Source organism: Diceros bicornis, chromosome 5, assembly GCF_020826845.1.
Source record: "Diceros bicornis minor isolate mBicDic1 chromosome 5, mDicBic1.mat.cur, whole genome shotgun sequence".
NCBI classification, from domain to species: Eukaryota; Metazoa; Chordata; class Mammalia; order Perissodactyla; family Rhinocerotidae; genus Diceros; species Diceros bicornis.
The window spans coordinates 23780642-23902122 of NC_080744.1; the positions used below are offsets into that span (position 1 = coordinate 23780642).

Consider the following 121481-nt stretch of genomic DNA (forward strand, 5'->3'; position numbering starts at 1 on the left):
ACACCGGGAAGGGTGGCAAGGAGATAAACGAGCAAAACAGTCAATTACATTATGGGGCTGACTGGAGTAAGCATACAACAGAAATTCGAAAAAGAAAACTATTTTTTATTTAAAAACTACACGATGCAAAAAAAAAAGAACATCTCAAACACAGAAAACTACAAAAATTACCTACAGTCTCACCATCCAAAGAAAAACCAGGGTAACAATCTGATCTTTCAAACTTTGTATTTTTTAGAGGCGGGCGCCCTCTCCTGTTCAGTAAGAGGAACAGCTGAAAATTCTTAACTGGAAGCGGCGCGCCGCCGGTGAAGGCTTCGCCGGCGCTGGTGTGGGGGCCGGGATTTCAGAACCCGTACTTCAGCGGGTGAAGACCACGGAGAGGGGAAGCGGCACGATCCTCGCCTGGCAGACTGGGCAGTCAGGCTTCAGAGGGTGATGTGACTGCTCTGCAGGCCTCGAGGAGAACGGCAGGGGCCGGGAGTGCCCGCATGGGCGTCCCCACGGCCTAGAAGCAGACCGCGGTGACAGACGGCGGGGGGGCGGGGCGACGCCGGATCTGCCTGGGCGGGGCCTTATGACGCGACCTCACGTTCCCTGGTCTCGCGGCTCATTGGCTCTCCATTACCGCCCTTTTCCGGGGCAGGGAAGCTGGGAAGCTGGTCGCGGAGCCGGAAGCGAGGTAGCCCTCGGCTTCGAGACAGCGGCGGCGGCGTTTGGAGCAGGGCGGCCCGGTGCCATTGGAGCCGGCCAGCTTCCCCACTCAGGCTCCAACCCGAGTTGGGGAAGACCTCCAGCATTCTGGTGGCCTAGGGAAGGGCGCTGAGTCAGATCGCGAAAGATCCGAAGCAGATCGAAATAGCGGGGCCGCTGAGGGCCGCCGGCAGCCCCGGCCTTAGGAGGAGTCCCGCAGCGTCGCCGCGGAGGAGAGAACCCAAAGGGACTGCCCCTGGGGCTGAGCCCGCCGGCCATGGCCACGCCCCCGGGGGCCGGTCCCGCAGCTCTGCGCTTGGCAGCCGCGGCCACCTGGCAGGTGGTTCGCCGACGCTGCGTGGAGCAGTTTCCGCAAGTGTTGGAGTTTCTGCGAGCCCTGCGCGCTGCTGCCCCTGGCTTGGTTCGCTATCGGCACCATGAACGCCTGTGTATGGGCCTAAAGGCTAAGGTATTGGAGCCAGTAGGACCTGGAAGAGGGGAAAAGGGCGCGACGGGAGGACCTGCCAAGGGCCGACCGCTTGGGGGTGGAGGGTGGGACCGGTGGAAAAAGGCAGCTTGCCCTGAAGTGGGTATTCTGAGCTCAGGAGCCTTCACAGGTGGTGGTGGAGCTGATCCTGCAGGGCCGGCCTTGGGCCCAGGTTCTGAATGCCCTGTATCACCACTTCCCAGAGCCTGGACCTGTACTGCGGGACCCCAAAACTGTGAGTAATCCCTGGAACAAGCCCTAACCCCAAATAACAGTCGGTGCAAAGTTGCTGCCCCTCCCAACCACTGGATCCTGGTGCCCCTAACTTGTCGGCCTGCCTTACCCTCAACAGACAAAGCAAGATCTGAAGAAGATCTCAGAGGCAGAGGAAACCTTTCGCCAGCAGGTGAAGCAGCTGGCAGAGGCTCCTGTGGACCTGGCTTCGAAGCTGCAGGTGAGACTGGCTGGTTTGGAAGCTATGATGTGGCCGTTTTCTCTGGTCCTCTTCTGACCAGCTTCCTTCCCCCCTGCAGGAGCTTGAGCAAGAGTATGGGGAACCGTTTCTGGCTGCCATGGAAAAGCTATTTTTTGAGTACTTGTGTCAGATGGAAAAAGCACTTCCCCCCCTGGAGGCACAACAGGTTTTGTTGGGGCAGAACACATCAGGGCAGAGTGCGGGGTGGTATTAAGGACTGCGGTCTTCATGCCTCTTTCCCTGCCCACAGCTTCAGGATGTGCTGAGTTGGATGCAGCCTGGAGTTTCTATCACTTCTTCTTTTGCTTTGAGCCAATATGGTGTGGACATGGGATGGCCACTTTCAGGTACCAGGACCATCTGGGTGAACTAGGAATTTGGGGTCGAGTGTTTAGCCCAAGACTTTTTGAGACAGCCCATTGGAAGGGTTACCTGGGCCTGAGGCAGAAACCAGACTAAGTTGATGTGTTAACATCTGTTCTCTTTATAAGGAGTTCCGTTTTCTTTTTCAGAGTGCTCTGATGCTGATTCAGTGAACGTGACAGAGCCCATGGAGCAGAGTCCTCCTCAGCAACCAAGACTAGCACTCCATGATGCTCTGCCAGAAGCCAGGCCTGGCCCATACCTTCCTCAGGGACCAGCATCAAGGAAGCACCCAGAACCTTTGGCTGGCCACCACTTCAATCTGGCCCCTCTAGGCCGACGACGAATCCAGTCCCAATGGGCATCCACTAGGGGAGGCCATAAGGAACGCCCCACAGTCATGCTGTTCCCCTTTAGGAATCTGGGTTCACCAACCCAGGTCATATCTAAGCCTGAGGACCAGAAAAAATATGGGACACACATGGCAGATCCAGCAGGTGCTGTGGGCACAAGAGCAGCCTCTACGGGAAAGCCTAAGAGTGCATCCCAGACCCTGGGGGGAAGGGCTCTGAAGGAGAACTCAGTTGACTTGTCTGCCTCGGAGCAAAAGGAGTGAGTAGATCAGTTGCTTCTCCCTACTAGCAGCACACTCCTTGCCTGCTTTCCCTTCACTCTGTCTTCTTTGCTTGCTCCCACCTCAGGAATTGCTTGGATTGCCCCATGGACCCCCTGAGATTGTCATTATCACCTCCTAGGGCCAGGAAGCCAGGTAGGTATTCTGAGTCAGGATTGGGTCAGACAGCCTTCTCTCTTGGGGGCTCTTGAGGGCCTCTGTTCCCCTAGAAGAGTGCTTTGTCTCTGGTTTCCTTCCTGCAGTGGGTCCTCCATCTCTGTGCAGCTCTGTCATTACCATAGGGGACTTGGTTTTGGACTCTGATGAGGAAGAAAATGGCCAGAGGGAAGGAAGGGTGAGTAGGAAGGAAGAGAAAGCTGGAGAAGGTGATGGGCAGAATAAGACAGAGAAACCTACATGCTCCAGAATATAGAGGGCTCAGGGGATGGTTTCAGATGATGATAGGATCTCCCCACTCCCTTCTCTGCAGGAGTCTCTGGATAACTATCAGAAGACAAAGTTGGACACCCTGATCCCCACCTTCTGTGAATACCTCCCCCCTTAGGCCCCAGTGCCGTGTCTGTCCCTTCCCATGACCATGCAGACAGCTCTAGACTCCTCTGATAGGACTGGAATGCCTTCTGCACTCTGTTCTCTCCTTCCTCCTCAGCTGTACACGCAGTTTAGTGGGAATAAAGTGAAAGTCCAAGCTTGACTACATTGCTAAAATTACTTTTTAATGCTTAATCATTAAACTTTTGGATTTGTTAAAACACTGTCTTGGTGTGAGTGAGGGGAATTAAGACTTTTTTTTTTTTTCTGAGGACGGTCAGCCCTGAGCTAACATGCATGCCAATCCTCCTCTTTTTGCTGAGGAAGACTGGCCCTGGGCTAACATCCATGCCCATCTTCCTCCATTTTATGTGGGACACGCCACAGCATGGCCTAACAAGCGGTGCATCAGTGCACACCCGGGATCTAAACCCGGGCCGCCAGCAGCGGAGCACGTGCACTTAACCACTACGCCACGGGGCTGGCCCGAATTAAGACTTAAGGTCAGTGTAGGTCATTCCTTAGAAACAGTACCAGCCTCTCCAGAGCTGGAAGAATCCCTTGGCCTTTTTACTTCCCTTGGAAAGTGTTCTTCAGATGTGCCCAGAAGGGTTACCAGGGCTGAGAGCCTGGAAGAACAATTTCCTTTTGCTATTCAGAACATATCTGTGTCCTGATGCCACAATATACTTTGTAAATTCTCATGCTGCCAGTTACCTAGGGGTGGTGGCACTAGAATGGAGATCCTCCACTGGGTCAGTGCCAACTCCACATCCACTTGCCCTGGAGCAGCACCCAGATGCCAGCCTTGTGCAGAAAGCCCCAGAATCTCTTTACAGTCATTGGGATCTCTCTTTATTGAGGTATTTATCTTTTTTTTTTTTTTTTTTTGTGAGCAAGATCAGCCCTGAGCTAACATCTGCCAATCCTCCTCTTTTTTTGCTGAGGAAGACTGGCCCTGGGCTAACATCCGTGCCCATCTTCCTCCACTTTATATGGGACGCTGCCACAGCATGGCTTGCCAAGCAGTGCGTCGGTGTGCGCCCGGGATCCGAACTAGCGAACCCCAGGCCGCCGCAGCGGAGCACGCGCATTTAACCACTTGCGCCACCAGGCGGGCCCCTATTGAGGTATTTAAAATATGTAAATACTACTTCTAAGTTTTTTAGACATTCAGAGATCCTATTTAATGAAGCTAATTAACAAAACATGATTCTAAAAGCCTTCCGGCTTCCAGACCAAGGCCATATAAAACACTTATGTAGCAATCAGCATCTTTTCCTTTTAATAATCTTCAGAATGCTAGGTCCCCAGATTCCCATTTGATTATCTTCCCTTATTTTCTCAGCCTGCCTTCCTTGCTTCCTTTCTAGTAAATGCCCTGGGCATTCTGTGTGTGCAGACAGAGAAGTACAGAATTACTGCAGGAGCCCTCAGGAGTGAGACAATAGGAAATGACCAAGTAATAATAAATAGCCATAGTAGGTGGGATGGGTACAGAGCGCACAGGAGCCCTGTGGTAAGGTGCTGGTGCCTTGGGAGGGCAGAACTGCAAGGTCTAGCCCTCGTCACTGAAGACTGGATTCCCCTGCTGGGTGACACGGATGAAGGTAGTTCTCCGGCTCAGCTCCTTCAGCTTAGCTGCTCCCACGTAGGTACATGTGGAGCGGATGCCTCCAAGGATATCTTGCACCGTATATTTCACATCCCCTCTAAAGGGCACCTGCACCGTCTTTCCCTCTGACGCCCTTAGAAGAGGAAAAACTTTCTTACCTTTTCTTTTTGGATTCCTTAAGCCCAGTGACTCTTCCCCAGTCTCTAGCATCTAGGCCCGGTTCACCACCTCTCTCCCAAGAACAGTACCATGCATCTCCCAGCAGCCATCAGTTCTGCCACCACTCTACTTAGTCACACTTGCCAAGACCCCTCAGTTCCTGGCCCCCAACTCGTACCTGTACTCAGCCACAGTCCCGGCGTACTTCTTCATGGCCGTTTCAGAACTCATTCCGTAGAAGAGCTTGTACTTCTTGCCATCTCTCTCGATGAGCTCACCACCTGACTCGCTGTGCCCAGCCAGCATGCCACCCAGCATCACGAAGTCAGCCCCTGCCCCTGCCCGCATCAATGAGGGGGAAAGAGATGAATCCGACCCAGGTGCCTACATGCCTACCCACCCACCCTCAGAAGAAACTCATGCCAAATTTTGAGTCTTGACAGTGATTCCAGCATCTTGGTTTTGTTTCCCTAGCTGGCCCATAACCCACACAGGCCTCCTCTGCCCTGGCCTCTACTCAGTGGGCCTGACGTCCCTAAGAATTTAAAAAGATTCTCTGGAGATTCCCTGCCTGGCCTTTTGCTCTCTCCTTTTTGCTGTTTCTGCCATTTTCTGGTCATTTCTTTTTACTGTGCCCAGCTAAACAAGACTCACTTTAAGTGTCCCAAGAGCAAAGGTCTCCAACTTTAGTGTGAGCAAGAACCACCTGGGAGGCTGTGAAAATGCAGGTGTGCAGCCCCACACCCCAGAGCCTGACTGTAGGTCAGGAATCTATGTTGTCCAACAGTCCAGGGGACAGTGCCTATGGTCCTGGCCCACACTTGGAGAGTCCATATCAAATTGCAGGATTTCCCCTGCTGGCTTGCCCCAGGTGACACCACAGGTTTCAGGGTCACTAGTTCATATTATGAAAGAATCTGAACAGCTCTCTCCGCCTTTCCTAGCCTGATCCTAGACCATCAGAGGTGACTCATCCTCTTCTACAGGATCCTCCTTCCGTGCCCTCCCAACGTCCTTACCGAAAGCCTTGGCCACATCCCCAGGACAGGTACAGCCTCCATCCTGCAAAGGAAGGAACACTATGAAAGAGAGAGCATGGATTTCCCAATCCCTCTCAGCAATGTCCCAATGGTCCACCTCAAAGCTGACAGGAGCCCCGAGTCCTGATCCACCTCTACCAGAGCCTCCAGACCTGGCAGAAAACCCAGAGGTTTGGCAGCCTCTCATCCGACCCTGCCCTTGGCCTTACTGAAATGATGTGGCCTTTGAGGCCGTGAGCAGCATCTGCACACTCCATCACCGCACTGAGCTGTGGGTACCCCACTCCAGTTTTCTTCCGAGTGGTACACACAGAGCCTGAGAAGAACGTGACAAGGATGAGAGGGAAGTGCTCCACAGGTGTTTGCCACCAAAGGGGTAGCCAGGGGCCCCCAGTGAACCAGCTTACCTGGTCCGATTCCCACTTTAATGATGTCGGCCCCAGTGAGGATCAGCTCTTCCACCATCTCGCCTGTTACCACATTCCCTGCCTGAGAGAACAGTCAAAACAGAGCATTCTTAGGGTCACAAATAGAGAGGGGGTTGCGTGCTCTCATAGATAGTATGCCTGGACCATGACCTTCCAACGTCATTACAAAAAAGGGTGCCTGGGCTCCCTCTACTGCATCCTCTAAGGGCTTTTAGACTAGTTACTTCAAAGGATCCTGCTTCCCAAGCTAAGGTAAGGGGCTGAGTGGCCAGTGTCACTGTTGCACCAGGGTAAACCTGGGGTCTGACTGGACCAAGCTCAAATCTGATTTACAGCAGATTTATCTCCCTCTTCCTGCCAAGAGACCCAAACACAGCCTGTCCTTAAGCTGTTATGTCATAAAACCTCTGTGGCTTCAGGGAAGGGAGGAAGACATGGTAATGTAGGCTAATTACCCATCTGCACAGCTGTATTTGCTTTTGATGGACAGAACAAAGAGACTCCCTCAATGCTGTGAAGAAAATGAGGCCTTGTCATCACTCCTTTAAGCTTGTACAAAAATAAAACATCATTTCATGTGACCCCTTTAATACGATTGTAGTACCATGTCCATTTCAGTGGGCAGGTATATATGGACCACAGGTATGAACAACACAGATGTTCCATCACGGTTTGGTGAGTGATGTCAGGGGCACTGGATTTACAAAGACTCTCTATCAACGGTGAGATAACTGCATTGACCGATAAATAAACATTTTAAGCGTGGAACCATGGATAATCACCGGTAACACAATTAAGTGGACTAGTAAAATCATAATGCAGCAGAGAAATGAACTGATGTAACAAAATGGCGTGGCAGGGAAGAGTGGAAGGAGAGCAAAGTACCAACTACAGGGGGAAAGAAACATACCATGATGGTGTGTTCAGGGAAGCGCTTCCGCACATTCTTTACAAATTCAACAAAGTGTTCAGAGTAGCCATTTGCCACGTCCAGGCATATATATTTCACCTGGGGAATAGCTTCCAGGATCTGTTCCAGCTGCTCAAAGTCAGAAGAGCCTGCGCTGGCAGCCAGATGCTGTGGGAGAAACAGGGCCATTGGCATGTCAGAAATGAGTTGGTGAGCAGCCAGCAGGGGAGGGGAGGTGAGGGTTTGTCCCCAGGAAGCCAAAGAAAGATTCCTGGAAAACGGATAAGGAAGGGATTGGGGAGGGCCAGTGTTACCTCAAGACAGTCAGGATTCTGGCTAGCAAACTCTTTCCACTGCTTGAGGCTGTAGTGTTTATGGACAGCAGTGAAGAGGGAGAACTGGAGAGAAGAAAGAGGCATCAAAAAGAAGAGAACTTTATTAGCGTTCTTTTTTCTAGAAATAGACCTTTATACTATTCTATCTGAGGGAGAAAAGGACGGAAGCCTGGAAAGAGCAACTTGAAGAAGTCAGTGGTTGAGCTGGGATTTTTAGTTTGTAGGGATTTTGTCCCTACAAATCCCAGTAGGGCTTTTTACCATAAGCTAGTACTTATCAGACGATCCCACCAAAGTACTGTCATCTAGATTGGATTTCACTTGCCAGCACATACAGTGCTTCTGACTTACAAGGTGACAAGGACAAGCTGTTGGTGCAGTGGGAAAAGCAGTAGATAAGAACCATGAAGAGGCTGGATGGAGCCAGTGTCTGCCTGCACTGACTCCGCCCCTCCTCCTATAGTAATCTAGTACTGAACTAACCTATTTTTGGTATTTTCTGGTCCATTTACCAGCAGTAATCCAGTGAGTCTAAATGCTCACAAAAGGTAAGGCCTTAAGGTTAACAGAGCCAATAAGGTGCAACCCCATCCTTACTCCATCTCCACTGGAGTAAAGGACCAATTTTCTTGAGATATGCACCAACTTGAAAAGTCTATGTCATTCAGTCTATTTCAAGCAACCAATTTCAAGGATATAATGACTCATCAGATTTGTATTCCCTAGCTCAACAGATTGCAAATAATATCCCGATACTTTGAGAAAGGCATTCAAAAGCCACTGTGAATGCTGATGTTTGTACTTTAAAAGTGCAGACATGCAAACACACGAGAGACGGCACAAATCTTGCAACTGACAAGAAATCCAAGGAAGTCACGTATCAACCAGCAGTAAGGAAGTGTGATTGCTATACTCACTCAGAGATCATCATCAATATGACCTAGCTAAAACCAGTATTGAATTCTACTTTCTCAGCAACACTCTGCCATCACTATGCTGACAGAAAGAAAAACCACTCCAGGAGGTCAGCAGACCCAGGAGACATACTGGCATAGTGTGGATGATGAGCACATCCAATTACATACCAAGGTAGAGATCTAGAAAAAGATGCTTGTATCCAACCTTTTTATTATTACTGGGAGACTTAGCTCTATCTCTAAAATCTGATTTCTTTAGCACTCATCAGCAGTACTGAAAAGCCAGTCTCAACATAAAGCATCAAGACAGTCCCAACAAGGTTCCTGTATTACGGCACATCTGTTAATGCTGAAGTCAGATTGACCATTCAACTCAGGTGGGCAGGCAGGCAACGGGCAACAGCAGGATTCCTAAGCAGTCAGTGAATGGCAACAGCAAAACAGTACTAAAACTGCACAACTATTAACTCAGAGAAATGACAGCAGACATTCCGCAAAGACTTACAGCAATCAAAAACAGAGAAAGGGAGATGGAGTCCTTAAGGCTAACATAGTCACAAGCAGCAGCAGAATCCATCAACCAGGGCTACATGGATTCACCAGAAGAGTGCATATGTTCTCAGACTGGCCAGAGTTAACTATCTACATTGTCAGCTACAAGTATAGAGGCAGGTAATATTACTGACAAAAGCAGCATCTTCCATTTTGAAAGTGAACAATAACCTGTATATACGAAAAAGACATTCCATTTTGAGCATATCCCAGAAACTCCCAGGAACCTAGGACTCAAAATAAAAAAGAAGGTTAAAAAAAAAATGATAGCAGGCATAAAAGAAAATCAATAAGCATCTTCTCTCTAGGATCTTCTAGTTAGGAATTTTTGAATGCTCAAACTGTATTTAGTTTCTGGACTAAAACTGTGAATGCTTAGTGTCCTAACAATGGTGTAATTGGAGGGATGCTTGTGATTTGGAGGAGGTGACCTGGGTGGTGGGAAAAGTTGGCAGGGTGTATAAACTGCTGGACAGGAGAAAAGGGAAAGTTCTGTTCCTATATCAGAAAAATGGGGACAGAACTTAGCCTTGAATATCACTAACTCAGGTGGCCCTTTGAACTTATCAGATAAAGGGACCTTAGTACTGGAGAAAATAGTAAATCGGAGCATCCTGACTGCTAATTGCCAGAGAGTTGACTGGGATGGGGATGGGGATGCAGATACCTCATCTAACTGGACACCGTTGCCCATATAACTGGACACCATTGAGGAAGGGGCATGAGGGAAGTCCTACCTTACAGAGAACCTTGGCCATCTCAAAGGTGCCCACAGTGTCCATATTGGAGGCAATAATGGGGATCCCGGTGTACATCTGCTTTGAGTTCCGAAATGAAAAGGATCTTGTGAGATCCACCTGCGGATATAAAGAGGAAACTGGGCATTTCATTTGTTAAAAAAAAAGAGGCCCATAATGGCCCTCACAACTGCAAAGACTTAATTACAGTTTCAGCCCCTCCCAAGAATGTGACCTTTAAACAGTCAATCTGAAATTTCCCAAGTTGAACTAGGAACTAGGGTAATCTGCGTGATAAAACCCATGCCAGTACCCTTTCCACCCCCAAAAGAAGATGTCCCAGCCCAAAATAACTGTTCTTTTTATTTTGTTAATAACTCCCTTTCCCCACCCCGCTTCCTATGAAAATTTTCAATTTTGTACAACCCCTTGGAGCTCCCTTCTAGTTGCTACATAGGATGCTGCCCAGTTCATAAATCGTTTAATGAAGTCAATTAGATCTTCAAATTTACTCCGTTGAATTTTGTTTTCTAATACTTTCATCCAAAAAACAAGTATTGCACGAGGACAAGAGCTAGGAATCTTTCTCAGTCCTGGCCCACCAGGAACTTGGGGTCAAGAAAGCGCAACTAGGGAAGCCGGCTCACCTCACTTCGAGACTTAAGGGTACTGCGTTTGGGCCTCAACAGGACATCCTGGAAGGCCAGTTTGACGTCGTTATCGATGTGAGGCATAGCGGGGGCCTCGGGGTAGTGACGAATCTGGGGACTGGAAAGTAGGAAAAGTCAGGAGAAGAGAGCTGAACCAGTAGCAGGCCTTAATGCCCTGTTACGGTTAGCGGCAGGGCTCATCTCTCTCCTCGCTTAAACTGTGGAAGGTCGGGGCATTGGTCGAGGCACGGTCCCTGAAGACTGTCACCTTTGACCCGTCCCGTGGTTGCAATTACCCTCGTGTCTCCCTCCTAGGTACTATTTGTTGGGGAGAAGAATTGGGACGGAGTCGCGAGTGACTCTAAAAAGGTGCATTCTTTACCCCCACTACTCTTCAGTCTGCCGCCCGTGCAAAGAGCAATTTGGAGTAAGAGGCTGATTTGGGGGCGAAAAGGAATGGGGGTTGGGGGGGTCCCATAACCAGCTTCCGGAATAGGGGTACTCACTTCCTGTCGCCGTGACCCAAGTGGCAGTTGACCGAAGCTCCCCTTGCTTAGCAACTAGCCTCTAGCAGCCCCGCTGAACCTTGTGGGCCACGCCAACAGGTTCCGCGGATTGCCGGCGGGAACCATTAACACGGGAACTCCAGCTTCAGCGGACCGGTGCGAGGCCTCCTGGGTAACAGAGTTCACATACTGAGGTTGTCGTTGGATTCTCAACGTTGAGGTCGCCCCTTGGAGGGGCGGGAGACTACAACTCCCAGGGTGAAACGCGTGGAGCTGCCCCCCCCCCCGCCTCCCCGGCATGATGGGAGAAGTAGTTCGTCCCGCTCCCGCGTTCCACTAGCCCGGGCTTGTAGGGATTGTCAGAAGCGCAGACGCGTCATCTCTGCTGTAACTAAGCTTGTCGCCTTGTTTTCATTTACGACGCCACCGAGAGGAAACGCGGGAGCATCCCTGAGCCTTTTGGGAACCCCGTGGAAAGAAGCGGATGGAGCCAGACAGTGACCCGGAAGCAGACGTGACTGCCACAGGCGGAGTGCTGGGGAGCGGCAGCGGCGACGGCAGCGGTGACTGCAGCGGCAGAAGCAGCGGCTTATCTGCGTGCAGCCCCAAACTGGGAAGAAGATGCTAATTAAAGTGAAGGTGGGAGCACCTCCAGCCTTGCCAAGACGCAGTGGTACTGGGCTGGCCGCTGTGCCTTGCGGGAGAAGCGGGGAAGGGAAACCACGCCTTTCCCAAGTCTGGAGGGCGCTGACAGCCTCGGGGCTCCGCGCGAGGAGTGATGGGAAGTAGGGGGACCCAAAAGGGCTGTGAGAGCTGAGGGCAGGCCCAGCCTGACGACCCCGGGGTGTCTGCCATTCCTGCTTTCTCGCCAGAACTCTGCCATGACCCAGAAGGAGGCCGCCTTTGTCCAAGGTCTCGCTGTATTCGAACCCCCGCGGTCATAGAGAAGGCCTAGCAGCAGCTCGGCTCCCCGCTCTTTCAGATTCTTGGGATGGGCTCTGATCTCCATTCATCACGTCCAGGGTACCTGCTTCTCCTGGCCGCTAACATAGGCTGCCTCCGAGCATGGCACAAAAACGTTAGCTTGGGGAACCGAGGGCCTCCCGGGGGCTAGCCTGTAAGCCTTTGCTGGTTGTGGCCAAGGTGTAGTATCTCAGCCGGCCTTCAGGAACCAAAGCTGGGAGTGTGTTCAGTCGGCACCTGCCTTTCTGAGCCGGGCATCCTGGACCAGCCTCACTTCCTTGACTGAGGCAGGTTAGTTATCAGTGCCCTGGTTCTTGGTACTAGCAGAATTTCCTTCATCTGCACCTCTCTACTCCCGTGGTTCTTCTTCATCAATTCCCAGCCATCATTAGTCCTGTCTGCTGTTTCCTCTTCTGTACCTTCAGACAGAGAGTCAAAAACTAACAATTGATGCAGTGCAACAGTAGTTTGGCCTTTTTACTGCTAAGTCAGTCTATCTTCTTTCATCAGCTCCTTAGTGTATTTACCATACATAATAGCCATCCTTAACCTCTTCAGTCTTTCCAGACCACCTCTTCACTAAGGACTGAGGCCAAACAGCATGTATGTTAAAGGTCATTGTTTTTCAGACTTGAGTAGTGACTTATAAAAGAGTCAGTAATTGTGAAATCAGTTTAATGGGTCAGGGAGTCACAAGCAACATTAAAAAGAAAGAAAGAAAATAGAAATATCAAGGTATACTGCTGCGTAAGAGTATTTTGTGAAATTTTTGTTTTCATTTTATATGTATATTACATGTATGTGTTACTAGTTCCTATGTATTTTTTAGTGTGGGTCACTGTCAAAAAAGTTTGAGAAACACTAGCAGATGAATGCTTTTATTTTTTCAATGCATTTGATTTCTCATGTCCTCCTAGTCCTCTCTCAGTCCAAAGAAGTTATTACTATACTTCGGTTCAATGTTTTGTAAACTTTTTTTTATTTCAACCTACACTAAGAAATTTAGTGCCCCTTACAGACACAAAAAACTTACCATGTGTGATATGCTCTGATATTTTCAATTCTATTCAAAGTTGATTTCATAGCCCAATGATGGGTTGAGACCTGCAGTTTAAAAAATCCTGTATGCTAGATGAGCTTCTCACCTGAAAAGTGCATAAGAGTCACCAGGGGATCTTGTTAAAACGCTGATTCTAATTCAGTGGGTCTGGGATGGAACCTGAGATTCTGGCGTTTCCAACATGCTCCCAGGTGATGCTGATGCTGCTTGTCTGGGGACTACACTTTGAGTAGCAAGGTTCTACATTTTGTCTCTTTCTTTGAATCTGTTTTTATTTAGTACTTCTCTGAAATTCAGTCTCCTTTCCCAAAACACTTTCCTTTCTGCCTTTAAACAGATTTCTATGTCTTCCATCTCTCTCTTTCTTTGTTTGCTGCATTTCTTTATATGTTAAATACATATGAGAGTAATTAGTTAGCTGTTAATTCTTATACAAATGATAGTTTTTATTAGGAGGATTCCTTTGTGAATTATTCATTTTTCAACTGTCATCTCCGTGTAGCTGACTTCTTCCGTATCTCTTTCTGCAGTCCTTTACAAGTAAATCCCTCTTGATGTAAAGCTTCTCTTGATAACCTCATCTCTGTCTTTCTGAAATTAAATACATTGTCTTCTACCTTAAGCCATCTTCCAAATACTCATCTCATATATTGACCCCATCAGTCTACCAGGTGTCTGGAACCCAGTTCTTTGGAGTCATTGTTCTCTTATAGAACCTAATTTTTCCTTTGATACCTCTTTCTGCTTGATTTTCGTTCCATTCTGTTACCGTTATTCTAGTCTGGGGTCTCATTAACTTATGTCTGTATTTCTCTGTGATACCTCCAACCAGGTTTTCCTACCACCACACCCTCTAAAGTTTAGAGTCCAAACCAAGACATGGCGTACAAAATCATAGGGTACAGGTCTTCTTTAAACTTCTTTTTCATCATATTCTATCCCTAGATCCTGCATTGATACCCTCTTAGCAGATTACTTTGGGCAACTGTCTTTACTGTCTAAGCCCCAGTTTTCTCATTCACGTTTTTGTTAAAGAATAAAACACAAAGTTGTTAAGGGTTCGGTTCAATGAGTTTTTAACAACAATATACACTCATGTAACCACAAGATCTGGAAGATCTTCTTCACCCCATCCTCTGAAAGTTCCATAGGTTAGTTGTGCTTGTTTTAGAACGTCATATAAATGGAATTATACAATATATAATTTTTGTGTCTAGTTTCTTTGACTCACCATTATGTCTATTGTATGTCTATTGTGATAGTTGTGGAGCTCTATCTGTAGTTCCTTCTTATAACTGAGTAGTAGTCCGTTGGATGACTGTGTCACAATTTGTTTATTCATTCTCCTGTTGGTGGACGTTTGAGTTGTTGCCAGTTTCTGGCTATTATGAGTTAGGCTCCTATGAACATTGTTATATGGGTCTTCTTGTGAACATCTTTTCATGTCCTTTGGATAAATACCTAGGAATGGAATTACTGGGTCACATGGTAGATTTATGTAACTTTCCAAGAAACTGCCAAACAGTTCTCCAAGTGGTTGTACCATTTTGCATTCCCACCTGCAGTGAATGAGCATTCCAGCTGCTCTCCACCCTTGCTAACTTGTAGTCATGTCAGCCATTTTTATTTTAGGTATTATGGTGAGTGTGAAATGTTGTCTCATTCAGGTTTAAATTAATCAGCATTGGTTTTCACTCTCCACAGCACTGTGTCATTGCACCCTGTATTTCGACAGTAATATTCGTATGACACTTCCTTGTGTATTGGTTTGTTCTGTTAATTGTATGTCTCATTGTTTCTTGGTTATAAATCTTCGCTTGAAAAAGATTCTTGGCAAAGGCTTGATCGCTTAATTTCTTTTATATCCCCTCCAGTGCCTAAAGCAGTGTGTTGGGCTTAGGTTTATCATAGAGTTGTTAACTAGCATTGCATGTATTCCCAGGTCACAATGACCAGATTTGAGGGAAGAAACTCAGTATGACGTATCAAGAGTATCTTCTAAAAATTGTTCAATTACTTTAAAAACAACTTTAATTATGGACGATTTCAAACATATACAACACCAGAGAGAAGGACATAATGCACCCTTTACCAGCTTCAAAAACTGTCACCTCATGGCCAGTCTTATTTTATTTATATTTGCCAGCTCTCCTTAGCTGATATTTTATGAAGCAAATCCCAGACAGCACAGCATAGATTATTCGTACATATTTCAGTATTTATCTGTAAAAAAGGACCCTTTTTTTCCTAATGTAACTATAATTATCACACCTAAAAAATTAAGAATGATTTCTTACTACCATCAAATTTACCCTATTGTCTCATTTGTTTTTTGAAGTTTGTTTGAATCTGGATCCAACTAAGATCATACATTGCAGTTGGTTGATACGTATTTTAAGCCTCTTTAAATCTGTAATTCCCCCTTTTCCCCATTTTTTCTTGTTGAATAAACTAGGTAGTTTGTCCCATAGAGGTTCCTACAGTTTGGATTTTGCTGATTACATCCCCATGTTGTCTTTTTTTTTTTTTTTTTTTGTGAGGAAGATCAGCCCTGAGCTAACATCTATTGCCAATCCTCCTCCTTTTTTTCCCTTTTTCTCCCCAAAGCCCCACTAGATAGTTGTATGTCATAGTTGCACATCCTCCTAGTTGCTGTATGTGGGACGCGGCCTCAGCATGGCGGGACAAGTGGTGCGTCGGTGCGCGCCCGGGGTCTGAACCCGGGCCGCCAGCAGCAGAGCGCGCGCGCTTCACCACTAAGCCACGGGGCCGGCCCCAGGAATATATTTTTATTAGAAATTTAAATAGCACAGATAAAGGAAGTTACCCTTGATAAAACCTCCCCTCAGTCCTACTCCCCTCCTCAAAGATAGTCACCATTATAAGAGATATGTGTACTTTTAATCCCTTCTATGCATGTTCATATGTGTATATCTACATATAGAAAATGATATATAATTATACAGTCTTTAGATCTTTCCGTGTTAGTGTATAAGCTGTTACATAGTAAATATATCGTTCTATGAATGTACCATACTTTAATAGTTTTCTTGTTAATAAGCATTAGGCTATTTTTAGGCTTTTGCTTTTATGAAAGGTGCTGCAGTAAACCTCACCTGTCCTTGGATACCTGCTCAAGCTTTTCCTCCAACTTACTTACCTAGAAATAGAATTCTCTTGTTGAAGAGTCTTTGCATTTAAAGTATTAAGATCAATAAAGTGAAATAATCTGTGGACAACACAGAATTGCAAACTTTTCATTTTGTCAGGGAAAAGCCTAAAAAAACCACTATATGTTGTCACTGTCATTTCATAAAAGGACATTTTAAAACATCTGAATATATTTAGTTTTATGAAAATCTTACTGTTGTCATTATTTTTCTCATTTTACCACAAACTATTGAAAATTTTCACACAGATCAGCTTGGGTTGGGGTAGAAACTTGAGAAGCACTGTTGTAATTTATTCTTTTGCATCCCAACAGGTAAATCAAAAGGAGTTACTCTTGCATTTTTGGAAATGTACTTAGTTCTGAACCATTCTTGTAGTTGAGAAATCAGATCCTAAGTACTTTTTCATGTTGGTCTATGTGAATACCAGAAGTAGACACCGTATGTTATTTTGTGAACCTACTGCAGGGACGTATATTGGTCCCAGCTAGACGAGCCAGACTCACTTAAGCAGTACCGACTACAGACTTAAAAGTTGAGGCTCTGGGGCCAGAGAATCTGTGATTGGATCCACACTCTCCTTTTGACTTCATAGGGTTTTTAACCTGTCCAGGCCCCATTTTCCTCATCTGTAATGGTGACAGTAATAGTACATATCTCATAAGTACTCGCAAGGACTAAACATATTGATGCATGTAAGACACTCAGCAGAGTCTCTGACTCTTGGAAAGTGTTCAGTAAATGTTGGTTGTGATCATAACCTGATCATCGGTGTATTTAGCCCTTCCGCAAATACTTATTGACTGTGCTTTGTGCTTAGATTAGAACAATCTCTGTCCTTTAGGAAGCTGGAGTGTAAGTTGGAGAGTTTGACACTTAAAACAACTAGCTGTAATGGGTGCTGAAGTTCATGGGGGGCAAGTCATCGATCTTATATTGCAGGGTCCTTGAAGGTTTGAAAAGAGTAGGGGAGGGTATGGCAACAAGGAAAAGAGTAGAAGCAAAGAAATGCCCCTAAACTAGACTGTGCATGTGTGTTTGTGCTCTGGGTTACCGTAGACCGGTGTGGGTAGAGCTTTAAGAGCAAGGATGGGTGGGAGATTAGATTGGATGGAGCACAATATTTGTACGTCTATAGTCAGTATAATTATTGTGTTCGGATATCAGCAGCCCTTAGCCTATGGAAGAGGTCAAGAAGACCAGAGCTGCAATTTAGGATTTAGGTAGAAGTCTGGAGAAAATATGGGAGAATAGGATGTTGAATACTAGTGTTCCTTAAAAAGCTGGTCAGAGGTGATCTCTGGTGTCCTTGAGAATTCTTTGAATTACCTGAATGTTCATTTCCAGCATTGATACATAAAACAAGGTCCTTCAGACTCGAAGGAGTACTTTCCTTAGGACACCTCTCATTGCTGTCTCATCTAAAGGAATGCCAGTATTCTCATGGATTCTAGTGGAGTGGGAGATGAGCTGTGGGATTAAGAGGGCCAAATAGTTGACAGAATCTTGCCCTATCAAAGTTGTCCACAGCCTAAACATGTTTGACAAGTACAGGTATGGTCAAAGCCTTGTGATTCTTCAGAGCAGCTTAGATGAGAATGTGCGTCTCTCAGAAGGTAGTAGATCCCCAGAGACGAGGACAGGATGTTTTACCTAGAAGACAAATTATGTATGGGGCTCTAGGACTCATGAAACCCTTGCCTGTTTCAGACGCTGACTGGAAAGGAGATTGAGATTGACATTGAACCTACAGACAAGGTAACGTATGCCCACCACCTCTTCATTCCTGTCGTCCTGCATGTAAATTTGTTTGGATATGCTGATGAACTTAGTCCTTTGCTCTTGTGCTATCTGCATAGCTCTTGTTCCTTCCACTTCCACGGTCCTACCCCTGAGCAGCCCCTGACTACTTGTTCCCCTAAAGGTGGAGCGAATCAAGGAGCGTGTGGAAGAGAAAGAGGGAATCCCTCCCCAGCAGCAGCGGCTTATCTACAGTGGTAAACAGATGTGAGTTTGGAATGGGAATGAGGGCGTGGCAGTCTCATGTGAAGATGAGGGAGCAAATACTGCAGGTGGAGCAGGCCTGTCTCTGTTTTTTGGTGCCTTGGACCCTTGGGCAATTTTGTGAAGCCTATGAACCCCTTCTCAGAATGATATTTTTGCAGGCATAAAATACATAGAATTATGAAAGAAACTGAATTATATTGATATACAGTTATCAAAATGCTAAAAAAGCAAATTTATGATATAGTAATACATGTACTTTATTAATACATTAAGATCTAATGGTGAGTCTAATAACTACCATAGTTTTGAAATATTTTCAAGATATCTGCAAACAGTTGTAATATGACATGAAAATATCTAATTTCTATTATTGATAGGTTACCCACATTGCTAATACCACTGTGGGTTTTTACCTATGTTCAAAATTAAAAGAAATATCAAATTTCAATTAGGGGTTAGTAAAAATAAAGATGTAATTTTTTTTCTTATCTGAGTTCGTAGACCCCCAGAGAGATCCATGAAACCTAACTTGAGAACCCTGTTCTAGATGGTATTTCTAATGCTTTTTCTGCCTCCTTTTCCTGCAGGAATGATGAGAAGACGGCAGCTGATTACAAGATCCTAGGTGGTTCAGTCCTCCACCTGGTGTTGGCTCTGCGAGGAGGAGGTGGTCTTAGGCAGTGATGGACCCTCCCTCTGTTTTACCTCCTTACCCTGTCGCTCGTAATGAGGCATCATATATCCTCTCACTTTCTGGGACACCAGAGCCGCTGCCCCCTCTCACGGATGCCCAGTCTTGTGTGTCTACTGGTGGGAGACTGTGAAGGCCCCAGGATGCAGTGTTCCTGGCCCAAAGGGCCCTTGCTGGTTACTGGGTTTTAGTTTGCAGTCCTGCGTGCTTCCCTCTGTTATGGCTATGTCCCTGGTTGTCAATAAAATATTTCCTGGCCTCCTGGAATCTTTCTTCTGTTGCATACATGTAACTGAAACCAAAATGGACCCAGTGCACACTCGGTTACACCAGGCTGAAGGAGTAGGACAATGGAAGAGAATGTGCCCTTTGAAGGATTACCAGACACTAGGAATGCCTTTTCTCAGTGGTGTGCTGGAGCCAGCTCTTACCAGCGCACGAGAGCTAATTATCGGCATCTGTTCTCAACCCAATGTTAAGTGACTTCGTGTTGGTAGCTTGAAATTGGCCATGCTAGGAGTATTTACAGAAATTGGCAGACAATACAAATCAGTCGCTCCCCCCAAACTGGTTGGTACACATCTACCAGCATACTACTGACATGGGTGGTAGAAACCAGGAGAGTGAATTCTCTCCCATTGTGGCCTACTGGACATTTAGGCCTGGTTTGAAAAAGGCCTCAAGGGTTTTGCAGACACTGCATTCTTTATGGCTGGAATATTGCTGGGGCTCTGGGTTCTACACTATGGAGAGGCTGAGAGGGGGAAAGGGTGCGTGAGGAGTGACCCAAGCTGTGATACATCACTTAGGCCTCAATTGGTAAGATAGGATGAGAGGGGGCCAAAAGAAAGGGCTTCCCTTCCCTGGCTTCTCTAGTCTAGTAGAATGGCGAGGCTGGGTGGAGTGGAGAAGTAAGGAAGAAGATCCCTTGGAGAGACCTAGGGACCAATGTGGTCCTGCGCGCTGTCGCCCTGGCACTTGCTGTAGTCTTTTCCCTTCTCCACCATCAGAAGGCGCTCTTGCGCGGTCTTCAGGCTACAGCCCCAGCGAGGCGTGGCGGCGCTCTAGCCGCCGGGTCTCTCAGGCCGGCGGGCCGGCCTCCTAGCCGCGGGAGCGCAGCGAGCTCTCTGTGGCCCCGGGCAAGCTCCGCATCTGTAGCGTAGCCTGCGGCCCGGGCCATGGCTGGGCTCCCGAAGCTTGTGGTCTTCGACCTGGGTGAGGGCCCGACTGGGGGGAGTTTTGTAGGGCGCTCCCCTTTCCCAAACCCCAGTTGCCGCTCTCGAGGCCCTGAGCCCTCCAAAGCTGAACGCCCCCCTTCCTCTCGCAGATTACACGCTCTGGCCATTCTGGGTGGACACGCACGTAGACCCCCCGTTCCACAAGGGCAGGTGAGGCAGGGCTGGGGGGACGGGCCCGGCGGGGCCGGCCGGCGCTGAGCGCACTCTCGTCCTCTCCAGTGATGGAGCTGTAAGAGATAGGCGGGGCCAGACCGTCCGACTGTACCCAGAGGTGCCTGAGGTCCTGGAACGACTGCAAGGCCTTGGGGTGCCCGTCGCGGCCGCTTCACGGTAAGAACAGCGACTGAAAAAAAACTCAGTTGAATGCTGAGAGATGCGTGCGTGAGGAGACTTCTCGTGTAACCCCTTGGCTACAGAAATTTCGGCGGTGCACGTTTGCAAATACTTGCATATTTTTCTAATTGTACCCTCTCCTGTGTCTTTTATTAAACCTTGGCTCAGAGCCACCTGTGTCAGACAGGAAGGATATGGAGCTGAATAAGGGCCGAGGATGCCTACCCATCCCGGAATACAGCAAGTTATTTCTCCCGGTTATACATAACTTCACTTGCAGCCCTGGCCCTCCACTCTCCTGATCTCATCTTCTACACCTTTTTGCAGGACAAGTGAGATTGAAGGGGCCAACCAGCTGCTGGAGCTCTTTGACCTTGTCAGATACTTTGTTCATCGGGAAATCTATCCAGGCAGCAAAGTCACACACTTTAAGAGGTTTGTGGGGAGAAGGGGAGAAGCAGGGAGAGACAAGACCAGAGAGGCGGGAGGAGCAAAGAAGCCAGCATGGTCACCCCCTGCCCTGTCTTGCGCAGGTTGCAGCAGAAGACTGGAGTTCCTTTCTCCCAGATGATCTTCTTTGATGATGAGAAGCGGAATATTGTAGACGTCGGCAAACTGGGTACTGAGTGGTGAAAATAGCCATTTGGAGAGTGAGGAGACAGGGTTCCTAGGAGGAGTTAGGTAGATATGTACAGGATGGATTGTTTGCATGACAGGTGACACCCACAAAGGTGAGAGTAATTTTATGGAGCCCTGCTCAGCAGACACGGAATCAGCTGGTGTCTGATCCTGGACTCCAGCCTCCAGATCCCTGAGAAATAAATTCCTGTTGTTTACAAGCCAAAAAAAAAAAAAAAAAATAGTAGGGAGCCCCGAAGGCCTGATGAAATGTGGTTTCATTTCTTGCCAGGTGTAACCTGCATTCATATTCGGAATGGAATGAGTCTTCAAACCCTAACTCAAGGATTAGAGACATTTGCAAAGGCCCAAGCCTGAGGTCCGGTCTTGTGGATGAGCCTCATTGGAGGCATAAAACTGAAAGGAAATCAGGAAGGCATTTACAGGTGTCTTTGTAAATTATTAAAGTGTATTTGCATGTGACAGAAGAGGACTTAGCCACAGTGTGGGTCGTTTCTGTTTTTCTAGCGGGTGAACCGGGGTCGGCCACCCGGAGGTGTCAAGACCAGAGTCTGAGGCCTTAGACGGCATCAGGTTCTGCCTCATAAACGTGTGGCAAACCCAAGACTCTGATTCCCTTGTGCTTGCCCCATCCCCACCCCTCTCCGGAGCTATGTCAAGGGCATGAAGATCTCTTCCACTGGCCCCAAGTAGTGGGACGCATTACCCTGCACATTTCCCTCCAGGAAACAAATCTTTTGTTTTGGGGTGGGGGTGGGGCGGCCTTTTCATATAGTGGACAATGAAGCAGCCGCTTTAAGAGGAATGCACGGGGGCGGGTGGCTCGCGTCACGTGATAGAAGCGGCCACGTTGGCGCCTGTTGATGATGTCGTCGCGGTGCCCCAAGGAGGGATTGGCCGAGTCTGGTCTCCGAGTGATGAGACAGGACCCTCCCAGGAGCAAGGCGGAAGTGTGCGGGCCGCTGTGGGGCGCAGGAGGAAGAGGCCGGGTTCGCGATGAGTGGGCTCGGCAGACTCTTCGGGAGGGGTGAGCCAGGCGAGACTGGTCGACCGGGAGGTGCTGGCCGCAGGGGTCGGGGAGACCGCAGCCCCGGAGGGGAAGAGACCCAGGGGACAGGCTGTCCCGAAAACCCCGTCCAATGGCCCAGCAAGGCCGCCTCCGGTGCCAGGAGGTCCCGTCTTGTCAGGGGGCCTGGCTCCGTGTGCCTTGCTTCCCATACCCCACAGGGAAGAGCTCGAGGCCCTGGAGGGAATGTGAGTGGAGGGCGTGGCGACCGTGCTGGCTCCCACTGTTTAGGTTTGGGGACGAGTTTCCAGCTTTTGTCATCCAGTCCTTTCCAAAACACTGGTGCTTACTTTTGCCGGGCAAGAGGGAATCTGAGATGACGAAGAATGATTGCCCTGTTCAAGCTCTATCTGGTGGGGAAAGACAAGCAAAAATTGGCGTTTACAGTGTAGTGTAGCACCTCCATGATGGAGATGTTCCTAAAAATCAGGAAAGCACAGAAGCAGAAGTGTGCCAGGTGAAGAACTGAAGCACTCCAGGAAGAGCTAATTGTGTGTGCAAAACAGAAGCAAGAAAAAGTATGGTATATTCAGGGAAAAGAAATTCTAGCTTCCCTGTGTGTATGAGTGTGTGTGTGTAGTGTGTAGTGTGTTTGTGTGCTGAAGGGGAAGAGGAAAGTAGGAAGGCAGTGTGGATGGAGAGGTACTTAAGAGGCAGATTATGAAAGACCTTGTATGTCTTGTTAAAAAAGTTTTGGATTTTATCCTGTAGGCAGTGGAGAGTATGGAAGGATTTTAAGTAGGCAAGGGTGGTCAGATTTTGTGTGTGTGTGTGTGTGGAAAAATAACTCTGTTAGATGTGCAGAAGATGAAGGGGAAAATTGAGATCAGATTTTGTTTTTCTCTAGCCCCCTGTATTTCATTCAGTTTGATCCTGTGGAGTCAGGACCTTGGGCATCTCCTAGGACAGCAAGTGGAACAGTGATTATAAAAAGGGACTGAACTCTGGTGGGGGATGTGATCGTGGGGAGGCTGTGCATGCGTGGGTGCAGGCGGGTATATGGGAAATCTCTGTACCTTCCACTCAGTTTTGCTGTGAACACAAAACTGCTCTAAAAAATAGAGTCTGTTAATTTTTTAAAAATTGGAAACAACTTGAAAGGCAGCTTGGAACAGCAAAAGAATACTGGCTTTGGAGGTTATACTGCCATGTTTCAATTCCTGCTCAATGTCTTAGTAGTTGTGATTTCTAGACAAAAAAACTTAACATCCTTTTGCCTTTTTTCATATGTATGAAGTAAAGATAGCACATTCATTGTAGAGAGTCATTTTGCAATTAAGAATAACAGTCAAACGCTTAGCATATACTGTGCACTCAATGATTGGTGGTTAGTATTTTTCCTTCACACAATATGGGCCTGCTCCATTGGACTTCAGGGAAGAAGGAGAAGGGGCCAACCCCTGAAGAGGCAATACAGAAACTGAAGGAGACGGAGAAGATACTGATCAAGAAACAGGAATTTCTGGAGCACAAGATTCAACAGGAGCTACAAACGGCCAAGAAGCATGGCACCAAGAATAAGAGAGGTAAGGGGGAAAGGTGCCAATAGGGAGGGTCCAGGTGGGCAGCAGGGGCTTCTGGCTCTGATCTTCAGGGTGTGGGCTGGGTCAGCCGCCCTACAGGCTTTGCGGAGGAAGAAGAGACTGGAACAGCAACTGGCACAAACTGACGGGACATTATCCACCCTGGAGTTTCAGCGTGAGGCCATTGAAAATGCCACCACCAATGTAGAAGTGCTTCGTACCATGGAGCTTGCTGCTCAAGGCATGAAGAAGGCCTACCAGGACATGTGGGTACGGGGGGAGGGGCGGAGGGGGCCCAGGCACTGGGGAGAGTGGCTTGGTATTGTACTTTGAATCTTAAAACCTCTCAGAATATGAATTCACAGTGTAGATGCCCGTAATGGCTAGACCCCTGTCAGCTTCCTTGCTTCCTACAAGAAGATCTCTTTACTGGCTGGGGTGTTCTAGGGAGGAGAAATGATTTTCCTAATTGGTAAAAATCCTTCAGAGAAGGAAGTGCAAACTCTCCTCCCCAGTGTGGCTTCTTGCCGTTTCTCAGCCCGGCCTTGCATCTTTACAGTTTTCCGGGGATCTCTTCTACATGGTAGCCACGGATTTATCAGTCTGAGGCCACAAGCAGGAGGGACTTCCTTCATGTGAGATGAGAAAGTCAGGGGGGTTGTTGCCTAATTTTTCTGCTATATATCTTGTTCTCAGGGACATTGACAAGGTAGATGAACTGATGGCTGACATCACAGAACAACAGGAGGTGGCCCAGCAGATCTCAGATGCCATTTCTCGGCCTGTGGGCTTTGGAGAGGATGTGGATGAGGTGATTGGGAGTGAGGGGTCAGGGAGTATTGGAGAAAGCATGAGACCAGGCAGAAGGAATGCCCAAGAGAATTATGGGGCAAGTTTGGGGGAGGAACTCCTGAAGTGGTATGTTTTGGGAAGTAGAAGTTTCTTTTCTTCGTCTTGAACAGTCTTGTTGTCCCATATTCAGGATGAACTGTTGGAGGAGCTAGAGGAGCTGGAGCAGGAGGAATTGGCCCGGGAGGTGTTAGATGTGGAAGACAAGGAGGAAGAACCTCCAATCAAACTACCCAGTGTACCCTCTACACACCTGCCAGCAGGGCCAGGTACCCAGTGCTATTCTGTTGACTCAAGGACTTGAGAGAGTGGGATAGATATGGGGAAAGATTATTCCTCATCTATCCTGGCTCAAGGAACCAGGCAGAGAGGGCTGCTGCTACAGTTGCAAAGGTTGTTGACTGCATAAGGGCACCTGGCTGAAGGGGAATGGGGACTGAAATCTGGCCTGTGCTCCACTCAGCAAGCTGTGTACCCTGGTTTAGGGCTGCAAGTGCTGGGAGAATCTAATTTGCACAAAGGGCTATGGGTATAGCAGCAGCCCAGCAAGCAGAAGGACCACACCTTTAGGTTCTTTGCTGGGGAGAGATAATTCAGCAGGTTCTGAGTGTTATAGCAGGGGATGGTTGGAAGTTGCTGAGGCCTTAACACGTCCTTCTTTCTCTGGGTATCCTTGTCCCCAAAGCTCCCGAAGCGGATGAAGATGAAGAAGCACTAAAGCAGTTGGCTGAGTGGGTATCCTGATGAGTCTGGGCTTGTCTTCCTGACGCTGCCTTCGTTGCTCTCTTTTCCTTAAGTGCCAAGTGCTGAGCTAAAGGACCATAGCCTTTTCGGGAGGTCCTGCTGAGGGTGGTAGTGTGACCCTGCCTGAGAAAAGGGTCTGTTGCCTCCCATCCCTGGCTCAACTCTGAAGAAGGATCTTGGTGTGGGAGGAGCCCCTGGGCTCCCTTCTCTTTGATAGCACTTACAGTGCCCTTGTTCCCAATAAAATTGGGTAGATGGAGTGCTAGTGCTTCTACTGCCTGCTCTCCACCTGAAACTCTTCCCCTGGTCCTTGGAGCTTTGTTTTAAGCAATGAATAATAATGGGAGTAATGAAGGGGCATTGGAACATAGAATAAATGGGAGTTTCCAGTATCTTAACCTACTGTGTTCTAGGCGGATACTATTTCATCTTTCAAGGTGGTTTGTCCTAGAGTTGCCTGGTGCTGAGGTTAAGGAAACTGCTGTCTATTATTTATCTTGGAGCCATGTGGAGCTGTCTCTGAGTCTTCCCTCATGGTTTCTCCAATCATGCCTCTGCCAAGACAGCCCCATGATTTACTACCCATTGTGCTTTTGCAAAGCCCATTTTCAAGGACAGGGAGGGAGAATAGAGGGATAAAGTAGCTTTCCTTGATCCAGAACCCGTAGGTAATAGGCTTGGTTTGAACTGTCACTTCTGTGTTTAGGAGCAGTAGTGCGAGGGGCCGTGATTCACTGGGATTGTTTCAATAGTGGTTAAGGTGGCAATTGGAGGAGGAAGAAAGAACCAAGATATTTCATATATCCTGATACCCATTTCTAACAGAACAAACAATGCCGTCCCTTTGGACTATAGACAGAGGCAGAGCCATGACCAAACAGAGCAACCAGGGCCTCTACCCCACTGCTTGAACATTTAGAGTGCACAGAGATGTAAAATAATGAGCATGTACTTCACCAGGATAGTGAAGCTTCCCAAGAGCAGGTGTTCATCTGAACACCCCTCCCCATGAGCCACATACAAGCTACATTTTGAATCACGATGCTGACTTAACAGGTGGCTGTTGCAGGCTCTGGGCAGAAATCTACCTCTTTCCCTCAGCAGTGTTCCCTGCTAAGTTTCCCCTGAGGAAAGAATGTCTTTGACCCCAGCTGATGAAACTAAATCAGAATTAGATTTATTTTTGGTATAAAAAGATTTTTAGCCCCAGACCCTTCTGCTTTGCTTGTCTCTCCCCTCCCTCAGCCACTTTCAGGTATTGATTTCCAAGGATTGGTGACGATTAGTGGTACTGTGGAACTGGCACATGGCCTCGAGCAGCCTGATCTCATGGGTGGGTTGCTCAGGCTGGAACTTGAGCACCCAGGGATCCTTGATGATGTCCAGGATGGTGGCACGCTTGGTGGCCTGGCGTAGCATCTGGAGGACCAGGTTCTAGGACAGGGGAGAGAGAGGTCTTGGCTGAGCCTGCCCCCCCATTGTGCCACACTGGCAATGAGCAGCTGGACCTAAGAAAGAAGTAGGATAGCCTATCATGCCACTCTGGTGAAAGGGGTGTGGCCCTGATTGTATCCTGAAGAGCCAGGCATTTAACTCCCCTGGAAAGGAGGGGTAGGAAGGGTTCCTTGGGGGAATCCCTTGCATAATCCCTTTCTGGCCTAAAGAGAGAGGCTGAAACCTGCTTATGACATCTAAGGTGCACAGCCCTTAAGGTGGGTTGGCCCTTTAAGCCCTCCCACTATTCCAGGCAGGAGTAGAGCCTAGGGTTGGGAGGCCTAAGTCAGGTATTCCCTCCCTGTGGGTCATCTCTGAGGCCTCAGCCCTCCTGGGGGAGCCAGCACCTTGCACTCCTGGGAGATGGTCTGGTTAGATGGAAAAGTGACCTCCTTCTGAGTCTCTTTCAGCAGCTTCTTGAGATTGGTGTCATCAAAGGGCAGATGGGCAACCACTAGAGTGTAGAGGATGACGCCCATGCTCCAGGTGTCAGACAGGAAAGGGTTGTAGGGCAAGCCCAGCAAGATTTCTGGGCAGGCATAAGCAAAGCTGCCACAGTAGGTCTGGCTGAGCTGGGTAAAGCAGTTCACTTGGTGGTAGGAAGGGCTACTGCACACAGGCTGGTTAGAAGACACCATCTTGGCGAAGCCAAAGTCCGATATCTTCACGTTCTCCCGCTTGTCCAGCAATAGGTTCTCCAACTTTAAATCCCTACCAGCAGCAGAAAGGCTGGGGGTCAGGCTGGGGAGAGGGCTTAGTATTAGACCGGGAGCTGAAGGGCCAGGGGTCAGAGGCTAGAGATGAGGAAAGGCAAAGTGGGAGAGAGATGCCGTTATGAGGACACAAGGTAGAGAGGAAAGAAAGCCATGGAGTTGTGAGCAGAGCCCAGAGGTGAGAAGATGGTACCTGAGGACTACTGGGAGCTCACCATCGTATTTCGTAAAGTGCTCTGCTCACAGTGGGTACTTAATAAATGTTCTTGACCATATGATTAAAATAGAGTGGATGAACGGGCCCAGATACCGAGAAGGGAGGTCAAGGGAGGAAAAAAGGGCCGAAAATGGGAGATGTGCATAAAACCCCCTCGAGACCCCAAAGGCCCCAGTCAGGGTGGCAGCGCCCTCACCGGTGCACGATGCCCTTGCTGTGCAGGTAGGCGATCCCCAGGGTCATCTGGGAGAACCACTTGCCAGCAAGGGGCTCAGAGCAGGCCCCATAGCGCTGGATCCATTCAAGGACGTCACCACCCTGAGCCAGCTCCAGGATGATGTACACTCGGGATGTGGTCTCGATGGCCTGATAGAAGTTGATGAGGTACTTGTGCCGCAGGACCTTCATTACCTGGCCCCAGAAGAGGGATCCATCAAACCTGGGAAGGGAGAACCCTGGCTGTGCTCCCAGCCCTCCTGCTCTTCCACTGCTACCTTCTTAGAACTTTGCAACAGAATCAAACCCCAGAGGCTGGTGGCCTGTGGGCAAACCCTGTGCTTTGCACTTTTTGAAGGGCTGGAGGTGAAGGGGTAGGTGGAAAGAGGTTGAATTTACATCAGGTAATTTTCTAGCTGCTTAGACATTCAGTTCTGGTTTGGGGGTTTCTGGCCCCACCCCCTCCTAACCATATCCCTTCTGAGAAGCCTTAAGCAGGTTGCTACCAGTTCCCTCTTCCAGCCCTTTCCAACCTGTATCTCACGGGGCAGGAACTTGTTAAGATAGTCCTCAGAGGCCTTCTTCTTTGAGATGATCTTGACAGCCACCATGACCTTCTGCTTTGTGTAGTAAGCCTCATACACTGTCCCATAGGAGCCATTGCCAATCACCTTGCCCACCTCGTAACCATACTCCTCCATTACAGAGCGGTAGGCTGAGGTGGGTGGTGCTGCCTCCAAGGTGTTTTCCTTCCCCATGATATTGGGCTTGCTGCCAGCAGGGAGCTTTGCTACTTAAAAGCCTCCTGTCTGCTCAGAAAGCCAACACCTTGAGCCACTGAGGGCTAGAGTACCAAAGTGAAGGCACTCTCCGAATGCTTGCCTGTTTAGTCACACAAGTCTGGGATGCTGGGCTCAGCTCTCCACTAGGAATTTGGAGGAGGAAGAAGGGAGAAGCAGTTCTTCTTGTCTCGATTGGTTGTTGTTACTTTCTCCTCTTGGTTACGGAACACCCCAAGGTCCCACGTTCCAAATACATCACAATTCACCTTCTATCCACCACTGGCCACAAAGCTTGAGAATGAAGTGCAGTTTGGAGCATTTTCAGTCCTGGAGGCACCTTCTGAATCTGGTGAGACTTCCTCCATAGATCGGGCCCCTTCAACCACTCATGTGTTTTGTTTTTTTGTGTCTTTTTTGGTGAGGAAGATTAGCCCTGAGCTAGCATCTGTTGCCAATCCTCTTCTTTTTGCTGAGGAAGATTGGCCCTGACATTCGTGCCCATCCTCCTCTACTTTATATGTGGGACACCTGCCACAGCATGGCTTGATAAGTGGTGCATAGGTCTGCACCTGGGATCCGAACCTGTGAACCCCAGGCTGCCGAAGCAGAGCACGTGAACCCAACCACTACGCCACTGGGCCAGCCCCAGCCATTCATGTTTACTGAGCACCTACTGTATGCCAAGCAGCATGCTGAGTACTGGGATAAAATAACCAGTAAGGCCAATAGAGACCCTATGCTCCTAGAGTTTATAATCCAGCACAAGAAACACATGAGTGTGAGAATATTACAGAGAACTGCAAGGTGTAGAAGCATGTTCTAAGGAATCTAACTGTAAAATGCATTTTTGGACCAGCCCCGGTGGCCTAAGTGGTTAACCCACTTAAGTGGTTAAGTTCAGCACTCTCTGCTTCAGCAGCCTGGGTTTGGTTCCTGGGTGCAGACCTACACCACTCCTCTGCCAGTGGCCATGCTGTGGTGGCGGCTCACATACAAAAAGAGGAAGATTGGCAGTGGTTGTTAGCTCAGGGCAAACCTTCCTCAAAAAAAATAATAAATAAATAAAATAAAATGCATTTTTTTTGCAAATTGAACTGGGCTCAGTTGGGTGGTTCGTCTGGTGGTCTCATCTCAGCTAGGATGGTTTGTTTCTGCCGCATATGGTCTTATTATCCAACATACTAGCCTGAGTTCCCTCACATAGTGGCACTGCATTTCATGAGAAAAAAAAATCAGAAATTGCATGACCAATTCAGACCTAGGCTCCAAAATCGCAAAGCTTCACTTCCATACCTTCATATGAGTAAAGACAGTTACAAGGTTTTAAGGATCACTTAGATTGCAAAGGTGGAGAAATAGACTTCAGGTCTTAACCCTGAAATGCATTCTTATCTTGCCTTCCATGACTTTGAACTCTGTAGTACATTTTCCTCCCATCCTTCTAGCCATTCCTGACTCTGCTGGAGCCTCATCTTCCTCCATCTATCCCTTAATCATATCCTGAGGGTTCTATCACAGGCCTTATTTCCTCAGACCTTTACATATTCCCTTAAGGATCTCATCTACTCCCAAGACTTCAATTACTACATTAATGCTGACTAATCCTAATCTCATCTTTGTCCCAGATATCTCTGGAGTTCCAGATCCAGCATCCAATTGCTCACTGAACATCACATGCATATGTCTTTCCCAGGCACCTTAAACTCACCATCCCAGGCACAATCCAAAATTGAATTCCTTATTTTCTTCCCCCAGACTTCCTCTTTCTGTAAGTTCTATACTAGTTGTCCTCAATTTAGACAACCACGTGTCATCCCAGACCCTTCCCTCTGCCTTAGCCCTTACATTCCAATCAGCCATCAAATCCTCTCTCTTCTACCTTCTAATTATCTCTTTAATAATACATTCAAAGTTCTCCAAGCCCACTGCTACTACCTTAGTTCAAGCCTCCATCATTTCTTAACTGATTAGCAAGCTTTCTGCGCTCCTCTAGTCTGATCATCCTGAAGTCCGAGGCATGAATCTGATTTTATTCCCATTTAAAGCAGGATCAAGTCCAAATTCTTTTACATAGCTTCAAGATGTGATCCTGCTTGCCTCTCCAATTTTATCTTTTAAGATACACGCAACGCTCCAGCCAAACGGAATTGTTTCTCCTTTGTTTTTCCCTCTGTTCTGGCAAACTCCTCCTCTCCCTTCAGGACTTAGCTCTTGAGCTGTTGTTGTCTTTGTTTTGTTTTGTTTTATTTTGCTTGAGGAAGATTTGCCCTGAGCTAACATCTGTTGCCAGTCTTCCTCTATCTTGTACATGGGTCGCTGCCACAGTATGGCTGACAAGTTGTGTAGGTCCTTGCCCAGGATCTGAACCTGTGAATCCCAGGTGGCTGAGGCGGAGGGCACCGAACTTGACCACTATGCCATGGGGCCGGCCCTCTCGAGCTGTTGTAAGGAAGCCTTTGCTGACTGCTCAAGCCCAAATTAGATGTTCCTCCTTCATGGGTGCTCCCACAGCTCAAATACTTTCTCTGTCACAGCACCTAATGTCGTGTCTGTAATTGCTTTTTTGCTTGCATCTCCCACTAGGCTCTAAAGGGAGATCAACTGACGAGAAGAGGGAGATAAGTTAGAGGTTTGAGAAGAATGGGTTGTGAATGGAAGACAGCTGATTTGGAAATGGAACAGGATCACTGGGCAGCATGGAGGCCCAACTAAGGTTGAAGAACACGATTTATAGACACACGATCTTAACACATCAGAGTGTTAAGATTCTTTTAGCATCCTGGGTATAGGTGCTTGAATATTGACAGATGAATTGACCCATCACTGAGGTTTCACTTGGCAGCTGCAATGAAAGAATGGGAGACATCAAGAAGACAGGAAAGAGTGTGGCTGAAATGATGGAATGCGAAATCTAAGCTGCACGGGTTAGGAAGATAAGCTAGAAAAAGGCCAAAGGGGTAGTGGGAGGGGTCGCAGGTCTCAGTGAAATGGAAGAACAAGTTTGGTGGGAATGACAGAGGACAAGAGATTGTGGACATAGAGGGGTTGTCTGGATTTAAGATTGTGTGTGTGTGTGTGTGTGCGCACGCTCGCGGGGGTGGCATGCAGAGGAGAAAAAGGGAAGAATCAGATTTCTTTTTTGTGTGTGTGTGTGTGTGAGGAAGATCAGCCCTGAGCTAACATCTGTCGCCAGTCCTCCTCTTTTTGCTGAGAAAGATTGGCCGTGGGCTAACATCTGTGCCTATCTTCCTCCATTTATGTGGGAGGCTGCCTACAGCATGGCTTGACAAGCGGTGAGTCACTGTGTGCCTGGGATCCAAAACCCCGGGCCGCGGCAGCAGAGTGTGTGCACTTAACCGCTATGCCACTGGGCTGGCCCCAGATTTCTTATATCTTCCATCCTCCAAAACAAAATAAAAACTCCAACAACAGATTATGCCATAGGCTACTGGTAAATTCCCATTTATTGACAGGCTGACCCTGCTGGCAGGATGGTTCCAAAGTCCTGTTGGAATCCAGATCTACATCCTCAATCTATCAAGATGAGTAGTAGTCCAGGGCACACTGTGGTAAGGAGGCGCACCCAATCCCACCCATCTTCGCTCCCCTGGATAGGTAGCTAGCCCCTTGGATAGGTAACTTGGTGGCAGCTCTGTTCTCATCATATACAGGGGGTAAACCAATTCATTCAAGGAACGTGTATTAAGCTGCCTACTATATATAAAAACACTGCTAGGTCCTGAGGATACCAAGATGGATAAATTATAGTCTTCCTGTGAGGAGTTAGCAATTAGCAAGGGAGACAGACACATAAGAAGTAAAATAACAGTACAGTGAGATAAAGTGCTATAAACAAAGACTGGAAGGAGATGTAAGGGAAGGCTTTATAGGGAAGGTGGCATTTGCACTGTTCAAAGAAGTCTCCAGGCAGGTAAGTAGAGAATGGTAGATTGGGCAGTCTAGGCAGAAGGAACTAAATGAGGCTTGCAGGCTTGAGAGAACACGACATTTGAGATTTCAAGGTGAATACAGGATAGGGTTTCAGAAGGGGGATGTACCTGGAGAAGTAATTAAGATCCAGGTCTGACAGGCCTCAGCTGCCAGCTTTTTTGACTTTATCTTATGTACTCATGGTCACATTTTGGTGCGCATCAAAGTCTGAGCTTGTTAAAAACACTGGTGCCCAGTTACCCCCTCCCACAAGATCCTGATTTGTGAGACCCAGGTATCTATGTTTTTTTTGTTTTTTTTTTTGTGAGGAGATCAGCCCTGAGCTAACATCCGCCAATCCTCCTCTTTTTTTGCTGAGGAAGACGGCCCTGGGCTAACATCCGTGCCCATCTTCCTCCACTTTATATGGGACGCCGCCACAGCATGGCTTACCAAGCAGTGCGTCAGTGCGCGCCCGGGATCCGAACCAGCGAACCCCGGGCCGCCGCAGCGGAGCGCGCGCACCTAACCGCTTGCGCCACCGGGCCGGCCCCCCAGGTATCTATGTTTTTAATAAGCTTCTAGCTGAATCTGATGCATACCAAGATTTGAGAACCACTGTTGCAGGAAATAGGACACCTTTAAAAAAAAAAAATCTTTGCAGCAGCAGTGTGGAAAATGGATCCAAGAGAGGTGACCAGGAGACTAGCAAGGTGGCTGTCATGGTAATTTTAGTGAGAGAGGATGGGGCCTGAACGAAGGTAGCCATGGAGGGCAAGTATTTGGAATATATTCAGGAAATAAGCCAAGGGGGTTTGGTGGCATTGGCCTGAAGAGAGAGGTATTGAGAAAGAGGCCCAGGTTTCTGACTTTAGAGGTGGTTGTCACTTAAAGACTACTCCAAAGCTACTCTAAGTTACTTTTCCAATTACAAAATTCATTGATTGTTTAGAAAACTCAACTCCCTACTTCTTGGAAACCCACCTCCTCCTGCAGGAAGGAGGGCTGGGTCAGAGAGGGCAGAAGTAGGTAAATGAAGGACTTGTCAGGTCAGAAGCCACTTGTGGTTTTCCACTGTACTACTTTCCCTCAGGGAGAGGGAACCTGAAGTCAGCTTCTTTACCTGTTACTCCCATGTGGCCAAAGGGAAGTCACTGCCCCTGGGTCTGATCTCCAGGCCACCTCCCCCAATGGCAGATCCCCTTAAAAAAGCTGAGACAAACAAGGGTAACCTGCTTTACACAATTAAGAGAAGCCCAAACACATACACACAGATAATTATGAACAAAAATATTGAAAGTGAAAGAGACGAACGTATGGGAAGATTCTTTACCTGCAAGTAACAGTAACCCTGTCAGGCTGCCCCACTCACAGGGTAAAAGGGCAGACGCCCTATCTCTTTGCGTGCCTCTAGACCAGACCTGGCTCAGGCTTGCCTATTGTAGGACACGGGACGGTCATTACATGGCCAGGGAGGCCTCCAGTACAGCCTCGGGAAGATATTTTTATTTATGTATTTGTTTTTTGGCGGGAGGCCATTCATGATGGGTGGGAGGGAGGCAGTGAGGTGAGATCCAGACTCTAGGACCCTTGCATGGGCTGTTCTCTCGCTGTCCTTAGCACATCGACGCCCAAAGCCTCACCCAGAGCGGGTCAGGGGCCACGAACCACCTCTCAGGACTCCGCCTCAGCAGTCGGTGGCGAGTCCCATCGGGTCTGCCGGCCACTGCTTCGGGGCATCCACTAGCCGCCACCCGCTCCGTCTCCTGGACAGTCACTGGGCGCGCGCGGCGGGCACCGCTCTCAAGTCTCCGCCCCAAACTTTCCCAGAGACGAGCGGGCGGCCCGGCGGCGACTCTTATCCTGCAGGGGCGTCCGCGTCCTCGTAGCCTGGCCTCGGTCTCAGCCCCAGCTCGGGAAACCACCAGCAGAGCATTCCCGCGGCGCGGCAGTGGGGGCGTGGTCCCCACCCGGCTCCAGGAAAGGAGCTTTCTGCCGGGCTGAGGTCCCCGCGGGTGAGGGCGGAAGTGGTAAGACTGACGTGTCCCGGGCTGCTCTCCTGATCGCCGGGCGGGCCCCCGCGGGGGACCGGCTGGTCGAGCCTCGCGGGGTCCCCAGAGCCGGGCTGGGCCCCCAGCTGTAGAGAGCTCATCCGGGAGCACTTCTCCGAGTCGAAGGCGCTGTGCTCCGTGGTGCGGCCGCAGCCGCTGCGATCAGGCACGGCGGCGGCCAGCCCGCGGAGGTCGGCCGCAGGTCCTCTCCGGGCCGCCGCTAGCGCGCTGCTCTGGGGGAGACCCCGGCACGAGCCCAAGGGCAGCTACGGGGCCGCAGAGGCCGCTGGGGCCACCTCGGCCAGCCCTTCCCGCGCGGTGAGGACCCCGGGGCTGCGGCGGGAAGGGGCCCGAGGTGCGAGGAGGCGTGGCGTTGCCATGGAAACGGGCTGGGGCGCGCGGGGAGGTGCCCGGCAGGCGGGCTGCGGGAGGAGGGAACCCCAGGTTGAGAGGACTAGAGAGCAGAGGGGCCCAAGAGCCCAGTCTTCGGGGTCGAGACACATGGTGTGGTGTGGGGGTCGGGAGGTGGCCTCCCGAGGGACGAGGGACAATGGGCGAGGCCAAGGGGAGGAGTTGGAGCCTTTGGGCGTCAGTTCGAAGGACCTGACCTGGGGCGTCATGAATTGATCCCTGGTTTCCATAACCGCTGGACTGCCCCAAACAGGTTCTGCTGCCTTCAGGATGACAGTCCTAGGGCATCCTCGAAGTTGGAGCTGCCAGTGGTTGCCACTCCTGATGCTGCTGCTGGGCACAGGCCATGAGCCAGGGGTGGAAGGTGTGACACACTACAAGGCTGGAGACCCCGTCATTCTCTATGTCAACAAAGTGGGACCCTACCATAACCCTCAGGAGACTTACCACTACTATCAGCTTCCAGTCTGCTGCCCTGAGAAGATACGGCACAAAAGCCTTAGCCTGGGCGAAGTGCTGGATGGGGACCGCATGGCTGAGTCTTTGTACGAGATCCGCTTCCGGGAGAATGCAGAGAAGAAGGTTCTGTGCCACATGCAGCTCAGTTCTGCACAGGTCAGCCTCTCCACATTGGCTAGAACTTAGGCATCTCTCCCAGGGACTAGTAACAGTGCCTTACATTTATGGTTTTCAAAGCACCTTTATGGAAATGATCTGACTTGGTTCTAACTGCAACCCCATGTGGCAGGCAGGGCAGGTGGTATTATTTGCATTCAGTTGACAAAGAAACCCCTACTTGCTCAGAAGTAACTTTTTCAAGACGACATGGAAAGTGAATTACAGCTAATATTAGCTATAATATTAGAGCCCAGGGTTCCTGACTCCAAGCTTCTCTGTTGGTAATAAGGTCGCAACTATCACTCCTGCATAGTTTCCTTCCATACCTACGTCTTGGCTTTGTCTCAGCTGGCTCCTTTACACTCTACTTAGTCTTCCCTGTCACGCTTTTTTCTTTAGCAAATCCTATCTTAGGGCACTTTTCCTTAGTCTACTCCAGACCTTCGTACACCTTGCCTGTCTCCTTTTTCTAGGCCTTAACCCTGTTGAGTCATACTTGCTCTTTTTGGAGAATCCCAACATATTAGGGTCTAACCCAGTGGTTCTCAAGAGGGGGCAATTTTCTCTCCCAAGGGACATTGGCAATGTCTGGAGATATTTTTGATTGTCACTACGGGGGGCGTTCTCCTGACATCTAGTGGGAAGAAGCCGGAGATGGTGCATCTTACAGTGCACAGGACAGCCCCCCACAACAAAGAATTATCCAGCCCAAAATGTCAGTCATGCCGAGGTTGAGAAACCCTGCTTTAACTCTATGCCTGGGGAGGCCCTGTCTGACTCCTGGCTTGCTCTTTTTAGGTGGAACAGCTGCGCCAGGCCATCGAGGAACTGTACTACTTTGAATTTGTGGTGGACGACTTGCCACTCCGTGGCTTTGTGGGCTACATGGAGGAGAGTGGCTTCCTGCCTCACAGCCACAAGATAGGTCTCTGGACCCATCTGGACTTCCACCTGGAATTCCATGGAGATCGAATTATATTTGCCAATGTCTCAGTGCGGGACGTCAAGCCCCACAGTTTAGATGGGCTACGACCTGATGAGTTCCTAGGCCTCACACACACTTACAGCGTGCGCTGGTCTGAGACTTCAGTGGAGCGTCGGAGTGACAGGCGCCGTGGTGATGATGGTGGTTTCTTTCCCCGAACACTAGAAATCCATTGGTTGTCCATCATCAATTCCATGGTGCTTGTGTTTTTACTCGTGGGTTTTGTGGCTGTCATTCTCATGCGTGTGCTTCGGAATGACCTGGCCCGGTACAACTTGGATGAGGAGACGACCTCTGGAGGTGCTGGTGATGACTTTGACCAAGGTGACAATGGCTGGAAAATTATCCATACAGATGTCTTCCGCTTCCCTCCATACCGTGGTCTGCTCTGTGCTGTGCTTGGTGTGGGTGCCCAGTTCCTGGCCCTTGGCACTGGTGAGGTCATAAAAATTAATCAGAGATTTCTCTCAAGGGGTAGAACTAAGTAGGTGGCTTGTTCAGAAAAGATCTGCAGATCTTCGCCTCTGTCCAAGGTGAGGGCCAGACCTAAGGGGTTGGGTGGCTCTAGCAAGGATGTGTATATTCTATTGTGGGTTTTCTGGGCCATAGAATTAGGCGGTATTGGTTTGCTGGAGGCCCTGGGTCTGGGAGAATGGGGGCCAATTCCTCTGAAATTGCCAGAAGACAGATAGGTGAGACCTAACACAGGCTTTCCACTTACCACCCCGCAGGCATTATTGTCATGGCACTGCTAGGCATGTTCAATGTGCACCGTCACGGGGCCATTAACTCAGCAGCCATCTTGTTGTATGCCCTGACTTGCTGCATCTCTGGCTACGTGTCCAGCCACTTCTACCGGCAGATCGGAGGCGAGCGTTGGGTGTGGAACATCATTCTCACCACCAGTCTCTTCTCTGGTGAGGACTGCCTTTTCCCTGGTGGGCTGACTTGGGAACTTAGAACACATTGTGCAATCTGGGATAGAGTCAGAGTAAGACTGGGTTTCAGAGCCAGGCAGCCTGACTCTAGAGCTTATATTCTCAACCATTACACTGAAATAACACTTTTGAATTTATTTTATTTTTTTTATTTTTATTTTTTTAAAGATTTTAGTTATTTATTTTTTCCCCCCAAAGCCCCAGTAGATAGTTGTATGTCATACCTGCATATCCTTCTTTTTTTTTTTTTAAAGATTTTATTTATTTTTTTTTCCCCCCAAAGACCCAGTAGATAGTTCTATGTCATAGCTGCACATTCTTCTAGTTGCTGTATGTGGGACGCGGCCTCAGCATGGCCAGAGAAGCGGTGCGTCGGTGCGCGCCCGGGATCCGAACCCGGGCTGCCAGCAGCACAGCGCACGCACCCAACCGCTAAGCCACGGGGCCGGCCCTGCATATCCTTCTAGTTGCTGTATGTGGGACTAGGCCTCAGGATGGACGGAGAAGTGGTGCCTCGGTGCACGCCCAGGATCCGAACCCGGGCTGCCAGCATCGGAGCGCGCGCACTTAACCACCAAGCCACGGGGCCGGCCCTGAATTTATTTTATTTTTTGCTGAGGACCAGTCTCCCTGAGCTAACACCTATTGCCGATCTTCCTCTTTTTGCTGAGGAAGAGTCGCCCTGAGCTAACATCTGTCGCCAATCTTCTTTTTTTGTATGTGAGCCACTGCCACAGCAGGGCCACTGACAGACGAGTGGTGGAGGTCCACGCCTGGGATCTGAACCTGGGCCACCAAAATGGAGCATGCTGAACTTAACCACTAGGCCACTGGGGCTGGCCCTTGAATTTAATTTTTGATACTCCCTTTTTTTGTTTTCCGTTTGTGTATTTTGGAGGTCGGCCACCCCACTCTAGCCTTTCAAGCCAGCATGTCCTTTCAAAGGCAGTAGTAGTTTGCATTCTGAACATTTCATGTTCCCAATCCTAAGTGTATGATTTATATTCCGTCACATTTATGTTTGAACCAAGGCTTGAAAAGAGGGCCTTAATCCAAAGGAATGGCTCATGCTAGGAATCACTGATGCTACAGCAGGACAGGCCCTTGGAGGAGGTGGATTTGTGTCACTCTTAGATCATTATGTAGCAGCTGCCTTGATCCTTAATGGATAGGGCAGGGCGTGTGGGTAAGATAAGGAAGAAGGAACAACAAGACATGAAAGGGTGGAGTCGGCCTGGGAGCAGGATGGTCCACCCCTCTCCCCTACAGGTCCAGTCTGATTGGGTGCCCCCAGGGATGTAGCCCTTAGTGCTGACCCTCCCTTTGGGGGCCCGTCCCTGCAGTGCCTTTCTTCCTGACATGGAGTGTGGTGAACTCGGTGCATTGGGCCAATGGTTCGACACAGGCTCTGCCAGCCACCACCATCCTGCTGCTTCTGACCGTCTGGCTGCTGGTGGGCTTTCCCCTCACTGTCATTGGAGGCATCTTCGGGAAGAACAACGCTAGTCCCTTTGATGCACCTTGTCGCACCAAGAACATCGCCCGGGAAATCCCGCCCCAGCCCTGGTACAAGTCTACTCTCATCCACATGACTGTTGGAGGCTTCCTGCCTTTCAGGTATCCTCCCTTTGTTCCATGGCCATCAGTCTCAGGTTCCTGACCTTAACTTTTCCTTTCCCCACTCACCCCACACCCTGACCCAACGTCAGTGACAATCCCTGGGTCAGCTATACCATTAAGAGATCACTATGTGGTTCCCCTTTTCTCCAAGCAGGACTGAGCTTGAATCAGTTCAAATATGAGGGTGTCTCACGTGTAAAGCTCTCCAGAGACATTTCTCTTTTCACCGTGGGCCTGGTTTCTGACTTGAGTATCCACAGGCACCATGTGGGGCTTAAAGCCCATTTGATTACTCATTCAATTTGTTGAATACCTTTTAGTGTGAGGCAGATAATACAGTGGAAACTAAAACAGACAAGATCCCTGCTCTCGACTTATCAGAGAAGATGTTCTTGAAATGAGAGCAGCTAATCATAGGTACGAGAATCCCCATCAAGCCAGGAACTCCAGGGCAGGGAGTAGAGTGGACCCACTTTCCAGTGACCCAGTAACATGGAGGGGTGGTGGCTGGATTTTGGCCTAGCCACTGTGCTGTCAGTGCACAGCCCTTTAATGCTGTGTATCGTCTCTTCTCTTCACAGTGCCATCTCTGTGGAGCTGTACTACATCTTTGCCACAGTATGGGGTCGGGAGCAGTACACTTTGTATGGCATCCTCTTCTTTGTCTTTGCCATCCTCCTGAGTGTGGGGGCTTGCATCTCCATTGCGCTCACCTACTTCCAGTTGTCTGGGGAGGATTACCGCTGGTGGTGGCGATCTGTGCTGAGTGTTGGATCCACTGGGCTCTTCATCTTCCTCTACTCAGTTTTCTACTATGCTCGGCGCTCCAACATGTCAGGGGCGGTACAGACAGTAGAGTTCTTCGGCTACTCCTTACTCACTGGTTACGTCTTCTTCCTCATGCTGGGCACCATCTCCTTCTTTTCTTCCCTCAAGTTCATCCGTTATATCTATGTTAACCTCAAGATGGACTGAGTTTTGGGTGGCAAAACGATTGCTCTTCTCCCCTTTCTTCATGCCCCCTTGGTCACTCTTACCAACGTCTCTCCTGATTGAGTGACTGAATTGTGTGATGGCCTTGTTGCCTTCCCCTTTGCCATTTGGGCCTCCCTTCCCCAGAGAGGGCCTGGAAATTATAAATCTCTATTATATAAGGAGTATATATTTGAACTTTTTAAGTTGTCTTTAGTTTTGGTCCTGATTTTTCTTTTTACAAATATCAAAATAAAATTTATTAAGAAAAAGGATCCCGTAGTTGGAGGGTTTGGTCTGGATATAGGAACGCGAGCCCTGCCGTCAAGGGCACTGTCTCTTAGACAGGCGGGGCGGCCGCGGAATGCACGGAACTGGAGTTCTCCCCGGAGGTTGGGAGCTCTCGGCTGGGAGACGCCACATCGCCAGGGCGCTGTTTCCGCGGCTCGGCGGGCGCTCAGCCCACCGGAAGTGGCGGAGCGGAGCTCTTTGTGCGGAGCGAGTTGAATCACCCTGGCGACGGGAGGGGCGCCGAGCAACGCCCTTTCCGCCGGAAGTGGGTTTCAGAGCCTCCACGTGCCGTCCCTCCTCCTCCCGGCCCGGTAGCGGCGGCTCCGCTACTGCCATGGAGCCCGCCGGCCTGGAGCAGATCCTGCGGGAGCTGCTGCTGCCGGACACCGAGCGCATCCGCCGGGTACGGGGCAGGGGGCCGGGCAGGGGCGAGCGAGAGGCTGCGGGGAAGACCCGACTCTGACCCCTAGGCTCTCCCCAGGCCACCGAGCAGCTCCAGACCGTCCTTCGGGACCCCGCCACTCTGCCCGCGCTCTGCGACCTGCTGGCCTCCGCGGCCGACCCTCAGGTGAGGCTCCTGTCCTTCCCGCTGGGCTCCCTGCCCCTACGCCATAGGTCAAGCCCCAGCTCCTGCCCCCGGTGGCCCGCTCAGCACCTTCCTGCCGGACCCTCACATGCCTGCTTCTTCGTCCCAGATCCGCCAGTTCGCGGCCGTGCTGACCCGCAGACGACTGAGCACCCGCTGGCGGCGGCTGCCGGCGGAGCATCGGGAGAGGTGGGCTGGGCCAGGGGCGGGGCGGGGCCAGGATGAGGCTGCTCTGGGGCGGGCTGGGTACCAAACACCTGCCACCTGTGTTCCAGCCTCAAGTCCCTGGTCCTCGTGGCCCTCCAAAGAGAGACAGAGTAAGTGCCTACCCGCCTCCTCTTGGGATCCTCACTCACTCCAGGCTGAGACCGTCTCTGGGTTTCTGCCTTCTCTTTCAGCTCCAGGCTGGGACTTGGGGGGCAGAGAGTTCAGTGCTAGATCAAGGGTGGAGCAAGGATTCTAAGGCTGTGTTGAAGACTAAAGTTCTTGAGCATGGGCTGTGATGGTTTGCCAAACCTGTCAGAAGAATGGAACTGAAATTCAGTCTGAGTGAGGTCAAGCTCACCAGATTAAACACCCCCTGTGCTGCTGGTTTTCCTCTGAGCTGCTGTCTTATGTGTCCCAGCTTGGCAAAGAGTTTGTGCCCACACCTGGAGGTTTCTGTCCTGACTACCCCATGGAGGCAGGGCCAACGTGTGCAGGGGAGGGTACTGGAGGGTGATTGAGGGTGGGCGGGAATCTCTCCTGTTTGCAGGCATTCTGTGAGCCTTAGCTTGGCCCAGCTCTCAGCCACCATCTTTCGAAAGGAAGGCCTGGAAGCCTGGCCTCAGCTCATGCAGCTTCTTCAGCACAGTACCCACAGCCCCTACATCCCAGAGAGAGAGGTACTGTCACATGGTTGGTGAGAGGGAGGGACCGAGAGACTGGATAGACCATGTAAGCTTTTCCCTCTCATCCATTACTACTGGACAGATGGGGCTTTTGCTACTAAGTGTGGTGGTGACCTCCCGGCCCGAGGCCTTCCGACCCCACCACCGGGAGCTTCTTCGGCTTCTGAACGAGACCCTTGGTGAGGTGGGCTCTCCCGGGCTCCTGTTCTACTCCCTGCGCACTCTGACCGCCATGGCCCCTTACCTCGGCACTGATGACGTGGTGAGACGTGGGCCCTCACCTTCCCTGGCTCCCTGTCCTCGGCCTTCACATCCTCACTCTTGCAGGGTGCAGAGCTGCTTCAGAGTCTTTCTCTGTCTTTTGTACTTCTAACAATTGAGAGGGGGTACTGTGGGTGGCTGTGCCTGGGCTCCTCCTGTGTCCAGGCTTTGAGGAAGCTGCCAGCTTCTGGGGCCTGAGATTAGGCTGCATCATGCTTTCTGTGATTCAGCTCATCCTGTGTCCTCCAGCCTCTTGCACGGATGTTGGTGCCCAAGCTCATCGTGGCTGTGCAGGCTCTGATCCCTGTAGATGAGGTGAGGACATTTGGGCAGGGGCTCTGTTGGAAGGAGAGTGCGGGAGTGTCCAGCCTGATCCACTGAAGAAGAGCGTGGTAACCCTATGACTCGTCTGTCTGGCAGGCAAAGGCCTGTGAGGCCCTGGAGGCCCTGGATGAATTGCTGGAGTCGGAGGTGCCGGTCATCACCTCCCATCTCTCTGAAGTCCTCACATTCTGCCTGGAGGTGAGCCTGGGGTAGGCACGGCCCCTGCTGCTTGTTCTGCTGGGAGTTTCGTTGCCTGTCTCTGATTTGTGTTAGTCTCCGGGCAGGTGGCTAGAAACGTGGCCCTGGGCGATGCAATACGTGTGCGTATTCTCTGCTGCCTCACTTTCTTGGTCAAAGTCAAGAGCAAGGTGAGTGCCCTCTGTCGCACATCACCCCACTCCCATCTCCACCCCTCATCTCACTCCTGGGGCTTTCTGTCCATCTCAGGGTATCTGAAGTACCATAGCTAAAATGTTCAAGACTTGGTCTGGCCTCGTCCCAGCTGCTGACTGGGAGATTGGGAATCTCCTGCCAGACCCCTTGTGGCCTGGAAGGCTGGAATCTTTAATGTGAGTCCATCTTGGGAACAGATTCTCAGGGACACCATTCCACCCTCCCTCTCCAGGCCTTACTCAAGAATCGTCTCCTGCCACCCTTGCTGCACACCCTTTTCCCCATCATGGCTGCTGAGCCCCCTCTGGGCCAGCTGGATCCTGAGGACCAGGATTCAGAGGAGGAAGAGCTGGAGATTGGACTGGTGGGGGAGACTCCCAAGCACTTTGCTGTACAGGTGGGTGTGGGACAGGGACAGGGGCAGGGGCAGGGCGTTATGTGACTGTGGGAGATTAGGGTAGAGATGGGGTCCAGCAAAGTCTCCCTTTCCTTTTTCAGGTCGTGGACATGCTGGCGCTGCATTTGCCCCCCGAGAAGCTTTGTCCCCTGCTGGTAAGTGTGGCTTGGTCCTTCCGGTGCCATATCCGTCTGATGTGCCTAGTCCCCTGAGGCTGAGGCTGTTGGGCTGGTAGGTGTGGAGAGCCTGTTGCCACAGGAATGGGCAGCCTCATGCCAGGGTTTCAGGAGATTGCAATCTGCTGCCCTAGATGCCCATGCTGGAAGAGGCTTTGCGGAGTGAGAGCCCATACCAGCGCAAGGCTGGGCTCCTGGTGCTGGCTGTGCTGTCCGACGGAGCTGGCGACCACATCAGGCAGAGGTGTTTATTCCCCTGTCCTGGAGTGAGGGTGGGCCATGGGGAGGAGGGCCACATGGCCCATAGCAGTCTTCGTCTATGCTTGTCGTTAGAGCCTGTCAATAGCATATCCTGCCACTCTCCGAAGTGTCCTGGTTTAAAAGATAGATGGCTACCCCAGCTATAGGGACTAGGGGGTGGTCCCCACCATCTGGTGACAGAGAAAAACCTTAGTTTTCCTAGGGGAAACAGGAGACTGGCTCAGCCTAGGACTCTTGGGTCCTGCCCCTTGGACTACATCCTCTTGTCTTGCCCCATCCAGACTGCTGTCTCCATTGCTGCAGATCGTGTGCAAGGGCCTGGAGGACCGATCACAAGTTGTGCGCAATGCTGCGCTGTTTGCCCTGGGCCAGTTCTCAGAGAACCTGCAGGTTAGCAAGGCTAAATGTGGGCAGCCGCCATTTCAGGATCCCACCCCCCCAATCCCAGGGACCAGCTTCCCCTCAGCTTCGTCTCTTCAGGCATCCGTGCTGCCATTGGCACTTAGGTGTGTGCCCTGCGGTTGAGCTGACTCAGGGCCCTCTTTCTCCTTCCGCCAGCCCCATATCAGCAGTTATTCAGGGGAGGTGATGCCACTGCTCCTCGCCTACCTGAAGTCAGTGCCTCCCCGGCACACACAGCACCTAGCCAAGGCCTGTTATGCCCTGGAGAACTTCGTGGAGAACCTAGGTAGTGATGGCAATTGGGGGTGCAAGGGAGAAAATGTGGCTGTAGCTTTGGTTGAAGGGGCAGGATGTGCAGCTCCCTGAACCACTGCCCAAGGTGGGGAATGGGGGTGGTGGGACCCCAAGGAGGCTCAGCCTGGAGGCGGGAGTCCTGGGTTGGTTGTTAGAGGAGTGCCCTTTCCCACAGGGCCTAAAGTGCAGCCCTACCTTCCGGAGCTGATGGAGTGTATGCTGCAGCCTCTGAGGAACCCCAGCAGCCCCCGGGCCAAGGAGCTGGCTGTGAGCGCCCTGGGGGCCATTGGTGAGAAGGAGGCAGGTGGTGGGGCATGCGGTTCACCCAGAGAGCCTGTAGCAGGTGGTCCCGCTTCCCCTCCAGCTCTGATCCTGTCCTTCCATCCTGCAGCCATGGCTGCCCAGGCCTCCCTGCTGCCCTACTTCCCCACCATTATGGAGCACCTGCGGGACTTCCTGTTGACAAGCCACGAGGACTTCCAGCCTGTGCGGATCCAGAGCCTGGGTGAGTAAGGGCCTCCTAGGCAGCATTCCCAGGACCAGGGAAGGGCCGATGCTCACTTGTTGTTCACAGAGGTCTCCCCGAGGAGAGATCTCCCCCAGGGCAGATCTCATGGAAGAAAGCACTTTCTGCAGTGTACCTAGGGAGTAGGTGGGGTTTCTGAATTCCCCCCAGCTGCCACCTTTCGTCCCCCAGGTCTTGGCCCTGCTCACCTCTGGCCCAGCTCCACGTCCTGGTGCTAACCAAGCTCTTGCCCCCACAGAGACACTGGGGGTGCTGGCACGAGCAGTGGGGGAGCCCATGAGGCCCCTGGCTGAGGAATGCTGCCTGCTGGGGCTGGGCCTCTGCGACCAGGTAGACGACCCTGACTTGCGGCGCTGCACGTGAGTGAGCCCTCCCCCTCCCCCACCCCAGATCCCAGTCCCTGGTTTCCCTGGCTCCCCCTCCTGTCTGGCTACATCAGGCAGGACTCGACAGCTTCCACCTGCCTCCACCAGGTACAGCCTGTTTGCAGCCTTATCGGGGCTGATGGGTGAGGGCTTGGCGCCCCACCTGTCACAAATCACCACACTCATGCTGTCGTCACTGCGTTCCACCGAGGGCATTGTGGTGAGCAAAGAGCGGGTGGGCTGGGCTGACTGGGGAAGGCCAGCCCTGGGGTGGGATTTATCTCCTGGGCCCAGCCGAGCCAAGGTCCCTGCTGTGCCTCCTATGTCCAGCCTCAGTACGACGGAAGCAGCTCCTTCCTTCTGTTTGATGACGAGAGCAGTGGGGAGGAAGAGGAGGAGCTCATGGACGAAGACGAGGAAGAGGAGGATGACTCAGAGATCTCAGGGTGCGGAGGGGTGCCATTCTGGTCAGAGGAGTCCTGGCTTTGGACGAGGAGCCAGTGCCAGATCTGCTGCTACCGGTGCCTGATTGCTGCTACCTCCCCACCTTCCTCTAGGTACAGCGTGGAAAATGCCTTCTTCGATGAGAAGGAAGACACCTGTGCTGCCCTGGGGGAGATCTCGGTGAACACCAGGTGAGCATCGGTCCTTCCCTGGTCCTGGGAACCCCGCCTGGGAGCCCCTTCCCCATGGCCTTGTGTCTGTCCACAGTGTGGCCTTCCTCCCCTACATGGAGAGCGTCTTTGAAGAAGTATTCAAACTGCTGGAGGTGAGTGGGCCAGTGGGAGGTGTCTGAGGGCTGGGGGCCCTGTGTTCGCCCTGCACACAGCAGGCACATCTCACCCCCCTCATCCCGCAGTGCCCTCACCTGAATGTGCGGAAGGCAGCCCATGAGGCCCTGGGTCAGTTCTGCTGTGCGCTGCACAAGGCCTGTCAAAGCTGTGCCTCAGAACCCAACACTGCTGGTGAGAAGAGGAGGCCAGGGCCAGGCTGGGGCCTCTGGAAGCAGGGGGCGTGAGGGAGGGACAGGGCCTGACCGTGGCTTCAGCCCATAATGTCCCCAGCTCTGCAGGCTGCCCTGGCCCGGGTGGTGCCATCCTACATGCAGGCAGTGCACAGGGACCGGGAGCGCCAGGTGGTGATGGCCGTGCTGGAGGCCCTGACGGGGGTGCTGCGCAGCTGTGGGGCCCTCACACTGCAGCCCCCCGGGCGCCTTGCTGAGCTCTGCAACGTGCTCAAGGCCGTGCTGCAGAGGAAGGTGAGCAGCGCAAGTGGGCTGCAGGGTGAAGAGGGCCTGCCCCCAGGTGGGGATAGTCACAGGCTACAAGTGCAGCTTCCCCCTTCCCCCCACCCCATGGAAGGCGAAGAGGCAGGAGAACCCAGGCTGAGCTGCGCTCCCTCTTCCCACAGACAGCATGTCAGGACGCTGACGAGGAAGAGGAGGAGGAAGACCAGGTGAGAGCTAGGGGTGCAAACTGGGACCAGGCAGTTCGGGTGGTCTCCCCAGGGCAGGGTGGACAGTGCACATTGGCTTGAATTGGGGAAGCCAGGGTGCTGAAGGATTGGTAGGGGCTCCAGATGCTGCCGCCCTCCTCCCACTAAAGCAGTGGGGGTTCAGGGAAGGCTTCCCAGACGTGGGTGTTCAGGGTGGGCTTGGATCAATAGGTGAGAGTAGGAGGGTCAGGAGAAGCAGCTGGGCTGCAAACAAGCCCAGGCTGGGAGGGGCCAGTCCTGTCACCAAGGGCAGCCCCAGGAGACTACCTGAGACAGGGGAGGGGCGTGGTGGGAGGTGCCCACAGTTGCAGAGCTGGCCCTGCTGCTCCAGCCCCTGACCTGGCCCCACAGGCTGAATATGACGCCATGTTGCTTGAGCACGCTGGTGAGGCCATCCCCGCCCTGGCAGCCGCGGCGGGGGGAGACGCCTTTGCCCCCTTCTTTGCCGGCTTCTTGCCATTATTGCTGTGCAAAACGGTGAGTGCTGCATCCTCTGGCTTCGGACCCCATTCCACCCATGCACTCTGTGCCCAACCCCCATGCAGTCCCAGACCAGCTGACTTGCACTCCTCCCCCACCAGAAACAGGGCTGCACAGTGGCAGAGAAGTCCTTTGCGGTGGGGACGCTGGCAGAGTCCATTCAGGGCCTGGGTGCTGCCTCTGCCCAGTTTGTGTCCCGGCTGCTCCCCGTGCTGTTATGCACCGCCCGGGAGGCAGACCCTGAGGTGCGGAGCAATGCCATCTTTGGGCTGGGTGTGCTGGCAGAGCATGGGGGCCGCCCTGCCCAGGAGTATCCTTGGCTTGCTGGATGGGCTGGGGTGAGGTCTGAAGGGTATCCCTGGGGCTCGGTGATGGGAGAGGTCTGCCCATGTGCCTGTTCCTTGACTGTGGACCAGACACTTCCCCAAGCTGCTGGGGCTCCTGTTGCCCCTCCTGGCGCGGGAGCGCCATGATCGTGTCCGTGACAACATCTGTGGGGCACTTGCCCGCCTGCTGATGGCCAGTCCCACAAGGAAACCGGAGCCCCAGGTGAGGGATGGGGCATCAGGCAGGCCCAGGAAGCGGAGGAGGGTGCAGAGGCTGCGGGGCAAGGGGCCAGAGCCGTCTGTATGTCCAGGTGCTGGCTGCCCTGCTGCATGCCCTGCCCCTGAAGGAGGACTTGGAGGAGTGGGTCACCATAGGGCACCTCTTCAGCTTCCTGTACCAGAGCAGCCCTGACCAGGTAACCTCGATGTCGGGGCCCTCGGAGCGGAGCTTGAGGCTCCAGTCTCAGTGACAGGCAGAGTTGGCATCAGTTGTAGCTGACTCAGAGTGACAGTTTAAGCCGCCCTTCCCTGGCCGTTTCCACCCTCTGGTCTGAGCCACATTTCCTAGACCAGGGCTCTTTCAGACTGTGTTTCATGGAGCCTGGGTACTCTGGGCCACCCCACGGTCCCTTCCAATAAGAGCAGCTCTGCTTTCTGAATGAGATTGGTCTGTACCAAGTGGCTAGGTTTGGACTTGTGTCCTGATGTTCCTGTGTCCATCACCTTTGTCTTGCACCATTAGAGGCTATTATGTTGGTGGAGCTCCTGGGTGTCGGGGCTTCTTTTGGTCTTGAGGCCATGACTTTAATCATCTTTAGTCACAATCCCCTGTCCTCTCCCCCGCAAAATTATTACCAGTGTTTCATGGGCCTTTGTCCTGTTTCACAATTGTCTCAGATGCCTATACATCACTGTCAGGCTCAAACAGCCCTTGTGGGAGACTCTGCCTCTCCTTGGCCTCTGCCACCCACCCAAGTCCAGGGCCTGGGGTGCCACTGCCCCTGAGTCAGCCCTTCTTTCCCCAAAGGTGGTAGACGTGGCTCCTGAGCTTCTGCGTATCTGCAGCCTCAATCTGGCTGACAACAAGATCCCACCAGGTGAGGGCAGCAGTTGTGGGCAGGGCTAGGGGGAGGCGGGGCTGGGCAGCAGGGCTCAAAGGGCCTGGGGCAGCTGGGGTTGGGGGCCAGTCCTCCCCGGATCTCTCCCTCTTCCCTCCCCACCCAGACACCAAGGCCGCGCTGCTGCTGCTCCTGACGTTCTTGGCCAAACAGCACGCCGACAGCTTCCATTCAGCCCTGGGCTCACTGCCTGGTGACAAGGCTCAGGAGCTCCAGGCCGTCTTGGGCCTCACCTAGACTGGGGGCTGCAGCCGGGCTAGGGAGAACAGAGCCCGCCCAGGTCCCAAGACCACCTGTCAGCCCAGTTCCAGTTTAGGCCTTACCAAAGACTCTGGCCTCATTCTCACCTCAAGTCTCAGCCCTGTTTGCTGCCTTATGGGGGTGTCCCTGGGGCTGGATCTGTTATGCTGTGGGACAATCCAAATGGAGCTGTGACATCACACTGTAATAAAGGGATTCATGTTCTGCGTGAACCGTAGCTCTGAGAACAGGGAGGGTAGAGATGCATGTTCAGAAATGAGGCAGGCAGGGGCTGTTGAGGCAGAACATAGTTTAATGTAGCCGGTTTCCTGGCAGCTTTGTAAATTGGCTCTAACCACAGTGGAATCGGGGTCCTGGCTGGATCAGAAGGCGCCCGTATGGCTCCTCTTGTTCCACACGGAGGATCTGCTGCGCTGCGAGCACTTGTCAAGAGGGGAGGAGAGAGTCAGTCAGAGGGCGTCCCTGTAGCTGCATCTGGCCTGTGTGTCCCCTCCCCTCGCACATGCACACACATGTGCCCACGCTCACCCAGGAGCAAGTAGAAGACGCGGGCGGCCATCCTGCGGGGGCTGAGAGGTGGCACCAGGCTGCTGAAGTCAGGCACCCTCTTGGCCTGCAGCTCCAGTGCCACTGCCCTGTGGGGATCGAGAGCGGTTAGCTGAGGCCCAGCCCGGGCCCACCCCAGTGAGGCACCCCCTCCCTGGTACCTGTGCACGGCCTCCAGTGAGAGCATCTCAGGCTCCGGGGGCAGCGCCACAGGCATCTCCATGGGCACCTCAGGGAGTTCGGGAACCACGGGCAATGCAGGGACCTCTGGGAGTTCCGCCTCAGCCCAGGCCCTAGGAGAACATGCGAGTCAGGTGGAGCAGGAAAGGTGGCAGCTGTGATGGTGACGAGGGGCATGCCCATCCTAGCCACTGCCCCACCTGGCCAGGGCTGCGGCCCGAGCTCACTGGGCTGGCTGCTTACCAGCGCTCTTCCGGGGGGACGAGGCTGATGCGGGTCTTCTCCTCCTCAGCCATCTCTAAGGAGAGCTCTGTTGAGGGAGGGGAAGGTCCTGAGCGGGTGCTTGGATCTGAGCAGTTGGGACCTTGGGGTCACCTGGTCAAACTGGATGCTAGAGCTGTGCAGGGACTTGTTAACACACAGTGGGGAGAACTAAAGAGAATCCATCTATGCTTCCTTGTTAAACGCTCCCTCTGACCAAAACTGTCAGCAGTAGGGGTACCAGTTTCCCGGGACAGTGGTCAGGGTGGTGGTCTCCACTGTTCCTTCTTCAGGTGCTTACCTGCAGACACCATGAGGGGCACACTGGGCTCCAGGGCCTCCCTCAGGACCTGGGGACCAGAGAAACAGCACTGAGACCCCAAGCGTCACAGAAGTACCTGGGGCAGGGGTGAGGCGGTCCCAGCCCTGAATCAGCCTCGGCTCCAGGACAGGACCCAGCACGGCTGCTTGCGTGGGCAGAAGGCAGCCTGCCGGACCTCGGACAGAGCAGACAGGTCTCGCCAGGAAGGAGCAAGGGTGCACTGACCTCGATATCACTCGGAATCTCAATCTTTCTCCTTTCCTCCTCAGCTGCTAGCTCCCTCTCAGCAGCCTCCTCTTCAGGCTCCATGGGTGGCCAGAGTGCTCTTGGGGGTGGCTGGGCACAGTGGGTCCAGAAAGCCAGCAGTTCTGGGGGTAGCCGGCCAGCTGGGGACAAGGGGGAATCAGGTTTAAGGTGTGAGGAACACCAAGAGCAAGGAATATGGGCTTAGAGGATCCCACATGCCAGCTCCCACCACTGCTTACGGTGAGTCGGGATTCCGAACAGCTCTCCGGGGCTTCTGATGGTCCTTTCGGGAGGCTGCACCATTGGCTGTGCGGTGGGGAAGGCCGAAAGCTCGGTTAAGAGGGAGCCGCTCCTCATTGCCCTTTTTCCATCTCTGCAATGCCTTGTTCCAGGGCCTCTGGCCTTTCAACTCTTTCAGGCTCATGCCCCTGCCTGCTCCACTCATTGCTAAGAGTAGGACTTTTTAAACTGGTGCCCATGGTTGTGCTGGGCGGGGTCACCAAAGAAGGCTGAAGAGCTGTGCATGTGCAACCCCCCAACCATGCACTTGCAGTGATGTTCCCAGTGCCTCCCCAGGAGTTGAAAAGCCCAGCCATGCACTCGCCCCAGGCCCTCCCTACCGCCCTCCTGCCAGCAGAGCCTGGGTGCACTCACACACTCCCAGCAGTGGGCTCTGACGTGCAGTTGTGCCTGGAATTTCTCCCGGGAGATCTGAGTTTCCTTGTCCCAGAACAATAACCGGCGGCGGCGGCGAGCAGGTGGGAAGACTGGGGGCCTCCTCCGCTGAGTAGGGAGCAGGGGAGGGGGCAAGGCTACCCATGACTCCTTTTCCCGTCATCCTGGTGGACTGCAAACAGGCCCCATACTCCTGCCCTTAGAGGTGCTCTGGGAAGGGGCTTGGGCACAGCCTCCTCCAGGAGTGTGTGTAGCGCCTACCCTGCATGAGGGTCCCCATCTGGGAAGTGCAGGCTGGATGAAATGGGGTATGGTAGGGGCACCTTTTACTAATTTCAACAAAGGCCCGTGTAGGCTAGCAGTGGCCTTGGGCTTGGGGAAGCTGGTAGGAGCAAGCAGCTCTGGGAGAGGAGAGCAAAGGGGAGGAGGCTTGCAAGGGTACTACTCACCTCTGGGCTGATTGGGGGCGGCAGACGCAGCTCCCGCAGTGGGGTCACCTCTGCAACAACACTCAAAGTCTCAGCTCTGCCCTATACCCTTTGCCCACAGACCCCCGGGCCAGAAACTAAAGGGTCCTCCCTTCAGCAAGTTGAAATACAGGGCTCTTGTCTGCAGCAGGTGTGCAGTGCTCCCAGGAAGGACCCAGGCGTGCCGGGCACTCACCAGGAAGTAGGGCCTCGGGCTCCCAGGCTGGCGGCTTCAGCTCTTCAGGGGCCAGGACCAGGCCTGGAAGTGGCTCTGCTTCCACCCTGAGGAAAAATGGGCAAGAGAAATGAGAACACCCCTCCCAGCACTGACCCCCTACCCAGCCCAGAGGTTCCTGCCCTTACGGTGCAAGAGCTGCAGGTGAGACCGGGGGAACTATGGCTTCCGGCTCTGGGACCCGGGGCTCCTCCTTGGGCTCTGCAGAGAGAGGATCAGGGCTCAGAGCGAAGAAGAGAAGAGATGGTGGCACCGCCCAGGCCCAGACTGCCCATGTCAGGGGCCTGACTGTCCGGTGCGGGCGGGCCCTATGCTGCCAATAGGCCTACCCTCTAACAAGATAGCTTCTTCTTCCTCAGCAACCAGCAGCTCCAATTCTCGGCGGCTGATCTCTGGGAGTTCCTTTTCACCCTGTCGGGAGAGGAAGAACAAGGAGAGGGGACTGGATTCCATTTCTGAAAAAGGCAAGTGGATCTAGGGGACTGGTTCTGAGAGGCGTGCCACAGGGCCGGGCTGAAGCCCACTGGGTGCTCAAGTGCCAGGGGTGGGGAGTAGGGAAATGGAGAAGGAGAAGGCCAGACAGGAGTAGATGCAGGGCGCTGGGCCATCAGAAGCAGGACTTGGGCCTCAGGCTCTGTGTGCAGGGAGACCACTCACCTCAATAGGCAGTATGCGTATGGGCTCTGCCTCCAGGAGGGTGATGGCCTCGGGAGACACCACAGTGACTGGGATCCTGTCTGGAGGGGCAGGGAAGTCACACCAGCCCCTCTGCTGCTTTCCAAGTTCCCACACCCATGTGGTGAGGCAAAAACATGGACTCTGCAGGCAAGTCAACCTGGGTTCTAGTCAGGCCTAGGCCAGTCACTGGCAATCTGACCCCGGATATGTTGCTTAGCCACCATGGGCTTCGCTTTCCTTTCTCATCTGAAAAATGGGGATAAGAATTCTGATCTCATAGGACTCTCGTGAGGCTGTGATGACATTACACATATAAAGTACCCCTCACAGGCCTGGCTCTTAAGAGAAGCTCAAAGATGGTTATTTCTTCAGCTCTTGGACCTCCCTATGCCTCTCGCCAGAAAGAAGGCTCTCTCTGCTCACCTGGCTTCCTAGGCACTGTAGGGACTTCAGGAGGGATCTCCTCAAGAACTCTCTCTGGGATCACAGCCTCTAAGAGACGTCGAACCTTTGGGGAGGCATTGGGGACAAAAGATAGGGTTCAACTTCAGCCCCTTGCTTTCCCACTTTCATAACCTTATCCAGACAATGGACAGTAACACCTCTTTATGCCTAATTCCTGTGGCACTGCCATCTGCATCCACGAACCCACTCGCCATCTGGGCTCCTTTCCTCCCATTCCTGCCCTCACTAGCACCCCCACTTATCTAGCCTTTGTCAACCTGTGCAAGAAGCACTGCATCTTTTTTTTTTTTTTTTGTGAGGAACATCAGCCCTGAGCTAATATCCATGCCAATCCTCCTCTTTTTGCTGAGGAAGAGTAGCCCTGGGCCATCTTCCGTGCCCATCCATGCCCATCTTCCTCCACTTTTTATGGGACGCCGCCACAGCATGACCTGACAAGCGGTGCGTCGGTGTGCACCCAGGGTCCGAACCGGGGCCACCAGCAGCGGAGCACGCGCACTTAACTGCTACGCCACGGGGCCAGCCCCACTGCGTCCTTATATTAAGTGTTGAGGGGGACACAGGGAACAGAGATGATTCGTTTTGTTTTGTTTTGTTTTTTTTTTGGTGAGGAAGACCAGCCCTGAGCTAACATCCGATGCCAATCCGCCTCTTTTTTGCTGAGGAAGATTGGCCCTGGGCTAACATCCGTGCCCATCTTCCTCTACTTTATATGGGATGCTGCCACAGCATGGCTTGACAAGCAGTGCGTCAGTGCGCACCCGGGATCTGAACCTGCGAAGCCTGGGCCACCGAAGTGGAGTGCACGCACTTAACTGCTACGCCACCGGGCTGGCCCCCAGAGACGATTCTTGATCTTAAGGAGCACACGGTCTAGTGGGGAGATAAGTTTGTAAAAGGCCCCAGCAAGAATCAACACAAAAGACAAATCAAGGCCCTAGTAATGTGCTAAGTTCCAGAACGACATCTGGTTCTGACTGGGAGTGGGATAAAGGCTTCATGGAAAAAGGTAGCATTTCCATCAGGTCTGTAAGGATATGTAGGACTTAACTGGTAGAGAGTGAGGGGTGACCATTATGGGTCTGGGAAACAGCACGAGCAAAGAAGTGAATGCGGCATCTTCAGAACACAGGAGCCAGACTGATGTTTGGGAGCCTAAGATGCCCAGGGGATGTGCTGAGAGATGTCTGGGGATGGCTAGCCCTGGACCATGGCACGGAGGCCCTAAATGCTAGTATGCTCTTTGCCGTGGGGAACCACTGGAGGTGTCTTTGAAGGAAGAGTAACATTGTCTAAGCTGTGGGGTGTTACGAATGAATGGAAGAAGGACATGGGGAGGGAAACCCAGTGCCAAGGGACGATGAGGGCCTGGATTAGGGCCTCAGCAGTGGGAACAGTGTGGAGGTGAGTAGGGACAAGAGCTGCCCCTAGGATGGTCCTGAATAGGTAAGCAGGGTGGGTTTGTCTGGATGGGTCCACCATGACAGTCCCCCTGTTCTGACTCCTGTGGGGCTGAGCTGTGGCAGGCTTCCCCCCCAACCCCAGTGTCAGACTGGCACAAGAAAAGCACTGCCTTCTGCCCTGTCAACTCATCAGTCTGAGTTTCCCCAGGGAATGAGCTCTACCTGAGGGATATTGAAAGGGCTAGGAAGTCTGGGATCCACAGACATCATCCCAAAGAAGGGGTCTGGAGCATCTTCCAGGGTCTCCATCATGGCCAGGCGGTTAGGAAGCAGCAGGCTGGGCCTGAGAAACAGTGTGGGCTGTCAAGGACTGAGGCTGAGGCTAAGCAGCAAGGTTCCCCACCAAAGGCTGGGTGGTCCCAGTCCCACAGGGACTAACTCACAGCTCAGGCTCCACCATATCGATGCGGATTTGCAGCTGGGCACGGTGCAGGCGCTCCAGGATGTGCTGGATGTCCTCTGTGGGCAGGGAGGGCAAGATAGAGAGCCAGCCTAGCTGAGTCCCACTCAGTTCTGCCCCCCTCGGAGCCCTCCCAGCCTTACCTACGAGGTACTGGCATTGTTGAAAGTAGACCCGGATCACACCGATCTGGAGCTGGGCTGAGAGGTAGAGCGAGAAGCGGGGCCGCGGCAGGCCGGGCTGCGGGGGCTGCACTCGGACCAGCACGTAATTGAGGATTTCCTCGCTGGGGGAACAACGTGTCCTGATCACTGCTGCGCCAAGGATTGCCCACCCCAAGCCCCACAAGGACCGGCTCCAAGGACTGCCCACCCCAGTCCATCCCCTACCCCACCCAGGCCCCAGTCCACGCCTCCCTTTTCTGGGCCTTACCAGGTCTTCACCACGTTCACCTTCAGGTATTCCCGCTTCACCAGCCGGCTGCCGCGCGTCGCGGCCAGCCTGGAGGGATAGGGGTGTGGGGATGGAAGGGGAGCGTCAGACTGGGATCCCTGTGCGCCACTCCCCGCACCCACCCAGCCCCGCCGCCCTTACCAGATGGTGGCGAAGCAGCCGGTGTGGCGCTGAAGGACGTTGGGATAGTAGAACATCGTCCTTCCGGGGTTTCACCTTCGTCTCCACCACTCAATTCGAATTCTTTAGGGCACGGGATTTCCCAACACCGTGGGAGAGAAGTAAGGATCTGGACAGGTGGCGCACGGGGTGGACCCAGAATACCAAGTAAATATGAACTGGTAAACAGTTGGTGGATAAACGATGAGGCAGAAGTAAATGGAGGTGCAGGTTGGATACACAGGAGTTGGGACGCCCCTCTGACGGCCCTGAGAGGATTTGCACGCCGCGTGGGTGCTTCGAACTTACTGGAGCCTTCTGGGGTGGGTGCCAGGTTGGAGATGCAGAGCTCTCGAGAGAGGCCCCGGCTGTGAGCCAGACAGGGTCCCGAGGGAGAACAGGTGTCCTCCGCAGAGATGCCAGGCTCCGGAGCCTTTGCCGTCAGCTTGGGCCCCTGCAGCCCCTGCCGGGTCGCCTTCCCCGCGGGACTGGATCCCGCCGCAGGGAGCGCGCGCTCGGATGCTCTGCGCCTTGTTCCTCGTTAGACGGCGGCAGCCCTCAGAACAGCCAATGAGGACCGGGGTCGGCTTGGGAGCGCTCGTTCCGAGGCGCCAGGGAGCCTTCCTGCGTTCGAGGCCACAGGGGTCTCCCGAGGCCGGCAGCGAGCCAATCGGAAGAACCCTGCGCGCTGCCGGGGCCATTGTGAGGTGTCCTGACCAATGGGCTCTCGTTCTCGCGTCTGGGACTGAGGATTCCTCGGAGGCGCTGCTCTGCGGACCAATGAGCGGGGAGCAAACCCCAGCCTCTCCCTCGCAGCGAACCTGGTAACAGGGGCGCCTCAACCAGCAGGGGGGGTGGGGTCATGCCGGGGGCAACTGCCCTGGCCGGGTTCAGGCGCCTGACCTCCGGTTAGACCCTGCCCTCTCCCTCAGATCACACCAAGTAGCAGTTGACTGACTGTGCCCAGCCTAGGGCCTGTCGTGAGCTGGGGAGGTAGAAACGTGTGCGTTGGCCTTGGAGCCGCCATAGGTCGCTGGGGAAGAAGTCAGGTCTCAGAGGAAGCCGGGTCATTTCCTGACCTTGAGCCATTTAGGTTGTGGGCGTGCCTCTTCTGGCTGTTTTCCAGTTGTGAATGTTCTGGCTGAAACAGGCTTTAGCTTTGTTAGATGCAGGGCACACTTTTCGACCTGCAAAAGCCATTTGTTTCAAATAACTCTGTGTGTAAAATTAAGTGGTGTGGTTGTAATTACAAATATCCCTTGTCCCCATGCCTCCTGCCTTTGCACAGCCGTTTCTTTAAGACTGGGCTCTTCCTGAAGCTATGCTGACCCTGTTTTATTTTGTTCCTTCAGTCTGGGAGCTCTTGAGTTTGGGGTCTTGTTTTTTCAATTAGCCCTGGAACCCAGCTCAGTAAATATTTGTCAAATGAATGTGCAATTGCCCTAAATTTACAACCACAGAATGTCAAGGCTGGAAGGGAGTTCATAGTCCAAGCCTTGCCTCTACAGCTGAGAAAAGAGAGGCTCATATTGACTGTTTCTCCCAGACCTCACAGCTCCTTAGTGACAGCCTGCTCTCCTGAATTCCAGTGTCCCCATCCCTCTTCTACTGTGCTTGGCTGGAGTGGCTTCTACATGATACTTACAAATTGTTCCAATCACTGCACATCTGTTGTCAGTGTTCATAAGTGTTCACATTGGGGCACAAACATTGCCGCACAAAGATGATAAAGTAGGGGCACCTGCTTTTAAGGTGCTTAGACCCTACTTTAGGAGATCAGCATGGGCCACAGTCATTTGTTCATTCATCCATCCATTCATTCAATGAGTATATATTCCATGCCTACTGCATGGCAGGCTCTCCTCTAGGCACTGCAGATATAGCCATGAACAAAACAAGTCCCTGTTCTCATGGAGTAGGGAAGGAGAAATGATAAACAAGTAGACAAAGAGAAAATGTGAAGTGGTGATCAGTACTATGAAGAAAAATGAGGCAGCAGAGAACAGAGAGTAGTGAGGGCTGCTATTTAGGTAGGGTGCTCAGGGAAGACCTCTCTGAAGGGAGGGGGCAAGTCATGTGCCTACCCGAAGGAAGAGTTTTTTTAGACAAAGGAATGAGCAAGTGCAAAGGTCCTGAGGCAGAAATGTGTTTGGTGGGTTCAAGGAGCCTGGAGCAAAGTGACTGAGAATGGCAAGGGCCACATCACAAGGACCTTGGAGGATTTGGGTTTTACCCTGAGTTGAGATCCGATGGAGGGTTTTGAGCAAGGGAGTGCCATGGTGAGATTTATGTGTTAAGAGGATGTTGGGGCCAGCCCAGTGGCGTAGCAGTTAAGTTCGCACATTCCGCTTCAGCAGCCTGGGTTTCACTGGTTCGGATCCTGGGCACGGACCTACTCACCACTCATCAAGCCATGCTGAGGCAGCGTCCCACATAGAAGAACTACAACTCTACAACTATGACACACAACTATGTACTGGGGCTTTGAGGAGAAAAAAGAAAAAGAGAAAGATTGGCAACAGATGTTAGCACAGGGCCAATCTTCCTCAAAAAAAAACAAAGATCTCTACTGTAATGAGAGTGGGTTGAAGGTTGACAAGAGTAGAAGCAGAGAAGAAGAAGACGTAGAAGGAAGCAGGAAGAAGAGGTGTGACAGACAATGGTGGCGTGCTCCAAAATGTCAAACTCTGGACAGATTTTGAAGGACTAATGAGGGGATTTGCCGAGGGATCTGGTGTGGGGTATGAGAGAAAGTGGAATCGAGGAGGTAGCAGATACAGAGAAGGTCCAGGAGGGATTTCAGCAAATTGGGGGCACAACAGGGCTTGTGCCCCTGTGCACTCAGTACCTGATTTCTTCACGGCCAGCGCAGACGCCTGTTTAGGCTCCTGGCTTCTCAGGAGCGTGGTGGGCAAGGCTGAAGAGAAGGAAGGTCCAAGCAGGCAGAGAGGCTCAAAAGCAGCGCTGAAGTTTTGTCAAGTGAGAAGGCAAGGAGATCCTTGAGGAGCTGGATTTGATCATGGAGGTGAGCCGCTGAAGGTTGATGAGGGTGACATGGCAGGAAGGAGTCTCGTCTGGGAGGCCTCTCCTCCTGCAATCTGATGTCACGTACAGGAAGTGGGAAGCTGGAGACTGTGGCAGTCAGGTAAGCAGTGAAGGGTCTGAACTAGTCGGATGGATGTGAGTGTACAGAGAGGTAGGATGACAAGTGGCCTTGTGAAGGAAGACCCTCCAGTTTGGTGGAAAAATAAGCACAGGGATAAGGGAGAGGCCTGTCAGCTGATTTGGACCCCTCAAATCTCAGCAAACAGAGTGTTGGTGACATGGCAGTCTAGGCCAGATTGTCTTTTGTGGGGCTCAGGCAGAGCTAGGCAACCAGTTTGGGAGCACCCTTCAGTTGGAGTGACAGTGCCCCATGTCCTGGGAGAAGAGGCCCCAGGGCCTGGTCTGTTCCAGGCGCAGGAGCTTCAGCAACTCTCCCCTTGGACTTCCTCTCCCCTGCTAGGCCCCAGGGCCTCGAGCCCACAGTTGCAGGTCAACTTCAAGTTCTCTTGTCCATGTAGACCCCCAGGCCAGCGTCCAACCCTAGGCCTGTTGTGAAGGCCAGAATCAGATGCCTCTACCCAAGAACTGTGGAGCCCGATTTTCCCATGTGAGGTTGGCTACAGTGGCTGTAGACTCAGTGCCCATCTTGGCTGGCTGACCCTAACTCTCTCCCTAATCCTGGTTGCTTCCAGGGCACAGAGAGCCAGGCCCAGAACCTGGCACCCAGATGGCCTCCCAACCGGAGCCTGTGGGTGGAGGAGAGGAGGGGCCGGAGACATCAGCAGGAAGAGAAACCAAGTGCTTGCTTTCAAGGAACATCTCTGTCATCTCCCTGCGCCCCCTGCTGCCTTCTTCTCCCAACAAATCAAATACCGATTCCTTTTTCAATAAAATTTTATTTCAAATCTTTAGTGAAGGTCTAACAAGAAAATATAAAGTGCTTGGCTTTAGGGTTGGGGGAAGAGGGAAAGGCCCCCTGAGTTCACACCATTTGGACTTTCCCAGTTCAGTTCCTCAGAGATGAAGGAGGGTGTATTTCAAAATAATAATAAAAAAAAGGATAAAAATCATCCTTGAGTTCCCCACCAGCTAGGGTACGTGAGGAGTTCAAGGACATAATCATCACAGACAACCATAGGCAATTATGAGTGAGGGAGGCCGGTCGACAACGTGGAGAATGAGTCTCTTTCAAAGGAGACAGGAGGAACAGAGAGGGGAGGAGGAGGGCGGGCTCCCCAGGCTCTGCACCAGGGACAGAGTGGCTGCCTGCTCCTCTGGAGTCTCCTCTAGTAAATGTCGGGCGAAGGCCTGCTCCATCTGCACCAGGAGAGGGGACCATGAGCATGGGGGCGGAGGACACACTCCCCCCAGGAGCCCCTTCCCCAGGGAGGCCCCTTCTCCTCCTGGAACCCCACCCTCACACACATAGGCATGCTATTCTGCTCCTGCCCCGAACTCACTTGCACTGTGATCAGACTCTCTGGGGTGTGGCTAGAGTCAGGGCTTTTCTCCCAGAAATTCAGTGTCACCTGGAACTTGGGTGGGGGACCCAGGCCTTGGAAGTACCTGGCCAAGTCTGAAAGAGAAAAGGTCAAGAGTGGGAAGAAAGAAAAGAGAAGGGAGAGGGCCACAGGCGGGGGGGAACAGAGAGGAACCTATAATGGAGAAAGAGAGGTGGGAGTGGGGCCACTTGGAGACCAACGCCGGAGCAGGAGCTGCAGGGTCACGAAGCTGCTGCCTTGCTCCAGAAATGCTAGCAACTAAGCTGCTGCTCGCCCGTCTACAAATAGGAAAAGGCGCCCCTTCCTTGAGTAAGAAGTATTTAGAGGCAGCCAAGTACACACAACCTGACAAGCTCTCTGTGGGGAGTTCAGAATCCCTGTGACAGCAGCCCTGGCTGCTAACACAGATGTGCCCACACCCTTGTTGCCTGCTCACACCCTCCCTAGGCACCCATGGCCCTGGCGACACACGCTCGGGTCCCCTATACTCCTGGCCCCCACTCCCAAGGTCAGAGTTAGAGATGAATGGAGGCAGGAAGTGGAATTCCAAGAGTGCAAACTGAGAGGACGCCTTTAGTGTGGTAGGGCCAGGGGGTGTGATGTGTGCCAGCTCGCCCAAATGTGTGGATGGTCATGTGTGCAACTGTGTATCTGGGAGAGGGCCACGAGGTGCACTGTCCCATGATTATTGTACATTTCCATGTGATAGTGTTCCCCAAGATGTAACACTCGTGTGCTGGTCTCCTGCGGCCTTGGCTGGGGATGGACGGCTGCCAGGCACCTGCCAGGGCTGAGCATGGGGCTCCTCAGGATGCTGTGCAGAGGCTGTGAGGGAGGATCTGCTGGAGGGAGCACAGGGTGCTGGCAGGGCCTACCAAGTCGGGCCCAGTGGGCACTAAGAGGTGGGGATAGGGGCTCAGGTGCTGGAGCACCTCACCTCTGCAGAAGTAGGCGGTCCTGAAGAGCTCCACGCACTCATTGCTGGGCAGCAGATGCGGGCCTGGACCAGGAGGGGCCTGGGGTGCATTCCAGGAGATGGGGATGGGGCAAAGGCGTTGCACGAAGAGGCCTCGGGAGTTGCTGGCCACCAGGACACCTCTCTTGAGCTGGCTCAGCAGGCGCTGGGTGGGCTCTCGAGGGCCAGGCTTGGGAAAGACCACCTGCTCCATGCCGTACTGGGAGCCTGAGGGCTCAGCCACGAGGCGGCAATCCAGGCTCTGCACTTGGGCCTCACCCACCACACGCCCACTGTAGATGAAGGTGAGCAGCAGCGAGTAGTCTGTGGCCAGCTGCACCAGAGCGTCTCCCCAAGGGTCCATCTGGTCAGCATGAGGTTCTGGGAAAACAAACAGGGGCTCCTTGCAAACCCAGTGTCTTCATTTTGCTGCTGAGGGGTGTGAGGCCCAGAGAGGGAAGCCAAGCCAGGCCTGCGGAGGACAAGGCAGGCTGCAGGGGTGGGGGCAGGAGCTGTACCTTCTGAGGGTAGAGAAGGCGCCCTCCCTCCTCATCCTCACCCCCACCCTCACCAGCCAGGGGGCTTCCTGTCAGACTTTCCCATCACTCAGGAGAGTAGCTAATATACCGATTTCCACTGAGGCCTCAGGGCTTCATGTCCAGGGTCTTACAACTGACAAGAAGGTCCCAGAGATTGGGCCTTTGCTCAACCCACAGAACTCAGTGTCTCACAGTGATTTCCAGGGAACAGAGTATGTAGGGGGTATTTTTGAGAAGCACACTGTTTGGAGTCTGGAGTCCAGCCAGGTGCACTACCTGGACACCAGTGCCTCTGGTGTCCGGGGGCAGTCCAGGGAAGGTGGGCCCAGCTTGTGGCAAGTCTGACAGACTAGATAATGCATGCATAGCCACAGGAAGATGAGCTAGGGGGACAGGGGACAGGGATGAGTCAGAAACACCAAGTACCTGAGTCTTGAGAGGGCACAGGCTCCAGGCACACCTGATCTCCTTGGAAAGGAGCCTGATCTCCTTGGAAAGGAGCCTCAGTTTTGTCTGCACCTAGAAGGGGGCAGAGGCACATCATTCAGAGTTGGACTGGGATGTCCAAGAGCCAGAGGGTATGGCATGGGGATGACACACGAGGCAGGGCAGGTGGTACCTTCCTGAGGCTCAGGGCTGTTGCTGCTGCTGCTGCTGCTCCCGAAGTCTGAATGGCCTGAGCCCCCATCAGACCTCACCTCCTCCTGCAGACACAGGGTCTATTGTTGGCCACCTCTCCCCCTAGTTACTGGCTTGCCCTCAGGCCCACCCAGCTCCCTCCCCAGCTCTTACATTTTTGAGGGGGTCCTGGGGCAAGGAGGGACTGAGTATACAGTTCTTTTTGGCACCCTCATCCTCCTCTCTCTCAGAGAGCACAGAACTGTAGTGTCGCTTTGATGGTGATTTCTCGTTCCCTGGCTGGGCTGTGGGATATTGTCAAGGGGGAGAGAAAGGTCAGAGCCTTAAGTGGGGACAGAGTAGGGGAGAGAGAGGAGGCAGTGAAAGGATGGGCAGGACTGGCAGGGGACCCTGGGGAGCAGCTCCCCAAGGACAGGGATAGGGCGGAACTCTGACAAGGGTGTGGAGTGGGCCCGCTCTCCTCCCAGGAGGCTCCTATCTCCAACCTCCCTCCCCAGTCTGCTGATTCTAGGAGTGGTTGGGCAAGGGGACACTCACCAGGGAGGGTTCCTGGTGGCAGCAGCCGATACACCTTGTAGGGTTCAGCCCCATCCCGATGGCCATTCTCAGGAACCTCCTCAAATTCAGTACTCTTGTTGAGGGCACAGCGCAGACGGGTCTTCCAGATAGCAGGGCCTTCTGTATCCCCTTCCTTGTACTTCCCCTTAAATATTGCCCAGGCCTAGGAGACAGAGGGAGTGGAGAAGGGGTGTCACAGACCCCGGATGACCCTCCACTAGGGCTGGCTTCACAGATGTGCGGCCTGAGCACTTGCAGAGCCTGGACCAGGTTAATGCTCTGCTGTTGCCCTCTTGAAATCCTTAATAATTTTTGCATTTTCATTTGGCACTGGGCTCTGACAATTATGTAGCTGGTTCTACCCTCCAATTCCCCTTTATCTGAAACCCAGGCAGACGCAACGCCTCGAGGGCAAGAGCGCCAGTGCAAACTCCATCCTCACTGGAGGGAGGGGCTGGTTCCCAGGCCCTTTCACCTTGAAGAAGGCAGCATCCTGGTCCTCCCGGAAGTCCTGCTTGCCCGCATGCTTCCAGGGAATCCGGAACATGGTCTTCGCTGCATCATCCCAGCACACCCCTGGGAACTGCCCGCTCTCCACCTGTTCCACCACCCAGTTCCGGAGCTTTCGGGTGCAGCGCGCCCTGCCTGATGCCATCCTGAGGATGAGAGCAGCAGGAAGCATCAGTAGAAATGACACTTTGGGAGGGCACATCTGCTGAGATCCTGGCCATAGGGGTTGGATTCTGGCAAGGGGCCCGGGAGATCCCATCCATCTTTTGCCTCCAGACGTATCTCAAAATTCTCTGAGGCTGAATTGTTGTTTCTGCCATCACTAGAGATTACAAAAAATACATTCTTTTTAACATCCCACGCTTGACATGTGGAAGGAAACCTTAGACACTGGTCTTAATTTTAAGACTTTTCGGGAATCTATCATTTGGTGTTCCGTTCCAGGTGAGAGGTCTGTCTGGATCCCCAAGCATTTGCAGAGGCAGTATCTGCTTCTGAGGTGCCTCATCAACCCTCTTCCCCCACACCCCCACAACCCATCCTTTCACTCCCATCCCTCCCGTGTGCCCCAGGGGTAGGGGGGTAAGGAGCTGGGGGCAGGGGCGGAGCTGCGGCAGAAGTGGGCAGGGCCAGAAGGCAAGACAACAAACAGGGTCAAGTGGAGCCAGGGCAAAGAGCCTTCTCCCCTGAACACCCGGCGGGCAGGCCCTCCTGCCCTTTGCCTGTAGGGCTTGGGTCACCGGCCCCTGGTCAGTCTCTCACTCAAGACAAACCTCCTGCTTCCCGGCTCACAGGCCTTCTGTTTATTCCCCAGTCTAGCAGGGTCCCCCAGGAACCCCTACATCCCCATCCTGCCCGGGCTTCCAGCCCTAAACCCAGGCTGACACCCGTCCTTGGCTGATCTTACCTGAGCTCCTGTGCAGGCTGTCCCAGGGCTCTGCTGACCTCAGCTCGGCTCCTGGCTAGGCAGCTTCCTGATCTCTCCGCCCCTTTCTACAGTCCCCACCCTAAGTTTCACTTCTTCTCTCGGAGGTCCTTTTCCCAGAAATCACGTGGTCCAGAGTTGCAGAGCAACTGGTCACCACCAGAGGGCAGCGGCATCTGATAATTTCACTGTTGGAATTCCACCGCGGAGATGCAGGAGGGCCCCGGGAGGCTCATTCCCCTTCCTCCCTCAGATACTCCTTGCTTGTATCTAACCATCTGTAACGCTACTGCTTCCCCACGGAGGCCACAGTGTCCTGGAGTCTGGCCTGGGACCTCTCGATAGCCCTGTACCACCTGTACCTCTGTGTTCCCCCACAGTCCCTGCTTGGTGCCTATTAGGTGACCTCAAATATCAGCTGAATTTGATGAAAAGAAGGGAGGCAGGGAAGAAGGAAGCCCAGGACAGGGGGCTGGATGGGCAGGGCCTCTCTCGGCCATCCATGGTGTCAATTCCTTCCTGGACCCAAATCCAGGGAGGGTCAGGCGGTGGGCAGCAGGGGGCCCTTTCAGCAAAGCTCTGTTCACCCCCCTCTTTCCCTGGTGCCCCTAGATGGTGGGGCCAGGAAGAAGGACCACTAAGAAGCCTGGGCAAGGAGATGCCTCTTTATTGGTGCTGGAGCTGTTACTGAGGGAGCTGGGCCATGGGACCCTCATCAGGACCCTCGCCCTCAGCTACTTCCTCCTGCGGGGGATACTCTGTCCCAAGGGCACCTCTTCCATCAGCTTCTGCAGAAGGAGAGAGAAGATGATGATACTGGAAGCCTAGAGCTGAGACACAGGCAGGACAGGGGACTTCTAGAGCATAGGGTCAGAGGCGAGGCTGGAGGGAGGCTTTACCTGTAACAAGCGGGTATGGTAGGCGGGGGCGTCCTCCCCCGCCAGCGGCTGGGGGCGCACGTGCAGGTAGCGCTCGGCAGCCGTCTCCAGCTCCTCCACGTCATACAGGGTGGCTGGGTCCAGTGAGTGGGCATTGATGAGGCTCACAAGATACTCTTTGTAGTGTGCCCTGGGGGAGATGAGAGGGCGGAATATTTGTTCTTCTGTTCTCCTAATATTAACTGAGTGTACTCAGCACCTTGCTGGGCACTGGCTTACTCGGACAAACAAGATTGATAACCCTTGCCTGTTGTACTTGTAGGTACTGCCAACCTGGGCAGGCTGCCTGCTACTACCTATCCGTGCCCGTGCCCAGAGAGCCCCCTCCCTCCCACTCCTGGAGGACCTGCTGCTCCCTAAGACCCACTTTACTGCCTGGCATACCCTCAGCACTCCTGTTCTCCTCCCCAAAACCAGGCTCCACGCCCTTCCTGGCACTCACTGGCAGAGGCCAGCATAACCAGCTGGCGTCTCCTTGCCACAAGCTTCGTCCCGGAGCCCATTGGGAACCTCCTTCTGCTCCATCACTCGGCAGCCACCTAAGTGTAAGGGAAGGAAGGGACCCTTTGTTGGGAGGAGGCCACTGACCACAAAACCCCAGGAGAACTGGGATATTGATGGAGGCATGGGAGGCAGCCTCCAGGGAGGGGACAGAAGACAGGAGCCCCTGCTCTAACAGTGGGAGTCCTTAGAGATGCCATCGCGGCAGATCAACTCTGACACAGAAGCAGGGACTTGCTGTCCCTGCTTTTATGCAAGCTGCTTTTGGCTCATAATCACATAGTCCCGAGACAGCTCTTTTGGTTGTGGTGCAGCTCTTGCATAGTTAACTTATTCTGTGAAGGTCTTACTCTATCTAGATGGCACGAAGCGAGGAACCATATATAACATCTTCCTGTTGCCCCCCATGGAACCTCAAATAGTGCAACTAGCAAGTCTCATTAAATACTCCTTGAGGTAACTAATAATGACTATTGTTTGGAAATGTGAGAAGAAAATTAGTAGGGAGGTGCTAGGGGCTTTAATGTGGCCTTACGTAAAACAGCTTAGCTGCAAGGTGGATATTACTCCCATTTTACAGAGGAAGAAACAAGGCCAAGGAAGTTAATTAACCTGCCCGTGGGCACACAACAAGCAAGCACAGGACGGCTCTGAGCCCAGGTCTGATCCCAGACCAAAGCCTCCCCTTTACCCACCACACAGTGGGAGCCCAGCCCATCCTCCCTTCTCCAAGGCTTGTCCCAACACTCACCTCCAGGGACCGCCCGGGCCCCCGCTGGGGGCTCTGTGTTGAACATGACGTTATTGTCCTGAGGAAGGCAGACAGATGAGCGTTAGGATCCCCTGGATGCCAGCCTGCCGATTCCCCAGCACAGAGCCTTTCCCTTCTTGCCACCCTGAGCCCTGCCTCCTCTCCTGGGCAACCTGCAAACCCAGCCAGGGTGGCCACCCGTGACCTGTAGCAGCTTCTGGAGTCGGAGAGCAGTCCAGTCCCGCAGGTAGAAGAGGCAGTCTCGGGGGTGGTGGCCGTGCAGGGACTTTTTCACCCTGCAGTTAGGGTCTGGACATTTCTGGTGGAGAAGCCAGATGGGAGAGGGGAAGTTGGAGACTTTTGGGGTCCTGGTCTCTCAGGAACCCCTGCATGAGGGGTGGGGAGTGGGGGATGGAGACACTGGAAGGTCTGGAGCAAGCAGAGGGGGAGAGGGGACAGAGAGAGGTGCTTCACACCCCACTGGCCTCTTCTCTTCCACTGGGCCACGCACCTCCATGGCCTCTGCCCCTCACACCCAATGGCAGCCCCCTGCCCTTCTATCCCTTCCATCCCTTCCATCCCCATTCTCTGGGCTCACATTCTTGGCGTAAAAGGCATTGTAGCAGCCACTGCAGAACTCATGGCGGCACTGGGTACAGTGGAAGTGCATGCAGCCTCCTCGGGCCAGTGCGTACGAGAACTTGCAGTTGGGGCAATCTGCAAGGGACAACAGGTCAGGGCTGGGGCTGCCACTGCTCCTCGAGGCCCTCAGGAGCAGTGGGGCAGCCTTACCAATGCCATTTTCCTGAAGATACATTGCCAGGCCCTGGGCCTGGTATTCTGGGTCATTGTTGCGTTTCCAGTTCTGGAAATCCTCGCAGCTCCGGCCTCGGTGCTGCTCCTCCCACTGCCGGCAGGAAAGCAAGCTTCACATGCAAGCTCCATCCCAGGCCCTTCTTGCTGGTCCCTCCACTCATATCCAGTGGTCCCTGGCTTAGTTCATGGCACTGCCATCCACCGTTTGCTTAAACCGCACACGGAGGGGCAGCCTCAGTTCTGTCATTTCCTCATGCTACCGCAGAGTCACATGCAAGTCTTGCTTCCACCACCCGAGCCTGTCTCAACCCTGCCCCGTTTCTTCCTCCCTACTGTGACCGCCTTACTCCGGGCCGGTCAGGCCTTGCCTCAGTTACCTGCCTCGGTTACCTGTCTCTCGGCCTCCCACTCCTGCTCCCTTCTCCACCTGGCAGCCAAAGTGCCTTGGAAAGCACAAGTCAGGCAGCTTCAACAGTGTTGGGAGCATTCTAGCTTTCAGGTTTGGTGGGAGGGTCTCAGGTGTTCATCTCATTATCGTGTTTCATAAAACAGATGCAACTTTTTGGTATCAAATATTAAGCTTTTTTTTTTTTTTTGTGAGGAAGATCAGCCCTGAGCTAACATCCATGCTAATCCTCCTCTTTTTGCTGAGGAAGACCGGCTCTGAGCTAACATCTATTGCCAATCCTCCTCCTTTTTTTTTTTTTCCCCCAAAGCCCCAATAGATAGTTGTATGTCATAGTTGCACATCCTTCTAGCTGCTGTATGTAGGATGCGGCCTCAGCATGGCCGGAGAAGCGGTTCGTCGGTGCGCGCCCAGGATCCGAACCCGGGCCGCCAGTAGCGGAGCGCACGCACTTAACTGCTAAGCCACGGGGCTGGCCCCAAATATTAAGCTTTTTAAAAGGTAACTGAGATAGTATCACCCCTTGCTGAGTCTTAGAATGAAAGGCAAATACCTTCCTCCCTCGGCCTCACGGCCTCTCCTGATCTGGCAGCTGGCTCCTCTCCCACCACCTGCCACTCTCACTCCTGTTCTAGAGGCTCCCGCCACACATTTGTTCTGACTGTGGCCCTTCCATGTGTGGTTCTTTCTGTCCCGAATACTTTGCGTAGCTGGCTTCTTCTTAACTTTCAGGCCTGAGCTTAAATTAAACCATTTTAGAGAAGACTTGTCTGACCTCTCTATCCTAAGTAGGTATATTACGTTATTTCTTTTCTTTTTTTTTTTTTTTGTGAGGGAGATCAGCCCTGAGCTAACATCCGTGCTAATCCTCCTCTTTTTGCTGAGGAAGGCTGGCTCTGAGCTAACATCTATTGCCAATTCTCCTCCTCTTTTTCTTCCCCAAAGCCCCAGTAGATAGTTGTATGTCATAGTTGCACATCCTTCTAGTTGCTGTATGTGGGACGCGGCATCAGCACGGCTGGAGAAGCGGTGCGTCTGTGCGCGCCTGAGATCCAAACCCGGGCCGCCAGTAGCGGAGTGCGCGCACTTAACCTCTAAGCCACCGGGCCAGCTCCTATTCCCTTATTTCTAATCTCAGATTCCTATTTGTTTTCTTCATGCCTATGTGTAAGTGTGCTCTCTCTCCCTCCCTCCTTTCCTTCTTGCTTTGCCTCCCTCCCTCACCATTCCTTTCTCTTTTCCCTTACCTTTCACACCTCCCCCCTTCATCCTTCCTCCTCCTCCCTCCTTTATCTCTGTTCCTCCCTCATCCCTCCTTCCTCTCCTCATCCTTTCTCCTCATCCTCCTCCCTCCCTCATCCCTCCTCCCCATCTCTCCTCACTCCTTCTCCCTCCTCCCCCATCCCTCCTCCCTCCCCCTCATCCTTCTCCCTCTTCCCACTACCCTTCCTCCTTCCTCCTCCATCTTTCCTCCCTTCTCCCTCCTCATCTCTCATCACTCATCCCCTCATCCTTCCACCCCCCTTCATCCTCCGTCCCTCCATCTTCCTTCCTCCCTCCCTCATCCTTCCTTCCTCTCTCATCTTTCCTCCCTCCCTCCCTGACTAGTCTGTAAGCTCTTTGAGCCCAGAGCTGAGTCTAACCCAGTACCGGCCAGCAGCTCAGCAAGTATTTCTGAAAGGATGGATGTGCCTCACCTGGCGCTTACAGCGCACACAGAAGGTCTGGTGACACTGCGGACAAGTTGCCTCCAGCTGCTCACGCTCGTATATGAAGCCAAAGGAGCACTGTGGGTACAAGAGCATAAAGCTATCCAAGGCCTGACCTGGCACCACCCCCTGGCTCTCCAGTCAGCTCCTCTGGGCAGACCCCTTACCTGGGCACACCACAGGAACTTGGGGTCCCGCATGAGCACACCCTCAGTCAGCTTCTTGTGGAACAGCGCATAGGCATCTGGCTCTAGGCTCTCTCGAAGCTGGGGACAGGATGCAGAAGCGGTGGGTGGGCAGGGTTCCCATTCAAAGCCCAGGGCACCCTGAGTCCTAGGAACTGCAGTACCTGGATGTCAAGGGTGGAAAAGTAGCTGAGCAACTGTGTGTCATCGGTGAGGTCGGGGCGGCCACAGGCGGGGCACACCATATCTGTGATGTGCTTCTCCTTCAAGGCGATGGTGAAGTGCTGGCGGAAGCAGTCAGGACAGATGGTGCACTCACAGGAGGTCAGGGCCTGCATCTAGAGGGCGAGGGCGGAGGAGGTCAGAAGCCACAGCTGCCAGCCAGAGGAAGGGGAAGTAGCCAGGTGTCCTCTGAGAACCAGGGTCTAATTAACAACTGGGCAGGGGTAGCAACCTTAAATGCCAACAAATGCCAGGCAGGCAACCTAAGTGTCTGAAGACCATGAGGTGGAGGAAAACAGACAATGGTGAGACCTCAAGTAAAAGGAAGAGCGCCCTCTAACGGCATTCACGTTCAATTAAAAGCAAGCACACAAATACCATCCTTGAAATGACAAAACTATAGAGATGGAGAATAGCCTAGTGGTTGTCAGGTGATGGGAGGAGGGGAAGAAGGTTACAACTATAAAAGGGTAGCAGGAGGGGGCTCCTTTGTGGTGACGGAACAGTCTGTATCTTGATTGTAGTAGTGGTGACAGGAATTTATACATGAGATAAACCAGCACAGAACCACACACACATGCATCCACGAGAAAAATGAACAAGGGCCGCAGTCTAGCAAACATTGTACCAGTGTCTATTTCTTGGTCTTGATACTGTGCTATAATTATATAAGATGTCACCATTGGGGGAAGGTGCAGAAGAGGACACAGGACTCTACTATTTTTACAACTTCCTGTGAATCTACGATTATTTTAAAATAAAGATTAAAAATAAAACAAAACAAAAACCATGCAGAGCCAACCTAACTAAACTGGACTGTATTTGGCCAAAGAACTGCCACTTCCGACCTAGAGTAAGTGGGGGCTCAGGAGATAAGAGGGGCCTGTTCCTACCAACTGGATATTTGATGATGACGTTAAAGAATACTGTTCATTTTTTTGGTGTGACAATGGTATTAGTGGCTGTTTTCAAAGAGCTTTATCTTCTAGAGATACATACTGAAGTATTTATAGATAAATTATACGATGCCTGAGATTTGCTTCAAAACAATCCTCTGTGTGTGTAGGTAGATGAGGATTGGCCATACATTGATAATTGCTGAAACTTGGTGATGAATACATGGTGAGGGAGTCACAGGTGGAGGAGGGAATTTGTTATACATCTTTCTCTACTATTGTGTTCCTGAAATTTTCCGTAATTTTAAAAAACATTAAAAAAAAAAGGAGGGGAGGTGGCCTATTCCTGCCCTCCCCTCCCAGAAGCCTTCAGGGGCACGTGGGCAACTGCACAGCAAAAGACAGGACCAGAGACAAGGCTGGGATGGAGTGGGTGTCCAAAGGGAACAGAGTCATTCTAAGGCCTTAGAGGGGTTTAGTGGGAGGCTTACCCGGTTGCGGGGCAGGGCCCAGCTGCACACGGCACACTCCTGGGCAAGCAAGCGGCGCAGGAAGGCCCGGTCCTGGCTCTGCCTCACAGCTTCCACCACGTCCCCCAACTCATAGTTCCTGGGTGTCTCCTGCAGCAGCGACAGTGCCAGCTCTGCACGGCCCCAGCTGGGGAGTGCGTAGACCGCCAAAAGCCGCCTGACCAGGCTCTGCAATGTGATTCAGGTCGAGAGGGAAGAAGAGGCTGTCAGACCCCAGGGATTCTACCCCTCAGCCTTCCCTCTGCTCCTTTAAGTGGGCTCTTCACCTTCCCCCAGCACCTGCTTATCTGGCCCGTCCCAGGAAGGGGTGGGCTCAGGGCCACTGTCCCAGAGGCGCTGATGGAAGGGCTCTAGGCGCTGGCGCTGTAGCTCAGTCAGGGCCCGTGCCACATCACCCCCGTGCTGGAACAATGCTTGCAGAGACCCCTCCTCAGGCCCAAAGCCCAGGGACCGGAGCTCCTGCACCTGCCAGTTGGGCGTGGAGAGGGAAAAAACAAGCAGAGGAGAATGAGAGGCTCTGAGGCCCACAACCCTCAGCCCTGCCCCACCTCCAGCACGGCTGGTACCTTCCTGCGCCGGGCCCTCACACACTCTTGCACAGCTTCATCAAGATTGCCGTGACGGTCCAGCCAGGCTTTCCGGGCCTCCTGACAGGAAAAGGCACCCAGCCCTGGGTCCTGCTGTCCAGCCAGCTCAGCCACCATCTCCAGCACATAGGGCAGCTCTGAGCGCAACCACTGCAGGGGCACCTCGGTGCCCGAGTACTGCAGAGCCGAGAAGACCTCCTCTGGACAGGCGCCTGCAGCTTCCCCTTCCTAAGGCACAGTCCCACCCAGACAGAGGGCCCATCAGGAAGGGCACCCTCCACGACTCCCAGCCCCAACCAAAATGCTGACAGTGGTTGAGCTCAGATGTGTGGACCATGTGAGCAGTGCACAGCATGATACCTGTCATGGAGGCAGTGTTTAATAAGAGGCAGCTGCTGCTAACAATGACAAGTTTTATAAGACCTTGTATTAATCAACTATAGCCTCTCCCTTCTCCCACCAGCTCAGCCTCACTTCATCCCAGGCCCAAATCCTCACCCGGATCTTCATCACTAGCTGGAGGCCTTCCTCCCGCAACTTGTCTTGGCGCTGCTTCTCCGAGTCCCCACAGGAACTGGGCAAGGGGGCACTGAAGCGTCGTGGAGGCCCTGGCTCGGGGAGTCGCTCTTCCAAAGAGCTGGCATGGAGCCGGGGGGCGTGCTGTACTGGGGTGGGGCTGCTGGTCCGGTTGCACATAGCACACACCCAGCCAAGGCCCGAGTTGCAGAAGGTACAGTGAACACAGTACCAGACTGGAGTCTGGGCAGAGGAGAGCAAAGTATCCCCCTGCTGGGAAGGCAGAAAGAATTATCCCATTGAAAGCTGGCTAAGGCTCAAGATGGAAACATAGGGAGTGGAGGGAATGACAAGGGGGAACTGAAGGAAAACAGGGCATGAGGAAGTAGAGAATGGCCTCTGCTAACAGGTACAAATAAAGAGCTACAGAGCCCAGGAACAGGTTACCTGAAGGGGCTGCAGGCAAACACCAGCCTCCCGAGAATCCACCACCAAGCTAGGAGGCTGAGCCAGCCGAGGTCGCTCACATATGGCACATAGCACGGCTGCTGCCTCATTCTCAAAGGTGCAGCTCTGGCAGGCCCAACGACCTCGTGCAAGCTCAGGTTCTTGGCCTCCAGCTCCTTGGGGGCCATCAATCCCCAGCCCCAACCCCTTACAGCCTCGGGGCCGATCACAGGCCACACAGAGCACTGCCCAAGATTCATTTAGCGTGGCACAGGCAGCACAGTGCCAGGGCAGACGGGCACTTGCAGGATCAGGGGGAGAAAGAGAGCTGTTTCCTAGGGCCAGCAGGGAGGTTGACTGAGGCCGTGGTGGAGCCGAGGCAGGTAAGCTGTAATGGAAAAGGAGACACAGCTGCTGAGGCGGGGGCCTGGTGCCTGGGTCCCTTACCCCGGGGCATCCCTCATTCCCTGCACAACAACACATGGCTCTGGCCTTTGCACACACTCTTCTGTCTGGAGCACTCCCATACACATAGCCTGGTCAAAGTTTAAATGACTGCTTAAAGTTCCTAGCTTGCTGTAAATATCCGTAACACAGGGTCTGGCCCATACTGGTGGCTTAAAATACTGCCAACTGACTGAGCTGATCCTTCAGACTAGGTTGTCCTCCTACTACCGATTTGCATACCATAATAATCTATCTTGTTGTAACTGCTACATGCTTGATATGAATGTCTATGATCTGCAGGGCAGTAACTGGTTATTTGCCCTCTACCAAAGTCTTCAGCATAGAATCCTACACACGATAAATACTCAAGTCATTGTAAGTTCTCTCAATTTCACTCCCATCCAGAAGAGAAGGCATCTTACCTGGGGGTCAGGCAGGTGGCCTGGGGGGCCCCAGATAGGGTCTGGCGGAGGTGATGGGCACGGGATGGGTGCCCGTGGAACAAGCGATCACAAGCTGGGCACAAGGCCTGTTTACATGCTGAGCAGTGCAGTGTGCCTGGGGCAGAACCACAGAGGAAGCAGGGACCAGGAGTGGAGCCTGGAGAACAGGAGAGAAAGAAAAGAACATCCTTCTGTAAAAGACCAGGTTACATCCAAATCTGCTGTGGAGGGGGACAAATCACAGACTACTTTTCACCATATCTGGTCCCAACAATTTTAATCTCTTAAAAAAAAAAAAAAAAAGACAACCAAAAAGATAGACAGAAGGTGGCCCCAAATTTTCATCCGTATAGTCTACTAACACTCTCTCCTCCCAATATAGGGCCAATACCTGGGGCAGAGGGTGAGGTGAGGGGGCCGGGATCAATCTCTCTCTGTCGGGGGACAAACTCTGAGAGCTGCAGTATCTGAGGAAAAAGGGCAGGGAATGGGCAAGGGTTTGGGGACAGAGTCTAACAACCCCTGTCCCCTTCGTTCACCAGGCCCCAGGGCCCCATTCCTGCCTTCCTTACATCATCTTCAACCTTGTCTTTCAGCAGCTGCTCCAATGCTTGCTGTCTTGGGTGAGTATTCTGCAAACAAGATAAGAGTTCCCACATAACAGCCCTAGAACAAGGCCCTCCCTCAAAGCCCTGGTCCCCCAACATTCACAGGGAGAACAGTATGAGGAGTTCCCAGGTTGCTGTGGGGACCATGCCCATGGTTCAGCAGCTTGGGGGATGCCAGACTGGCTCTGGAGTCAGGCTGGGCTCCCCAGCCCTGGCGCTTAAGTCCTCAGGGCTAGAGACACCTCACCTGTAATAGCAGGCTGAGCTCTGTCCGAAGCAGCAGCACTTCCAGTGTGACTGTAGCAACTTGGTGCTCATCTGGCTCCTTCTGTGTCTCAGGGAAGCTCAACCCATCCGGCTGCTCCTCTGTGTAGCCATACAACCGCAGAACATCCCGGCCCCCCTGCCACAATTCAAACCAGTCACCGCCCAGAGGCCCCCTTCCCAACAGGGCTGGACCCCTCCCCATTCAACACAGCCTCAGGCCCTTTCTAGCCAACCTCCAGCCCAGGCCAAGTCCCCTTCTCCCATAAGTGGCCCAGGGGCTTCACCTGCACAGCATCCACCGTACTGCGAAAGACGGGGTTATTAAACTTGACCCCGCGCCAGTAGCGGGGCCGCTGAGGGCTGAGGAGGTTGCGGCCATATTTCTCCAGGATGTTCAGGGCCGTGGACAGGGTGTTGAGGTAGTTTCGGGGCTGGGAGCAGACAGAGGCAGAGAGCTGTGAGCCCGCCCCGGCCTCAGGTCCTACGTGCCCGTCCCGAGCGGGGCTGGGCCTCACCTCTCCGTCAGCGTTGCAGCGGACCAGGCGTGCGGCGTCCAGCTGCAGGTAGCGGGCTGCTGGCGGCAGAGAAGTGACCAGCAGCGGCCGGAGCTGCTCCAGGGAAAACGCCTGCCCGGAATCCCTCCTCAGGGCGCTCGCCAGCTCCTCGCGGGCCGCCAGGAAGGCCCGCTCCTCCTCCCCTGGCATCATGAGACAGGAGTCAGCCCCAGCCCCGCCGCCTGCCGGGACCCGGCGCAGGCTGCGCGCGGCCCGCCTGCCGGCCTGCCCGCCTTGTGTCCGGCTTCACAGCCCGACCCGGTCCGCGCAGCCGCCTCGGGTCACTCTGGCCACGGTCAGTCTTCGGCCCTGGGCCCCGCGCCAGGGTTAGCCGGGAACAGGAAGTACTAGGAAAGAGGGCGGGACTGCGACCTAGCTTGAGGGGAAAGGGAGGGGCTTAAGGTTAAGGAAGGGCGGGGTCAGGAAGTCAGGGGGCGTGACCAAGAAGGGAGGCCGGGTCTCAGCCAATGAGAAGGGTAAATGGCCCCTGGCTCCTCCCCCTGAGCCTCTCGGCTTCTAACTCTGTTCTAGAGCTCTTCCCCGCCTTCTTCGCTGCTGGTTCCGCCCCTTTCCGAATAAGCCTCAGGCGCGAGGTTACCTATTTCCCTCAAATCTGTCCTCTCTATGCAGACCAGTCGGCCACGCTCCGGTCCCCACCGGGGAAGTCACACTCTGCCGGGGACTCAACTCTGGCCGGCCTGAGCCCCACTCAAGCGAGTTCCGCCCCTTCTCCAGTCGGTCTTGAAGGCAGGGCGCCCTCCTGGAGGAAGCCCACGCGCTTGCTCCCTTTCATATCCTGCTAGCCCTTCTCAGCTCCAGGCCCTCCCTCCTGCTACTTCTCCCACCCACTCTGATCCCTCTCCGGCCTCTCCCAGCAGAAGAGCCTTCTAGGGGGAGCCCCACCACTGAACACCCCCTTTCCCAGTCCCTCACCCCAACCCTGGACTTCCCCTGGACGGCCCTTGCCCCTCTCTGTAAGCCCCGCCCCTTCTCCGAGGGACAGTCCCTGTTCAGTCTCCACGGTCCCACTCGTTCTAGCCCCTCCCCCTGACAGCCCCTGGGCTGGTGACCGAGTCAGCACCGCCTCTCCCAGTGGCAACTAGCTGAGAATGGCTGAGGGGCTCCCTACCGTTTGCAGCTTGCCAGGGGGAGGGGGAAAAGAAGGAAGGGGGCGGGGTTGAGGGGGCGGGCCTGGACGTGAGGAGTGAAAGCGAAAGCCCAGGCAGCGAGCCGGGAGACCGGAGATCTACCTGCTGGAGCAGCATGGCCAAGCCTTGTGGGGTGCGCCTGAGCGGGGAAGCCCGCAAACAGGTAACGGGGGACCGAGAGACCAGAAAGGTGCCGGGAGCCCTCCTGGATGGAGGCCGGGCGCTCCAGGGGACCAAGGCCGTGCCAGAGAACTCCCTCAACCTCCCTTTAGTGCTTTCACTTCTGCCCTGGGAGTCCCAGATTCCTGCCCTCTGGCCAGGCTCTGCACTGAACATGGGCTTCAGGGAGATCTGGCTTGTGGTGGCAAAGGCCTGAGCCAAGTTGGAGGGCACCCCGTTGGGAGTGGGTTCTTACTCTTAACAACTGAGCCCCTTAACCAACGTCTGGGTACTGCTCTCTGTGCAGGTGGATGTCTTCAGGCAAAATCTTTTCCAGGAGGTAAGTCTTCTGAGTTCAAGCGATTTGACTCAGAATCTTTGACTAATACTTGAAGGTCACAACCTCCCAGAGTGATCTCCAAACCCACCCTAGACCTGGGCCCTACTTCCCTTATCAGACCTTCACCCAAGATCAGCTCCTAATTATTAATCTCTACCTTTAATTTGACCCTTCTTAATACTCCCCACTTCTGCCACTTCGTCTCCCCTTTTTTGGTGTGGAGGGACAAGCTGTGCCCCAAAGCAGGAATACCACAGTCCTAACCTTGGTTCTGCCACTTCCCAGCTTGGGCAAGGCCCTTCACTTTTCAGGGCTTCAGTTTCCTCATGGGTAAGTATTGGATCCAATGAAGGGCCCTTCCAGTCCCAATTCTCAGACATCTCATTGAGCGTCTTCTGTGATTCCCCACTCTTGCAATGTAACCCACAGGCTGAGGAATTCCTCTACAGATTCTTGCCACAGAAAATCATGTACCTGAATCAGCTCTTGCAAGTAAGTAGTGTGAGCCCCTCGTGCCCCATCCCATGGCCTCTCTCCTCTGTACTCACCCTCTCTAGCTAACAGCTGGGCTCAGTATGCAGAGAACAGTTGTGAGTGGTGGACTGGGAATGTTAGGGTGGTATGCGGCCTGAGCCTAGGCTGGGAGGCAGAGGGCAGGTGGGATGTGTTGCAAAGGCTGTGACTCAGGATGAGGGGAAGAGGCTGGGCAGCCCCTAACAGTGAGCTCTGTGCAGGAGGCCTCCCTCAACGTGGCTGACCTGTCCTCTCTCCGGGCCCCACTGGACATCCCCATCCCAGACCCGCCACCCAAGGATGATGAGGTGAGGCACTCAGGGTGTAGGGCTCGGACTGGAAACCTAGGGGAGATGGTGACCCTCCAACCTGCAAGACTTTTCTAAAGCTACTTTCCCCATTTTTACCTTAGATGGAAACAGATAAGCAGGAGAAGAAAGAAGGTGAGAGAGGAAGAGGTGGTTAGGGAAGGGGAAATGGCACATTGACTGCTGGATGAGAAGGGGCCTGAATCCCCTCTTTCTCACAGTCCCTAAGTGCGGCTTTCTCCCTGGGAATGAGAAGGTCCTGGCCCTGCTTGCCCTGATTAAGCCAGAAGTCTGGACTCTTAAGGAAAAATGCATTCTGGTAAGCCTGGGAACTGGGGGAAATAGAAAGACAAGACAAGCCAGGCAGGCCCTGGTCTCCTTCAGAGATGCAAGTCCTTCATTCAGGGACCTATTCCTGAAATAGGAAACTTCCTTCTATGCCTGGGTTTAGATACCTTTTGTTCTTCTCATTCTCCTGGACCTCTGATATCGCAGTGGTATTCCCCAAATCAGAGACTGTGCTGTATCCACCTCCCTAACCTCAGAACCTACTGCTGTACCAGGTACACAGTGCAGGTGCTATGATATAGTGAGTTGGTTTAAGAACTTGAGCCCTAGATGGAGACTGCCTGTGTTCAAATCCTGACTCTTATCACTTGCCTAGCTGGTTACCTTAAGTCAGTCCCTTAGGTATTCTGTGACTCAGTTTTTTCATCTGTTAAGTGGGCGTAATAAGAACATACACCTTGAAAGGTTGCTGTGAAGATTAAATGAGATATATAATACATAGTACAGTGCCTGGCACATAAGTAGTCAATTAAATATAGTTATTATTAGGAAGTGGCAGTAATCGGAGGAACCCAGTAAGTTTGTTGAATGATTCCTACATGATCACCTCTTAGGTGGTCACATGGATCCAGCACCTGATCCCCAAGATTGAGGATGGAAATGACTTTGGGGTGGCAATCCAGGTAAGAAAAGGGTGTATGAGGATGTTGAGAGTGGAGAGAGACTTGGGGAGGGACAGTTAGGAGCTAGACATGACCCAGGAAGAGGAGGTAGATGGTGAGTGAAGGAGGGAGGAGATGAAGTGTTTTCTTTGCCTCCCATCTCTTTTTGTCACCACAGGAGAAGGTGCTGGAGAGGGTGAATGCAGTCAAGACCAAAGTGGAAGCCTTCCAGACAACCATTTCCAAGTGAGGGCAGCTGGAGGGCCAGCACAGGGGCTGCAGGGACATTTCTTTGGGACTCCCAAAGCTGGGCAGTCCCATCAGGACGATGTGGGGCTTTGGGAAGGGTCTGAGGGAGTGTCTCTCTCTGAATGCCCAGTCTTATGGTTCTCCCTTTGCTTCCGGCAGGTACTTCTCAGAACGTGGGGACGCTGTGGCCAAGGCCTCTAAGGAGACCCATGTAGTGAGTGGATAGTCCATCAGCCTTCTGGCTGAGACTGGCTGGGGGTGGGGTGAGGAAGGGGGGATAGAAGTCCTCCTTGTCTGGTTTCTGACCTTCCCAATATGGAGAATATTAAGCCAAAGGCATTGCGTATGAAAACAGATTTGGGCTTCAAAAACCTTGATCTCTTTCTCTACTTGATCCTGTGGGATTCCATTTCTTGGTGCTGAGAAGGGGCTCATCCTCAAGTTACCTATTCCTTAAATGAGGAAACGAAACTAATGTCCCAACCTCCCATGGGGCTGACTCAGCTTTGCCTCCCACATCCCAGATGGATTACCGGGCCCTTGTGCACGAGCGAGATGAGGCAGCCTATGGGGAGCTCAGGGCCATGGTGCTGGACCTGAGGTCCTTCTATGTGAGTCGGGGGTAAGCCCCTAAGGGAGGTGGATGAGGGGGGCAGGGGAAAGGCCAAGAACCTGACTGCTGCCCTTCTGACCTTTTTCCAGGCTGAGCTTTATCATATCATTAGCAGCAACCTGGAGAAGATTGTCAACCCAAAGGGTGAAGAGAAACCATCTATGTACTGAGCCCAGGGCTAGAAGGGAAATAAATGACCTATACTTTGTATGGATTACCTCTGGTGTGTGTCATTCATTTAAAAAGCATTTATTGGGTGCCACCTGTGTCCAGACTCTGGATGTGAATGTGGTGTGTGAAAGGGAAGGGATGCCAGGAGGACGAAGATGAATCAGACACCCATCCTATTCTTAAGAAGTCATCCTAAAGAACAGGGTGGAAACTGCTACATGCCAAGGCAGCCATGCAGATAACCCGTATTTGGGAATTTCACAAGATTATTTCCATCCAGGGCTGTGTCTCATGAGTGCTTCCTGGAAGAGGTGGCATTTGGGCAGAGACTTTATAGGAATAATCAGGCTTTGGACAGACAAGGGGAAAGCTCTGTGGCTGAGAGCTCATCAGCTCAGAGCAAGCCTGGAAGGAGAATAAGGTTTCATGGGAGAATTATGGCTGAAGGCCAACGAGGGCGCCGGGGCGCTGGAGGGAGTTTCGCGGACATGAGCTGGGGCCCCGCAAGCTGTTGGCCTCCTCCTCAAGGGCTGGGAGGGGAAAAAAAGCTCCCAAGGCATTATGGTGAAGGACATCACACCACAGGACATTATGGGAAGGATAGGTCTGTAAATTTCTCCTTTAGCTCTTTTTTTCCCTTCCTTCAGCTAACTGCCGTCTTTATTTCTGCAGATATTACGTTAAGGAAACCAAGGGCCATATACCCTAGTCGCAAAGGTAACACAGCTCATCAGTAAGTGCCAGCGTCCGTCTAGAGTACAAATCCACTCATTCCATAGTAGTAGCGAGGCAGTCCGCTGCGTGCCCACGCTCCGAGAGCCACCGCTCCGGGACACCCGACGGGGGGCCCCCTCCACGCGCTGGCTCTGCGCGGTGGGGGCGGGCGGCACAGGGAATAGAAAAAGCCATCCTGCAATCCCCAGCCGAAGTCGGGCCGCCTAGCCAATCGGAGTGCGGGCAGTTCTCTCTAGTTTACAGTTGTAGGTTCTTTCCAGTGCGCTGGGGCCAGGTCTGCATGCGGCCGGTGATTGGACAAAATGAGAACCTCTAAGCCTATCAAAGATCACCACGTGGGCGGGACTCCAGAAGCCGGTCTGGCTTGGAGCGGCGGGCTCTGGGTCCCCCAGACCGGCGCGGATCTGCGGCCGCCTGCTGGGGGCGGGCGGAGGCGGAGCTCGGCGCCGCAGCATGCAATCGGGACCGCCTGCGTGCCGGGCCAGGTGGAGGCCGGGCGCCGGGGCCCAGGTCGCCCGGAGCCGGCCGGCTGCCTTCGAGCCGAGTCAGCGTCATCGCCGAACCTAAGTGAGGGGGCGCGGGGAAGGCCACGGAGGGCGCCGGGGCGCTGGAGGGAGCTTCGCGGACGCGAGCTGGGGCCCCGCTCGCCATGGGGGAGGTGGAGATCTCGGCCCGGGCCTACGTGAAGATGTGCCTGCACGCCGCCCGGTACCCGCACGCCGCGGTCAACGGGCTGTTGCTGGCGCCGGTGCCGCGGTCGGAAGACTGCCTGTGCCTCACCGACTGTGTGCCCCTGTTCCACAGCCACCTGGCCCTGTCCGTCATGCTGGAGGTCGCCCTCAACCAGGTGCCGCCGCTGGACGCCCACCGACCACCGCGATCCCCTAACACCCCTAGCCCAAGCCCATCCCCGGTCACTTGGCAGCAGTGCGCACCCACAGGGCGGGCGGCACGGTTTCGTTACTGATGGCCCTTTCCCACGGCAGGTGGATGTGTGGGGCGAGCAGGCCGGGCTGGTAGTGGCTGGGTACTACCATGCCAATGCAGCTCTGGACGACCAGAGGTGAGTGGGTAGCCAGAGGGCTGAGGGTTATGGGGGGGGGTGGTCAAGAGAACCTCTCTTGGTCATTCTTTCCATCTTTCCTTCATCAAACGCTTAGGAGCAGAGACTGTCCACCAGACACCAGGCTGAATACTGGAGTGAGGAAAGATCAAGAAATATAGAGGAGCTCCCTGGAGGTGGGGAGGATAATTGTGTATTGATAGGAACAGGCTGACACCTGCTTTAACTGAGGTGCCCTCCAAGTGCGAAAGAACAGAGGAAGCCCAACCAGCAACTTTAAAAAAGGAAATTTCTTTTTATGTGTATAGAAAAAGTTTTCTACCTACATATTAACGTTTCTGGATCAAATTATATATACTGTTTTGTAATTTGCTTTTCTCTCCTCATTTAATATCTGACATCTGGGCTGGCCTGATGGCGGAGTGGGTTAAGTTCAGCATGCTCTGCTTCAGAGGCCTGGGGTTCACGGCTGGATCCTGGGTGTGGACCTATACCACTCCTCCGCAGCCATGCTGAGGTGGCCACCCACATACAAAATAGAAGAGGATTGGCACAGATGTTAGCTCAGGGCGAATCTCCCTCAAGCAAAAAGAGAAAGATTGGCAACAGATGTCAGCTCAGGGCAAATCTTCCTCAGAAAAAAAAAAAAAAAAAAACCTGACATCTTTCCATCTCTACAGCAGAAGATCTACCTTACCTAGCTATATAGTATGACTATAGATATACCATGACTTATTTAATGCCTTAAACACTGAGGTTGTTTCCAATTTTTTGTTATTACAGACACTGTCCTATTTTTACAGTAAATTCTTTACAAGTGGAATTTCTGGGTCAGCATATGTATAGTATACAGTTTAAATTTGGATGGTTATGCCAAATTACCCTCCCAAAAGGCCACCTTTGATTTCCACTCTCACCAGCAGTGTCTGAGCACCTGTTTCTCACAGCAGTCAAGCATCAAGCTGTTGTGCATGAATCATCAAGCAGGCCTGATGCCCCCAGGCCAGCTCCAAGGAAAGGCCATCACTGTGCCCAGTCTCTGAGACCTGGGAGGCCCAGCTCAGATGGATGGGGTTGCCCACAGTCAGCTCCTCACTCCTCTGATCTTCCCTCTACACAGCCCTGGGCCCCTGGCCTTGAAAATCGCTGGGCGGATTGCAGAATTCTTCCCTGATGCTGTACTCATTATGGTGAGGCTTGGGTTTCAGGGTGGGGAGTTGGAGAGAAAGTAGGAAGGGGGATCCTTGAAACCTTCAGCTGCCCTTCCTTGTCCACATAGTTGGATAATCAGAAACTGGTGCCTCAGCCTCATGTGCCCCCAGTCATCGTCCTGGAGAACCACGGTCTCCGCTGGGTCCCCAAGGACAAGAACTTGTGAGTGCCCCACTCCCTCCAGCTCTTCTTGGAAGCCCATAGCGCCTGGGCCTCCTCTGTCCTTGGTCCTGCCCCAAGGGTCCTTCTCTAGACCCTATCCTCTGCCAAATATCTGGCCCCACTGCCTGCTGAGTTTGACCTCCACAGGGGTTATTATTTCAGAGTGATGTGGAGGGACTGGGAAGAGTCACGGCAGATGGTGGGAGCACTCCTGGATGGCCGGGCCTACCAGCACCTTGTGGACTTTGACTGCCACCTTGACGACATCCGGCAGGACTGGACCAACCAGCAGCTCAACACCCAAATCACCCAGTGGGTTGGTCCCACCAATGGAAATACCTGAACCAGGGCCGGGGCGTGGGAGGGTCAGGATCCAATAAAGAGACTTGGGCTGATGGGCAACGGTATGATGATATTTATTGTGCCTGGGAGGCAAGGTGAGGGAGAAACCTCCACAGGCGGAAGGTGGGGGAAAGTCTGGAGTTCCCTGTAAAAGACAGGAAGGTCGCTGCTGGAGCCATCACGAAATGAGAGGAGGCTCTCAATAGATCATTCCCTTTGTTTCTCCCCTGGGCTTCTTGAGCTTCTCGAAGTTCTTCAGGATGATGTCATATAACACAGCCTACAGGGCCAGGGAGGAGTGGGGGTCAGCCGCAGGCCCTCAGTGGCTCTGTGCCCCATCTCTAGCCTTGTGAGAGGCCGAGCTTTGTCACCCTTCACCCCCAGCCTGCAGGGTCAGGGAGTGGGTGGCCTGGGGAAGCTGCCTCTGCCCACCCCTGCCCTCGCCTCCTCACATAAGCATTGCGGATCTCCATGACCATCAGCCGGATGTCCCGGTACTCTGCCTCATCCAGCTCGTGCACCAGCTGCCGATAATCACCCTGCGGGAGACTCGGGTCAAGCCTGACTTCAAATGTGTCCTTCCCCCCATGCACCCTGACCTGGGCCTCACCTACCACATGGGGCTGCTTGGCTGCTTTCGCCACGGCATCGCCTCGCTCAGAGAAATACCTGTGGGAAGCAGAAGGGTGCAGAGTGGAGAAGGAGGAGGGAGCCCAGGCCTCTGTCCAAGCCAGAGGCAGAGTGTGCATGCGGGTGCAGGTGGGCAGTCACTCACTTGGAAATTTGCGTGTGGAAGCCTTCCAGCTTGGTGTGAAGGGCGGTCATCAGCTCAAACACCTTCTCCTGGGGAAAGAAGGCAAGGGGGAAAGTGGAAAGCAGCATGGACTAGAGATAAGGAGGCAGAGGAGGGGGTCACTGCTCTCACCTGGACAGCCACTCCAAAATTGTTCCCATCCTCTATCCGAGGGATCTGCAGCTGCAACCAAGTGGTGACCTGGGAGGAGGGAATGGCATCAAAGCCACATCAGCCGCCAACCCAATTCCCAGGTTCCTCTGCCTCCCTGCCCACAGTGGGTGGAGGTACGCCAGGACCATCCTGAGCCCAAGGGCCTGGAATTCTGGCTTCACTTGCTGTGCCCTCTCCTGCTAAGACCTACCAGGTGCCATGCCCTAACTGGCAGAGACTAAGGAGGACAAAGGGTTTGGCCTGAAGCCTGGAGGTGGAAGTGGGAGGGCTCACCAGGTTGAGCTGCTCAATGACATCCTTGATCTCAGGCTTTAGGCGCTGCAGGAGAACCACAATCTTCTCATTGCAGTTCACTGGGCCACAGGGAGGACCTAGGGAGTGGGCAATGGGTCAGTCACATGGCTGGGACTGTTTGAGGGGCAGGGAAGAGGAATCCTTAGGGAGGAGCTCCTGGGTGGTGAGACTCAAGTCCCTTCCCACCATAGTGATACCTTTGTCTTCATCGTCCCCTTTCTTCTTTTCATTCTTGTCTTCCTTCTGCAGGGGGAGAGGGGCTCTTGGGAGTCAGGCTTAAGGCTGATTTCCCCACTGTTGGGGCCCTCCTCCCAGCTCTTCCCGGCTTGCCTCCTGCTGTTTCTTCCGCTCCTCCTTCTCTTTCTCCTTGACTGGATCAGGCACTGGGATGTCCAAGGGAGCCTTCAGATTGCTCAGGTTGGCTTCATTGAGAGCTGGCTCCTGGTGCAGGGTGGGAGGAGGGCTGGAGGCAAGAGCATCCCACTCACCTCCTAACTTCATGGCCTCCCAGACTATCCCCTTGGCCCCTACTCTCTAGCTCCCCGCCCGGCCCCAGTACCTTTAAAAATGCATCCAACTCAGAAATCTTCTTGGGGAAATAGCTCCCGAGCAGGTTCTCCGTCTGTGTGTGAGGTGGGGGTGGGGGAGGATAGGGGTCAGAATCGAATGCCCTTCCTAGGAAGGAAGCAAGCCAGGAAAGGCTAGCAGTGGGAGGTGGTAGAGGTGGGGTCTGATGGGGCACGTCTTACCTTGGAACACAGGTCTTCACGGAACACATCCACCTGTGGGACACACGCAGCCCTTTAGACACCTGGCTTTATGGCCAGTTCATTTGAGGGCTGTTCCATTAGGGTTGTGTAGGGCCTGACCTGGGGACGGGTGGAGTGGATCCCCGTGGGGCTGGATTTCGGGGATGAGGACATTCCTGGGGAAGGGCAAGTGGTTCAAGTGAGAAGAGATCCCTCGGGTCTCCTGGGCTGTGTGAGGAGGGGCGTAGGAGAGTCTCTACGACTGGGGCAGGGATGGAGTGCCCTGTGGAGTGGGCCCCGGGGCCCTCCCGTGGGAAGGGCCACGAGGTGGCAGGGCAGGTCCCGCACCCCGTCTGCGTGTGGGCCGGGCCCTGGGCCAGCGGACTTCCCCTGCACGCCAGCTCTCCGCTTCACCTCGCCCCGCTTCACCTCGGCCGCCTCGCCTCCCCCGGCAGGCGGACCTCGCCGGCCTCCCCGGGGCTCAGGTGCTCCGGCCACCGAGGCTCACGTGGCCTCGGATGAGCGACCCCGACTCGAGTAGGGGGCTGGGGGGGCGGGTCGCGGATGCCTCCAGCCTTTCGGGGCCACGCCTCCCTAATGGGCCCGCCCTCGACCCCGCAGCGCTCACCTTGGCTTGGGCTTCGGGCTGGACCCTGAGCGTGGCCATGGCCGGGGCGAGGGGTCTGGCGCCGCGCGGAGCGGAGCGGGCACGGGGAAGGGAAAGCGAAAGCAGCGCTAGCCCTCCGCACCGCCTTCCTGGGTAGGGGGAGTGGAGGTGCTGCAGGAGGCGGGGACAGGCGGAGAGAGAAGAGGCGCAAAGGGGCCGCCCAGCCGGGGCTCCCCCTAGAGCCCGAGAGGCGCGTTTTCGCCGACCTGCCCGCCTCCCCCTGCCCATTCCCCGCCCCGCTCTCGAAGCCCCACCTCCCCCTCACACCTCCCCCTTCCAGCCTCTCTACTGCCTCCGCCCATCCGGCCTCCCCCTCTCTCGCCTTCCTTCCATCCTGGCCTCCCCACACTCCGCTTCCCGCCTCCCCGCCTCCCGTCGCCCTGCCTCCTGTCTCCCCACGGGCTCTCTTCTTCCCCTGCTCAGCCTGGGACGGCGATAAGCCTTATCTGGCGCTCTTCCATCTTTCCTCAGAGATGGAGCAAGACCTGGCTGCCCTTCCCTAGCCCTGCCAGCGTGGACCTTTGGCTCCAGGGCATCGTCTGGCCCATGCAGTGACATTCAGACGCTGGCACCACCCCTCCCAGGCCCCAGTCAGCTCTCTCCTGACCCTTGTTGTGGACTCCACTCCTCTATAACCCACTCCACACAGCGCGTGATCATGCCTTTCTCTTGCTTAAAACTTTTTCAGCTTCTTGTTGACCTTAGAATGAAATCTAAAGGGCTTTCCCTGCCGTGTAAGGCCTGTAAGGCCTGCCTGACAGCTGGTCCCCTTCAACTTCACTTTCCACTGCTTTCTCCTTTATTACACTTGCAAATACCGGGGCTTTCCGTTTGTTTCTTAAACCTGTCATTGCTAGTTCATTCCAGCCTCAGGGCCTTTGCCCTTGCTGATCTCTTTGCCTGACACACCCTTCCCCTGCCTCCTGTTGTCATTCGGTTCTCAGGGCAAATATCACCTCTTCAGAGAGACCTCTCTCCATCATCCTTTATAAAGGACCTCCCCCCAAGTCTCTGTATTACAAAGCAGCCTGTGTAGTACCTTCAGAGCACTTCTCTCTCTGGTATTAGCCAGTTTATTTTTTGAGAAGAGTGTGGTTTAGACCAGAGGTTGGAAACTTTTTCTGTAAAAGGCCGGATAGGAAATATTTTAGGCTTTGTGGCCCATATGGTGTCTGTAGCAGCTATTCAACTCTGCCATTGCAGCAGGCAAACAGCTATACCTAAATGAACTAGCGTGGCTAGGTTCCAATAAAACTTTATTTATGGACACTGAAATTTGAATTTCATGTAGTTTTCATGTGTCATGAAATATCGTTCTTAGATTTTTTCAATCATTAAAAACATAAATTTTTTTATACAGGTCATACAAAAAGTGGCCACAGGAGGGCTGTAGTTTGCTGGTCGCTGGTTTAGAGCACAGACAAGGGACCCATATCGCCTGGGTTTATAATCCTGGCTCTGATATTCACTAGCTGTGAAAACGTTACTTAAGCTCTGTGGCTCAGTTTTTACGACTGTACAATGGAAACACTACCAAACCTACCTCACAGTGTTGTTGTTGTGAGGGCTAAATGTATTAATTTATATGAAGAGCTTAGACACTTAGAACAGTGCTTGGCACATAGTGAGCACAATAATGGTGTTTGCTATTATTTGTGAGTTTATTATCTGCCTCCCACATTAAGCCATAAGCCTCCAAATAGGAGAAACCTTGTCTTTCTTATTCACAAGGCATGGAACTATGCTTGACTCAATAAACATCTGTTAAATAAATGACACACTTGGACCCTCTATGGGGAAGACAGGGTAGGAAGGGTCCCTGAGTAGGGTGCCCAGATAGACAGGCCCCTGAGGAAGGCGGACTCAGTGGAGGAGGCAGGAAGAATGAATCAAGCAGGCTAGAGATGGAGCACCTGCTCAGCTGGAATGCTGCCCCGACCTAAGGGCACTGTTACCTGCCCTGGCAGTGCTGTTCTGAGCATCAGAGCCCCAGATAGCTTGAAGTGTGCGAGGACTAGGAGGCTGAAAGGGCAGCAGAGGGGATGGAAATCCAGCATAAGGAAGGACATTCAAGTCGATGACAGCAAGGAATAGCTGAGGAGCCCCAGCGACCACCAGACTCTTCTTACCCTTCCCACCCTTTCCAAGTTCCCCCAGCCAAATGATGAGAGGAGCCAGAGCCAGGCCTGATGTGCTTTTATTTCTTTCAGTTGTGCTTGCGGCTGGGGTGGGGGCGAGGGAAGAGCCCGTGGCCCGGGCTCCCTGGAGACCAGGGCTGATGATACCAGCTGCCGTAGGTGAGGTACCAGGCAAAGGTGCCCACGGCGGCACCCACCACCTTGTGAGTGTACTGGTGGAAGTAGATGACAGTACAGAGCAGCAAGAAGTTCCAGAGGCCCAGCAGCAGCACGTTGAGCAGGAAGACCAGGCGCAGGGGTGCGCCGGCTGGCAGCCCGTGGGCCAGGTACTTGGCGAACACGGCTGCTTCCTCGGCCATGAGCAGGCAGCAGAAGGTGAGCAGGAAGGTGTGGGAGGAGACCGTGTAGCCCCGCCACTGGTGGCCGGCCGCCAGGCAGCTGCGCCGGTCAGGCAGCTCATGGAGCAGCAGGCCCTGGGGCAGAGGCTCGAAGCAGGAGCCTGTCAGGTCCTCAATGAGCAGGAAGGCCCTGCCGGCCCCCCGCCACACAGCTGCCCCCACCACCAGCCGGCTCAGGTGCCGGGCAGTCACTGTCACACGCCTTGTAGCCAGGAACACCACCAGCAACACGAAGCCCCCCAGGAAGGTGCATGTCCAGCCCCAGGCTGAATTCACAAACTTTCTGTGGGCAGAGAAGAGGAGAAGCTGCTGAGACCCCTCAGCCCCTTCTCCATACCCTGATCTGCGTTCCCATCACAGGTCTGTCCCGAGTCCTACATATCATCACTTGTTCTCTGTTTCCGGTGCCATCTTACCCTGCCCCCCCATCCACTTAAACTTTGCAATCTCCTTAGGGGCCCATTCAGCCTTCTAGTGTCCATATTTCCTCTTCAGCCCTACTCCTGCCTTCCCCTGTACCCCAACGATTGTTCCCCTCCCCCTCCTCCGACCTTTACCTCAACCTCCTAGCCTATTTTTAGTGTCTGGACTGGCAGGAGGACAGAAGCCTGCGGGAGGGAGCTGGGATCCCAGAGCGCAGGGAGCCGGTGCCCACGGCCTTGAATGGACTCACATGTTGAAGAAGTTGCCGTGGCTGGCGAAGATAGTCCGAGGGTTGACATGGAACTGCAGAAGGGGCCCAAAGATGACCACTGCTGCCAACCAGGCGTGGTAGAGGCGCCGCAAGCAGGGGCTGCCCAGGAGGCGAGCAGCTTGTTCACTTCCAAAGTACAGCAAAGCAGAGGCCACCCAGAGCAGCACCTGGACCAGGCAGCCCAGCACTGCCCGGATTCGGGCCCTGGTCCCCGGCCCTGCCCCCACCACCGGCCCCCGCTCCATGTTCCCTCCCCTCCCCACTAACCGCTTGCTCTGCTGGGCAGCTGAGGAGGGGCTGATGGGGCCCCCCCTGGACAAGGACAGGCAGTGACAGGTGTGGCAGACACAGGGCAGAGCCCTGTTGGCAGCTGGCAGGCGGGGGAGAGGGGCGGGGGGCAGTAAGGGGCCAGGGTGGAGGGCTGCCACGTCAGCAGGGTCCTAGCCTCGGGTATGTGTCCTGACAGCAGCCTGTGTCCTTTCCTGTTAGTCCTGTGTCCCCTTGACCCTCTAGGTCTGTGTCCCCAGCTTCATGTTTCAGGGCCAAGCCTGCTGTTCAAGGCTGTCTTTGTCCACAGCCTGCTTGGATCTCCCTCTCTGTTTGGTCAAAGTCACCCCCACTGCACCTCAACTTTACCATGTGTTTGCTTCACAAGGAAATCAGGGGTCATGAAGATAAAACTAACTAAACCGTGGAAGTCATTAAAAAAAATCTGTGTCTGCCTCATCATTAGTGTGGTCTAGCCCATCTCCTGAGTTCTGAGCCCAAGAGCCCACCACTGCAGGATGCAGCAAGATGGCTGTGCATGGCACTGTGTCCAACTCAGGCCTGGGAGGCCTATCAGCAGCGGTATCCGTTTTAGTGCACTGTGACCTCAGGGACTTGGCCCAGCCCCAGCTCCTGTCTGGTCTGAGGGGCTAGTTTGGCCCCAGGGCTGCTGTGTAAACCAAGGTGGTTGCGCAATGCACAAGACATCTGATCTAAAGGGTGACCATTCTTTGGTATGTTTATCATGATCGCCGACAGATGAAATTCAAGTGTCCTGAGAGAGGTGTACTGTATGAGATGGTGGTGGCCGAGGCTGGACTCTCAGAGCCCCAAAGATCAGGTTTACTCCCAGGGGGCGGAGGAAAATCCCCAGCCTGGGGTCCACGGAAACCTTAGGTTGTGTCCTCCAACCAATTACCCTGGGTCTCAGCCACACAAAAGACTTGGCCTTCCAGCCTGATCGCTGGGGCTGGAGCCACAGGGAGGAGAGCAACCCACCCAAGGGAAGTCCCTGCTAGTCAGTTACTGTTTTGAGATCCCTTTTTGTCTTCCTTCCCCATATCCTCAAAACTGGTGGGGGGATTTCAGGGCACAATGGAGGTCCAGGAAGTAGTGAAAGGAATGAACAAGCAAGGACACCTGGGTTCTGGGCCCAACTGTGTGACTTTCGGAAAATCAACTTACCCTCCCTGGTCCTCAGTGGCCTCATGTGCTAACTGATCAAGACGGATTAACCCATCAGGTTCCTTCCAGATCCTAAAGCCCAACCCTCGGCATAGATCCTGGTCATGGACCCCTCCGCATGAAGACCTACAGAACCCCTCAAACATTTTTAAGTTGACAAAAAATTTTTCATTGTAATTTTAAATAGTTGCAAAGGTCATGATTTCCAGTGTATTGTATATACTGACATTTCAAAAATAAATCTATTTATATACTCATTTAAATATATCCAATGGAATCTAAACACTACAGTGACTATATACCTATTACCCATTTAAAAGACACGTGACAAGGGCCAGCCCGGTGGCCTAGTGGTCAAGTGCACACGCTCCACTTCAGCGGCGGCCCAGGGTTGGCAGGTTTGGATCCCGGGCGCGCACTGACGCACCGCTTGTCAAGCCACGCTGTGGTGGCATCCCATATAAAGTAGAGGAAGATGGGCATGGATGTTAGCTCAATGCCAATCTTCCTCAGCAAAAAGAGGAGGGCTGGCATTGATGTTACCTCAGGGCTAATCTTCCTCACACACACACAAAAAAATTAAAAAACATGTGACAAGATCTTAATGGTCAAAAATTATATTTCCATTCTACTTCCCCCACAGAATTTACCCTATATTTTTATGCCTGAAAGTCTTTTATCGATCACACTTCTCTGCAAAAAAGAAAAGTATATAATTTGAATTTTTAAACATTTCCTGTGATCATAAGGCCCTAAAAGTTAAAAAAATTTTTTATAGGTTGAATTTTCATAATATTGTAAGTAGTACAAAATGTATTAGTACAACAAACATTTCACACATTTTGATAATAATAAACTAAAATTGTATTGGAAACACATCTCTTAATGAGACGAATGGATGATCCTTGGGGCCTGGATTAAATGAGGCTTTGAGGATACTAATAACTTTAATTTGCCTCTAGCTCTGGTGCCCTGGAGGTAATGTAGTTTTGGGTGAGACGGGTGGCATCTCTGGGGTGAAGCGGCAGAGGGGAATGGAAAGGGCTGGGGGGAAAGGAGACCTGGCATGACAGTTTCACACCAGGCAGACCAACTGGAGGACAGAGAACACATGGAGGCAGAGCATCTGGACAATTTCTTCTTTTACTCTGTTTTGCTGTGAAGTAGGCACCCCCTTTACCCCCTGCTATGTCTTTGAGAACCCCTAGAGGTATGTATCCTGGTTTGAAAACTGCCTTAGAGAGAATGAGGTGTCCTGGGAAAAGATGGCTCCGAGGCAGATGTGCAGCCCGGCTCCCCTACTGACTACACCATTGGTCTGCTCTGGGTGCGCTGCCTGACCTCTGCACACCTGCATTCCCTCACCTGGACAAAGGGTAGCGGTGAGGGTGGAGGAGGTCCTGAGCATGAAGTGCCCAGACGGGGCCTGGCGTCAGTGCCCACAGGTTCTCTCTGGCTCTGGGCTACTTCTTCTGGTAGACTGGACCAGCACCACAGCCAGCCCGTGGGCAGAGCTGATGCTGGTGTCCCAGGCTCTAATATAAAATATGCTGATTTCCTGCCACCTTGATGTCTACTTGCTGGGACGTTTCTGAGGTTGACAAGGGACTACCTATTGCAAATTGCAGTTAACAAATGATTTTGGTGTTTCCCCTTATCTTGGGGCATCAAAAGGATGTTTTCTCCCACAGAGGAGCATATCTGAAGGCTTTGTTCAAACTATTTTCTTGAGGTGAGAGGATAAAAGACCTAAGAAAGGAAACAAGAGAACGAGGCAGAGACAGACACTGAGCTGGTTCCCACAGAGAGTTTATTGAGGGAGCCAAAACTAGTGAGAGGACAAAGGAGTCCTATTTCAACACCCCTCCTTGAAGCTGCTGGCCTCCGGCACGACGGACACACTGGGAGGGGACGGCCTGCCCTGTGTGGGGCCACACAGAGCCTCTCACACCACAGCCTGTCCTACCCCAAAGACCCAGACATAGAGAGAGAAGACACAATTCCCGTCCCAGGAGGGTGCCAAGGACATGCCTTACCCATCCCACCCTCCCCTAAAGGGCTAGAGGTCCAGCCATCAGGACCTCTGGAAGAAAGGCCAGCACGCCTGGCCCTCTGATTGGCCCATCTAATCCTCAACGTGAAGGCCCAGGCAATGGGCCCCAGCTGACAGCTCAGTTCAGATCTGGCCCCAGGCACCTACTCTAGGAGCTAACACTTAACATCCACACATGATTAAAAACACGCAGGACAGTTCTCCTGCTGACAAAGGTGACACCCCAGATACTGGCAGTCCTGCCAGAAACTGGCCAGAGATAGAGACCCAAGCCGAATGGGTGTGAGGGCCTGAGGAGACCACTCCGCCCCACAGGGAGGATGTTCCAGGGCTCAGCTAGGGCCCCGAAGCCTGGGCTTCTGTTTCTCCCCATCCAGTGCCAGTGATTTCCCAAAGATCTCCCAGAAGGGAGAAAGGGAGGAGGAGGCGGAGAGCTTATCAAGAGGCTCACTCATGTATGGGGCTGGAGGTCAGGTCTACTGGGGCGAGGAAAAGGCTGTAGAGGGGTGGGGCACTGGGGCAGGGGTGCTGGGGTGTTCCTCGGACTCTGGCATGTCATCCTGGAAGTACTCAGCCTGACGGTACTGCCACAGACGCAGGCTCCCATCCCACTGCAGGGCAGAAGGTGACAAGTCGTCAGGGGCGCTGCCCCTCCCGGGTGCAAGCCCCAGACATGCGCTGACCCCCCTAAGCCTCGCAGCCTCACCGAACTGCTGACAATCTTCTCCTCAAAGGGGTGCCAGCTGACGTCACGCACACAGGCCTTGTGGTTGGTCAGCTTCTTCACAATGTGGCCGCTGAGGAGGTTGTACACTGTCCAGGAAAGGCCAGAGTGGAGAGGGGCCACCAGAGGACCTTCTCACCACCCTTTGTCTCTCCCTGAACTGCACTGATTACACACCTCTTAGGCAACGTCCCACTCTCCCAGGGAGCAAAGCCCACACCAGAGGATGATGTCATCCCTCACTTTCTTCTCCCTTTTCCCTACCTCAGGTGGAGGGTATGGTCTAGCAGAGCTTGGGTATCTCTGGCCCTTAGCTAAATTTCACAGGGTCCACAGTTAAGAAAATGCAAGGTGGCTTTAAAAATTACTTTTAGTGGCAATTTTCTAAAAAGCCCACAAGATATGGAAGGCACCACAAAAGTGAACAACGGGCTGTCTCCACGGATGTGTGAACCTGCTGTTCCTTATCTGGACGGGGGTGCATCTTTTTCTCTTTCTGGATGCGTCTCCATCCCAGTGCCTCCTTTGGTACGGCACTGACTTAGCCTCCTTATATCTGTAGCTGTGTTTGTGTTTCTTTTCTTGCATTCCTCCTGCTTCAGTGGCTGTATGTCCTTTACTACTAGCTGCTGTCTTTTTGTGTCATTCTTTTTATCTCTGCAATCTCTTTCCTTGACTGGCTAAAAAACAGAACGAAGCATATTTTTGGTAATCTATCATATTTACTGACTAAAATTCTATGTTCCTTTTCTTAATTTAAAATGCTGACGGACAGAATGTTTTCTGCTTCTCTGTTTAAGCCTCCTCCACTCCAAGCTAAATTAAATGATATTTGTAGTCGCCACTGGGTTTTTCAAGGTGGTCACTGGTAGGGTTACAGCTGGAATGCCAGAGAAACATTCCTGCCCTTCCTGAGGCCCCCTGTTCTGACACAATCCTTACCGACCACTTTGCCAGTAGAGCAGCCACTGTAGATGAACTGCTGGCCAGTGCTGTGGGTGGGGGAGAATCGGCAGCGGATGAGGGTGTGCAGCACCCCGTGGCCCCGGTATGTCATCAAGGAGCTGTCCCCTGGGAGCTTCAGCTTCCGCCAGGCTGGACAGGGATGCAGGGAGAGCCCCAGGTCAGGGAGTCTGGATTCTCCTGCATCACCAGTCCTCAGCAAAGATTGATGCTCACATACAATTGCCTTTCCAATCCCCAACTGTTGGCTCTTTCTCCACCTAACAGTCAGCTGATGTTCACCACTATGGCTCTGCTGGTTGTTAAGATACTGAAATACTTTTGTATTGGTTGGTTCTGAGTGATCCCCAGTCCCCAACCATGGGAACCCCTGGTTCTCCCACGGTCTAGCAAACAAAAGAGCTAATGTCTGGCAATGGTGATTGGGGAGTAGGTTCCAGGACTCAGCTCCAGGATACAGCCTCATCCACTGTGTCCATACTAGGCCTTGCCAGGGATCAAATATTTTAACTACCACCCTGACTCTTCACCCTCCAGATCTCAGGTTCCACCTTCCACTCTCACCTTTTTTGGGCACCTGCTGCCAGCGGTAGTCCCAGTTTTGCTGTGTGGCAGCCTGGCGTGAGGCTTCCATGCCTTCCCGGCTGGAAAAGCGTCGGATATCCCAGAGCTTGATGGTCTGGTCTTTGGAGTTAGAGATGAGATACCGGGCATCACCCTGTGAATCCCAAGATGGATAATGAAGCATCTGAGTTTGCAAAGATCAAGGTCTGTCAGTCCAGCTCCCCTTCTCCAGATGAGGGGTGAGAACTCCAGGCCTTTGACTGTGCTTGCCTCCTTCTTCATCCAGGAGAGCTCACCATTGGTTTTCTACCACAGATCCCACCCCCTGGCTAGGTTTCCCCTTCTGTGCCCAGGGTACTGGCTGGGCCTCCTATTCTATCCTGGAGTAGACTGTCTTCTACAGAAAGCCCTGCCCTGTTCCTTGAGGACTGGTGGGTACCGACGGGTCTCATGTTTCCTGGCTTAAGCCCCTTCCCTAAATGCCAGCTTTTGCAAACTGGCTGATAAGGAGCTTGGCAAGTTCCCACACCAGTCCACTTTGATGCCCTCCTGGACAACTGGTCCTGGTTCCCTGCCCACCTTGCTGTCAATAAAGGTGATGCCATCCTGGTGTCCAGCCAGCGCACCCACAGGCTTGGGGTCATCCTCTCGCATGGTGCGTCGATCCCACACTTTGCAGATGGCATCATCACCCCCGGAGAACAGGATTTGGGAGCTTATGTCAGCAAAGGCCACTGCGTTTACATCATCTTCATGGGACTCAATCTAGGGGAGAAGGAAGCCAGGATGCCTAGGACCTCTTTCTAGGTCTTCCAATAGGCCAAGGACTAGGAGGCAGAGGCCTTAAGTCTCAGGAGCAATACCTGAAGGGTGCGCCGGTTCTGTTCTCGATCAAAGACATACAGGCATCCGTCATTGGCCCTGAAAGGGAAGGGATAAAGAGGGTCCTGGAGCCAGGACAGAGAGGACCAACGCTAGGTATGCTCTGGACAGTCCCTGTTGTGAAACTGGCTGAGAAGCAAGCCCTCGTCTCTTCTTATACAGGAGGTGGGAGAAGAGTTAGCTGTGTTTGCAAAGAGGGTTGAGACCTCCCATCTCAGGCTGGGGAAATGGTGACCTAGAGGTGGAACAAGTTGTTAACCCTGATCTCGGAGCAGGGCTGGTTGTTCTCCAGCTGCCTGAGTAGGGGTGACTGGTGCAGGCTCTGTAACAGCAGAGCTGGTCTCTGGGAGAACTCCTATCTCATTAATTGGGGGAGACATCTCCTGAACACTCACCCTCCCAGCACTTCTCGTCCATCTGAGGAGACAGCAATGGAGAAGACAGCAAAGCGACGCTCATCTGGCCTGAAAAGAGCAAAGGAGGAGCCAGGTTGAGCGGACTTCCCTTCAGCCTTGTTAATCTATGTAGAATCTGATCAGGGTTGTAAGGCACACTTCTAAGGGGAAAAAGAAGTCCTGCCAACATGTGCCAGAATGTGGATCACCTCAGTGAAAACCCAGAAATAATCCTGCAACCATCAATTTTACCCTGGTCCTCTGGCTGACAGGATGTGTGGCCCCCTCCCAGGAATTCACACAGAGAAACTTGCAACCAGTGTACTTTTCCCTCTAAGCGGGAGTTCCAGTTCAAGAGGTTTGCTCCTGGAGAGCCTTTCTTGAGAAGTTTCTGATGAGTCTGACCAGGAAGGGAAGCCAGTACCTTAGATCCAGGGCAGTATGTGTGTCTCCTTCCCCGTAGATGTTGCAGATATGAACTAAAAGAAGCAAGAGAAACAAGAATCTTTCAGGGCTGGGAGAGGGAGATGGAACAAAGGGCAAGGATGCCAGGCCCTGAGAGGGATCCTCCCAGGAGATGGTGTAGAGTCCTGGCTCAGAGGAGATGGGCATCTGGAGACCTCAGGTCCCAACTAGAGAGATATTGCAAGGCTGGGGCATACTCACTATAATCAGACCAGCTGGAGTATAGGAAGTGGTTCCCATCAGGGGTGAAGGCCACATCCAGGACACTCCAGCCGACATCCCGGGCCTTGATGCTCTTGAATTTACGAAAGCGGCCATACCGGCAGTCATACAGTCGGATTGTCTGGTCTGTGTAAATGGGGATCAGGCAGAATTAGGGAACACCCTCCTTAATCCTCCCTAGATCAGACCTCTCTCCCTCAGCGTGTCTGTGGAATCGTGCTCCGGCTAAGCATCCCTAAGCCAGGGTCTGAGCTCCCTGGGTCTGGGCCTTTCTAGTCTCAGTCAGGGGCAAGGTTCCTTGTTCCAGGGCAGTTTGTAGGACCAGGGTCTGGTACCTTGGCAAGCAGACATGAAGATCTGACCATCTTTGCTGTAGATGCCACAGAAAGCCTTCTGCGAGTACGTATCAGTGAAGGCCAGATCATTGGGCAAGAAGCTGGGGAAGCAGAGAGAAAATGAGGGTGAGGGGAGCTCAGGATGAGGACTGTCCCAGTGAGCAGAATCCTAATAGAGCTGTTGTGAGGACAAGGGCATCCTTCCCTTTTGGTTTTGGGTACAATCTCTTTTCTTTCATTCATTCTATGATCATCCTCTCAATTTCTACACTTTTCCACTTGGTGTACTCTCAAAGTTTCAACCCCATTTCACCTAACTTTAATATCCTTGAGGATCCTCTAACACCTATCCCTTGAAGTTTATGGGTTAAGACCTAACTGGCCCTTAGAGTCTCTCCAGGAAGCCCCATACTCACTGAGACATCACTCGAGACTTTTCTCCAAGGGAGAAGCTTCCCCGGTGGCAGAGGCCCCGTTCTCTCTAAAGGAAGGGATTGGGGAATATTGCTAGCAGAAACAGCGGGCCACACCAAGCCCCCTCCTCCAAAGATATTGCTCTTGCTACAGAAATGGGCACCAGGCACAGTGGCACGTCCCATCAAGTTTCGACGCAGGCTGCCTAAGAACTCTCCAGCTCCAGACCTTGAGGCTTCCTTGGAAAGTTTACTTCGTTCTTCTCTGGGGCTGGCAGAGCTTCTGGCTACCTTGACAGGCCTGCTGCCCTGTTGATTGGAGGTGGAGAGGCCTACCTGGTGCAGCATTTGAGGAAAGCTGTGCTCCTGGGCTGCCCGCTTAAGCCCCAGCCACCCTGTGGCCAATTCCACTTGCGTCTTGATCTCATTGCATTCCAGCTCCCGGGTGTCAGGGGTTGCATCCACTGTGAGCACCAAGGAGAAATTTCATCCTAGGTCTTCCAGCCCCAGAGGACAGTTAGAAGAACTGTGCCCAAGCCCACTCAATGTGGCTGAATACAAGGGGCTGCAAGGACTCCCTCATTCCCTGAATTATCTCATCTTCTTTCAATTTAACCTATTGTTCTTTGCCAAAATTAAAAAAAAAAAGAAAGGTTTTCTAATGAAAGTCTTCTGATGTTAGGGTCTCGGTCTGCCTTTCCTCTTACCGGGTGGGTTGTATCGGTCCCCAAGACGACCATCCCAGGCACTGTCATGCTCTTCCTCCGAGTCTGAGAGGGCCTGGATGAGTTGTAAATTTGCTGCACCTCCTCCTTGCACCAACCTTACTTGGCCTCTGTGGAGAGACCCCCCCACGATAAAGGAGAGGATTCCTTCCCCAAATCTAACAGATTCAGAGTCAACGGCTATCTAGCTCTTAGACCACCTGGTACTCAAACCCTCATACTGTCCCCATTTTGAGGTTTGAGGGTCACTAGACTTTGGCTGTTAGTTTTCAGTCTCCTATAAGACACAGTAGGAAACTAATTCTCACTCTTATAGCAGGAGTGGAGAACCCCAACAATGCGTGGAGGGTGACAGATCTACTAAATTGACTTCCCAGAGAGCTCAAAATTCTGAAAGCATTTCCTTCTGAGCCTTGGCCTGAGGAGTCCAGCACAGAAAACAGTATTCTGAAGGGATCCCTAAACTTGTCTCCTCCCTAAGGAGCCAGAGCTAAGAAACAAAGGCAGCTGCACCCTTCTCCAGTCAATTCCTGGTGGTCACTTCCCTCAAAGCATTCTTTCCTCAAGAACAGGGCGAGAGTTAGATTAATTTAAACTTGTTTTTCAAGTAAATCCACATGGCCTCATATCACATGTCATTAACGTCACTAAAGTTCAACACCCACCTCCCAACTTTTCTCTTCACCCCTCACATCACTCCTTTCCCACCAGGACCCCGTGTTTTTTTTTTTTTTTTTACTTACTTGGAAAATAGATTACATTTGTGTAGTCGTAGCTAGAGAGGCTCCCCTGAACAGTCCCCTCAGACACAAGAGCGACTCATCCTGGGGACCCTCTCTAGGCAAGAACCACTCTTACTGGCTATGGGGCTGCATGCCATGAGCGCCCAGCAGGGAAGGCTGTTGCTCTCAAACAGAACAGCTGTCCTAGGCTAATCCCATTTCCTATCCTCTACCTCCCCTGCCTGATGTTGGGATCAAGGGACTGTGGTGGCGCCTGGTGGGGACACACCAGAGGGTAAGTTACCTGCGGAGGAGATAGGCCAGTACCTGGGCCAGATCCACATCTTCATCCTCCTCTTCCTCTTCCTCACCCCGACGCAGGCGAGCCCCTCTTCGGGGCAAGCCGTCGGAGGGGTCTCCGGACCCAGTTCCTGCGCTGCTGCTGTTCCGCGATCCCATCTTCTGGTCACAGCATCCTTAGGTCCTGTGCAGGAACTCCTCCTGTCACTTCCTTGGGTTTGGTGAAAGTAAACCCTGCTCTAGAAATACCAGAGTCTCCTGACATAGGCAGTAGCTCTCTCTAGGAGGATGACCCTTTCTAGGGACTGACGGTACCTTCTCTTTAGCCTGTCACAACTCCCAAGGCTTCGGGAACACAAACCCTTCCCAGTCCTGCGAAGCAAAAGAGGAAAGAGTGAAGCCTGGGCGCTACCCTAGCTTACCCAAGAGAATCCTTTGAAGAAGAATTTCTCAGTTCTCCACCTAAAACTCACCTACCAAAGTCCCTGGAGGGGGGGTGGATTTCCAGGTAACCTCTCTAATCGACCAATCAAAACCCCTCGCGGAAGAAAGCGCCTCATTAGCTTATCTCATCTAGCCAATCAGAAGACTTAGGACTCAGAGACCCCCCGACGCCCCCCTTACCAACCAATCAGAGCGTCCTCTTGCGAAAGCCGGCACCAGTGACAACCAATGAGGTTAGCAGTCGGCCCAACACCCCCTCCTCCAGCCTCACGCCCACGTGGTGTGCCGGGGGTGTGTACGCCAAGGGGGGAGGCAGGGAGGAAGCCGAGAAGCACCTCCCACTGAAGCCGGCGGCTGCCGCCCCGCGCGAGACCACCCACCAGCCAGGAGCGGTCACAGGACCCGTAGCGGCGCAAGGCCTTGTTTACGCCGACTGCCGCCGCAGCGTCGGCCAACCGCTTCTCCGTCACGCGCCTCCTTCGTCACGCACCTCCTGGCTTCCCGGCCGGCGGACTGCAGACGTCACCCGACGCCCCTAGCGGCCCCGCCCCCTTGGCCCGCTAACTGGACAGCTGAGCACGGTGATTGACAGGTGGGCGGGAGAAAGTGTGTGAGGGGAGGAGAAAGGGCGCGACTGAGGAGGGCCTTTAGCTCCTTGTTGGGAGGAGTAAGTGGGTAGCCTGCTGCTTCCGGAATCGGAGACCACGGAACTAGACTTCACGTTTGAGAGCGGGGCTTACAAAAGAAGTTGGTGGTTCGCTTACCGAGAGGTGCCTTAGCGAGGGTTACAATTTGCTGTCAGTCCCTAAAGTTCATTTGGCTTCGCACTTTTCAGACGATCTCTAAGGGTCTTTCGCCCCTGTGTGCCCCCCCTCCCCCAGCTCCTGTCTTCCTCCCTTCGCCGGCTGCAGCTTCAGTCAGCCCTGCCCCAAGGGGTGCCCGGCACCTTGGGGGTTTGTTCCTGTCACAGATGGGGACCCAGACCTCCACAGCCTCCCTTCCGGGTTTAGCTTCCGGAAGCCTTGTGCTTGTGGAGACCGCCCTTTCTAGACCTCCCCTTCGCCGCTTTGGCAACTTTTTAGATGACCCCTGGCTTCCCTCCGCGGTCTTTGCAGACGCTCCCTAACACGCCGTGGGTCTTGGCGGGCTCTTCCCGTTCTGGCAGATCCCCGTAGACGCCCCCTGGGCCCTCCGGGATATGCAGACCTTCCCTAGACCTTCTGTCCCCGCGGTGTCTCTCTACCCCGGGCCACTGGTTCAGGGAGTGCACGGGTCACCCCTTACCCCCTCCTCGGTTTATGAGTAACCGGGCTGAGTCCAAGGCCGGGACTTGCCACGTCCCGGGATCCTCGCCCAGTAACCTCGCTGTGCCAGGTGCAAAGGCCCGGGGTCCAAGCTGCACCTTAGCGCCTCGAGCCCGCCCTCTTTTAGGGGTGCTGCGAGCTGTCCTCTCCCAGAGCCCCCTGAGGGCAGGAAGGGCGCTTAGTTCTCCTGGGCCCCCCTTCTGGGGCTCACTCTCCCTGGGAGGGTGAGGGTGTGGTCAGTCCTTCGGGTGTCACCTCCTGATCTCTAGACCGCTAGACCGGAGCTTATCATCTCTGGTCACCAGGGCTAGCTTCATGGGCGTGCGACCTGTGCAGTCGAACCCACACTTGGAGTAATATTCTGCTATCACCGTCTTAAAATTCTTAAGTTTTGAACAAGCACCCCGCATTTTCATCTTGCTCTGGGCTCTACTAATTATGTAGCCAATTCTGCCGGTCACCCATCTCTTATTGCCAGCTTACTTGTTACTGTCTCTGCCCTATAACATTTATTGAGACCTTAGGGTTCTGTGGTTTCTGGGTTATCCAGCCTGAAGAATCTGGAATCATTTTAAAAGATGATCTTTCCCTCCTCTTTGCCCTTTAAATTCAGTTCAAGTCCTGTAGATTCTTTAGCTGATTAGTTGAGGTTGTTTTCACAGTCACCACCCAAAATCAAATTGTCATTACTTCATGCCTCTCCTAGTTGATCTGCTGGGGGAACTCTCCTCTAATAGCATTTAGTTCTTAAGAACCTACAAGTGGTTCCCTGTTGTTTATTGTTTCAAATACAAATTTCCAAACCTGGTTGTCTGTTTTTTCCCAGCCTCATTTTATGTTACTTCTGCCAAGCAAATATGCCCATAAATTCCTTGCTTGTTTCCACCTTCACACCTTCCCAGGAGAATTTCTTACCTGGGGGAAACTTTGTCTCTGCCATTCAGACTCCCTTCCTCAGGACCCAGTGGTACCACTTCCAGGAGTCTAGCCTGGGCCAATATGCTAAACCTAGCATAAAGATTTATGTTCAGCAGTTACTGATAATAGTAAAACACAAAAACTAAAAATAGTAATAGTACAACAAAACAAGATAGATCGGAATATACTGCAATACGAGAGGGGATTGGTTCAATAAATTATGGTCTGTATGGTACAACACAGAAGTACCAGGTAGCCATTAAAATGATGTTGTGGTTTTCTATTTTTATGCCATGGGAAATTGTGCAAGTTACATTGTGAGGTTTAAAAAAAGGTGGTAGTCAGTTCTGGTGATATGTGGTGGATGCAAAAACAATATGGTGTCAATTTTGCATGAAAAAGTATAAAAATACCCAGGCTCGTTATGTCATTAAACAAATAATAAAATGGAGAAGGCCTTGCATGAACTAATGAAGCAAAGGTATAGCATGAACAAAGCATTATGATTAATACCATTTGAGCATCTGAGGTCCACAAAAAAACAAAAACTTCTGTTAAACTCATCTCCTTAATAATGCATTTTTTGATTACCTCTTTCTTTTCCTTAGCCTCTTCTCCTCCTTAGCACTTACAAACCCAGTTTAAAACTGAATAAAATCTAAATTCAAGCCTTTGAAATACGGAACTTGTACATTATTGAATAAAACATTTAAAAGTCATGGTAAATGTTAAAAAAAATCTGAGATTATGTGACCAACATGAGTTTTAACATCAAATCAAATGCTAAAGAAGATAGGATTTCATCTCTGGTCTGTTGATTGATTTTTTGTATGTAAAAGATTTTTTTTTTTTTTTTGGTGGGGAAGATCAGCCTTGAGCTAACATCCATGCTAATCCTCCTCTTTTTGCTGAGGACGACGGGCTCTGAGCTAACATCTATTGCCAATCCTCCTCCTTTTTTTTTTTTCCCCCCCAAAGCCCCAGTAGATAGTTGTATGTCATAGTTGCACATCCTTCTAGTTGCTGTATGTGGGACATGGCCTCAGCATGACCAGAGAAGCGATGCCTCAGTGCGTGCCTGGGATCTGAACCCAGGCTGCCAGTCGCGGCGCGCGCGCACTTAACTGCTAAGCCACGGGGCCGGCCCTGTATGTAAAAGATTTTTAAGCCTATAGATTTGATTATGTCACTTGTGACATAATATTTTTAAAATGTATGTGAGCATTTATATCTTAGGGTATACTATGTGTTCCATTAAAGGAAAATGGTATTTCTTTAAAAATAATTATAATTAAGTCATTTTGATAAACCCTATTTGGCCTTTCCTCTCATGATTTTTAAATTTGGCATGTTGCTTGGTGACAGTTTGTAAAGTGCTTTTCATTTGGGCAGCTACTCTCTCCAGCTCTCTTTCTACTCTCTCCAGCTATGCTTAAAGCCACTTCAAGCCACAGAGAGGTTTCCTACCTTCAGCACTCATTTTAGGAAGGGTCCTGGTAAGTGCTGAGTAAATGTCAGCCAGTTGACTTCCTGTCTGACCTGCCTTGGGCTGTTTCCTGCTCATTAGCATCTCCACTAGAGGGCGGGCTGGGCTAGAGAAGAGAGAAGGAAAGCAAATTTTTCTTGTTCTTGCTAGCCCTGTGCTCCCTCTTTGCCACCTCAGTTCCCAGCCTGGTGACTGCACAGAGCTCTTGGTACACGTGTACAGTTCCGGGCAGCACAGAGAAAGTTCTGTCTTCCAAAGTGACTGATGACATATGTTTATTTATAAATTATCTTCTTTTTTTGTGTGTGAGGAAGATCAGCCCTGAGCTAACATCCAAGCCAATCCTCCTCTTTTTGCTGAGGAAGACCGGCTCTGAGCTAACATCTGTTGCCAATCCTCCTCCTTTTTTTTCACTTTTTCTCCCCAAAGCCCCAGTAGATAGTTGTATGTCATAGTTGCACATCCTTCTAGTTGCTGTACGTGGGACGCCGCCTCAGCATGGCCAGAGAAGCGATGCCTTGGTGCGCGTCCGGGATCTGAACCCAGGCTGCCAGTAGTGGAGGGCGTGCACTTAACCGCTAAGCCATGGGACCGGCCCCCTATACATTATCTTCTTTTAGCATTCTGTGTGTAGAATGAAAGGGAGAAGTACGCTAATTTACCCAGGACTTAAACTGTGTTGACTCTAAAGCAATTGAGTAATTATGAGATTTCTAATACTCTCATGTCCTGTGTCCTTGAGAACCAGAATTTTTTTGTGTGGTGGATAGGAGGTATAGACGTGATATAGAAGTTAAAAACCCTTTAGCCCTGACTTGGAATAGGAGCTATTCCTGTGCACTCATAATTTTATCCTCCTGTCCCTATTCACACCAAAAAGGTCGAGAAACAATGACCAAGCCAGTAGCAGTGACACTCCTACCACCCAGATCTTAAAATACCATTTCCCATGGAAAGAAACCAGAGGTTTGAGAAATGGCTGATTCCAGGTCTGAGGCAGGAAATGCACGAGATGAGTGTGGAACAACTTATCATACCAGATAGCAAAGAGGCCAGCAAACACTGTCAGTGTAATGTCAAAAGGATTCAGGCCGAGCTCTGATGGCCAAAGAGGGACAATACGAACATTAATAAGGATAATTTACTAAACATTAAGTATGTTTAAATCCATGAGTTCATATGGTTTGTGTGTGGGTGTGTATGCGTGACTAATTGGTCACCTTTTGAAGGTCGATAGGAAACCAAATCATTATTTTGAAGATGGTAAATAAAGGAAAAGAATCCAGCAGTTATCTTGCTGTTCCTACATAAACTGTACCTCAGGGTAATGAAATAGAAGGTAAAGGGAGTGTCCCTTTGTACAAGTATTCCAACTATTGTGACAGTTTGAATATGGTTGTTTTGAAATCCCTAGTAAATTAATGAATCTAGGTGTTGAGCATCCAGGCCTGGATTCTTTACTGGGTAAATTGAAGGAAAAGAAAGGAATGGAAGGGGAACCTGTAGATTGAAAGATACTGAAAAGGCAGATGAAATTTTAAAAAATGGGCTTAAAAAATGAGGTTAAACTATAATGGCTAGGGATCCACATTTGGGTGATAAAACTACAAAAAAAATATGCAAGGAACTGATTATCATGCACCATAGTATCTATTTATGCCAGGAGGGAGGGGCTGTGATGAAGATGAAGAACATGGGGGTGGGGGATATTTGGTGTCTGGCAGAGTTCTGTTTCTCTCTCTGGGTGATGGTTTCAAGAGTGTTCGCTTTATATTAGTTTATTAAGCTCTACTACCTTTGTTTTGTACGGTTTTCTGTATCTGTGTTTTATTTTAAAATAAAATGGTTAATTAAAATGTGTTAACTACTTTTTGTCATTTATCTAGAACCTCAGGGCATGCAGCCCAATGTTATTCTAATTGACAGAATCACTTTTGAGGCTAATAGCTTCACATCACTGTGCATTAGACACCAGAAAGGTGCCTGGAACCTCAGTTCCCTGCCTCTTTCCTGAAGGGACTTGTTTCCAAACATATTTTCTTTCTCCCCTAAATTTTATTGACATTGCTCATTTTTCTCTTAATCTATAGAGTTGGCAATATATGGTATAGGCTTACAGGGCCTACTTTAATCAATATAGAGCAGAAAGGTGAGGACGGCTAACATATATTCAATGATTACTCCACGCCAGGCATAGTTCTGAGTGCCTGGCTCCACTGACTCTTTTAATCCTCCTAACAACACTGTGAGGTGTAGGCACATCCCCATTTTACAGATGAGGAGACTGAGAGGCACCCCTGGCTTGAGTCTACTATGTGCCTAACATCTGTGTTATGCTGCCTCTGAGCATATTGTTTCAGTTATCACATGCTATTTCTGAAGCTGAGGATTTGGTTATATATTTTTTGTTTGTCTTTTGCAAGGAAGTAGACTATATTTTATGTCATTTAAAGAATGTTTAGATCTTATACATTTTGTTTAATTTCTTTTTTATTTTTGTTTTTATTTTTTTTGTGAGGAATATCAGCCCTAAGCTAACATCCATGCCAATCCTCCTCCTTTTGTTTCCTTTTTCTCCCCAAAGCCCCAGTAGATAGTTGTTTGTCATAGTTGCTTATCCTTCTAGCTGCCGTATGTGGGACGCCGCCTCAACATGGCCGGACAAGCGGTGCGTCGGTGTGTGCCTGGGATCTGAAGCAGGGCTGCCAGTAGTGGAGCGCGCACACTTAACCGCTAAGCCATGGGACCGGCCCGTTTAATTTCTTGATTTACAGTGGACTGTTCTCAGAGATATATTATTTTAAATAATATATATTTTCTATCATAGAACAAGTAATTGCTTATTGTAGAACATTTAGAAAATGCAGAAAAACATAAAGAAATTCAATAATCCAGAGATAATGAATGTTATGGCTATCTATTTTTAAGTGCATTGTACTTAAAAACTGTGTTTTAGCATTTGATCCACTCTGACCTTTAGGTTCTTTTCTGCTCTTACACATTGTAGCTGGTTAATGGCTTTTTTCTATGAGACCACTTGGTGTTTCCTCCTCCAATGTTTTCTTTTGAGGGAATTCCCAGTAATTCCATTTTATTTGTTGAAGTTTGTTCTCATTTTCTGGGTACACACTTCCATCTTACCCACCTCAGTTTATACATTCACTCAGCCTGATCCAGATTACAGGTGAACTTATCCTCAGCTGATGCCCCTGATTTATGTAGGATCATCACACTCTTTTTGTAATTTCCTTCTAAAGTTGATTTCCGAGTTTAAGCCAAGGCCTTGCTACTCAAACTATGGTCCCCTGACCAGCAGCATCAGTATCACCCAGGAGCTTCTAAGATAAACAGAATCTCTGGGCCATCCCAGACTTGCTAAATGAGAATCTGCATTTTAACAAGATCCCCAGGTGATTCATATGCACTTTTAAGTTTGAGAAGCATGGAACAGTTGAATTCTAAGGTCCTTATAGTTCTACAAGTCTGTGCTGCTATGAGACATGTCTATGCAGTCATTGTTTACCCTTGGCTGTACTGTTCAACTGTATGGCCTTAGGCAATTACTTGACCTCTCTGTGCCTTTGTTTCTTTATCTGTAAAATAGTACCTGCCTCAAGGGTTGTTTTGTAATGTGCTTAGAACAGTGCCTGGCACACAGAAGGTACTGTAGAAGTGTTAGCTGTCTTACTACTGAATAAGCATTTGTGAATACTTTGCAAGTCCCAGTTTCAGGTCAGGGAGGAGGAAGAACAGGTTTGAGAATCACCAGTGGAACGGCTTCACTGGAGAATGAGGTTAGAGGCTTCTGTGTGTCTGAGTGGGAGATCAGAAATTTTAGGCTGGAGGCTATTCTAAGCAGCTCGTAGAGGCCCCCATCTTTTTAAGACCTCAGGACCCAGAGTAGATAGTGCTTTCTCCCAGCAATTTCTACTTATATGGCCCAGTGATAGGGCTGCCTGTGAGACAGATCCTTGATACCACCAGGCTGTGTCAGGCTAGGCCACCCTGGGTGCCAGCTGCTTGGAAGGACTGGAAGAAGATTGTGAAATTGGTGTTAGAGGGAAGCCTGCGAAGACAGGCAGCCAATGAAGACAGCACAAATGTTATGTAAAATCAATGAGCATCTCTTATTATTGGATAGCGTGTGGGGGAAGGTCTGTGGCCTGGTCTCATGGCACCCAGAAGATGTTACTTATATCAAATTACTCATATTTTCTGCAAGCCTGGTGGCTCTCCTATTCCTAGGGGAGCCTCAGGTCACATTCTGCGCACACGTCCCTCCAGGCCCTCCAGCTCAGCCAACACTTCCTTGGGCAGATCCTGGTTGACCTGCTCTGTCAGGTAGCTCCGAATGTCACGAACCTCCTGTTCCCAGAAGTCCTTGGGGAGTGAGAACAGCTGGGTGGTGTCTATGGCTCCTAGGCCACTGAGATCCAAGGCGCCTTCCTTTGGCACCAGCCCAATGGGTGTCTCTCGGGCACTGTCCTCCCCCTCTAGCCGCCGGCAGATCCAGTCCAGCACCCGAGCATTCTCTCCAAAGCCTGGCCACAGGAAGCCGCCTGCCTCGTTGCGCCGGAACCAGTTGACGTGGAAGATACGGGGCAACCGAACCCGCTTGCGCCCCTCCATGCTCAGCCAGTGTTCTAGGTAGCGCCCAAAGTTGTAACCGAAAAAGGGCCGCATGGCAAATGGGTCGTGCATGATGATCTTGCCTAGGGAGGGGAGCAGGATGGGTAAGAAATCTTCCTACTTACTGGAGAAGAGAAGGGCACTCTGCTCCAGTTAGAGGAAGTTGTGAAATGTTTGTGGTTCTGGAATATGCTCGGGACAGGGTGAAGAGAAGGGACTGGGGAAAAGGTACATGTGGGAGGGGGCAGGCAGGAGGAAGGTGTGGCTCAGGAAGGGAAGGAAGAGGGACAATGGGAGGGCGCTCACCTTTGTGTTCAGCCGCAGCAGTGGACTCAGAGCGCATGGCACTGCCCACAAACACCCCGTGGCGCCAGTTGAAGGCCTCATATACCAAGGGTACTCCTAGAACATCAGTGACAGGGTCACAGGCAGCCCTTCTCTTTGCACACTCACTCCATCCCTTCTGGTGATGCTGACCCCTAGTCTCTCTCTCCCAGGACCTCAGCTGTCCCATTTTCAAACCCATGCCTCCCCCCAGTTTTGCATTCTCCAGGGCAAAGCTCTGGAGACAGACAGCTACAGTTGGCGGTCCAGGCTGAGGCTCCCTCAGCTTTAAGTACAAGAGGGAGGTGGGCCCCGATATACAGCCAGATTCTTTACCAAGCAGGCATGGAACCCATACGATGTTTACCTTTGGGTCTGCGGCCTCCAAAGATGATGGCGTCAATGGGGACACCCTCAGGGGCCTCCCAGGCTGGGTCTATGATGGGGCACTGGCGAGCCGGGGCACAAAAGCGAGAGTTGGGATGTGCACAGGGCTCCTTGTCACCTGGCAGAGAAAATACAAATACTGTCACTTCCAAGGACACGTCCAACCCCAACACACATAGACATGTGCATGAACTCTTGCACAATTTCTTTTTGCCTCATCAGCTCCCTGCAATTTCGTGTGGTAAGGAGTCAGAAGAAGGGAGCCAGGACATTTCCCCTAAAAGCCTGGGTTGTTTATCCATAATGGTACAGCCAGCTGAGCTATGTGAGAAGAGTGGGAGAGGAGTTGGGGTTCAGCAGGGTACTAATGTTTATGCCAAACTGTAGCCACGTGGCATTGACCAATGCTCAAAGGAATGGGGTAAGGTATTGGCATAAGGCTATAATAGAATGCTCCCCCCCCAAAACTCTTTCTTTATTTGCAGGATTATTATTTAAATAAACGCTCAAACCTAAAGCAAAAACTGAGGCTGTCAGGTCAGTATTTCAGACAATTGACTTTCCATTAACAAACAGGGGAAGACAGACTCTCCTGAGCTATCAAAATGCAAACAGGTATTGATTTTAAAGCTAACAGAATTTTGGTGATTTCCCTGGGTCTGCTCAGACCCAGGGAGTGATAGGGCTTGAAGAACTCAGACAAGGACATAACCTGGGCAGGCGTAACCCGAGGAGCCCAGGTCATCTGGCCCCTTCAGGTGCCCGGGAGAGGGGCTGGGACTGAGTCAGTGGTAGATGTGCGAGGCACCACCATGGGGGCCCTGAATGGACACGGTGCCTTCTCTGCCAGAGGTTGCTGGTCAGACCTAGGGGGCAAGGGAGTCACAGCCAGCACCCCCTGCCCCCTTCCTGCCCCTTAGCTCTTGCCTCCACTCTCAATAAGAGCCATCCCTTCCGCTTCTCTTGTACTTTCATCAGGCCCCAAATCAGGAGCCTAGCATAGGGTATTATTCTGGGAACTGAAGCTGGGCACAACATACACTAGTTATACCCCTGACTCCAGAGATGATAAAAGGGTTGAGGAGCAAGCCTGTGGGGAAATATGAAAGTTTCTTGGATTTCCCAGTTGGGTGGGGAGGCTGAGGAGGGCTTAATGATTATGTTGGAGAAAATGAAGGGTGATTAGATGAGGAGGGTGACTGCTAGGCCAGCCTGGAAGACTTGACTACAGGCTTCAGTGACCACAAGGCCACCTCCCCTGCCATATGCTTCTTTGCTCCCATCCTAGGTCTCTCGGCTCTCTGACTGCCGAAGGCCACTGAAAACTGCAGGTCCAGAGTGCAGGGTTGGGGGAGGGGGCAGTGCTGCAAGGCACGAGGGGTAATGGCCAGGTTGAGAAACTGGCTTCAAAGAGAGGCTAGAGAGCTGGTCTGACTCGGTTTGGAAGGATTGGGGTGCATGTGTTGGAGGGACCGGGAAGGCCGAGGGTAACAACACTGACCTTTAGACAATTGTTATTATCCAGGGATGGTGGGAGCCAAGTGGCAGGGGGAGGTGCAGGCTTCCTCCTTCCTAATGGGTCAAACTGCATGGATCGTGCTTTGAGTTCAAGTCCTTCTGTAATAATTTTCAAAACAGTCCTTCCTTTTCTTTTTCTTTCTTTCTTTTTTTTTAATATCCAGCTTATATTTATCGAGGATTTCCTATGTATTCAGCACTGTGCTAAACCCTTTGCATGCATCATGTAATTGAATCCTCCAACAACCTTGTGAGGTAGAGACTGTGATAACTACGCCATTCAGCTCTTAGGGAAACTGAGGCAAGGGAGGTTAAGCAACTGAGCCACGTCACAAAGCAAGTACTCGGTGGAGTTGGGATGTGAACTGAGGCCTTGCCTCGGGTTGGAAACTGCGAACACTCATAACTTCCTGTGCCTCCTGGAGTCCTGGAAGATGGCTGCAGGTTGTGGAGAAGCTTTTACATCATCAAGGTGCTGAGCCCTTGAGGGGCTGTGTCACGACTCCCCCACCCCACATACCAAGTTTCCAGGGTTTGCCCAGCCAGGAGGTCACGGTGACGCCAGGTGAAAGAGGCTGGTCAATGCCCTCCCAGTACACGCCTCCATCGCTGGTCTCAGCCACGTTGGTGAAAAGAGTGTTACTCTGGATTGTGGCCATGGCATTGGGATTGGTGGTGGCAGAGGTGCCAGGGGCCACCCCGAAGAAGCCATTCTCAGGGTTGATGGCCCGGAGTTGCCCTGTCAGGAGGAGACATGAAAGAAAGGACCAAACAGGAAGAGTTGAAAAGTGCGGCCACGGAAGGTCCTGCTCTGCCCCTCCGTGCCCTGAGCTGGACTCTGGATCTGCCGGGGAGAGGCTTTGTGTCTCCAGGGTGGCTGGGCTGCTGGAGGTACAGGGCAGGGTCGGTTGTTCAGGGAAAGGTTCTTACTAACAAAGCTCCTGGAGCAGTGGAGAGGAGACTCCTATGCTCTGGTAAGAGCCAGAACCGAGAGTATGATCCGAGGGCCTCTCACCATCACTGTCAAACCTCATCCAGGCAATGTCATCCCCCACACACTCCACTTTCCAGCCTGGCAGTGCCGGCTGCATCATGGCCATGTTCGTCTTGCCACAGGCACTGGGGAAGGCGGCTGCCACATAGCGCTTCTTCCCCGCGGGGTTGGTAATACCCAGGATCTGCACATTGGGGAGACAGGGAATAAGGAGGAGGTCACCAAAGGTCAGGCATGGTTTGCATGAAAAGGACAGCTAGGGGTTAATAGGGAGGACCAATGTTTATTCACTAAACAGGTGCACTCCCTTGCCAGTGGGCCTGGGGTGGTGGCAAGGGGAAGCCCCCCAACATTCAGCAGCCTGGGGCCAAAGCTTCAGGCATTTGGGCAGAGTCCCTGCCCACCAGCCTGGCATCTGGCAGTGGGGAGGCAAGGCTGAGGCTGACTGGCCAGGCCCCGCCCCTGCCCTGCCCCCCGCAGCTGCCCCAGTCCTCACCAGGCCCTCACCAGCATGTGCTCCGCCAGCCAGCCCTCATCCCTGGCTAGCCGAGAGGCGATGCGAAGGGCAAAGCACTTCTTGCCCAGCAGGGAGTTGCCACCATAGCCGCTGCCGAAGGAGACGATCTCCCGCTGGTCAGGCACGTGGCCAATCAGGGTTTTCTCTGGGTTGCATGGCCACTGGCTCACCGGCTCCCCTGGGGACAATGGGGTCATTGGGCTGCTGGCAGGGGCATCAGGAACTGGGGTATCAGGGCCTGGAGAGATCAGGGGTTGGCAGGAGAGACACTTGGGAGCAGTGGTGGTGTCAGTGAGTGGCTAAAGCCCCCACCTCATACTATCCATCAGCTCTCATGCTCCTATTCTTGGACATGGGTAACTGACTTTTCTCAGTCTTGTGCAAACTGCTCTGCCAACACAGCCTCACCCCAGCCCAGACTGCTGCCCTAGATCCTGGGAACTAGGTGTCTCACTATAAGGATGGGGAGGATTTGGGGTTCCCTCCGAGAGCAGGCAGGCCTCTGTGTCCTCTCCTGGGCAGAGCCCGCACTCACCTTGCCCGGTCAGGGGCTGGCCCACGGAGTGCAGACACTTGACAAAGTCGCTATCTCCTAGGGCCTGAAGCACCGGCGTCCCCAGCCGGGTCATAATACGCATGCTTGCCACCACGTAGGCTGAATCGGTGAGCTGCACTCCAATTCGGGACAGTGGGGAGCCCACGGGACCCATGCTGAACGGAAGTACGTACATGGTTCGGCCTGCGGAGGAAAACGCCGCCTGGATGAAGGGTTCCAACCTGTTCATCCCTTCAGTGCCCCTGCTCTGTGTCCCGGCCCTGGTTACCCTGCATGCAGCCTGGAAACCTCTCATCGAGAGCTCGCTGGAACTCAGCTGGGGACATCCAGTTGCCCAGCTGCCCACGGGCCCCACCAGCTGGGAGGGGCACCGTGTCCCGTTGAGAAGGAGTGACAATCACCGTCTTGCTCTCTACTCGTGCCACATCCTTGGGGTCTGTGCGGGCCAGCCAGCTGGGGGAGAGGGGATTATCAGGAAGATGGTGGCCAGCAGACCTCCCTCATCCCCAGACCGACTCTTTCAAGTCCAGCTTTGACTCTAGGTCTTCTGTTGGCCTTACTGTTTCCCTTTCATTCGCATCTCAGTCACTTCCTCCAGGTTTTGTCCCAGCTAAGGGGTAGTTCCCATGGCCCCAGCCCTCTAAAGGCCTCTGCCCCTGGCCAAAACTCCCTGAACTTGTGAGAAAAAAAAAAAAAGCAATGTCTTTTATTTGTATCAGCTTCATTTAACATAAAAATATAGACCAATCCCAGTAATTCCTGATTCTATTTCCCCCAGAGCACCCACTCTTGCTCATTCCATTGGGATGGCCTAGTTAACTTTGATTTTGTCTTGGTTAACCCAAAGAGGCCTCAGTGCAGCCGCTGTCCCCATGTCACGGTCACTGGGCTCAGGGCTTACCAGTTATTGTACTTGGGGAGCTTTCGGATGAGTCCCTGCTGCTCCAGCAGAGTCAGTATGGCTGCATTCTCTGCATCGGTCCCATCACAGATGTGGATGCCCTCTGGTTGGCACAGGTGGGCACTGCGCTCCACAAAGTCTTGAACCCCAGCAGGCAGCTGACCCAGATCTCCATTGAGTACCCGCAGGGTCTGGAGGCTGCGCCGTGATGACCAGCCCCAGGGGCTCAGCCCATGCCAGGCAAGCCTGCAGAAGAAACAGAGAGGTAACGAGCCAGGTGTTCTCATGGAGGATGGGCAAGCAGAGGGAACAGGAAGCTTGTGCTGCTGGGGAGCGTGCTAAAGCAAGTCTGGGTGCAGGCACCATGAAGAGCAGGTCAGAGTAGGTGTGTGGGATGGATTCAGGCCATGTGTATCTTGTGGCCTTTATGACACTTAGTGAGGGTGTCTCCTGGTCAGCAAGGGACAGGGCTCACCCAGTGAGCATGAAGGCACATGCCTGGCTGTGTGGAAGTGCATGTGTAGGCTCCCTGATGTTATTGCAGGCTTAGCCCACGGCCACGTTTAATGATGTCTGGTCAATGTTACAAATGAGCAAGTGCTTTTGGCCCAAGTGTCGATAAACTGTGCCCAGGTGACAGCTTCATGTGTCTGATGTTTGAAGCTCTCCTCCCTGTTCTTTCCATTCTCAAGTATAGTTTTTATAAATTGAAAAGGCAGCTGTTTTTATTTTTTTTCTTCTCGTGTGTACACTATAAGACTATGAGAGCCTCAAGCAAAGAACCTAGTCTTTAAGATGGTACAGTTCCAGATGTCTAGATTTCTGCATTCTAGATGGTACAGTTCCAGGCTCTTGCACAGAGAGTAGGAGATTGGATATTGAGGTTCCAGGCATCGGATCTGCTGCTGCCCATCTGGGCCAACAAGGATTGCCTAGAATGTTGCCATTGGGTAGGTATTTTTGAACTGTGTGGAAGGCTGACTATTGGGGAATATTACTGGCTGGGGTTCAAGCCTGGATTCCCAGGAGGACAGGGTCCCTGTTCTTTGTCCTTTGAAACCACCGAGAGAGGGAGAAGAGGGGTCTGCTCTGATTGGCTTGGACCCAGGGTGGAGTGATCCAGAGAGAGCAAAGGCCAAGAGAGGGAAGATGCCTTTCCCCTATGCCAGGGCCTCACCCACCAGAAATTGTGCCCCACACACCCAGGACCACGTGACCCTGTCCCTCCCTGGGCTCTCTTTCCTAGAGGACACATGTCTAGAGAGCTTTGGGTGTTGGTGGTAGGGTGGAACATCAGACTGCAGGAAGCTCAAACTCAGAGGGTGTAAGCCCGGGAAAGGGAGAAAGCTCAGATCACGGATGTGGGAGCTGGAGCCTGGCTGGAGTGGCAGCTGGGGTGGCTTCCCCTGGGCAGAGCAGAAGGGAAACCCAGTGTGGCCCCAGGGGCAGAGGAGGAGGGCTCCTGAGATTTGGATCTGTTCCTGACTCAAGATTTTCCTGAGCACTAATTTTAAAGGCACACAGTCTTGGGGAGAGCCTCTCTCCATGGGAAGCCTGCTGAGGGAGTCTCTTGAGAAGCTCCCACAGTTCCCTCCAGTCCCCTGAGCGGGACCTTCTTTTTCCTGTGCTCCAGGGACCACCCACCTGGAAGGCTGGCCAAGTGGAACCAGCTGTGGGAGAGACACGCAGTCAGCTCAGACTCGGGGACAAAAGCTGGGGAGAAGGGAGGCTACAGAGGGAAGACAGCAAGCTGTGAAAAGGGGGAGAGGGCAGACAAGCACGGCCTAGGGGCTCCTGTCGTGGACAGGGGAGGAAGCCAGCCACAGGAGAACTGAACCTGGCCCCCTCCTCCGCCTTGTTGCCCTCCTTCTCCTGGCCGCAGGTCTCTCTGTCTGCGCCGGGCTTCCCGCCAGGTTCCAGTCCGGGGAGGCCGGGGAATGGATGTTTACCTTCTACCTTCCTTAAGGAGCTCTAAACTCAATCCCCAGGGGCTCATGCACCCTTGACCCCTACTGCTGCTCATCACAACCTGGGGCACAGGAGTTACATCTATAAAGGAAAGAGGAGACACGGAGAACGGGCTCCGCGAGGGCGAGAGAGGAGAGAGGAGGAAGTTCTGAGTGGCAGACAGAGACCGCGCGGTCAGAGATCAGCAGAGCAGGGAAGGGGAGGAGGCGACGGAAACCGAGAGACCCGGAGGGCTGAGGCCGCCCCTGATCTCTGGCGAGACGCACGCCCGGTGAGGCCGGGGATCAAGAAACGCTCGCCCCCTGCCCACCTCCTCCTCAGATGGGAAACCGGGCGGAGGCGGGCAAGCAGGAGAGCGCAACAGGCAGCCCCGAGGGGGCGAGCGCGGCGGAAGGTGCGGGTTGGCCCCGGGCTGGGCGTCACTCACCGCAGGCCGGGGCGGTACACAGCGGCCATGGCACCTGGGCAGGGACTGCGAAGTGGCCACGAAAACGAGCGGAGCCGGGGAGATATGGAAGGCGGGGAAGGAAGGAGCGCGGTGAAGCGAGCGGGAGCTAAAGCTGGGCCGGAGGCGCTTAAAAAGGAGGCGGGCGGGCGCAGGGGCGGAACCTAGCAAGGCTTGCACGACCCTCTCTCCGCCCCCCAGCTGGCCAGCAATCCTGGCCCCCGGGCTCCGGGCCCCAGGTCCGCCCAGCCGCTGCCCCACCCCCTGCATCCTAGTCCCCAAATGCATCTTTCCCATTGGAGGACTGGGTCCTCTCCTCGGATCCCCGCTCCTGAAGGCCCCGCCCTCTGCTCCACCTCGCCCCCTGCACATGATGTAACTCTGAGGACTCTTGCTCCTGAGAGGTAGCCGTTGGGAGACATTAGGTGGTAAACAAGCTAGGAACGAGGGGCGAGGCCAGGGGCCGGAGCCCACGGGGGATGGAAGTCTGGAAGCGGGGTGTGTGTGTGTGTGTGTGTGTGTGTGTGTGTCTGTGGCACTGCCTGTCCTCTTTTTCCTGGGGACTGGGCCCCTCAGTTTTCCAGGGCCCCAATGCTAAGAGCCCCTCAGTCCCCAACTCCCAAATCCCTGCTTCTTCCCCCCCTGATCAGAGCTCCCTTCTGCCTCACGGTGAAGTGGTGGGGTCTCTCCACCCCAGAGTCTCTTCTTTGGGCCTCTGCCCTGGTCATTCTTTCCACATTCCTCTGGAGGACTCATCTGCCCCCACTCAACCACCACCATAAAGTCCTTAGGTAATTTCTCAAGTTATATCTCCATCCAGACATCTCTCTTCAACTTGAGACCACTGGATATCACCCCAAATGCCACCGCATCTCAAACTCAACCTGTCTGTGGTAGGCATCTGCCCCTTTCTGATAATGGCACCCTGGTGCTCCTTTGGGGAGCCACCTCCCCAGTCTGTGTGGTCATGTGGGTCTCCTGGAGTTAGGCTTTCAGCTTGACCAATTTCTGTGTTTCTCTCTCTGGCCGTGGAAATTGAGAATGTTCAGGGATGGGCATGATGTCTCTCTCTGGGGCCTTTTCTGTAAACTTTCAAAATGAGCTCTCTTCCTGCTGGGGTTGCTGAGCTGGTAGAATATAAGCCTGGAGCTGCTGGGTGTCAGCTTGTCACTGCAAAGCAGAATCCTGCCTGAGATGGAAGTCAGCCTAGAGGAAGCAGAGCAGAGGGATGGAGAGCGATAGATTTGTGATTTTGGTTATTGGAGTCAATAAAATTCTTTTGCTCAAGCTAATTTTAAGTGGGTTTCTGCCATTTGCAACAGAACCAGTCTTGATTCTTATTTTTCTCAGAGTTCTGTGCTGGAACATAGTGGGACAAGGAGTGCAGGCCTCCAGCTTTGGGCTTGCTGCTGGCCCTCATTCTTCCGCCTAGTCTCCATCCTGCATTCGACCTCGTGTGTGTATTTGCGACTTTTCCCTTTAGTCCCTACATCCAACTCTGTCCACACCTACCTTGCTGCAAACAGCTGCCTCTTTGGCCACCCTTTGAAATGTAAAGGTGTGCACACTGGTGGCAGCATGGTCGACCTACCTAAGGTCATCATCTCTTTCATAATCCTGTATCTGCTCTCCTGGCTCCCTATCTCAGGGAATGGCACTGCCATCTAGCCATTGGCCCCAGAGGAACGTGAATCGGTCTAGACTATTCCTTTCTTATCCTCCATAGCCAATCAGACACCAGGACCTTTGGATTTGTACTTCACAATTAGCTCTCAGAGCTGTGTCTATCCCTATGGCCACTGCCTTAGCTCAGGCTTATCTCTCACCTGGCTTCAGGTGACAGCTTCCAAGCCACCTCTTGGCCTCCTGCCTCTTCAAATGCCACCCCCTCTCCCTCCCACCAGGTTACCCTCCAGACTCTGCACTCAAGTTCACTTTGAAAAATTGAGAGAGAGGGATAATGTTTATTGTGTGGACACTAGGTGCCAGGCGCTGTGCCAGTAGCTTGACATGTATACTCTCATTCAGTCTCACAACAATCCTGTTTTACAGATGTGGACACTGAGGCTTTCAGACGTTAGGTCATTTGCTCAAAGTCATATAGCTGGTCAGCAGGAGAAATGATATCTGAATCTACATCTTTCTGACTCTACCAAATTGTTTTTTCCCCTGCAATCCTATACTGTCCCCTTGATTTATCATTAAAAAAAAAAAAAGTCATTCTCAGGCTTAAAATCCCTTCAAGGCTTCCTATCACATGGCAACTGACGTCCTTCCTAATCCGGCTCCTATTTCTCCCACGTTATCACCCCACCTCCCTACTTGCCACCTTCTCGCCCACATACCGCGCTCTGCAGTTTCCAGAGCACTTCCGTGAACTCTTTCTGCCCTTCAGACTTAAATTAACATCACCTCCTACATGAAGTCAGTTTGCCCCTTAGAATTAACATCTATGTCATCTCTGTTAGTTCTATACTGTGTACATACCTCTAGTTTTGTACTTATCACACTTGATTATAGTTGTTTTTGTAGCTCTGTAATGCTCACCAGAGTGTTAGCTTCTTGAGAGAAGGATCCAAATTTTAGTCTAGTTTTTATCCTAGCTCCTAGCAGAATCTGGCCTAAAATAGGCATTTAATAAATGTTGGTTGAATGAAAAAACGGAGGAGTCCAATGATTCTGAATCCGCCCCCATTCCTTCCTTCCTTAACTTGAGGAAGACTGAGCAAGGGGCTCCCGTGAGGATTTCCTTGGACTGCTGATGCCCCTTATCTGCCACACACTTTTGTTTAGTTCCTTGGCCTTCCCCCAAGCCTGGTCCAGTGTCCATGGCGCACCACCAGAGGGCAGGGTGTGACCAACCTTGCCCTGTCTGCATTTTCTCCTTCTCAGGGCCCTCTGGGTCGGCCCTTGCATATCTCACAGACTCCTGCAGTGGATGCTGTGGAGTGCCGCCCAGATCTTCCCTTCAGGATCATGGTGCTCACTGTCCCGGCTGCTGAGTGTTGCCCACTGATGGCTCACAGCTGAGTGCTTCCCTGAGCACTACCTGTGGCTGAAGGCAGCTATCTTGCCAAATGCAACATCCCTTTCCTGGGGCAGTGTGTATCCAGTGACTGGGTGTTGCAGGGGTACAAAGGCCTGCCCCCTTGCCTCAATTTGGGACAACTCTGAAGGTCCATCCCAGCTCCAGAGCTCTTATGGGATCAACTGAAACATCTGTTGCAACTGCAATGCATTTCAACGTTTCCCTCTCACTCCCTTGGACAGTCTTCCCCAATAAATCACCTGTACACAAGTTTCCGTCTTGGAGTTGGTTTCCAGCTTAAGATAGCCCCCAAACTCAAACTCAACTTGGATACTGCAGTAACCCTCTTATCTGACTCTGATTCCATTTTTGCCCCCCTCCACACTAGATCCAAAGGGATCTTTCCAAACACAATCTGATCACGTCACGTCCCTGCTGAAAATCCTTTAGTAGCTTCTCACTGCTCTTAGAATAACACCCACATCCTCAACTTGGCCTACGAGGCTCTGCATGATCTAGCCCCTGCCGACTTCTCCACCCTCGCCTACCACCATTCTTCCCACCTTCCTTGGTTTCCACTCTCTGGCTACATTGGTCTTTTTTCAGTTTCGTGAACATCTCTACCTCTTTCCTGCCCAGAGTCTTTGCGTATATTGTTCCTGCAGCTTGGAATCCTCACCTTCTGCACACCTCCAGGCATGGTTACTTCTTACTTACCTGACCAGTCTCAGTTTAATGTGACTTCCTTAGGCAAGCTGTCCTGCAATGCCTCCCCCTCCCATGCCCTGGCGTTAGATTAGGTCTTCACGAAATAGATTAGGTCTTCACGAAATACAATCTCATAGCACCCTGCCCTTCTCCTTCATAGCACTCGCCTCAGTTGCAACAGTTTCTTTTCATGTAGGCCCATCCTTAACATACATAGGGCTTGGAGCAGGAGTACAGATTGAGGCTCACAAACCTTATGTAAAATGTATGACTCAAGCTAACAAACTGTTAAATAAAATATGTTCTATTCTTCTACCTTGACAAATAAATATGTAATGGTCTGGACTTTGGTTCAAATTCGGATTTTATTTGGGATCCCTAGGATTCCACAGCAGAATGCGGTGGTGTGGGGAGAGGCAGGTTTCGGCCCCTGGCCCTCGGACCCACTTCTTATCGCACCTCTGACGTCATAGTGTACTGTGAGGGGCCTCATGTGCCCACGTGTGGACCTCCCTGTCTACACATCCCAAATCTGCCCACAGCCTCCTGCAAACAGCCACCCCTTGGCCACCCATTGGGTCTAGGGATGTGTGTACAGGTAGTGTGGTCCACTCTTGGGAGGGCAAACCCTAGAAGTGGGCTTGGGGCCCGTTGGGCAGGGAATTCTTAGGTGTCTGGAGTGTGGTCCAGAAGGGGATAGGGATGTGGGCAGAGGAGGGCTGGACTCCTCACTCCATGGTACACAGCCAGAAGAGGGCCAGAGTGGAGCCTTCCAAAGCACAGGGCCCAGGGCAGGGGCCACTCTTGCCTGGGGCCCAATGGCAATAAATTGATGTTTCTCTGTTTTAATCTGTAAGTTCCATGAAGGGAGGGCTAGTGTCAGTCTGATTTACTGAGTTGTCTCAGCCTAGCACAGTGCTGGTACAAAGTAGGTGTTTAATAAATATTCATCAATTGAATGTATAAGGTTTGAGGATTTGGATCCATTTGGATCCCTCACTGAAGATTTAGATACGAAAAGCCAGAACTGGGAATGATAAAAAGTCTTACAGGGTTCTGAAAATGGGGGTGCAGGACAGAGGAGATGGTGACGGCATCCTGGATTACTGACTGTCCTCTCTCCTCTCTTTCCTCTTTATGTTGTACCCCACTCCTCCAGGCCCTTTGCCTGCCTGGCTCTCTTTCCCCATGGTCCAGCATCCCTCTGTCCATATCTTTGTACCTTTTTGTCCTTTGGCCACTGCTCTCTCTCTGTGGCCTGACCATCTACCTGTCTATTCCTCTGGATTTGTTTCTAGTGTTTGGTTCCCAATCTTACTTCCCTCTGGCCCTTTTTTCTTCTATTCTTTCTTCTCTTCCCTTGCTCCCATCACCTTTCTTGTTACCCTTTACTCCCTTCCTGGTTCCCTCTCCGAAGCCCTCCTCTCTCTTAGACTTACCCAGGGCTGTTTGCCCAGCTCTTCCACGTGCCTACATCCCTCTGTCTCCTTCTATCCAAGTCCCTGGGGAACCCTGGGGAACCAGGTCTATACTTGCTGCCTCCTTCCCTAAGTCTTCTTGCCTCCCTTCCTCTGTTCTGTCAGTCCCAGAATCCACCTGGCTTCATCTCTTTCATGCCTATTCCCCTGTCCCCAGATGTCCTTTAGCCAGTCAGTCTCAGCTTGCATTCCCCCTCCCCCTAGCCCCGTCACCACCAAGAGAACCCATTAACCACCTCCTGGGTCCCCTCTGGCTGCCGCAGCCTGCCTCTGTGTCCTTGATCCTTTCCCCTGGCCCAGCCCTCACTCCCCGGACTCCTTTCCCTGGTCAGTGGTGCCTGGTCTGAGCCCTGAACAGCTCAACTCGCCTGAGCTTGTTTAGTCTGACTCCTTTAGCTCATTAGCAGCTTAGCCCTCCCACCTCTCCTTGAGCTCTCCAGTAAACAAGAGGATCAGTGCAGACTTGACAGCTGCTGGGGGGCAAGTGTCTGGCCAGGCCAGACCAGGCATGAAAAAGGGGCTGCATTCAACACTTCCTATTCCTTCTTCAACCGGGGAAATTCTGGGGTCTCTTCCTGGCTATTTGCCTTAGACTCACATTCCACAGGCATGTGTGTGGTTTCCCTTTCTCCGTGA

General features: G+C 52.6%; 17 protein-coding genes across 41 annotated transcripts; 8 read left to right on the plus strand and 9 right to left on the minus strand.

Moving 5' to 3' along the window:
• The first annotated feature begins 640 nt into the window (after nt 1-640).
• Nucleotides 641-7415, plus strand: TINF2 (TERF1 interacting nuclear factor 2). 4 transcript variants are annotated; one of them, XM_058540855.1, is made up of 9 exons: nt 641-1162; nt 1311-1415; nt 1533-1634; nt 1714-1821; nt 1906-2002; nt 2168-2630; nt 2720-2787; nt 2895-2986; nt 3122-3403. In XM_058540855.1, the coding sequence occupies exons 1-9, from the start codon at nt 971-973 to the stop codon at nt 3194-3196; spliced, it is 1302 nt and encodes a 433-aa protein (XP_058396838.1). In that variant the 5' UTR covers nt 641-970; the 3' UTR covers nt 3197-3403. The 4 variants fall into 4 exon arrangements, with proteins under 4 accessions (XP_058396838.1, XP_058396837.1, XP_058396840.1 ...); XM_058540854.1 differs by having other exon boundaries at nt 2895-3403; XM_058540857.1 differs by lacking the exons at nt 2895-2986; nt 3122-3403 and adding an exon at nt 5902-7415 and having other exon boundaries at nt 643-1162.
• On the minus strand, nt 4627-11134 carry GMPR2 (guanosine monophosphate reductase 2). Its single transcript, XM_058540858.1, has 10 exons — nt 11033-11134; nt 10524-10644; nt 9877-9996; nt 7650-7733; nt 7336-7503; nt 6405-6486; nt 6207-6313; nt 5977-6019; nt 5136-5295; nt 4627-4931 (listed from the first exon to the last, which is right to left on the minus strand). The coding sequence occupies exons 2-10, from the start codon at nt 10608-10610 to the stop codon at nt 4742-4744; spliced, it is 1041 nt and encodes a 346-aa protein (XP_058396841.1). The 5' UTR covers nt 10611-10644; nt 11033-11134; the 3' UTR covers nt 4627-4741.
• A 243-nt stretch (nt 11135-11377) lies between these two features.
• NEDD8 (NEDD8 ubiquitin like modifier) lies at nt 11378-19190 on the plus strand. The gene is made up of 4 exons (XM_058540863.1): nt 11378-11671; nt 17936-17983; nt 18150-18232; nt 18820-19190. Exons 1-4 carry the CDS (start codon nt 11654-11656, stop codon nt 18914-18916), a joined length of 246 nt encoding a protein of 81 aa, XP_058396846.1. The 5' UTR covers nt 11378-11653; the 3' UTR covers nt 18917-19190.
• An 807-nt stretch (nt 19191-19997) lies between these two features.
• MDP1 (magnesium dependent phosphatase 1) lies at nt 19998-21602 on the plus strand. The gene is made up of 6 exons (XM_058540862.1): nt 19998-20138; nt 20251-20311; nt 20381-20491; nt 20822-20929; nt 21028-21113; nt 21405-21602. The coding sequence occupies exons 1-6, from the start codon at nt 20102-20104 to the stop codon at nt 21488-21490; spliced, it is 489 nt and encodes a 162-aa protein (XP_058396845.1). The 5' UTR covers nt 19998-20101; the 3' UTR covers nt 21491-21602.
• A 452-nt stretch (nt 21603-22054) lies between these two features.
• On the plus strand, nt 22055-25610 carry CHMP4A (charged multivesicular body protein 4A). Of its 3 annotated transcripts, none has more exons than XM_058540860.1 (6): nt 22055-22160; nt 23576-23725; nt 23811-23988; nt 24419-24533; nt 24705-24840; nt 25257-25610. In XM_058540860.1, exons 1-6 carry the CDS (start codon nt 22130-22132, stop codon nt 25313-25315), a joined length of 669 nt encoding a protein of 222 aa, XP_058396843.1. In that variant the 5' UTR covers nt 22055-22129; the 3' UTR covers nt 25316-25610. The 3 variants fall into 3 exon arrangements, with proteins under 3 accessions (XP_058396843.1, XP_058396842.1, XP_058396844.1); XM_058540859.1 differs by lacking the exon at nt 22055-22160 and adding an exon at nt 22167-22387; XM_058540861.1 differs by lacking the exon at nt 22055-22160 and adding an exon at nt 22394-22717 and having other exon boundaries at nt 23047-23725.
• An 866-nt stretch (nt 25611-26476) lies between these two features.
• TSSK4 (testis specific serine kinase 4) lies at nt 26477-28713 on the minus strand. Of its 2 annotated transcripts, none has more exons than XM_058540864.1 (4): nt 28489-28713; nt 27936-28150; nt 27157-27520; nt 26477-26749 (listed from the first exon to the last, which is right to left on the minus strand). In XM_058540864.1, exons 1-4 carry the CDS (start codon nt 28711-28713, stop codon nt 26567-26569), a joined length of 987 nt encoding a protein of 328 aa, XP_058396847.1. In that variant the 3' UTR covers nt 26477-26566. The 2 variants fall into 2 exon arrangements, with proteins under 2 accessions (XP_058396847.1, XP_058396848.1); XM_058540865.1 differs by having other exon boundaries at nt 27157-27550.
• Nucleotides 28714-34507: 5794 nt separating this feature from the next.
• Nucleotides 34508-40537, plus strand: TM9SF1 (transmembrane 9 superfamily member 1). 3 transcript variants are annotated; one of them, XM_058540874.1, is made up of 6 exons: nt 34508-34697; nt 35383-35744; nt 36546-37167; nt 37464-37649; nt 39014-39287; nt 39872-40537. In XM_058540874.1, the coding sequence occupies exons 2-6, from the start codon at nt 35400-35402 to the stop codon at nt 40263-40265; spliced, it is 1821 nt and encodes a 606-aa protein (XP_058396857.1). In that variant the 5' UTR covers nt 34508-34697; nt 35383-35399; the 3' UTR covers nt 40266-40537. The 3 variants fall into 3 exon arrangements, with proteins under 3 accessions (XP_058396857.1, XP_058396856.1, XP_058396855.1); XM_058540873.1 differs by lacking the exon at nt 34508-34697 and adding an exon at nt 34892-35073; XM_058540872.1 differs by lacking the exon at nt 34508-34697 and adding an exon at nt 34893-35036.
• A 37-nt stretch (nt 40538-40574) lies between these two features.
• Nucleotides 40575-49319, plus strand: IPO4 (importin 4). Its single transcript, XM_058540867.1, has 30 exons — nt 40575-40956; nt 41035-41121; nt 41249-41328; nt 41415-41456; nt 41894-42023; nt 42112-42291; nt 42540-42605; nt 42711-42812; nt 42899-42982; nt 43240-43404; nt 43506-43559; nt 43715-43824; nt 44123-44231; nt 44400-44529; nt 44713-44826; nt 44929-45042; nt 45302-45422; nt 45537-45648; nt 45759-45874; nt 45986-46063; nt 46140-46197; nt 46288-46393; nt 46493-46686; nt 46839-46883; nt 47274-47399; nt 47504-47712; nt 47819-47951; nt 48040-48144; nt 48756-48825; nt 48953-49319. The coding sequence occupies exons 1-30, from the start codon at nt 40627-40629 to the stop codon at nt 49081-49083; spliced, it is 3501 nt and encodes a 1166-aa protein (XP_058396850.1). The 5' UTR covers nt 40575-40626; the 3' UTR covers nt 49084-49319.
• Nucleotides 49320-49347: 28 nt separating this feature from the next.
• Nucleotides 49348-56277, minus strand: REC8 (REC8 meiotic recombination protein). Of its 3 annotated transcripts, XM_058540877.1 has the most exons (20): nt 55967-56276; nt 55640-55787; nt 55478-55546; nt 55189-55331; nt 55029-55104; nt 54808-54928; nt 53141-53225; nt 52697-52776; nt 52369-52450; nt 52168-52240; nt 52001-52086; nt 51787-51836; nt 51317-51445; nt 50902-50968; nt 50642-50802; nt 50396-50444; nt 50077-50143; nt 49815-49946; nt 49636-49742; nt 49348-49529 (listed from the first exon to the last, which is right to left on the minus strand). In XM_058540877.1, the coding sequence occupies exons 2-20, from the start codon at nt 55693-55695 to the stop codon at nt 49438-49440; spliced, it is 1725 nt and encodes a 574-aa protein (XP_058396860.1). In that variant the 5' UTR covers nt 55696-55787; nt 55967-56276; the 3' UTR covers nt 49348-49437. The 3 variants fall into 3 exon arrangements, with proteins under 3 accessions (XP_058396860.1, XP_058396859.1, XP_058396861.1); XM_058540876.1 differs by having other exon boundaries at nt 55640-56276; XM_058540878.1 differs by lacking the exon at nt 51317-51445 and having other exon boundaries at nt 55640-56277.
• Nucleotides 56278-59578: 3301 nt separating this feature from the next.
• On the minus strand, nt 59579-64883 carry IRF9 (interferon regulatory factor 9). The gene is made up of 9 exons (XM_058540879.1): nt 64313-64883; nt 63371-63551; nt 62875-63058; nt 62491-62621; nt 62318-62402; nt 62125-62217; nt 61142-61540; nt 60163-60278; nt 59579-60019 (listed from the first exon to the last, which is right to left on the minus strand). The coding sequence occupies exons 2-9, from the start codon at nt 63548-63550 to the stop codon at nt 59891-59893; spliced, it is 1317 nt and encodes a 438-aa protein (XP_058396862.1). The 5' UTR covers nt 63551; nt 64313-64883; the 3' UTR covers nt 59579-59890.
• Nucleotides 64884-64974: 91 nt separating this feature from the next.
• Nucleotides 64975-75488, minus strand: RNF31 (ring finger protein 31). Of its 4 annotated transcripts, none has more exons than XM_058540869.1 (21): nt 75115-75488; nt 74884-75030; nt 74580-74735; nt 74297-74356; nt 74116-74191; nt 73704-73881; nt 72835-73222; nt 72370-72657; nt 71851-72099; nt 71564-71749; nt 71246-71452; nt 69801-69974; nt 69619-69717; nt 69440-69529; nt 67313-67427; nt 67119-67237; nt 66726-66839; nt 66521-66578; nt 65711-65807; nt 65230-65398; nt 64975-65118 (listed from the first exon to the last, which is right to left on the minus strand). In XM_058540869.1, the coding sequence occupies exons 1-21, from the start codon at nt 75304-75306 to the stop codon at nt 65065-65067; spliced, it is 3216 nt and encodes a 1071-aa protein (XP_058396852.1). In that variant the 5' UTR covers nt 75307-75488; the 3' UTR covers nt 64975-65064. The 4 variants fall into 4 exon arrangements, with proteins under 4 accessions (XP_058396852.1, XP_058396853.1, XP_058396851.1 ...); XM_058540870.1 differs by having other exon boundaries at nt 71851-71931; nt 72370-72660; XM_058540868.1 differs by having other exon boundaries at nt 72370-72660; nt 75115-75487.
• Nucleotides 75489-76338: 850 nt separating this feature from the next.
• Nucleotides 76339-79651, plus strand: PSME2 (proteasome activator subunit 2). The gene is made up of 11 exons (XM_058540885.1): nt 76339-76464; nt 76768-76800; nt 77230-77292; nt 77535-77621; nt 77726-77756; nt 77843-77940; nt 78524-78592; nt 78750-78817; nt 78980-79034; nt 79345-79431; nt 79523-79651. Exons 1-11 carry the CDS (start codon nt 76417-76419, stop codon nt 79601-79603), a joined length of 720 nt encoding a protein of 239 aa, XP_058396868.1. The 5' UTR covers nt 76339-76416; the 3' UTR covers nt 79604-79651.
• Nucleotides 79652-79719: 68 nt separating this feature from the next.
• On the plus strand, nt 79720-83398 carry EMC9 (ER membrane protein complex subunit 9). Of its 4 annotated transcripts, none has more exons than XM_058540880.1 (5): nt 79720-80906; nt 81144-81402; nt 82523-82592; nt 82682-82776; nt 82939-83398. In XM_058540880.1, exons 1-5 carry the CDS (start codon nt 80642-80644, stop codon nt 83117-83119), a joined length of 870 nt encoding a protein of 289 aa, XP_058396863.1. In that variant the 5' UTR covers nt 79720-80641; the 3' UTR covers nt 83120-83398. The 4 variants fall into 4 exon arrangements, with proteins under 4 accessions (XP_058396863.1, XP_058396866.1, XP_058396865.1 ...); XM_058540881.1 differs by lacking the exon at nt 79720-80906 and having other exon boundaries at nt 80913-81186; nt 81326-81402; XM_058540883.1 differs by lacking the exons at nt 82682-82776; nt 82939-83398 and adding an exon at nt 81500-81578 and having other exon boundaries at nt 82523-82584.
• Nucleotides 83177-85955, minus strand: PSME1 (proteasome activator subunit 1). The gene is made up of 11 exons (XM_058540884.1): nt 85757-85955; nt 85129-85161; nt 84939-85001; nt 84710-84820; nt 84577-84622; nt 84359-84456; nt 84044-84112; nt 83894-83961; nt 83733-83787; nt 83571-83657; nt 83177-83398 (listed from the first exon to the last, which is right to left on the minus strand). The coding sequence occupies exons 1-11, from the start codon at nt 85793-85795 to the stop codon at nt 83318-83320; spliced, it is 750 nt and encodes a 249-aa protein (XP_058396867.1). The 5' UTR covers nt 85796-85955; the 3' UTR covers nt 83177-83317.
• Nucleotides 85956-87982: 2027 nt separating this feature from the next.
• On the minus strand, nt 87983-89270 carry FITM1 (fat storage inducing transmembrane protein 1). The gene is made up of 2 exons (XM_058540372.1): nt 89005-89270; nt 87983-88614 (listed from the first exon to the last, which is right to left on the minus strand). Exons 1-2 carry the CDS (start codon nt 89268-89270, stop codon nt 88002-88004), a joined length of 879 nt encoding a protein of 292 aa, XP_058396355.1. The 3' UTR covers nt 87983-88001.
• Nucleotides 89271-92265: 2995 nt separating this feature from the next.
• DCAF11 (DDB1 and CUL4 associated factor 11) lies at nt 92266-100519 on the minus strand. Of its 9 annotated transcripts, none has more exons than XM_058540892.1 (16): nt 100065-100207; nt 99556-99612; nt 99245-99424; nt 98201-98328; nt 97830-97957; nt 97497-97561; nt 97081-97181; nt 96725-96871; nt 96483-96537; nt 96059-96127; nt 95645-95702; nt 95361-95546; nt 94782-94935; nt 94197-94349; nt 93237-93343; nt 92266-93141 (listed from the first exon to the last, which is right to left on the minus strand). In XM_058540892.1, the coding sequence occupies exons 3-16, from the start codon at nt 99397-99399 to the stop codon at nt 93007-93009; spliced, it is 1641 nt and encodes a 546-aa protein (XP_058396875.1). In that variant the 5' UTR covers nt 99400-99424; nt 99556-99612; nt 100065-100207; the 3' UTR covers nt 92266-93006. The 9 variants fall into 9 exon arrangements, with proteins under 9 accessions (XP_058396875.1, XP_058396873.1, XP_058396876.1 ...); XM_058540890.1 differs by having other exon boundaries at nt 99865-100207; XM_058540893.1 differs by lacking the exon at nt 100065-100207 and adding an exon at nt 99714-99858.
• Nucleotides 100520-107493: 6974 nt separating this feature from the next.
• On the minus strand, nt 107494-115771 carry PCK2 (phosphoenolpyruvate carboxykinase 2, mitochondrial). Its single transcript, XM_058540896.1, has 10 exons — nt 115614-115771; nt 113219-113464; nt 112586-112770; nt 112297-112500; nt 111752-111939; nt 111266-111428; nt 110771-110989; nt 108713-108850; nt 108328-108423; nt 107494-108104 (listed from the first exon to the last, which is right to left on the minus strand). Exons 1-10 carry the CDS (start codon nt 115640-115642, stop codon nt 107650-107652), a joined length of 1923 nt encoding a protein of 640 aa, XP_058396879.1. The 5' UTR covers nt 115643-115771; the 3' UTR covers nt 107494-107649.
• Between the last annotated feature and the right edge of the window lie 5710 nt (nt 115772-121481).

What these genes read in the sequence shown, in the direction of transcription:
- TINF2 (XM_058540854.1), top strand. Translation starts at nt 971, where the DNA reads ATGGCCACGCCCCCGGGGGCCGGTCCCGCAGCTCTGCGCTTGGCAGCC. An exon ending in TACTGCGGGACCCCAAAACT is followed by an intron (nt 1,416 to 1,532) that starts GTGAGTAATCCC and finishes TACCCTCAACAG; the next exon opens with ACAAAGCAAGATCTGAAGAA. An exon ending in TCTGCCTCGGAGCAAAAGGA is followed by an intron (nt 2,631 to 2,719) that starts GTGAGTAGATCA and finishes CTCCCACCTCAG; the next exon opens with GAATTGCTTGGATTGCCCCA.
- GMPR2 (XM_058540858.1), bottom strand. Translation starts at nt 10,610, where the DNA reads ATGCCTCACATCGATAACGACGTCAAACTGGCCTTCCAGGATGTCCTG. An exon ending in CCCTTAAGTCTCGAAGTGAG is followed by an intron (nt 9,997 to 10,523) that starts GTGAGCCGGCTT and finishes TTATATCCGCAG; the next exon opens with GTGGATCTCACAAGATCCTT. An exon ending in TGGCCAAGGTTCTCTGTAAG is followed by an intron (nt 7,734 to 9,876) that starts GTAGGACTTCCC and finishes TCTTCTCTCCAG; the next exon opens with TTCTCCCTCTTCACTGCTGT.
- NEDD8 (XM_058540863.1), top strand. An exon ending in ACATTGAACCTACAGACAAG is followed by an intron (nt 17,984 to 18,149) that starts GTAACGTATGCC and finishes GTTCCCCTAAAG; the next exon opens with GTGGAGCGAATCAAGGAGCG. An exon ending in ATCTACAGTGGTAAACAGAT is followed by an intron (nt 18,233 to 18,819) that starts GTGAGTTTGGAA and finishes CTTTTCCTGCAG; the next exon opens with GAATGATGAGAAGACGGCAG.
- MDP1 (XM_058540862.1), top strand. Translation starts at nt 20,102, where the DNA reads ATGGCTGGGCTCCCGAAGCTTGTGGTCTTCGACCTGG. An exon ending in CCCCCGTTCCACAAGGGCAG is followed by an intron (nt 20,312 to 20,380) that starts GTGAGGCAGGGC and finishes CGTCCTCTCCAG; the next exon opens with TGATGGAGCTGTAAGAGATA. An exon ending in AAAGTCACACACTTTAAGAG is followed by an intron (nt 20,930 to 21,027) that starts GTTTGTGGGGAG and finishes TGTCTTGCGCAG; the next exon opens with GTTGCAGCAGAAGACTGGAG.
- CHMP4A (XM_058540859.1), top strand. Translation starts at nt 22,273, where the DNA reads ATGGCCCAGCAAGGCCGCCTCCGGTGCCAGGAGGTCCCGTCTTGTCAG. An exon ending in CTCGAGGCCCTGGAGGGAAT is followed by an intron (nt 22,388 to 23,575) that starts GTGAGTGGAGGG and finishes ATTGGACTTCAG; the next exon opens with GGAAGAAGGAGAAGGGGCCA. An exon ending in TTGGAGAGGATGTGGATGAG is followed by an intron (nt 24,534 to 24,704) that starts GTGATTGGGAGT and finishes TCCCATATTCAG; the next exon opens with GATGAACTGTTGGAGGAGCT.
- TSSK4 (XM_058540865.1), bottom strand. Translation starts at nt 28,713, where the DNA reads ATGGGGAAGGAAAACACCTTGGAGGCAGCACCACCCACCTCAGCCTAC. An exon ending in TCCTGCCCCGTGAGATACAG is followed by an intron (nt 28,151 to 28,488) that starts GTTGGAAAGGGC and finishes TTCTGGGGCCAG; the next exon opens with GTAATGAAGGTCCTGCGGCA. An exon ending in CCATCTCCCAGGAGTGCAAG is followed by an intron (nt 26,750 to 27,156) that starts GTGCTGGCTCCC and finishes CCCCTGTCCTAG; the next exon opens with AACCTGGTCCTCCAGATGCT.
- TM9SF1 (XM_058540874.1), top strand. Translation starts at nt 35,400, where the DNA reads ATGACAGTCCTAGGGCATCCTCGAAGTTGGAGCTGCCAGTGGTTGCCA. An exon ending in GTTCCTGGCCCTTGGCACTG is followed by an intron (nt 37,168 to 37,463) that starts GTGAGGTCATAA and finishes ACCACCCCGCAG; the next exon opens with GCATTATTGTCATGGCACTG. An exon ending in CACCACCAGTCTCTTCTCTG is followed by an intron (nt 37,650 to 39,013) that starts GTGAGGACTGCC and finishes CCGTCCCTGCAG; the next exon opens with TGCCTTTCTTCCTGACATGG.
- IPO4 (XM_058540867.1), top strand. Translation starts at nt 40,627, where the DNA reads ATGCACGGAACTGGAGTTCTCCCCGGAGGTTGGGAGCTCTCGGCTGGG. An exon ending in CCTCCGCGGCCGACCCTCAG is followed by an intron (nt 41,122 to 41,248) that starts GTGAGGCTCCTG and finishes TCTTCGTCCCAG; the next exon opens with ATCCGCCAGTTCGCGGCCGT. An exon ending in CCAAGCACTTTGCTGTACAG is followed by an intron (nt 43,405 to 43,505) that starts GTGGGTGTGGGA and finishes TTCCTTTTTCAG; the next exon opens with GTCGTGGACATGCTGGCGCT.
- REC8 (XM_058540877.1), bottom strand. Translation starts at nt 55,695, where the DNA reads ATGTTCTACTATCCCAACGTCCTTCAGCGCCACACCGGCTGCTTCGCC. An exon ending in GTGAACGTGGTGAAGACCTG is followed by an intron (nt 55,332 to 55,477) that starts GTAAGGCCCAGA and finishes TTGTTCCCCCAG; the next exon opens with CGAGGAAATCCTCAATTACG. An exon ending in GAGCCCACTGCTGGGAGTGT is followed by an intron (nt 50,969 to 51,316) that starts GTGAGTGCACCC and finishes CCCACCGCACAG; the next exon opens with CCAATGGTGCAGCCTCCCGA.
- IRF9 (XM_058540879.1), bottom strand. Translation starts at nt 63,550, where the DNA reads ATGGCATCAGGCAGGGCGCGCTGCACCCGAAAGCTCCGGAACTGGGTG. An exon ending in AGGATGCTGCCTTCTTCAAG is followed by an intron (nt 63,059 to 63,370) that starts GTGAAAGGGCCT and finishes TCTGTCTCCTAG; the next exon opens with GCCTGGGCAATATTTAAGGG. An exon ending in CAGCCCTGAGCCTCAGGAAG is followed by an intron (nt 62,218 to 62,317) that starts GTACCACCTGCC and finishes GCCCCCTTCTAG; the next exon opens with GTGCAGACAAAACTGAGGCT.
- RNF31 (XM_058540868.1), bottom strand. Translation starts at nt 75,306, where the DNA reads ATGATGCCAGGGGAGGAGGAGCGGGCCTTCCTGGCGGCCCGCGAGGAG. An exon ending in TCTTCAGGAAAATGGCATTG is followed by an intron (nt 67,238 to 67,312) that starts GTAAGGCTGCCC and finishes TGTCCCTTGCAG; the next exon opens with ATTGCCCCAACTGCAAGTTC. An exon ending in ATGCCTTTTACGCCAAGAAT is followed by an intron (nt 66,840 to 67,118) that starts GTGAGCCCAGAG and finishes CTTCTCCACCAG; the next exon opens with AAATGTCCAGACCCTAACTG.
- PSME2 (XM_058540885.1), top strand. Translation starts at nt 76,417, where the DNA reads ATGGCCAAGCCTTGTGGGGTGCGCCTGAGCGGGGAAGCCCGCAAACAG. An exon ending in ACTTTGGGGTGGCAATCCAG is followed by an intron (nt 78,593 to 78,749) that starts GTAAGAAAAGGG and finishes TTGTCACCACAG; the next exon opens with GAGAAGGTGCTGGAGAGGGT. An exon ending in TGGACCTGAGGTCCTTCTAT is followed by an intron (nt 79,432 to 79,522) that starts GTGAGTCGGGGG and finishes ACCTTTTTCCAG; the next exon opens with GCTGAGCTTTATCATATCAT.
- EMC9 (XM_058540880.1), top strand. Translation starts at nt 80,642, where the DNA reads ATGAGAACCTCTAAGCCTATCAAAGATCACCACGTGGGCGGGACTCCA. An exon ending in AGCGTCATCGCCGAACCTAA is followed by an intron (nt 80,907 to 81,143) that starts GTGAGGGGGCGC and finishes CCTGTTCCACAG; the next exon opens with CCACCTGGCCCTGTCCGTCA. An exon ending in GCAGCTCTGGACGACCAGAG is followed by an intron (nt 81,403 to 82,522) that starts GTGAGTGGGTAG and finishes CCCTCTACACAG; the next exon opens with CCCTGGGCCCCTGGCCTTGA.
- PSME1 (XM_058540884.1), bottom strand. Translation starts at nt 85,795, where the DNA reads ATGGCCACGCTCAGGGTCCAGCCCGAAGCCCAAGCCAAG. An exon ending in AGGGGACGATGAAGACAAAG is followed by an intron (nt 84,457 to 84,576) that starts GTATCACTATGG and finishes CCCACTCCCTAG; the next exon opens with GTCCTCCCTGTGGCCCAGTG. An exon ending in TCATTGAGCAGCTCAACCTG is followed by an intron (nt 84,113 to 84,358) that starts GTGAGCCCTCCC and finishes CCCTCCTCCCAG; the next exon opens with GTCACCACTTGGTTGCAGCT.
- FITM1 (XM_058540372.1), bottom strand. Translation starts at nt 89,270, where the DNA reads ATGGAGCGGGGGCCGGTGGTGGGGGCAGGGCCGGGGACCAGGGCCCGA. An exon ending in CACGGCAACTTCTTCAACAT is followed by an intron (nt 88,615 to 89,004) that starts GTGAGTCCATTC and finishes CTCTGCCCACAG; the next exon opens with AAAGTTTGTGAATTCAGCCT.
- DCAF11 (XM_058540888.1), bottom strand. Translation starts at nt 99,399, where the DNA reads ATGGGATCGCGGAACAGCAGCAGCGCAGGAACTGGGTCCGGAGACCCC. An exon ending in CTGGCCTATCTCCTCCGCAG is followed by an intron (nt 98,329 to 99,244) that starts GTAACTTACCCT and finishes GTCTCTCCACAG; the next exon opens with AGGCCAAGTAAGGTTGGTGC. An exon ending in CTTCATGTCTGCTTGCCAAG is followed by an intron (nt 96,872 to 97,080) that starts GTACCAGACCCT and finishes CCATTTACACAG; the next exon opens with ACCAGACAATCCGACTGTAT.
- PCK2 (XM_058540896.1), bottom strand. Translation starts at nt 115,642, where the DNA reads ATGGCCGCTGTGTACCGCCCCGGCCTGCG. An exon ending in CTCCCCAAGTACAATAACTG is followed by an intron (nt 112,771 to 113,218) that starts GTAAGCCCTGAG and finishes CCTCTCCCCCAG; the next exon opens with CTGGCTGGCCCGCACAGACC. An exon ending in GTTTCCAGGCTGCATGCAGG is followed by an intron (nt 112,501 to 112,585) that starts GTAACCAGGGCC and finishes TTTCCTCCGCAG; the next exon opens with GCCGAACCATGTACGTACTT.